The following is a 144,179-nucleotide window of genomic DNA, read 5'->3' on the forward strand; positions in this document are numbered from 1 at the left end:
AATCCATTTGCTGAAGGCACACACCACTACTAGAACATACTTGAGATTATTACAGCGTTCCAGCTGGATGTAATCCATTTGTAGTACTTCGAATGGTGCAGTAGGTGGAACAAACCCACCTTTAGGAGTATGAGTCCCTTGTCCAGGATTATGCTGCAAACATACCAGACAGGTCTGCACTACTCTCTTAGCTGTGCTAGCAATGTCAGCATTTTCCCAAACTCGTGTAAGCAATTTAGTAATTGCGAGAGCTCCAATGTGTGCCAGTCCATGTGTCATTTGCACCATTGTTTGTAAATAGGCCATGGGTAGTTTCCATCTCTCCATATCTTTACTACGCCAGCAACCCTCATCATCCAATACTCCCTCGGTGGCCCATTTCACAAGTTCTGCCTCTGATGCTGACTTCTGTATATCGAGTATTTCTTCTCTAGCATCATGCCACCGCTCAGCTTGTGACTTCACCACATACATGGGGAAATTATTTTGTAGCATAGCGGTCTCTCTTGCAATGCGATCTGCAAAGGCATTGCCCTGTCCTATTTTGTCCGTCACCTTTTTATGTGCACTGCACTTGACTATTGCAACTTTCTTTGGGCACAACAGTGCATTCAGGAGATCGCGCACCAATTCTCCATGCATGATGTGTACTCCGTGTGAAGTCAGGAATCCTCGTTCCTTCCAAAGTAGGCCAAAATCATGCACTACTCCAAAAGCGTAACGACTATCCGTGTAAATGTTCACACATAGTCCAGCACTTAACTCACATGCCTTCGTTAAGGCTATCAACTCAGCCGCTTGAGCTGATTTTTGGGGTATCCGTGCTGCTTCTACCACAGTCTTAAGTGTCGTGATCGCATAAGCTGCGGAAGTCGTACCATCTGGTAGCCTCACACATGACCCATCAACCCACAGTTCCCCATCTACATCTGGAAATGGCGTATCCTGTAAATCAATACGACCCTTTGTCTGTTCCTCAGTCAGAAAAACACAATCATGTTGTTCTTCCTTCTGGGTCTCAGCAACAGGATCCGGCAATAAAGTAGCAGGATTTAGTGCTGCACATCGTTTTAGTGTGATGTGCGGCGCCAACAACGTTAGCTCATATCCTGTCAGACGGGCACTGGTTAGATGCTGTGTTTTCGTTTGATTCAGTAACGCATCTACCGCATGGGGAACTAGCACCAACAATTTATGTGACAAAACTATTCCCTCACTTTGTCGTATCGCAACTGCTGTTGCTGCAACTGCTCGAAAACATCCAGGCAATCCTCGAGCCACGGGGTCGAGTACCGCCGAGAAGTATGCACAAGGCCTCTGTTTGTCTCCGTGTGTCTGCACTAACATTGACAATGCGCACCCATCCTTCTCGTGTACATATAATGTAAAGATCTTCGTGTAATCAGGTGTACCCAACACTGGTGCAGAACAAAGAGCTTGTCTCAATTGCTCAAAAGCATTCTGACATTCATCCGTCCATTCAATGGGAATCGGTGTATCTTTAGACAATAATGCCAACAATGGTTTAACGACATGTGAAAAACCCAGTATCCATTGCCTACAAAAAGACGTCAGACCTATAAAGGCGCGAACATCCTTCTGAGTGCGAGGGACTGGAGTATCTAGGATTGCTTGAATTCGATCTGGTGTCAATGCACGGCCCTCCTTAGACAAAAGATGACCGAGGTAGGTCACCTTTGGTCTACAATATTGCAGCTTTTTCTTCGAAACTTTATGATTATGTTTGGCCAGGAAGGAAAGCAAAGCAAAGGTACTCTTCTCACATTGTTCTGGCGTGTCTGCAGCAAGTAAGATATCGTCTACATATTGAATGAGAACCACTCCCTCTTGTAAGTCAAAAGAATCAAGCTGTCTTTTTAATGCTTGACTATAAATGCTAGGACTTTCAGTATAGCCTTGAGGAATTCGACAGAATCTGTACGATTTATTATTTAATGTAAAGCCGAATAGATATCGACTGTCAGGATGTACAGGGATCGAAAAGAAGGCATTCTTCAAATCGATAACTGTAAAAGTAGTTGCCATCGATGGAACCAACGTAAGCAACGTGGTGATGTCAGACACCACTGGGTACTGAGGCACTACTATCTTGTTTATTTCCCTCAAATCAATAATGAAACGATAAACCTTAGTATCTGTGTCTCTCTTAAGGATCGGTAAAATTGGGCTATTGCAAACATTGTAAGAAACTTCCTCAACTACTCCTGCAGAAATCAAATCATTGACAATGTGTATTAATGCAAGTTCCCCTTCTCTAGAAATCTTATATTGTGGGACACGTGGTAAAGATACTCCCTCCTTTACAGTAATTCGTACTGGAGGGATTAACATCTGCCCCACATCCGTGTCAGAAGTGGCCCATAACGTATTTGGTAAGGAGGCCAATACTTCAGATTCATGGAGAAAACACACTCGCTCAAAGTCTGGGTAATTCTCATTCAGCACAACTCGCACTCCTTCTGGGGCACAGCGAATAGTAGCTCGAAAGTGTTTTAACATATCGAGTCCAATAATATTATCGGGTGTATTTGGGGACAACAAAAAGGGACAAGGGGCAGCAAATTTATCAACATGAAATGCAACAGGTTGAGACAGTGGGCTAGAAGTAGGTGTTCCATCGAACCCTATTGCTGTAATTACCTCGCCAGACAGGGGAGCCCTTGGAACCAAGTGTTTGGACAAAGCGCTACGAGTAGCTCCTGTATCGACCAGAAATTTATCAGTAGAACCCAAAACATGTGCTTCTATGTATGGACCCCTCTGATCAACTGGTACCTCAACCGATTCCACACCCCATCCTACGCAATCCTATGCGTAATGCTCATCCCGTGGTTCAGCAGGATCACCCTCATTTATCTGATATTGATTGCGGTTATCAAACGTATTATAATCTGACTGACCACGACCCCTTGCTCCATATCCTCCACGGTCATTCATGCCATAACCTCCTCGATCATTCGTGCCATAACCTCCTCTTGACCCTCCATAATAATTCCTAGATCTCCCACTTCCTCGTCCCCTCAAATTACGCTGCTCTCGAAACACCGGACAGTCTGTAATCCAATGCCCAAACTGTTTGCAGTATGCACATTGATTCACAGAAATGTCAGAACGAGGGGGAGGAGCATTACTGTATGATCCTCGCCCTCCTCTATTGTTCCCTCTCGTAGCCTGAACCTGAGCTAACATTACCTTCGTCTTCAAATCCTTCGCCTTCTTATCACTACTTTCTTTCGCCTCTAATTCCTGTCTTTCATAATATTGAGCCATAGTCAATAAAGAAGCAGGGGTTGCTGTGGTCCATGAACTTTCACTCGCTTTTAATCGTTTCGCAATCTCCGGTAGGAGATTAGCTACATACTTATCAACGAATAGATGCCTGCCAGTATCTTCTGTCAATAATTGACCACTGTAATCATGGAACGCTTCCTCGAAGCGAGAGAAAAAAATCAGAAACTGATTCATCCGCTTTCTGCTTACACGAGGCTAATATAGTCCAATCAATCTTTTTAGCGGGAGCAAGAGTCTTTAATTTTGTTAGTATGGCACCTGGAAGATCTAATATTAATTTACACGGTTTACATGCTGGTTCTCTATCTAAATCAGCCTGAACAATATCTTTCCAAGTGGCCCCGAGAGTCGTCTGGTCATCAAACCTACGAATTACTCTCCACATATCAGGGGGCAATATCAACCCGAAAAATAGATCAATATCAACTAACGTCATGATACATGAAGAAATTGCACTTTCAACATTTTCATAAAAAGCCGCAGGGTTTTTACGGGGATCAGGTAACGCATTCTTAAGCGCCATAACATCTGCTCTATTCCAAGGCGTATAAACCCAATTATATACAAAATACCCTTTCGCGTCTTTGGAGCTTTTATCATCATCTGTGCCATCCCCTTTATGAGGGACATATAAAGGCGCGGCTTCTCGCATAGGTCTAACATTAATCGCAGCGATCTTATCTGTTTCAAAGATAGGGCATTCTTTGGATATCCCCGTCGCTCCGGACGTAGACGAATTCTTCGATTTTTCCAACTCCCGTAGCCGTGTCGTCTCACTACGCAGTTCAAGCAAACGCTTGAAGAAGTCGTCCGCATCTGAAAGAACAAAAAGACCTTTACGAAAATTCTCACGAGTCTTAGATATCTCCTTAGGTTCTAACTCGAGAGAATATTTTCTATATCGCTCAACAACTTCATCTCCAAAATGATCTAAAAAATACAGTCGTTCCTTATCAGACCACTGCTCCATTTGTTTAGTAACATCGGAAACAGTAACAGTATTACTATTTAGTTTTCGCGCAATCGAGCGCAATTCCGTAGCTCGTTCCGTATATAACCTGGTACGCTGTGTTCGATCACTATCCTCGTCCGAGTCCTCGTTCGGAGCCGTAGGTGCGACGTACGGAGGCGGACAACGATCTAGTAATGAGAAATCATCTGTTTCATTAGTAAGGACTGGATAGAGAGGACGCCTGATAGGGAATTGACCATTAACCTGTAGATTACGTTCTCGTCTCTCCCTTTCTTTCTTTTCCTGTAATTCTTTCTCCTGTAGCTGTAAAGCTTTGTCATGTGCAGCCTTCCGCTGCACTTTCTCCGCCAAGGCCTCCTCACGCTTCGCTCGTTCACGCACCTCTTTCTCCCACGTACGCACACAATCAAACATATCTTGTCTAGACCTTCGCTGAAACAAGCACTGCTCTACATATTGTACCTTTCGAAGGTCAAACGACCCATATAGTGGCCACTGTAATTCACGATCAGTCTTAGTATACTTATGCCATAATGCACTATACATTATAGGTGGAATACCATATTTAACATACATTTCACGATTTGGAGTCCCCTCTGGGGGAGCCGGCTGTTTTTCACTCAATCGATAATTGGTACCATTTTCAGAACAGCACATCCTACGGAGTGTGCTAAAAACAGGCATGTTTCAAAAAGTACCACGAAACCGCGATACTACAAAATGACACCCAACACGGTGCACTATTCAAATCAAATAAATCAGAGAAATATCCCTACATGCCTGCCTATGTGAGGTGCACTTCACATATTCAAATTCAAAATTCAAAGATTCAAAACGTTAGCTAACAGATTCAAATTCAAAATTCAAAGTTTCAAAAAAAAAAAAACAGTAAGTGTCAGTAGACTACCTCACCACTCAAAAGCTTACCAATTTTCTTTTCAAACGTCCAAAGTCCAACTGCCAAGTTCTGTGGTCGAATCAGCCAAAACGGCACATCACGAGAATCCAAGATCAGAATCTCAGTCGAGGACCGGCGCCACCTGGAAGGTCAGATCGGAAGGAAGGGAAAACACACCGTGGGTGCCGAGACTCGGGTCACTCAATGGCAGCGATCGCGTCCATGGCGAGTTTCCTAACCTTCGTCACGACCTCTCCTTCGGGCCTCCGAGTCGCCGATGAGTCCCTTCGTGGTCGCCAATTGTGGTGTTGGGTTCAAATCAGGCCTACATACTCTGCTAAACTCTCGAACACCTTAGTATAGAAGTTGGCACGGACACTGGAAAAGGTAAAAGACAATTTTATTAAGACCCCATGGGGTGGTGATACATTCCTACAGCACCCTTCGGTAATGTAAGAAGTAGCACACCGAACATCGGTGCGCGACCTCTTTTATACAGTTTAATAGCAATAAAAAGATAGGCGGTTACAAGTTACACATCTTAGGTACATATAAGGTCATTTTTGGAACACAGCCAACATGTGGGAGGAGTTTCAACAGCACTGGTCAGTTAGCGTGAACATTCCTGGAGAGTGACCAATTGGTGCGAAATGCGCATGTGCGCTTGACCAGTACTAAAAATAGCCTGTTGCCGAGCAGACTAGTGACCATGGGTATCGAGAAAGGACGAAAGGGCACTCTGACCACGAGGCAGCATGTTCATTGAAACGGAAGTCAGAGGGATTAAAGATGGCCCCGTTCGTTTTGGTCAAGTTAACGGAAAAGACTGTGTAGCTGTGCTAAAACGCTAACTCAGGAGCTGCCAAAACACGACATGGGGATGACTCACCTATATCTGTACTATCTAGCCACGTGCCTACTCTCTATACATCACTGGTTCAACGAGGGATGGTCTGACCCGGCATACAGGCTTGAATTGGGTTAATTGGGCCTAACTAAGGTTCAGTCCATGTTGTACGGGGCTCCTCTCCCATCCCACTTACCAGAGATGGCAATATTGGCCTGGCAGGCCGCATTGCGAACACACCAAGTGGACATACACAGTCACCCAATGTACACCCTTGTAGCAGGGGAACTGGATTAAAAAGGTTAATGGACTGCGGGATCTCAGGGCATAGGACCTTATAGGAATCTCACAACTAGGTGATGTATGGGTTGGGGGATCACATGCGTTCCTTCAAAGACCTTAAAAGAGGATACTCCCTGCATCAACCTCTGGTCTTCAGGTACCTGCAATTGTGACATGCTCTCCATAGGCACCTCACAACGGGTACAAGGATTCCTGACCATAGCCCGCTTGAGGCACAGATTATGTTGGGGGACCTGGGGAAGGGTGGCATCTTCTGCATTTACTGCACACTGATCAATAATACCCCTACTTCTCTGGACCGACTGCGTGCTGAATGGGATGAATGGGTAGGCATCCTGGAGAAGGAGGATTGGCGCAATGACTTTATGGCCCCTAGAATGGTCAACGCTTCAGCCGAGTGGTTTTCACTGCAGCAATGGTGGTAGCCAAAAGGGACATAGCGGCCTCCTGGATATGGCCCGAACCACAGAGTGTTGGACGCTGGCGGACCGGAGTGGATTGGTGTGCCATGCAAGACAAAATCATGTATGAGGCAGGCAGGTGTCCCAAGAAATATCTTAGGGTCTGAGGGAAAAGGTTGGGGGGCATGGTTTAGTCTCAAAGGGAATGTCCATATTCACATAGCTTTGTATCTATTAGTGTCTGTAAACTGGGTCGCACAAAACTTTGTATGTACTCCTTAACTTTCATGGTGTTGTGATGACTGGCTGGTGTCTTCTGTCACATCATTAAAAATCAATAAATATTTGTTTATCAAAAAAAAATGTGGTTAGTGAAATGCTACATTGCCTTTTTTATGCCCTTGGATGGCATTCCATGGGTGTTGTGTGATGTCCCACGTAACTCCCATAGTTTTGGATGCATTCCACGGTTTACCAGAACTGGTAAACATTGTTAGGTACACTGACAAAATATCGACGCCCAAAAAATCCAAAACAAAACAATCATGACCAAAATATTGATGTCAAAACTATCTACATCCTATACTTATAATAGTAAGAACAAAGAAATCGAAAACAGAAGATAGAATACAATTAATTTTAAAAAAAAACTATTATACACTTCAAAAAATATATCAAATAAACTTAATTTAAATGGTCAAACACACATATATTTAACATTTAAAATTTTGCTAATAAAGAAGATTTGAAAGCTGCCGCCTGTGTGGAGTGCATTTCTACGATCCGAGGCACCTTGTGAATCATATATATATATATATTCACTGAAAAAACCATAGGTTAGAGACCATATATAGTTAGCTGGACATTTTATTGACATAAAACCAATGAAATTCCATATATAGTTAGTTGCACTAACTATATATCGCGCACCCGCAATCCACTGCTGATGATGTCACATATTACATCATTCATGACATGGTCAGTGACATCACTGATGACATCACTGATGACATCTCAAATGACATCACTGATGACATCACTGATGACATCTCAAATGACATCACTGATGACATCATCTAGTGTCTGTGTGTTTTTGTAAAGTTTAAATATGTTTTACATATTGAAGAATGAGTGGATGTATGGAAGACTGAGTGTGTGTGTGGCTGGCTAGGAGGTGTGTGACTCTGTGCATATCAATGTGTACTTGTATCAGTGATTGTATAAGAGAGTAAGTATGTGTTAGTATATGTGTGAAAAGTATGGTGTTCTGTGTTTAACTGTATAGATGAGGAAATCGAAGTGTGATTGATTCTTCACAGGACTGACTAGGTGTATGAGTGCATATGATAGTGTTGTAATAATGAGTGACTGTATGTATGAGTGATTGTATGGGTGAATGAGTGAATGTGTGTGTAGACGTAGGAATCAGTGAGTGTGTATGTAGTAACTGGTATTGGTGTGTCATGATGTCATCAGTGATGTCATTTGAGATGTCATCAGTGATGTCATTTGAGATGTCATCAGTGATGTCATCAGTGATGTCACTGAAGTATGGTGTTCTGTGTTTAACTGTATAGATGAGGAAATGGAAGTGTGATTGATTCTTTACAGGACTGACTAGGTGTGTGAGTAACTCCATGGATGAGTGGCAGTGTGTGAGTGTCTGCATAGGTGTATGAGTGCATATGATAGTGTTGTAATAATGAGTGACTGTATGTATGAGTGATTGTATGGGTGAATGAGTGAATGTGTGTGTAGACGTAGGAATCAGTGAGTGGGTATGTAGTAACTGGTATTGGTGTGTCATAATGTCATCAGTGATGTCATTTGAGATGTCATCAGTGATGTCATCAGTGATGTCACTGACCATGTCATGAATGATGTAATATGTGACATCATCAGCATTGGATTGCGGGTGCGCGATATATAGTTAGTGCAACTAACTATATATGGAATTTCATTGGTTTTATGTCAATAAAATGTCCAGCTAACTATATATGGTCTCTAACCTATGGTTTTTTCAGTGAATTTTCAAGGTTTTGTAAATGCAAATTCCTAACTATATATGGTCTATAACCTATGGTTTTTTCAGTGAATTTCATTGGTTTTTTAAAAGCTAATATCTATAGCTGTAAAATATATTCTTTATTACGTGACGTATCACGTAGCCACGTGAGACGCCTCATGGCGCGTCGCATAACCGTGACGTATCGGCTCTGCAGCGCAAACAAAACCCGTAACGTAAGCGTGCCGGAGCACGCTTACAGATATATATATATTTTTTAACCTTAATTAGACAAAATCCACACATGCACATATCTTGAGGCCTTGCAAAGGCACATCAAACAAACAGTCCCTACAATTTTGCCAAGTTTGCTGGAAATCTATTCCCTTAATTTTTTTTTTACTGTTTCTCTTGGTTTTCCCCTTGTTACACTTACCGGGACGCTACCCGGTACGCGAACCGGACGCTCCAAAAACACAAGATGGCGGACTCCCGTTACGCTGCCGGTTAGCTGCCCGGTTCGCGTACCGGGAAGCGCCTCTACCGCGAAAAATCGCGGGGGACTTTAATATCCCCCTCATCAATCCTAGGGGGTCAGGAGGGGTTTACCTTGCCCCCTTTCCTTCATTTCCCCCTTCTTTTTTCACCACATCTTGTCTCTCGAACCTACCGAGAGACAAGATGGCGGCCGCTCCGGACTGTTTACAATGTTGACAGCTACGCTGCCGGTTAGCTGCCCGGTTAGCTGCCCGGTGAGCTGCCCGGTGAGCTGCATGGTGAGCTGCCCGGTTCGCGTACCGGGACGCGCCTCTACGGCGTAAAATCGCAAAAAAAATTTCTTTTTTATTTTTTGCCCCGCGGGGCACTTTAATATCCCCGTCATCAATCCTAGGGGGTCAGGAGTGGTCTACCTTGCCCCCTTTCCTTCATTTCCCCCTTCATTTTTCACCACATCTTGTCTCTCGATCGTACCGAGAGACAAGATGGCGGCCGCTCCGGACTGTTTAGAATGTTGACAGACACCGGAGAGCCAATCAGCTTCGCTTCGCGAAGTTCCGTTACGCGTCAGGTACGCGAACCGGGGCGCTAACCGGAGCGCTGTCACAGATATATATATTTTTTTAAACGTTAATTTCTCAAAATCCACTGGAGCACATATATTGAGACATAGCAAAGGCACGTCGGGCAAACCATATCTACAATTTTGCCAAGTTTCATGTAAATCTATTCAGCCGTTCGAGCTAAAAGTGAGTCCAACCGCCCTATGGAAAAATGAATGGGAAAAACGCGTTTTGGGACCCCCATTTTTTCTCGGCCCCCCTTGACGAAACCCCCCCCAAATTTTCAGGGGCTGCTCAGAAACAAAATGTGCCATTTTCCTGAAAATTTCAGCCAATTCCGTCCACAAACGCCAAAGTTATTAGACATAGAATTTTCAGAAATCCCATAGAGAAAAAATCCTAACTATATATACCCACTGGCTATCGCCAGTAGGTAATATACATATATAAACATATATAATCTGCATATCTATATAAATATAAATGCATGCATACATATACATATATGCATACATATGCATGTTATTTACATGAAAGTTTTAAAAACACTAATAAAAGCAAAGCTAAAAAGCCACCTCATTACAAACAGAATGGCTTTAACTTAAACGAGGGCGAGATCTATTGCATTTTCAATGCTTGTTTACTTTGGTTCTACCAAGAAGGCATTCAGATGTGTCACACATTTGCCATAAATTCTGAATGTTAGCACTCTAGTTGCTCATTAGATCACTGTAGTAAAGCTAGTGCTCACCAGGGAAGTCTGCTGCTAATCATGGTTTGCAGCCATTTTCCCGCATTTTTTATCCCGCAGACTTTCAGTCCGCATACCATTATCCCGCAAGGTCATTGACCTCGCATACCATTATCCCGCATTGTTTCAAAACGCATGTGCATTTATCGCGCATGCCTTTACAATGAATTACGTTTTAAAGGCATGTATGGTAAATGCATTTGCGTTGTGAAAACCACGATGACGAGAGAGGTAAGTGGGTTTGTGTTAATTTTTTCGTGGGTTAGTGATTGTGTAGTGTAGTGTAGTGTTGTGTAGTGTAGTGTTGTGTTAGTGTAGTGTAGAGTTGTGGTGGTTGTTTAGTGTAGGGTCATGCTGGGGGTAGTGTTTTAGGGTTTAGGGTTGTGTTGTAGTGTTTGCGTAGTGTAGGGTCATGCTGGGGGTAGTGTTTTAGGGTTTAGGGTAGTGTTGTAGTGTTTGCGTAGTGTAGGGTCATGCTGGGGGTAGTGTTTTAGGGTTTAGGGTTGTGTTGTAGTGTTTGCGTAGTGTAGGGTCATGCTGGGGCTAGTGTTTTAGGGTTTAGGGTAGTGTTGTAGTGTTTGCGTAGTGTAGGGTCATGCTGGGCGTAGTGTTTTAGGGTTTAGGATAGTGTTGTAGTGTTTGGGTAGTGTAGGGTCATGCATTGGGTAGTGTTTTAGGGTTTTGGGTAGTGTTGTAGTGTTTGCGTAGTGTAGGGTCATGCTGGGGTGTAGTATTTTAGGGTTTAGGGTAGTGTTGTAGTGTTTGCGTAGTGTAGGGTCATGCTGGGGGTAGTGTTTTAGGGTTTTGGGTAGTGCTGTAGTGTTTGCGTAGTGTAGGGTCATGCTGGGGGTAGTGTTTTAGGGTTTTGGGTAGTGTTGTAGTGTTTGCGTAGTGTAGGGTCATGCTGGGGTGTAGTGTTTTAGGGTTTTGGGTAGTGTTGTAGTGTTTGCGTAGTGTAGGGTCATGCTGGGGTGTAGTGTTTTAGGGTTTTGGGTAGTGTTGTAGTGTTTGCGTAGTGTAGGGTCATGCTGGGGGTAGTGTTTTAGGGTTTTGGGTAGTGCTGTAGTGTTTGCGTAGTGTAGGGTCATGCTGGGGGTAGTGTTTTAGGGTTTTGGGTAGTGTTGTAGTGTTTGCGTAGTGTAGGGTCATGCTGGGGGGTAGTGTTTTAGGGTTTTGGGTAGTGTTGTAGTGTTTGCGTAGTGTAGGGTCATGCTGGGGGTAGTGTTTTAGGGTTTTGGGTAGTGTTGTAGTGTTTGCGTAGTGTAGGGTCATGCTGGGGGTAGTGTTTTAGGGTTTAGGGTAGTGTTGTAGTGTTTGCGTAGTGTAGGGTTATGCTGGGGGTAGTGTTTTAGGGTTTAGGGTAGTGTTGTAGTGTTTGCGTAGTGTAGGGTCATGCTGGGGGTAGTGTTTTAGGGTTTAGGGTAGTGTTGTAGTGTTTGCATAGTGTAGGGTCATGCTGGGGGTAGTATTTTAGGGTTTAGGGTAGTGTTGTAGTGTTTGCGTAGTGTAGGGTCATGCTGGGGTGTAGTGTTTTAGGGTTTTGGGTAGTGTTGTAATGTTTGCGTAGTGTAGGGTCATGCTGGGGGTAGTGTTTTAGGGTTTAGGGTAGTGTTGTAGTGTTTGCGTAGTGTTGGGTCATGCTGGGGTGTAGTGTTTTAGGGTTTTGGGTAGTGTTGTAGTGTTTGCGTAGTGTAGGGTCATGCTGGGGGTAGTGTTTTAGGGTTTACGGTAGTGTTGTAGTGTTTGCGTAGTGTAGGGTCATGCTGGGGGTAGTGTTTTAGGGGTTAGGGTTGTGTTGTAGTGTTTGCGTAGTGTAGGGTCATGCTGGGGGTAGTGTTTTAGGGTTTAGGGTTTTGTTGTAGTGTTTGTGTAGTGTAGGGTCATGCTGGGGGTAGTGTTTTAGGGTTTAGGGTAGTGTTGTAGTGTTTGCGTAGTGTAGGGTCATGCTGGGGTGTAGTGTTTTAGGGTTTTGGGTAGTGTTGTAGTGTTTGCGTAGTGTAGGGTCATGCTGGGGGTAGTGTTTTAGGGTTTAGGGTAGTGTTGTAGTGTTTGTGTAGTGTAGGGTCATGCTGGGGGTAGTGTTTTAGGGTTTATGGTAGTGTTGTACTGTTTGTGTAGTGTAGGGTCATGCTGGGGGTAGTGTTTTAGGGTTTAGGGTAGTTTAGTTGTTTAGTGTATGCTAAAGGCATATTCGTTCTAAAATTTTTTTGTTATTTTAATTTGCGGCCTAATAGTACATGCGGGATTTCGTCATATATTCGCTAATCATACTTTCTATGGCAAAATGAACCCCCTCATTTTGTTCCTTTTTAAATTAAATGTTTTAAGAGTTACCACTTTATTCCAATCAAGATGGCTTCAGGTGTGCCATACCTTTGTAATAAGTAGGACTGTTAGCACTCTAGTTGTTCTTTAGAACACTCTGGGACATTCTGTCAGTGGGCTATAGTTGGGCTACATCTGGCTGATATTTGGGCTACATTTGTTTTTTTTGTCTCTGGTGACCATCTTTGGGCTACATTGGGCTACATTGGGCTACATTGGGCTACATTTGGGCTCCAACATATATATAGCCCAATGTAGCCCAATATATATTTTTCAAAGTTAATTTTCGTAAAAACCACTGGAGCCTATATCTTGAGACATAGCAAAGGCACATCGGGCTACCAGTCCCTACAATTTTGCCAAGTTTGGTGTAAATCCATTCAGCCGTTCAGGCTAAAAGTGAGGCCAACCGCCCTATGGAAAATTGCATGGGAAAAACACGTTTTGGGACCCCCCTTTTTTCTCGGCCCCCCTTGACGAAACCCCCCCAAATTTTCAGGGGCTGCTCAGAAACAAAATGTTCCATTTTCCTGAAAATTTCAGCCAATTCTGTCCTCAAACGCCAAAGTTATTCGACATAGAATTTTCAAAAATCCCATAGGAAAAAAATCCTAACTACATATACCTACTGGCTATCGCCAGTAGGTAATATATATATATATATATATATATATTCACTGAAAAAACCATAGGTTTCACAATCGTTATAGTTAGGAATTAGCATTTAAAAACCTTTGAAATTCACTTAAAAAACCATAGGTTTCACAATTGTTATAGTTAGGAATTAGCATTTAAAAAACATTTGAAATTCACTGAAAAAACCATAGGTTTCACACCAGTTATAGTTAGCTGAACATTTTACTCATACAAAACCATTGAAATTCCCACGTTATAGTTAGTTGGACTCACTATAACTCGCGCACCCGCAATCCACTGCTGATGATGTCACATATTACATCATTCATGACATGGTCAGTGACATCACTGATGACATCATCCAGTAAATGTGTGTTCCTGTAAATTTAAAATTAAAAATGTGTTTTACATATTGTAGAATGAGTGTATGTATGAGAGTTTGGATAATGGATTTAGTAGGTGCGTGACTGACTGTATTAGTACTGTACTGACAAACTAGTCGTTGTAGAATAACTCGGGTATTATTTCTAAATGGTTAGCTCATGTTTTTCATGTTGAGCTTGCAGTATAAAATAACGTGTGCTGCTTTAAACATATATTTTCAATTAATGTGGAAAAACATTAATTGTACGGTCAAACTCTTTTAAACTCAGCAGCTCATGTCTTTCATGTTGACCTTGGAGTGTAAAATAACGTGCGCTCCTTCAAACACATGTTTTCATTTAAAGTGGATAATCGTTCTGTCAACTTCTCTTAAGCTTATCAGTTCATGTCTTTCACATTTGCTGCAGTGGAAATTAACGAGGGTCGCTCTAAATATATGACATAAATTAAAGTGAAAAACGTGCGCTGGCAATTTCTTTTACACGCAGTAGCTCAAGTCTTTCACATTAGAATGTTATTTGTATTTCAGTCACAGTCTTATGTCTTTAGACGCTTGGCTGTTTATTAACTTAGTGTTCAACTGCAGTAATTATTTTAAATTGAACTTCGAGTTGGGAAATGTCACTCGGTTTCAGTAATGCTCTGTTATGCAAATAGTAGCTCAAACAGCAGTCCATAAATATGCTTTTCCTCTCAGTATTTTAACAATGACACCTTAGGGAACAGGCTGTCCGGATATTAACGGACACTGGTGGGGTCTGGCAAGGTGTTTCCATTGTTATAATAAATAAGATAATTGTCTATGAGAGGTTTAAATTGGAAATAAAACAGAGGCTTACTTGATGGTTGTGAGGTTGATTTCTTTTGTAGTCGAGGTTCCTTTTCTTTATGAAGAATTGATTTCTGTATCCTGTAGATTCCTTATTTATTTCTTATTTATCTTTGGTTCTTTAATTTTCTTTTGCACGCTGTAGGTTCTTTAATTTTCTTTTGCACGCTGTAGATTCTTTAAAAATCCCGTCCAGAAGTCGCCAAAATGTTGTATATAAATGAAGTTCTGAGTCATAGATATATTTAAGGTTGCTTTATTCAAGGTAGTTACAGGTCCAGTTCTTATGATGGTAATTAACAGACCCCACCAGGAGTGACCGCCCTGTCACTCAGCCTGCCTCCAACTGTCTGTAGGCCAAGGCAAAACCCCCAACATTCTATGATGTCATCAGGTAAACATACTGTGACATCAAGTGAGTATCAAGGAATTACAAGGCTAGGGAAAAGAGTCAAAGTCCATGTACAACAGGGAGCATACTGGTCCCATCATGGGGCCTCTTTCGAAGGCAGCAGTGCTTTTAAAAAAGATACTGCAATGTGTGTGCCACACAGAGTTCCTGCACTACCTGGACTTGAAAGTCTATGCCGTGCAGGAACTGGGGTGCATGAATACAGGGGGGCACATGTTGACCCGATGTGTGCTTCCAAATGCGCAGGAGGCAGAGGGTGGCTACAGGGCCCCCTTTTTTTCCTCTCTGCTGCAGTGGAACAACCATGAAAACCGTGGTAAGAGTAAACTTGTAATATGCTTGGCAGGGCTAAAGCGGTCCCACCAAGCATATTGCGATCTCGCGCATGCAAAAACTGTTGTACATCTGGCCCATAGCGTCCTAATAAAGTAGTACATGTGGTGAATGTGTTACCACTCTGCCAATTTAAAGGCACAATATTTTAAGACTTTCTATGATTTATATTACTCAGTAGCCAAACTCTATAAGTGGAGATGATGATCGGATGATATCTGTCCACACTGTTTAAGTACTGGCACTGATGCAATACATATGCTTGCAGTATGTCCTAGAATGCAAGGCTACTTTTGTAAAATTACAATTATTTTTAGGACTCTTACACAGCTGTCTATTATGGTTAGACCAACTCTTATAATATCAGGGGTGGATAATAGCAATATTACCATGATAGTGCACAAGAAAAATGGTATTTCTAGCAGTTATAATTTGCTTTTATGTATAAGAAACAAGACTGCTTTATATAGAACCAAACACATATAAACAATGGGAAGAATGCAAAAATTATATTGAGAATTTACTTTATCAATGTAATGGTAGGGCTGTCTGTGAGCGGGACGATAAAATATGGTCGCCTCTAGCATGATGAATTACAGAGCCTACAGGGACACAAAGATTAATCTAATGTGATTTATGAAAAGTATATATTTTTTTTTTTGTAAACGTTTTTTATTGCAAAACTAAATGCACAGTACATTTAACATTACGGGATCGTTTCAGTGCAGATTTCTCTTCCTCTCATCCCCACACCTGTTCAGTATACACAGCCATTCAGCCCACATCCCGAAGGCCGGGCGGCGTCATTTGCATTCTTGGTGCATGTTACAATTTCTATCATACATAGTCCTCATATGAGGAAATCTGCTGTCTGCTTTTCAGCTTATTCTCCCCATCCCCCTCTATCACCAAGCAATATTCCACCAGCTTCCTCAGTTTTGTACCCCTGAACTTACCCTCCCCCCCTCCCCTCAGTGTCTCCGCCTTCGCCTAGCTCTGAGTAGCACGAACCTGTGGTAATGGACAGAAGCATCTTAGTGTTTACTGGGTGTGTGTGTCTGGTGAGGGTACCGGCACTGCGGCAATCCCAGTTGGGTCCTCAGGTTCCTCTGGTTCCACCTCCCTTTCCTCCTCCACTGAACTATCTCGCAGTGCCTGCACCATCACTTCCCATGCCATCGCTGCCTCCTGGGCTCGCTCGTCTGATCCACGACGGGCTAGTTGGTACCTGACCGTACTCTCACCCGCCGCCCATTTTAGACATTCGTTCAGCCATCTTCGGTGCGTCGGCCTGTTTTTGATTTCCATCCCTTGGTCAACTCCCTTTTTGCTAAGATTAGGCCCATGTCAATGAATTTGCTCGACATTTTATTTTTGGGTGTGTGTGGGAACCAATGTAATATGCTGACCGCTCCATCGTACTGCAGGTCCCTATCCATCACCTCATTCAACGTGTTGCCAATGTCCCTCCAATAATCCTGCAGGTGAGGGCAGTACCTCAGCATATGTACTAAATCCGCTCCTATCTTATTACATCTGGGGCACGCCGCGTCTTCTGCTCCGAAGTATTTTGCAATTTTGCCTGGGGTGAGGTGGGCCCTATGAATAATATAGAGGTGTATTAGCTGGAAGCGCGCATTTCTAGTGCTCTTTCTAGCCCTCCGTACTAGTTGGGACCACGTGGTGTCCGGGATTTCCAGCTGCAGGTCCGTTTCCCATTTGGCCTTCAACGCCGCAAGCGGCTGCAAGGACTCACTCAGCATTCTCGAATAGAGGCATGTTACTGCTTTGAAGGTGCCCGCCGTCATCATTGTGTACTGGCAAGCCAGTGTCGTCGGTGGTTCGATCAGTCCTTCCCCCCAGTGTGCCTGAACGGCCGTCGCCACAGCCGCGTGTAGTAGGTAATCCCCCCTCGGGAGATCGTAGCGCTCCTGCAATGTCTGGTATGGGGTCATCACGCCATCATCATAGAGATCCCCCACCATCTGCAACCCTGCTTCCTCCCATAGCTGGAGCCTCGACCAGTCTCCACCGTGTGGGAGTGCTGTCACCATGCCCAGTGGTATTTCGGGCACATATGGGTGCTTGACTCCCGCTCGTTTCTGCGAGCGGTTCCAACATAATCGGAACGTCCGTTCCTCCCGGGGCAGGTCTCTGAGCACTAGCTTTTGCTGTAGGGCAATATAAGCCAACACGTGGCGGGGGGTGCCGTTGTCCCTTTCCTGTTCCGGTCCGCGGTAAGCTCTCGCAATTTCTTGCGTAAAGGTTTGCAGTTGGGCAGCCAAATAGTAGAGTTCGAGATCCGGTACTGCTAGGCCTCCTTCGTCTTTGGGGCGGGTCAGTGTTGTTAACGCAATCCTGCGTCTACCCTTGCCCCATAAGAATGATATAATTGCCGATCTTAACTGCCGAAAAACCGCTCCAGGCACCCAAATGGGGAGAGTCCTGAAGTAGTACAGCAAGCGCAGCAAGGCTACCATTTTTAAAAGAGATACCCGACCGGCTACTGACAGAGGCAGGGTGGCCCAAAAGGACATGCTGCTCCGCAGAGCCCGGACACATCGGCCCACATTGCCGTCCAGCATGTCCGCCGGCTCGTGGTATATGTGTACTCCCAGGTAGGTCAGGCAGTCAGGTTCCCATCTGAGCAGTGGGCGGGCTGGGAGTTGTTCCTCCTCCTTCCATAGGGGGAAGAGACAGGTTTTAGCCCAATTCACATTTAGGCCTGACAAGGCTCCGAAGCGTGCCAGCAGTCTCTCTGCGCCCTCCACAGCTCCCTCGGCATCCTCCAAATAGAGGAGGATGTCGTCTGCATACAGTGAGATAAAGTGTTGTGCTCCTCTGAACTCCAACCCTTTATAATAGGTACCCAGCCTGGCCATTGCCGCCAGAGGTTCCACCGCTAGTGCAAATAGTAGGGGAGAAAGTGCACATCCCTGTCTGGTACCTCGATTCACCTCGTACTGGTGTGAAACCAGAGTGCCAACTCTCACTCTTGCTCTCGCCGCCGCGTACAATACTTTCATCCAAGTGATGTATCCCTCCCCAGGCCGAACCTCCGCATCACCCTATATAGATATTCCCATTCTAGGCTGTCAAAGGCCTTCTCTATGTCAACAGCCAACACAAGGGGAGTCCCTGCTCCTGGGGGTGGGTCGTTCACCAATCTGAGCGGTCTTCGGATGTTGTGCGTCGTGTTACGGGTGGGTATAAATCCGGACTGGTCCTTATGGACCAGTCCTTGCATGTGGGTTAACAATCTGGAGGCCAGCACAGTGCTCAGGATCTTGTAATCTGTCGTTAACATGGACAGTGGTCTATAGGATGCAGGGTCCGTGCTCTCCCTGCCTGGCTTTAGCAGAGGAATCATTATGGCTTCACACATTGTTTGGGGGAGCCGGCCTTTATCTTTGGCTTCATTGTATATTATTTGGAGCTTTGGGGCCAATTGTTCCAGATATCGTCCGTAGAACTCAGCGGGCAGTCCGTCTATACCCGGAGTTTTGTTGCGTGCCATCCACTTCACCACTCCTCTTATTTCTGTTAGCTCTATTTGGCCCCCTAGAGCGTCTGCCTGTTCCCGTTCGAGCTGCGGTAACTGTAGCTCACTTAGAAAAGCGTCTATCGCCTCTCCCTGGTCCCCCAGCGCACTCTTATATAATTCCTCGTAGTACGCCCGAAAGCTGTCTAATATATCTGGTTGCGTGCTACAGATGCGGCCCCCTTCCCCCTTCAAGGCCAGGATCAGGTGACTGCTCCTAGTGGGGTTCGCCAACCAGGCTAGGAGTGTACCAGTTTTATCCCCCTCCGCGTGTGATTTTGTTAGGTACGTTCTATAATCAAAACTGCGAAGGCGCTCCACCTCCACTGCCACCACTTCCCTCGCTTCGCTAACCTTCCCCTGAAGCTCGGGCCGGTTGGGGCGCGTTCGCTCGGCCTCCCTCAGCTTGTGCTCAGCTTTTCTAGGTCGTCTAGCAGGGTCCTGTGCACCCCCGCATACTTCCCTATGCAGTGTCCTCTCACTACAGTTTTGAAGGCGTCCCACTCCACCGCTCTGGTTGTAGCGGAACCCTCATTCTCTATAAAGTATTGGGAAATCCTCCCCTCCAGCTCCTCTCGGAAATGGGGGTCATCCAGCGTGTCCGGCCGCAGCCGCCACGTCGGGACCCGCGATATCTCAGTCATCCAGTTCAGTGTCAGGAGTAGCAGGTTATGGTCGGACAGTGTGCGCGCTAGATACTCAGTCCTGGCTACTGCAGGAAGCACCGACTGGGAGCACAGGAAGGTGTCAATGCGGACATGGAGGTCATGCGGGCTGGAGTAAAACGAATAGTCTCGCTCCGCTGGGTGTTGTGTGCGCCAAGGGTCTGTCAGTTCCCATTTTCCCTGCCAGTCTGATCTGCATTTCGCTAGCCTATGTACTGGGGATGAAAGCAGTTGTGGATGTGACCTATCTAGTACCATGTCTGCTATGGAATTGAAGTCCCCTCCCAACAAAACAAGACCTGTGAGATAATTGGCCAGTTCCCCGGATAGCTTTGCAAAGTAGTTTGCCTGGTCTACATTGGGTGCGTAGATACTGCTGAGTACGATATGTCGGCCTCTAAGTTTGCCCTCAACTACCACAAACCTCCCTTCAGGATCCACTATGTGTCTGGTTACTTGAAAAGGATTACCCGCCCGTATCCATATTAACACCCCTCTAGCAAAAGCAGAATACGTGGTGTTAAAAAAGTGCCCTCTCCATCTACGCTGCAGCGCGATTCCTTCTTTCTTTGTCAGGTGGGTTTCTTGTAGAAACGCTATGTGTACCCCTCTTCGAACCAGATAAGCATGAATCTTGTGCCTCCTTGCCATAGTATGCAGCCCCCTCACATTCCAAGACACACATTTTATCGATCCCACATTAGCCATTGTCCCACAGTGTTCGGTGCAAATCAATGATGGATCGCCTCCTGGCGTCAGGCGTGACACTGTTCCCGCCCCTCCTCAAAACTTCCCCTTCCCCCCTCCCCTTCCCTACGCCTTGAGTCACCCCAACTTCTCCAGGCCCCCCCCCCAGAACAGGACCCAACCCCAAAAGAGCAGCTCCCATCCAAACTGTGTACGAGCAAACGTGCTCACAAGTTCTTCTATTCCGCAGTCTGCACCACGGAGGTCTTAAGGGCCCTAAGGAGCGTGCACAAGGCACAAGCACTTTAATCACAGTTCCCACTCCCCCCTGCCCCTCAATACGCAGTGGAACTCACGATGATCCCGTCTTACAGCTGCCTGCTCAGGTGTCCAAGGCGGTAGTCCCAATAGCCTCCATTCCAGTAAGAGCACCATTGCTCTCTCTCAGCCCTCAATTATGATCTCTGATGTCTGTGGCATGATCGTTGGACCCTTCATGTCGCCAAACTCCGATAGTTCCGTCTCTGAGCCCGTTCCCTGTTCATCCGAGCCTGAAACTCTCCCCGATTGGGCGAGCGCCGAGCCCGAGACGTCCATTACTGCCTGCAACGCTGCTCTCCTCTCGTCCTCCGTTTGGGATTCCGTAGGCCTCCTGGATCTCTGGCTGCGCCCCCGGAGCCTTCGCGATTTCTTCACCAGTTGCCTCTGCCGGTGCTCCTCCGCTCTAAACCGGGCTCGGTCCGTGCCCGCTTTGTAAGTGTCCCACCAGTCCCATGCCTCCGCCGCCGTGGGGAAGAACAGCGATTTCTCGTCCACTACTATTCTGGCCGGGAAAAGGAGCGAATACTATATGCCTTCAGTTCGCAGTTCTTTCTTGATGGAGAGGAAAGAGGCCCGCAGCTTTTGAGTCTCGAATGTATAGTCCGGGAACAGCGTGACTCTACTATTGTCCACTTGGAAGGGGCCCGCTTCCCGGGCTCTTTGCAGAAGCCAGTCCCTGTCCTTATAGTGTAGCAATTTGATGACCACTGGGCGAGGTGGTAGGCCCGGTTTCGGGGGTTTGGCCGGTACTCGGTGCGCCCTTTCCAGTGTGAAAAAGGGCGAGAGGCCCTCCGGGGCTACAGCCGTCTTCAGCCATTCGGTCAGGTAACCCACCATGTCCGAGCCCTCTTTTTTCTCTGGAAGGCCCACTAGGCGCACATTGTTCCGCCGACTGCGGTTTTCAGCATCCTCCGCACGTCTCTCCAGGGTTTGTATGCGTTCCAGAGCCTCTGTGAGTCGCCCCTCCATGGACTTGTGTGCCGGCACTATGTCCTTCAGAGTATCTTCCGCAGATTTGACCCTGTCCGCCAGCTTCCCATGATCTGCCTGTAGGAGTCCCAGTCCCATCGACACCTGCACAATATCTTGATGTAGAGCGTCTTTCGTGGCTGTGATAGCCTCCAGGATGCGGTTCTGCATCTGTTGTAGTTGCGTCGGGGTCTGCGGAACGTCTTCAGGCGTTTCCGTGGCCGGGTGTCCGTCTCCCTTCGCCCCCCTGGGCTTCCCCATCTTGTAGCGGGGTGGTTGTGCTGGAGCCCCAACGAGGTTCGGCGGCGTCAGGTGCACCTCGCCAAGGGCAATCAGGCGGGCAACGGTCAGGCAGGCCTCAGTCCGAGCCCGATCTCGGGTCACCCCGGGTCTCACAGTCCCTTCACGCTCCCGTTCCCCCTAGTGGCCCGGTCAGGCCGGCGTGGTGTCGGCTCTAAGCACAGGCTCTTCTCATCGGGGCGGGCGATCTCCGTTCCCTCGCCTGTAGTCTGGTTCAGATTCCCCTGCTGGTGCAGTCCAGGTAGACACCCAGGGTCCAGGGCCAGTGACGGGGCACAGGGGGCGGAGGCGCGCCGGGCACTCAGCAAGCCCACCGCCTTCAAGGATCCACCTTAGCTGAGAGGCACTCCTGGACTCACAAGGATACAGCAAGCGCCAGCGCCGAAGGGGCCCATGTGGCAGTCCAGCCCCACAGGGCTCGACCAGCGGAAATGTCCAGGCGGCGAGTGAGTTCCGCCGTGCGCTGTAGCCCCGAGCACTAAGCTCACCCCAGGTCGTCGCCACACCGCAGCCCCCGGTGTCCTCCAATCCGCTTGGGAGGGAGGCAGTTCCGCCGCTACCGCGGAGCACCCCCGAACTCCTCAATTGCCGGCAGTGATCAAGGCCAGTGGGGCAGAGAGCTGGGGCTCGATGTGAGGCCCCATAGCGAGTCTAGGGCTCCAATGGCGGCTCTCAGTTCTCAGCAGGAGGCGCATCCGGGACCCCACAGACCTCCGGTGGTCAGGAGGGCTTGGATCAGCCGTAGGCCCCAAGCCAGGGGGTTGCGTAGTTAGGCGTCCCGGTGGAGGGATATCCAGTCGGGTCAGGGTCAGTTGGTTCTCCGATGAGCTCCCTCTCCTATGCTGCCCACAGGTGGAGCTTCAGCAGCGACAGGGCGCAGCCCGCCGGGGTCCCGCTGGATACTCGGGGGGCGGCCGTTTCTCAGGGCTAGGTTCTGCCAGGGCCCAGAAGCCGGGGAGTCCCGTAGGGCTTTCGGTCAGGTGAGGGGCGCAGAGAGACTCACCCGGAGCAGGGAGCCGGATCCGTGGGTCTCGGGCCGGAAAGCGCCTCCGCTGATTGGAGCCGCACCGGGCAGAAGCAGGCTCGACCGCAATACCGCCTCCGTATCGTCAGGCTGCAGGCATCGCCGGTCGCGCAGTCAGGGCCTCGATGCGTTGGCCATTTTGCTCAGCTCCGGATGCTCTTCCCTTCGCTGGTTTCTAGCCATTTCGCAGCGGTCAACAGGGCGCCGTCGCCCCCAAAGCAGGCACTGGGGTCCGCTGTCGGAGCTCCCCTCGGGTTTCAGGGGTTATGTCCACGTGCACAGTGGATTTTATGCAGGATTAGCGGGCGGAGGTCGGGAGCCGCTTTAGGCAGCTACCATCTCCGTTGGCTGCTAGCCACGCCCCCGTGATTTATGAAAATTAATGAATGTGATTCTGAAGAGTTGCTATTCAAACTGATCATGTAAATATGTATCTTTATTATAGACATGTTTCACACAACAATAAATTAAGTGTGAACTCCTACACAGAGAGTAATGTTTAGATTCAGCCTTCCACATTGACTAGTATAAGAAAGATGCCATGTTCAGCATTTTTGTGATTAGGTATTTTATATATATATATATATATATATATATATATATATATATATATATATATATATATATATATATATATATATTCACTGAAAAAACCATAGGTTATAGACCATATATAGTTAGGAATTAGCATTTAAAAAACCTTATTTTACTCACACAAAACCATTGAAATTCCATATATAGTTAGTTGCACTAACTATATATTGTGCACCCGCAATCCACTGCTGATCATGTCACATATTACATCATTCATGACATGGTCAGTGACATCACTGATGACATCACTGATGACATCTCAAATGACATCACTGATGACATCACTGATGACAACATCCAGTGACTATGTTTCTGTAAAGTTAAAATATGTCTTACATATTGAAGAATGAGTGGATGTATAAGTGTCTGGACGAAGGATTTAGTAGGTGCATGACTGAATGTATGAGTGAGTGATTAAATGTGTCTCACTGAGTGCATGGGTTAGTGACTAAACTGTCTTAATTTGTGCATCATTATGTCTGTTGTTCTGTAAACTGCTGCATGTGTTGATCAGTAGCTATATGAGTAACTATATGGGTTATTGATTGATTGCCCAAGTATTTGCATGGGAGACTGAGTGTGTGTGTGGCTGGATGGGAGGTGTGTGACTCTGTACAGATCAATGTGTACTTGTATCAATGATTGTATAAGAGAGTAAGTATGTGTTAGTATATGGTTGAAAACGTAAGGTGCTCTATGTTTAACTGTATAGAGTAGAAAATGGAAGTGTGATTGATTCTTTACAGGACTGACTAGGTGTGTGAGTAACTCCATAGATGAGTGGCAGAGTGTGAGTGTCTGTATAGGTGTATGAGTGCATATGATTGTGTTGTAAAGATGAGTGATTGTATGTATGAATGATTGTATGGGTGAATGAGTGAATGTGTGTGTAGACGTAGGAATCAGTGAGTACGTATGTAGTAACTAGTATTGGTGTGTCAATGGTTTCAAAAATTATACTCTGTTTTTAACACTGGGTGAAACAGAGGTTATATTAAAATGTGAAGAGATGCATTGTATTGTCACATGAATAATATCATCAGTGATGTGGTCATTGATGTCAAATGAGATGTCATCAGTGATGTCATCAGTGATGTCATTTGAGATGTCATCAGTGATGTCATCAGTGATGTCACTGACCATGTCATGAATGATGTAATATGTGACATGATCAGCAGTGGATTGCGGGTGCGCAATATATAGTTAGTGCAACTAACTATATATGGAATTTCAATGGTTTTGTGTGAGTAAAATAAGGTTTTTTAAATGCTAATTCCTAACTATATATGGTCTATAACCTATGGTTTTTTCAGTGAATTTCAATGGTTTTTTAATAGCAAATATCATAAGCTGTCGAATGTCAAGTACGTGGTAAGTGAAAACATTTTCGTGTTTATGCACACTGATCTGCTTTGAATGGTGCCCCCCCCCCTCATTTCTATTAGGAGTACTCTCTCTTTGCAGATAGTGAAAGGTAGTTAACGCAGGCCTTTGCCCCCGTTGTAATCCGTCGTGCCTGCTTCTCTCTCCATTTGATTGATTGTTATCCAAGTATTTACTGTTTTAGAATTAGTTCTCTTTGGTTCATTCTCTATTTACAAACAAACACAGAGTCGCAATACTCTGTTTAGTCTTTGCAGATAACGAAAAATCGTGTAAAAAAAAGAAAAGGAATCGAGCAAAATCAGTAGGCCACTAATGGGATCTCTTTTTGACCTCGCTAAAATAGAAACATTAGGAACAACCCCTCATGACAAATACAAAACTAGTGAGATGAACTGAACTCCACACAATGATGGCTGCAAAACAGCTCGGCTCCGCCACCCACCCCGCCCAAAATAACGATAAAGAGCGGCTGCCATGATTGGTTGCGGAATGGCCACGACGGAGCTACGAAATGATGCTGCTCTCATGCTAACCCCAGCTTCAGTCTGAAACATCCAGAAACACTGTAGACTACCAATTCGATCAGTTCCGGTAGCGCCCCAATGTAACCCGGTAGAGAAGAACTAGCCCTCCCCTCTTTGACTGATGGTTCTTGTTGCCTGTCCCTTCTGTTGTCATTTAACAGAACTATTTAGCCTGCTGAAAGGGGTTGTGTTCCGACCGCTGGTTGGTGGAGACATTTTGACTATATTCTGGACCTGCGTTGTCGCGTAATGCGTCATATGACGCGCCGCGTTAGCGCATCCGGAAGTCATCCGGGGCGCGCAGCGCGTAACGTAAGCATAACAAGTCATGTGACTTGTTAATAAAACTTTTCATTGGTTCATTTTACTTTTCTTATTGTAATGATGAAAGGCTTGGTCATATGACCTAAAAATTACGCTTTTCATTACTTCCGAACATTATTTTTTCTTAAATATATGTTATAATGTTCCAGACTAATGTACTTTCCCGGAAATTTTACAACTGTCCTGCAAGTAAAATATATTCTTTTTTCGAGAAAAAGAGCGTTTCTTCGTCCCATGATGGAGCCGTTGAGCAAAAGAGGGTCGACCTGCTGTCTTAGTCGCCGATACGCCTGAATATGAGATTCTTATCGATCACTTTATGTTGCAGTAATAGAAAACACAACAGCCCTTGACCATTTATCTTTACTGCGTTCCTTCGTATTATACCTTTTACCCTTCATGTAATTGGTCTGCTTTATTTCACTTGCCTTTTAATGATTCTAAAACAGTGACTATTATTACAAACTTTACCAATGTATATACTACTACCATGTTTTCTTTTAAAAACCTTTATTGTGAAAATTTCATTATACAAATACGAGCCTATAACCACGTGGGCCGGCCACGGAGCAAACTGTAATCGTATGTGATGAGTAGACATTTACACTGTAGAGGAACGTAACGGGCGGGCCATTAGGTTGCAAGAACTAAGGTGTCTAACAGTTACGGAATCGGTGGACGTACATTTTATAATTAAAATACGACAGGGCCAGTTACAATAAAATTATCTAGATATACATTTGCGGGCAAGTACCATGGGTGACGTTAATTCGAACTTTCAACAGTACAGTAATCAATAACACATCAGAACTTAATATCAATAGGGATGTCGAAATATTCAATCAATTCTCGTCCCCGCCCGCCATGTGCTTCAAAACTGCATACGTATCTCGTGATTTCAAGGTTCTGCAACCAGTACACAACAAGGAGTTACGAGTCCCATTTATTCAGGCGCCATTTTGGGCGAGGACGGGCAGGTCCAGGATATAGTCAAAATGTCTCTACCAACCATCGACTATGATGATGTTCATATGCTGTATTTATTAGAGTAACACTCATCTGTCCACATGAAATTAATTTGCCACAATCTAAACATGTCATTTTAATCTTTCCAAAGTTCTTCTAAAAATTTGGGACCGTTTCCCTTGCCTCTGAAGCTCTCAGTGCCACTTCTTTGATGAATGTACTAGCAGGTCAGGGGTTCTCCTCCAAATCTCTCTTTTATGCAGCACTATAATTAATTGGTGCCACCTCTCCATATGACGATGCATGGTATAGTTACCACAACTATATTTTTTTTCGGTTCCTCTGGAGAGTTCATCGTGGCAGATGAAGCGTGTAACGTACCGGGCATTTACCTTTTTTTGCATGTACAGGAAAGGAAAAAAAAATCGAGCGTCCGAGTTCTAAGGTGTCCCAGGGCCATTTTAGTGGAGGACATGATACAGCGATAATGCCCTGGATAAGGACACTTCCTTCGGGCACCCCACGCCGTCTTTCGGCGCAGCATTGTAGGATGGCCACACCAGTGCGGCAACTTGCTAGACACCACCTCGGTGCCATCCGGATCTCGGCGCCCCACTGCAGATGAACTGCCTCCACATGGAGAAGCGGGAGAGGCTCGTTTGCGCCGCCTCCCCCCCCCCCTTCGGGCACCCCACGCCGACTTTCGGCGCAGCATTGTAGGATGGCCACACCAGTGCGGCAACTTGCTGGACACCACCTCGGTGCCAACCGAATCTCAGCGCCTTGTGTTGTCTTCCATTCCGAAAATATTGTTGGCAGCATTTTGAAAGGAAAGACAAACAGCCGTTTGTGGCCCTCACTACACCGTTCTCCTAGTGAGTCTCACATTGTTACATTTAGGAAGAATGTTGAAGAGTAGTATGTTGAAAATCTGAAGCCATTGTTATACAAACTCTCAACCAGCCTTGGATGGAAAAATCCTGAAGAATGTACAAACTGAAAACCAGTTTTTCTCTGTATAGCATCAGCAGCAACGCTTGAGTCAGCTTTGTGTGAAGCCGCCATTTTGATTCAATCAATAGCGTCCCCCTGCACACATTCAGGGACCTGGTCGTGTCTTCAGGTCAAACGGATTGTGGGACAAGATGCACAAAGGAAAAGGAAAAAAGTTCCGCCGGACCCCGGGAGGTGGCCGCCTATGTCATGGGCGATCTTAGGCCACACCAGGGCAATAGTGAAGCTGCAGCAGGTGCAAATAAGCTTCAGACAGTGTTACAAGCGCTGCTCAGAACTCTCAACTATGACACCACCTCGGTGCCATCCGGATCTTGGCGCCTTGTACTGGTTCCGGCCTATTCACACATCGGTCCGCTACTGACGCCACCTCACAGGCCAACGGGGCACCCCACGCCGACTTTCGGCGCAGCATTGTAGGATGGCCACACCAGTGCGGCAAATTGCTGGACACCACCTCGGTGCCATCCAGATCTCGGCGCGTTGTGCTGCCTTCGGCCTATTCGCCACAAGTGCGCACGCAACTCAGCTGCATAGCGAGTGAAACACCAAGGGGCGCCCCACTGCAGCCGAGGAACCTCCATCTTGGGGGCGACGCACAGCATCACATTGCTTTCCAATGCAGTCAGATCCTCAAACAGCCCCCACTGACTGACGCGAACTCACAGGCCAACGGGGCGCCCCACGCCGACTTTCGGCGCAGCAATGTAGGATGGCCACACCAGTGCGGCAAGTTGCTGGACACCACCTCGGTGCCATCCGGATCTTGGCGCGTTGTGCTGCCTTTGGCCCCATTCGCACATCAGTCCGCTACTGACGCCATCTCACAGGCTAATGGGGCACCCCACGCCGACTTTCAGCATTGTAGGATGACCACACCAGTACAGCAACTTGCTAGACATCACCTCGGTGCCATCCGGATCTCGGCGCCCCACTGCAGATGAAGTGCCTCTCAACTATGAAACCACCACTGTGACATCCGGATCTTGGCGCGTTGTGCTGCCTTCGGCCTATTCGCACATCGGTCCGCTACTGACGCCATCTCACAGGCTAATGGGGCGACCCACGCCGAGTTTCAGCATTGTAGGATGACCACACCAGTGCAGCAACTTGCTAGACATCACCTCGGTGCCATCCGAATCTTGGCATCTCAACGCCTATTGGTATCTTCCATACAGAAAATATTGTTACGCTACCTTTGGCCCCATTCGCACATCAGTCCGCAACTTAGACATCACCTCGGTGCCATCCGGATCTTGGCATCTCAGCGCCTTGTGGTGTCAGTCAGAAAATATTGTTGCGCTGCCTTTGGCCCCATTCGCACATCAGTCCGCTACTGACACCATCTCACAGGCCAACAGGGCGCCCCACGCCGACTTTCAGCATTGTAGGATGGCCACACCAGTGCGGCAACTTACTAGACACCACCTCGGTGCCATCCGGATCTTGGCGCGTTGTGCTGCCTTCGGCCTATTCGCACATCGGTCCGCTACTGACGCAAACTCACAGGCCAACGGGGCGCCCCACGCCGACTTTCAACATTGTAGGATGGCCACACCAGTGCTGAAACTTGCTGGACACCACCTCGGTGCCATCCGGATCTTGGCGCGCTGTGTTGCCTTCGGCCTATTCGCACATCGGTCCGCTACTGACGCCGCCTCACGTGCCAACGTATTTTCTCCGCATTTTATACCCTATGCCGCATAACAGGTCATGTGACTTGTTTATAAAACTTTTCATTGGTTCATTTTACTTTTGGTTTCCTAATGATGGAAGGCTTGATCATATGACCTAAAAACAACACTTTTCATTGGATGAAAACTTTTTTTTTTTCCAAACGATGAAAGCCCCACCTTGTTTCTGGATGTTTCAGACTGAAGCTGGCGTCAGCATGAGAGCACCACCATCTCGTAGCTCCGTCGTAGTCATTCCGCGAGCAATCATGGCAGCCGCTCCCCACCAGAAGCCTGCAGGAGTCGGGGCCCCCAAAACTTTTGATGAATTCTCAAGGCGGAGGGGACGCTTTCGAGAATGGGGTCCAAGACCTAGCAGACAAGCGTCCGATTTCCAAGGTGTCCCAGGGCCATTTCAGTGGACCAGGCCCAAAAAGGAAAGAGCCTGCCGCCATTTTGAGAGTCCTGTGACAGCCGCCTATCGCTGCACCGCAAGAGTGGGCGCAACTCAGCTGAATTGCGGCTTTTGACACAGTGGACCAAAAACGGACGGAATGGCAACTGAAACGGTAAAGGGGCGCCCCACTACAACAGATGACACTCCACCTGGAGAGGCCCGTTCACGCCGCCTCCCCCGGGGCGCCCCACGCCGTTATTCGGAGCAGCATTGTAGGATACCAAAACCAGTGCGGCAACTTACTGGACATCACCTTGGTGCCATCGTTCTGCTGCCTTGGAACTATTCGCACAACAGTTTGCTACTGAAGACCCACCCCCCGCGACGCCCCACGCCGTTATTTGCTGGGTGGCAACTTACTAGACATCACTTTCGTGTCATCTAGATTTCAGCGCGTTCTGCTGCCTTGGAACTATTCGCACAACAGTTTGCTACTGATGACCCGCCCCACGCCGGAAATCTGGACGTTGTGCTGCGTTGGGACTATTCGCACAGCCGACCGCTACTTCGTTGTTTTTCCCTAAAAATGTTTATATGTTATTACTATTTTTGTTTTCTTGTATATATTTATAAATTATTAAAGTTTTATAATCTTACTACTTTGTCGGAGTGCTATATATTTTTAATGTGACACATAATTGTAAAAACTTTGATGTACAAAGAGTCATCCCTGGAATCTTCCGCTTCACGCTCGGTCCCCTCCCCAATCACAATACAGGATGGTTTTCAGATAATAGCAACGCTTCTGCTGTGACGGATCTCATCGAGTGTGGGCCTTGATCTACTATAACTCCTTTGAAGAGGGGTGAATCTTTACAGCTGTGGCCATAAACTACATCTGCAGGGCTAGCTGATACCCTAGGACCAGCCTGGACAATCGGACACAGAGGAAAAGGAGTGTCAGAGGGTGCAGTAGTGAATAGGGCGAAAGGGAGGTGTCGGGCGGGCACAGGGTGTGATTCTCAGGAAAGAGCAGCGCAGATGGGGGGAGGTTTATTACCCATGCATAAGACAGAGAGCGGGGGTGACCACTGGCTGGGGGAGATGCTTGCGAGGGTGGGGAGCCATGCTAAGGATCGACAGCGTGCACAGAGTGGGTCTGGTCAAGGCATCTAAAATGGCTGCCGTGCACGACAAAAGTGTGGCATTTGAAAAAAGACAAGATGGCGCAGACAATGTTTTTCAACACTTCCTGATTTCCTTCGAATCGAACGTTAACAGACGTTGGGGCATATTACCAAAGTTAAGCGATATTTATCCCTAACGATGCATTGCAAAGATTTTTTTACCGTCAGAAATTATCGCAGATAAACCTTGCTATTATCAAAGTTTATCGCAAATACGATAAAAACCGACCGCAATGCATTAATATCGCTGAAAACTCAGCGATATTCATGCATTACCGAGCTAATCCTCTTAGCCATGTTATCCACCTCCCATAGGATAACATGGCTAAGAACTGCTCAGGGCAGCTGTTACTTTTTGGAGATATTCGCGCTTATCTCGAATATTTCCAAAAGTTGATAATAGGAGATAGCGATGTTAGCGACTGTTTCCAGTCGCTAACATCTTGGCATGCCCACTTTGCATGTCATTAGTGATAAATATCACTCACATGCAAAGTGGGGCCCAAGATGGTCGCTATCTCCTACTAGCCGTCGCTAACTGGTGTTAGCAACAGCTAGGTAATACAGATATAATTTTATCTCCGCGAAGCGGAGCGCTGTTACAGATATATATCTTGTTTTTGAACGTTAATTTCTCAAAATGCACTGAAGCACATATATTGAGACCTAGCAAAGGCACATCGGGCTACCAGTCCCTAATATTTTACCAAGTTTCGTGCAAATCCATTCAGCCGTTCGATTATTATTATTATTTTTTTTTTTTGCTCCGCGGGGCCCTTTTAAAACCTCCACATCAAACCTAGGGGATCAGCGAGGATCTACTATGCCCCCTTATGGTCATTTGCCCCTTCGCTTTGGCCTCCTCTTGTCTCTCGATCCTACCGAGAGACAAGATGGCGGCCGCTACGGACTGTTTGGAATGTTTACAGACACCGGAGAGCCAATCAGCTTCGCTTCGCAAAGCTCCGTAACGCGAAAAGTACGCGAAGCGGTGCGCTGTTACAGATATATATCTTTTTTTGAACGTTAATTTCTCAAAATCCACTGAAGCACATATATTGAGACCTAGCAAAGGCACATCGGGCTACCAGTCCCTACAATTTTGCCAAGTTTCGTGCAAATCCATTCAGCCGTAAGATTATTATTATAATTTTTTTTTTTTGCCCCGCGGGGCCCTTTTAAAACCTCCACATCAAACCTAGGGGGTCAGCGAGGATCTACTATTCCCCCTTATGGTCATTTGCCCCTTCGCTTTGGCCTCCTCTTGTCTCTCGATCCTACCGAGAGACAAGATGGCGGCCACTACGGACTGTTTGCGGCCACTACGGACTGTTTGGAATGTTGACAGACGCCGGAGAACCAATCAGCTTCGCTTCACAAAGCTCCGTTGCGCGAAAAGTACGCGTCCTAGGCCGCTGCCCGGTCCGCGCTTACAGATATATATCTTTTTTTAAACGTTAATTTCTCAAAATCCACTGGAGCACATATATTGAGACCTACAAAAGGCACATCGGGCTACCAGTCCCTACAATTTTGCCAAGTTTCGTGCAAATCCATTCAGCCGTTCGGGCTAAAAGTGAGGCCAACCGCCCTATGGAAATTAACATGGGAAAAACGCGTTTTGGGACCCCCCTTTTTTCTCGGCCCCCCCTTGACGAACCCCCCCCAAATTTTCAAAGGCTGCTCAGAAACAAAATGTGCCATTTTCCTGAAAATTTCAGCCAATTCCGTCCACAAACGGCAAAGTTATTAGACATAGAATTTTCAAAAATCCCATAGAGAAAAAATCCTAACTATATATACCTACTGGCGACCGCCAGTAGGTAATATATATTCACTGAAAAAAACATAGGTTTTACACACGTTATAGTTAGGAAGTAGCATTTAAAAAACCTATGAAATTCACCGAAAAAAACCCATAGGTTTTACACCAGTTATAGTTACCAGGAAATTTTACTCGCATAAAACCATTGAAATTCCCACGTTATAGTTAGTTGGACTCACTATAACTTGCACGTGCAATGCACTGCTGATGACGTCACATATTACATCACTTATGACGTGGTCAGTGACATCACTCATGACATCACTGATGACACCATCCAGTGAATGTGTGTCTTTCTGAAAAATAAATATTAGTGAGTAATGTTTAAATTTTTAAACATATGTATTAATGTTTCACTTTGTGTATAAGTGCCTGCATGGGTTGGTGAGTAGCTACATGTGTAGGTATATGGGTTATTAGATGTTTTTTTTAATATCAATATGAGTGTCTATATGTTTGGTGGGGGTGTTACTTAGCACTTAGATGCATGAATGACTGACTCTCTGTTTGTATGTGTTTTGAATACAGCATATGTGCAGGACTGTATGGGTGGATGAGTGTGTATATATGTATGTTAGTGAGTGAATCACTGTCTCACTAGTGTCTTTATCTGTAACTGCATATGTTTAATCTAGTATATGTGAATATTGATGTATATAAGTGAGTATATGTGAGAGTGAGGGATTGTAAGAGTTCCTGTATGTAGTAAGTATGTGTAAGTTTCCTTAGAAGTAAAGTGGTAGTGTGTGTATAGCTGTATATGCAAATAAATGGATGTTTAACCACTTGGATGCTAAGGTACATCCACCTCTTCCCATTGAATTTCCATTGAAACCAATGGAAACTCCATGACGAGCTGGGCTCGTCATGAGCGTCGAAGGGGTTAATAGTTTATTTGCATGTGTGAGTATGTGTGAGAGTATCTTTTGGATGACTGTCGTTGTGTAACAGGATATATAGGTGTATCACTATATATGATGAGTGAGTATATGTATGAGTGACTACATAGAACTGTTGGTGAAAGAGTGGATGTGTATATAGATGGTGGATTTACTGAATTGGTTGTTGTAACTGGTATGGGTATCTCCATTTTTTTGAAAATTTTAGTTTCTATTTTTGAATATGTGTTTCAAGGGTTACATTACAGTGAAAAGAGGTCTGTCACTCTGTCACAAGGATGGTGTCATCAGTGATGTCATGAGTGATGTCACTGACCACGTCATGTAATATGTGACGTCATCAGCAGTGCATTGCACGCGCAAGTTATAGTGAGTCCAACTCACTATAACGTGGGAATTTCAATGGTTTTATGCGAGTAAAATTTCCTGGTAACTATAACTGGTGTAAAACCTATGGTTATTTCGGTGAATTTCAAAGGGTTTTTTAAATGCTACTTCCTAACTATAACGTGTGTAAAACCTATGGTTTTTTCAGTGAATTTCATAGGTTTTTTAAATGCTACTTCCTAACTATAACGTGTGCAAAACCTATGGCTTTTTCAGTGAATTTTCAAGGTTTTGTAAATGCTAATTCCTAACTATATATGGTCTATAACCTATGGTTTTTTCAGTGAATTTCAATGGTTTTTTAATAGCAAATATCAAAAGCTTTAAAATGTCAAGTACGTGGTAGGTAAAAACATTTTCATGTTTATGCACGCTGATGTGCTTTGAACGCTGCCCCACCCCTCTTTTCTTTTAGGAGTATTCTCTCTTTGAAGATAGTGAAGGGTAGGTAACGCAGGCCTTTGCCCCCGTTCTAATCCGTCGTGCCTGCTTCCCTCTCCATTTGATTGATTGTTATCCAAGCATTTACTGTTTTGGAATTGGTTGTCTTTGGTTCATTCTCTATTTACAAACAAGCACAGAGTCGCAATACTCTGTTTAGTCTTTGCAGATAGTGAAGGATAGGTAACGCAGGCTTTAGCCCCCGTTGTAATCCGTTGTGCCTATTTTTATCCCTTATTTGATTGATTGTTTGGCCGAACATTGATCGTTCAGAATTGGTTCTCTTTGGGTGATTCTCTATTCACAAATAAGCATAGAGTCGCAATACTCTGTTTAGTCTTTGCGGATAGTGAAGGATAGGTAGTGCAGACTTTTGTCCCCTTTGTAATCCGTCATGCCTATCTCTGTCCCGTTTGTTGGTAGTTGGTTCAGCCCGGACCGTTTATTAGAGGTAGATCATCCGACTCCACCGGAGGACACCCCTAATAAAAAGGACATATATATAAAATGCGGACTAGCCGCTGTATCGTGCAAGCAAACTATAACATAAAAATCGTTAGAAAAACAAAAGGAATCAAGCAAAATCAGTAGGCCACTGATGGGATCTCTTTTTGACCTCGCTAAAATAGAAACATTAGGAACAACCCCTCATGAGAAATATGAAACTAGTGAGAGGAACCGAGCTCGACGCCATCATGTCTGCAAGACAGCTCGGCTCCGCCACCCACCCCGCCCAAAATAACGACAAACCCTATGCAAATATTATAAATATATACAACACACCAGCAAAGTAACAGGGTAAAACGTTTTATTAAATAACTATTTACATGGCAGCCTGCTGCAACATTGATCCAAATGCATGACGCTGTTCCTGTCCCTCCTTGTGCAGCAGGTCCGCGGCTACGCCCATCCGGAAGACGAGGCCCCCGGCACGTATAGGGTGGGGTCTTGCTGGCAGCCATCGGCCGAAGAGGTCGTTGGGTGGATGGCCCGGAAGCACCTTGGCCACGATGTTGTTGTACTGGCCTTCCCATTCGTCCACCCTGAGGTGGCATCCAGCGAGCCACGGGTGGGGGGGTGAATGCCTTGCTGATGACCCCCCCTCTTATTGCCTGGTCCGACTATCACATATACGTGCGCCAGGAGACGGCGTGGGGTGCACTGGGAGGGAGAGGTGGCGCGAACGAGCCTCCCCCACCTCCCCAGGTGGAGGTTCCTCAGCAGCACCCCAGCGCTTCACTCGGCCAGCTGAGTTGCGCCCGCTCTTGCAGCACAGTGCCTCGCTCGGCCAGCTGAGTTGCGCCCGCTCTTGCGGCACAGTGCCTCGCTCGGCCAGCTGAGTCTCACCCGCTCTTGCGGCACAGTGCCTCACTCGGCCGGTTGAGTTTCGCCTGCTCTTGCGGCTATAGCGTCTCACCCGCCTCCGGCCGCAACCACAGCTCCAACGATCGCTGCTGACAGAGGGGAGCCTTGCCGGTGAGAGCCACTGATCTGAAGAACCGCTGCCTGCGGTGCCTCCCTGAGCCGCTTGACGGAGGCCCCCGAGGGGCGGTGTGGTGGCGCGGACTCAGAGGGGGCGCTTGGCTCCTGTCCCCTCCCCAAGTCTTGTTGCCCTGGTGTGGCCTGAGATCGCCCCCGACATAGGCGGCCGGCTCCCGGGGTCAGGAGGGACTTTTAGCCTTTTGGTGACTCTTCGATTCTGGACCCTGTCCCACAATCCGTTTGACCTGGAGACACGTCCTGCGGTGCCCTCGCAATGCGGCCTGGTCCCTGAATGTGTGCGGGGGGACGGTGTTGATTGGATCAAGATGGCGGCTTCACACAAAGCTGACTCAAGTGTTGCTGCTGATGCTATGCAGACAAAAACTGGTTTTCAGTTTGTACATTCTTCAGGATTTTTCCATCCAAGGCTGGTTGAGAGTTTGTAGAACGATGGCTTCAGATTTTCAACATACTACTCTTCAACATTCTTCATAAATGTAAGAATGTGAGACTCACTAGGAGAACGGCCGTTTATCTTTCCTTTCAAAATACTGCCAACAATATTTTCTGTATGGAAGACACCATCTTGTAGCATAAAGGGCTGCATCAAGGGTGGTATTGCCCAGAATGTCTTGTTTTCAAGTGCTCGTAATGACGAAGCCAGGACTGTGGCAGAGCGTCCAAAATCTACAAAAAACACCACTGCCAACTCTTCAATAACTTCCATCACCAGGCACCGCATTTCCAAAGAAACAGCATAGCAAGCTTTCGTGGCCTTTAGAGTTTTCGGAAGCAGTTTCCCAAGACCATCACTGCAGCCATTGCAATCCAACAGAGGAACTTTTTCCAAGATCGGCATATTAACAGGGCTGCTGGTATAATCGGGGCTCTTGCAGCCATTCAACATAATTGAAGCTTTCACAATGACAGACCGCCCACTGAACTTCGTGCCATGACATTTACTTATAACATTCTGCTGGGTCTTCGCCCAACTCACATCTACAAATGCAAAGCATTTCATTCCGCTTTGACATTTCTTGACATGTAGTGGGTTGAAGTCTTTAAAGAGGTCCACAATTTGCTCCTCAGTCACATCACTTGAAAGATTCCCCAAGCCAGGCAGGTCCCACACCACTTGAAAGGACCTGCCTGGCCTCGACCAAAATGGCGCCAGTATGGGAGCGACTTGCAACTCCTTATGACGTTCTAGTTACTTAGCCTTGACGTTATGGGGGATGTATGCGGTCTTTGTGCACATGGCGGGCGGGGAAGGGTACTGACTGGGCATACGGACAACCCTATTGATGTCGGTTTTTCATTATTGATTATTGTAATATTAAAGCTTCGAAGTAATGTTACCCATGATACTCGCCCTTGGTGTGCGTATGGACGATTTTATTGTAACTGATCCTGTTATACTTTCGAATAAAAAAATCAACCTTCACTGATCCTGCAACCGTTTGTCACGTTTATTTTTTTCAATTAAATGGCTCGCTTGTTACATACTCCTATACCCCTGGCTTTTGACCCTTTCCTACGCGCGGTCTGTACTACCGCCCTCGGGCGATCTATGTAATGAACAGACTACCATTGCCGAAACACAAGGGAATGCATCTCAGAGAGATAGGTCAAGTACGTGGTAGATAAAAACATTTTTGTGTTTATGCACGCTGATGTGCTTTGAACGCCGCCCCCCTCTTTTCTTTTTCTGCAGGTTACATTGGAATTCCAGCTAAAGTATGGAGAAGACCTAAACCGCACCGTGTTCCACGCGAGGAAAAATAGGCTAGCTCTGTAAGACGGTACATTATATGTACGAGCTATCTCTGGGAGCGTGAACGATTGTATGGTATGAATGTGCGCATGGGCCCTGATTTGTACGGTATGAATGCGTATGTGTGGCGCACGACTGGGTCAATAAAAGAATGCTTTTTGTATGACTGAGGCGTTGATCGAACGGTTAATGGAATGAGAAAAATAAGCCTGAACATGGTATCCGCATGTGAAGGTCGAAAAAGAATATAGCACTTTCCTTACTTAGGAACGACTCTCTCTGGAGCTAGTGAATGGGAGAGTAGCCTACACCAGAAACTTGAAGGGTTATTTCAGTACGACGAACCCGACCCCAACCGATATTCCAAATGTACACCCAAAATAATGCGCACCAGTAAGTCAATTTATGTGCTGACTAAATAAGAGAAGTTAGCTCGGCTCCGCCGCCCACCCCGCCCAAAATAACGACAAACCCTATGCAAATATTATAAATATATACAACACACCAGCAAAGTAACAGGGTAAAACGTTTTATTAAATAACTATTTACATGGCAGCCTGCTGCAACATCGATCCAAATGCATGACGCTGTTCCTGTCCCTCCTTGTGCAGCAGGTCTGCGGCTACGCCCATCAGGAAGACGAGGCACCCGGCACGTATAGGGCGGAGTCTTGCTGGCAGCCATCGGCCGAAGAGGTCGTTGGGTGGATGGCCCGGAAGCACCACGGCCACGATGTTGTTGTACTGGCCTTCCCATTCGTCCACCCTGAGGTGGCATCCAGCGAGCCACGGGTGGGGGGGGTGAATGCCTTGCTGATGACCCCCCCCTCTTATTGCCTGGTCCGACCATCACATATACCTGCGCCAGGAGACGGTGTGGGGTGCACTGGGAGGGAGAGGCGGCGCGAACGAGCCTCCCCCACCTCCCCAGGTGGAGGTTCCTCAGCTGCACCCCAGCGCTTCACTCGGCCAGCTGAGTTGCGCCCGCTCTTGCGGCACAGTGCCTCGCTCGGCCAGCTGAGTTGCGCCCGCTCTTGCGGCACAGTGCCTCGCTCGGCCAGCTGAGTCTCACCCGCTCTTGCGGCACAGTGCCTCACTTGTCCGGTGAAGTTTCGCCTGCTCTTGCGGCTACAGCGTCTCACCCGCCTCCGGCCGCAACCACAGCGCCAACGATCGCTGCTGACGGAGGGGAGCCTTGCCGGTGAGAGCCACTGATCTGAAGAACCGCTGCCTGCGGTGCCTCCCTGAGCCGCTTGACGGAGGCCCCGAGGGGCGGTGTGGTGGCGCGGACTCGGAGGGGGCGCTTGGCTCCTGCCCCCTCCCCAAGTCTTGTTGCCCTGGTGTGGCCTGAGATCGCCCCCGACATAGGCGGCCAGCTCCCGGGGTCCGGCGGGACTTTTAGCCTTTTGGTGACTCTTCCATTCTGGACCCTGTCCCACAATCTGTTTGACCTGGGGACAAGTCCTGCGGTGCCCTCGCAATGCGGCCTGGTCCCTGAATGTGTGCGGGGGGACGGTGTTGATTGGATCAAGATGGCGGCTGGTACCCTTCTTCATCGCTCACGTCCGGACCGGGCGACTGTTCCACGCCCCTGAGGGGCGGTGTGGTGGAGCGGACTCGGAGGGGGCGCTTCGCTCCTGCCCCCTCCCCAAGTCTTGTTGCCCTGGTGTGGCCTGAGATCGCCCCCAACATAGGCGGCCGGCTCCCGGGGTCCGGCGGGACTTTTAGCCTTTTGGTGACTCGTCCATTCTGGACCTTGTCCCACAATCCGTTTGACCTGAAGACACGTCCTGCAGTGCCCTCGCAATGCGGCCTGGTCCCTGAATGTGTGCGGGGGGACGGTATTGATTGGATCAAGATGGCGGCTTCACACAAAGCTGACTCAAGTGTTGCTGCTGATGCTATGCAGACAAAAACTGGTTTTCAGTTTGTACATTCTTCAGGATTTTTCCATCCAAGGCTGGTTGAGAGTTTGTAGAACGATGGCTTCAGATTTTCAACATACTACTCTTCAACATTCTTCATAAATGTAAGAATGTGAGACTCACTAGGAGAACGGCCGTTTATCTTTCCTTTCAAAATGCTGCCAACAATATTTTCTGTATGGAAGACACCATCTTGTAGCATAAAGGGCTGCGTCAAGGGTGGTATTGCCCAGAATGTCTTGTTTTCAAGTGCTCGTAATGACGAAGCCAGGACTGTGGCAGAGTGTCCAAAATCTACAAAAAGCACCACTGCCAACTCTTCAATAACTTCCATCACCCAGCACCGCATTTCCAAAGAAACAGCATAGCAAGCTTTCATGGCCTTTAGAGTTTTCGGAAGCAGTTTCCCAAGACCATCACTGCAGCCATTGCAATCCAACAGAGGAACTTTTTCCAAGATCGGCATATTAACAGGGCTGCTGGTATAATCGGGGCTCTTGCAGCCATTCAACTTAATTGAAGCTTTCACAATGACAGACCGCCCACTGAACTTCGTGCCATGACATTTACTTATAACATTCTGCTGGGTCTTCGCCGAACTGAAGTCTACAAATGCAAAGCATTTCATTCCGCTTTGACATTTCTTGACATGTAGTGGGTTGAAGTCTTTAAAGAGGTCCACAATTTGCTCCTCAGTCACATCACTTGAAAGATTCCCCAAGCCAGGCAGGTCCCACACCACTTAAAAGGACCTGCCTGGCCTCGACCAAAATGGCGCCAGTATGGGAGAGACTTGCAACTCCTTATGACGTTCTAGTTACTTAGCCTTGACGTTATGGGGGATGAATGCAGTCTTTGTGCACATGGCGGGCGGGGAAGGGTAATGACTGGGCATACGGATAACCCTATTGATGTCGGTTTTTCATTATTGATTATTGTATTATTAAAGCTTCGAAGTAATGTTACCCATGATACTCGCCCTTGGTGTGCGTATGGACGATTTTATTGTAACTGATCCTGTTATACTTTCGAATAAAAAATCAACCTTCACTGATCCTGCAACCGTTTGTCACGTTTATTTTTTTCAATTAAATGGCTCGCTTGTTACATACTCCTATACCCCTGGCTTTTGACCCTTTCCTACACCCGGTCTGTACTACCGCCCTCGGGCGATCTATGTAATGAACAGACTACCATTGCCGAGACACAAGGGAATGCATCTCAGAGAGATAAGTCAAGTACGTGGTAGATAAAAACATTTTCGTGTTTATGCACGCTGATGTGCTTTGAACGCTGCCCCTCCCCTCTTTTCTTTTTCAGCAGGTTACATTAGAATTTCAGCTAAAGTATGGAGAAGACCTAAACCGCACCGTGTTCCACGCGAGGAAAAATAGGCTAGCTCTGTGAGACGGTACATTATATGTACGAGCTATCTCTGGGAGCGTGAAAGATGGTATGGTATGAATGTGCGCATGGGCCCTGATTTGTACGGTATGAATGCGTATGTGTGGCGCATGACTGGGTCAATAAAAGAATGCTTTTTGTATGACTGAGGCGTTGATCGAACGGTTAATGGAATGAGAAAAATAAGCCCGAACATGGTATCCGCATGTGAAGGACGAAAAAGAATATAGCACTTTCCTTACTTAGGAACGACTCTCTCTGGAGCTAGTGAATGGGAGAGTAGCCTACACCAGAAACGTGAAGGGTTATTTCAGTACGACGAACCCAACCCCAACCGATATTCCAAATGTACACCCAAAATAATGCGCACCAGTAAGTCAATTTATGTGCTGACTAAATAAGAGAAGTTAGCTCGGCTCCGCCGCCCACCCCACCCAAAATAACGACAAACCCTATGCAAATATTATAAATATATACAACACACCAGCAAAGTAACAGGGTAAAACGTTTTATTAAATAACTATTTACATGGCAGCCTGCTGCAACATCGATCCAAATGCATGACGCTGTTCCTGTCGAGGTAGCATAGGTGGCGGCCTAGGGGTGGAGGACAGTTGTGCAAATAGCCCGGGGGCGACACCACGCGCCAAGGACCATCCCCGCGGTGATGTAGAACAATGATAGTTGTAAAACGATAGCCCTTTGACGGAGCTCTCAATAATACTTCTATCACTGCAACCAAAGAATAATGGCATAGATTTTCTGTCAATACACACTCATATATGTCTCCTCAACCAATCATATTTGTTCCCGCACAATTTCATATTCAAATTAACATTTCAGTTGGTTATCCTTTCAATATTTTCAAAGTCACATAACGGTCACCCTTCACCCTCTGCCTTCTCTGGCTGTTACCATGGTAACAGCTCAATCTGCACCTAGCTGAAGGCACCGGTCAAAAGTTCATATCTCAACGTTCTAAATCCAAGGAAAAAGGATAATTTCCCTCCAAACACACCTGCCTATCCACTCTTGTTTTACATTTCTTTATTTTCCACGACCAATAGAAGATTTGTTTATAATAAAACTATAACATACAGCGTAGTCTTCAATCTTGAAGTATATCAATTAACCAATCATGTTCAGTTTTCCTTTAACACCAAACCTCACACACTTTTTTTATCGTGACTTTCACCATCTACTTGCCATTCCACTTCACGAACCCATCGGAGTACTACTGCATCTACCTTGAAAATGAAGGTTTGGCTTGTAGGACACAGTTATATTCACTGGAGTGAAAAATATGCTGCAAACAGACAGATCTGTAACCTTAACTTACCAAATGTGCAGATTACGTGGATTGGCCAAAGAGGATTAAGATGTCACCAATTGATACCATTGGTGAAAACTTTTATGCATCTCCCTGAACCTAACCTGATAATTGTGCACTGTGGTGGCAATGATCTAGGCACATTAACAGGGGTAGGTCTGGAAATGCTTCTAAAAGACACCTTTCGTCAATTGATGTCACTTTTTCCTCGAACTGTCTTGGTGTATTCAAATATATGCCAAAGACAAAAATGGAATTGGTCCAATGAACGTTGTCCACAGATTGAGAAAGCAAGGAAACATGTAAATAAATCTGTTTCTGCTTTCCTCAGAGAATATAACATGGGTTCTATATACAACAACAACCTACGTTTCAACATGGAAGGCATCTATCGGAGAGATGGTGTTCATTTCACGGATGAGGGAAATAGAATTTTCCTCTGTAACATGAGACTCTGCATCGGAACTTACTTATAAGTTCAGCAAAAACTCAATTAACACAAGGGCTCTTTTAAGAGCCACCTTAGATCTAAACACTCAAACTTGTAATTTATCTCCATCTTTCCTTATGTTTTTTGATCGCCGTGGGCAACCGAGTGCGCGCACCTCGTAACTTATTTGCGAAAAAAAGCTACTTTTACACTTTCGTCATCCTTAATAAACCCCTCAAGAAACCTACGAAATCAAACACTCTCCACCCTGCTCCCTTTCCATTCTCACCGCTATAGTTTTTCACAGTCTTGTAAATAGGGGTGCGCGACCGAATGCATGCACCCCGCAAATGTTTTCTCCCAAAAAAAAATAGTATTTTCCTGTTCAGGGTCCATACTGTACCCCCTTAGAAAACCTACCCAGCCAGACAATCTCTACCTTCTCCCCTTTCCATGTACTAACCCTTTGTTCTGTATTATATATTCACTCGCACTAACAAAATGGTGGACAGCACTTCCTGATTTCCTCCGAATCGAATGTTGACAGACGTTAAACAGCAAATCACAATGCCGCTCGCGCACACCCGCATAGGTGCGCGCACCCGTGCTCGCTTACAGATATATAACTGATTTCAACTTTAATTTTCTCAGCAACTACTGAACGGATTTACACCATTTAAACAAAAGCGTGATCTGCGACCCACACTTTACCTTTCTACCAAATTTCTTATAAATCCATTCAGCCGTTCGAGCTGTAGCCGTGTCTAAACGTCCTATGGAAAATAACATGGGAAAAACACGTTTTGGGACCCCCCTTTTATCTCAGCCCCCACTTCACCAATCCCCCTAAAACTTTCACAGAATGAGCGCAGCGGACCTAGCCATCTTCTTTGAGAAATTCGCAAACATTCGTCCACCAGGGCCAACGTTATTCTTAATAGAATGTTGTGGATTTCCTATGGAAACTAGGTCCTAACTATAACTACCTACTGGTAATATATATATATATATATATATTCACTGAAAAAACCATAGGTTATAGACCATATATAGTTAGGAATTAGCATTTAAAAAACCTTATTTTACTCACACAAAACCATTGAAATTCCATATATAGTTAGTTGCACTAACTATATATCGCGCACCTGCAATCCACTGCTGATGATGTCACATATTACATCATTCATGACATGGTCAGTGACATCACTGATGACATCACTGATGACATCTCAAATGACATCACTGATGACATCACTGATGACATCTCATTTGACATCAATGACCACATCACTGATGATATCATTCATGTGACAATACAATGCATCTCCTCACATTTTAATATAACCTCTGTTTCACCCAGTGTTAAATACAGAATATAATTTTTGAAACCATTGACACACCAATACTAGTTACTACATACGCACTCACTGATTCCTACGTCTACACACACCTTCACTCATTCACCCATACTATCATTCATACATACAATCACTCATCTTTACAACACTATCATATGCACTCATACACCTATACAGACACTCACAGTCTGCCACTCATCCATGGAGTTACTCACACACCTAGTCAGTCCTGTAAAGAATCAATGACACTTCCATTTTCTTGTCTATACAGTTAAACATAGAGCACCTTACATTTTCAAACATATACTAACACATACTTACCTTGTTATACAATCATTGATACAAGTACACATTGATCTGCACAGAGTCACACACCTCCCAGCCAGCCACACACACACTCAGTCTCCCATACAAATACTTGGACAATCAATCAGTAACCCATATAGTTAATCATATAGCTACTGATCAAAACATGCAGCAGTTTACAGAACAACAGACATAATGATGCACAAATTAAGACACTTTAGTCACTAACCCATGCACTCAGTGAGACACATTTAATCACTCACTCATGCATTCAGTCATGCACCTACTAAATCCTTTGTCCAGACACTTATACTTCCACTCATTCTTCAATATGTAAGACACATTTTAACTTTACAGAAACATACAGTCACTGGATGTTGTCATCAGTGATGTCATCAGTGATGTCATTTGAGATGTCATCAGTGATGTCATCAGTGATGTCACTGACCATGTCATGAATGATGTAATATGTGACATCATCAGCAGTGGATTGCAGGTGCGCGATATATAGTTAGTGCAACTAACTATATATGGAATTTCAATGGTTTTGTGTGAGTAAAATAAGGTTTTTTAAATGCTAATTCCTAACTATATATGGTCTATAACCTATGGTTTTTTCAGTGAATTTTCAAGGTTTTGTAAATGCTAATTCCTAACTATATATGGTCTATAACCTATGGTTTTTTCAGTGAATTTCAATGGTTTTTTAATAGCAAATATCATAAGCTGTCGAATGTCAAGTACGTGGTAAGTGAAAACATTTTCGTGTTTATGCACACTGATCTGCTTTGAATGGTGCCCCCCCCCCTCATTTCTATTAGGAGTACTCTCTCTTTGCAGATAGTGAAAGGTAGTTAACGCAGGTCTTTGCCCCCATTGTAATCCGTCGTGCCTGCTTCTCTCTCCATTTGATTCATTGTTATCCAAGTATTTACTGTTTTAGAATTAGTTCTCTTTGGTTCATTCTCTATTTACAAACAAACACAGAGTCGCAATACTCTGTTTAGTCTTTGCAGATAACGAAAAATCGTGTAAAAAAAAAGAAAAGGAATCGAGCAAAATCAGTAGGCCACTAATGGGATCTCTTTTTGACCTCGCTAAAATAGAAACATTAGGAACAACCCCTCATGACAAATACAAAACTAGTGAGATGAACTGAACTCCACACAATGATGGCTGCAAAACAGCTCTGCTCCGCCACCCACCCCGCCCAAAATAACGATAAAGAACGGCTGCCATGATTGGTTGCGGAATGACCACGACGGAGCTACGAAATGGTGCTGCTCTCATGCTAACCCCAGCTTCAGTCTGAAACATCCAGAAACACTGTAGACTACCAATTCGATCAGTTCCGGTAGCGCCCCAATGTAACCCGGTAGAGAAGAACTAGCCCTCCCCTCTTTGACTGATGGTTCTTGTTGCCTGTCCCTTCTGTTGTCATTTAACAGAACTATTTAGCCTGCTGAAAGGGGTTGTGTTCCGACCGCTGGTTGGTGGAGACATTTTGACTATATTCTGTACCTGCGTTGTCGCGTAATGCGTCATATGACGCGCCGCGTTAGCGCATCCGGAAGTCATCCGGGGCGCGCAGCGCGTAACGTAAGCATAACAAGTCATGTGACTTGTTAATAAAACTTTTCATTGGTTCATTTTACTTTTCTTATTGTAATGATGAAAGGCTTGGTCATATGACCTAAAAATTACGCTTTTCATTACTTCCGAACATTATTTTTTCTTAAATATATGTTATAATGTTCCAGGCTAATGTACTTTCCCGGAAATTTTACAACTGTCCTGCAAGTAAAATATATTCTTTTTTCGAGAAAAAGAGCGTTTCTTCGTCCCATGACGGAGCCGTTGAGCAAAAGAGGGTCGACCTGCTGTCTTAGTCGCCGATACGCCTGAATATGAGATTCTTATCGATCACTTTATGTTGCAGGAATAGAAAACACAACAGCCCTTGACCATTTATCTTTACTGCGTTCCTTCGTATTATACCTTTTACCCTTCATGTAATTGGTCTGCTTTATTTCACTTGCCTTTTAATGATTCTAAAACAGTGACTATTATTAAAAACTTTACCAATGTATATACTACTACCATGTTTTCTTTTAAAAACCTTTATTGTGAAAATTTAATTATACAAATACGAGCCTATAACCACGTGGGCCGGCCACGGAGCAAACTGTAATCGTATATGATAAATAGACATTTACACTGTAGAGGAACGTAACGGGCGGGCCATTAGGTTGCAAGAACTAAGGTGTCTAACAGTTACGGAATCGGTGGACGTACATTTTATAATTAAAATACGACAGGGCCAGTTACAATAAAATTATCTAGATATACATTTGCGGGCAAGTACCATGGGTGACGTTAATTCGAACTTTCAACAGTACAGTAATCAATAACACATCAGAACTTAATATCAATAGGGATGTCGAAATATTCAATCAATTCTCGTCCCCGCCCGCCATGTGCTTCAAAACTGCATACGTATCTCCTGATTTCAAGGTTCTGCAACCAGTACACAACAAGGAGTTACGAGTCCCATTTATTCTGGCGCCATTTTGGGCGAGGACGGGCAGGTCCAGGATATAGTCAAAATGTCTCTACCAACCATCGACTATGATGATGTTCATATACTGTATTTATTAGACTAACACTCAGATGTCCACATGAAATAAATTTGCCACAATCTAAACATGTCATTTTAATCTTTCCAAAGTTCTTCTAAATATTTGGGACCGTTTCCCTTGCCTCTGAAGCTCTCAGTGCCACTTCTTTGATGAATGTACTAGCAGGTCAGGGGTTCTCCTCCAAATCTCTTTTATGCAGCACTATAATTAATTGGTGCCACCTCTCCATATGACAATGCATGGTATAGTTACCACAACTATATTTTTTTTCGGTTCCTCTAGAGAGTTCATCGTGGCAGATGAAGCGTGTAACGTACCGGGCATTTACCTTTTTTTGCATGTACAGGAAAGGAAAAAAAAATCGAGCGTCCGAGTTCTAAGGTGTCCCAGGGCCATTTTAGTGGACCAGGTCCAAATCCAAAGAACAGGCCGCCATTTTGAGAGTCCTGTTGCAGCCGCCTGTCGCTGTAGCATCAAGAGCAGCCGAAACTCAGCTGAATGGCAACTGAAACGGTAAAGGGGCGCCCCACTACAGCAGACGAGCCAGGCCCAAATCCAAAGAACTGCTATCTCACAGGCTAATGGGGCGACCCACGCCGAGTTTCAGCATTGTAGGATGACCACACAAGTACAGCAACTTGCTAGACATCACCTCGGTGCCATCCGGATCTCGGCGCCCCACTGCAGATGAAGTGCCTCTCAACTATGAAACCACCACGGTGACATCCGGATCTTGGCGCGTTGTGCTGCCTTCGGCCTATTCGCACATCGGTCCGCTACTGACGCCATCTCACAGGCTAATGGGGCGACCCACGCCGAGTTTCAGCATTGTAGGATGACCACACCAGTACAGCAACTTGCTAGACATCACCTCGGTGCCATCCGGATCTCGGCGCCCCACTGCAGATGAAGTGCCTCTCAACTATGAAACCACCACGGTGACATCCGGATCTTGGCGCGTTGTGCTGCCTTCGGCCTATTCGCACATCGGTCCGCTACTGACGCCATCTCACAGGCTAATGGGGCGACCCACGCCGAGTTTCAGCATTGTAGGATGACCAAACCAGTACAGCAACTTGCTAGACATCACCTCGGTGCCATCCGGATCTCGGCGCCCCACTGCAGATGAAGTGCCTCTCAACTATGAAACCACCACGGTGACATCCGGATCTTGGCGCGTTGTGCTGCCTTCGGCCTATTCGCACATCGGTCCGCTACTGACGCCATCTCACAGGCTAATGGGGTGACCCACGCCGAGTTTCAGCATTGTAGGATGACCACACCAACTTGCTAGACATCACCTCAGTGCCATCCGAATCTTGGCATCTCAACGCCTAGTGGTATCTTCCATACAAAAAATATTGTTACGCTGCCTTTGGCCCCATTCGCACATCAGTCCGCAACTTAGACATCACCTCGGTGCCATCCGGATCTTGGCATCTCAGCGCCTTGTGGTGTCAGTCAGAAAATATTGTTGTGCTGCCTTCGGCCTATTCGCACATCGGTCCGCTACTGACGCCATCTCACAGGCCAACGGGGCGCCCCACGCCGACTTTCAGCATTGTAGGATGGCCACACCAGTACCACAACTTGCAAGACACCACCTCGGTGCCATCCGGATCTTGGCATCTCAGCGCCTTGTGGTCTCTTCTACACCGGAAATATAGTAGAAAATATTGTTGCGCTGCCTTTGGCCCCATTCACACATCAGTCCGCTACTGACACCATCTCACAGGCCAACGGGGCGCCCCACGCCGACTTTCAACATTGTAGGATGGCCACAGAAGTGCGACAACTTACTAGACACCACCTCGGTGCCATCCGGATCTTGGCGCGTTGTGCTGCCTTCGGCCTATTCGCACATCGGTCCGCTACTGACGCAAACTCACAGGCCAACGGGGCGCCCCACGCCGACTTTCAGCATTGTAGGATGGCCACACCAGTGCGGCAACTTCCTACACACCACCTCGGTGCCATCCGGATCTTGGCGCGTAGTGAAGCTGCAGCAGCTGCAAATAAGCTTCAGACAGTGTTACAACCGCTGCTCAGAACTCTCAACTATGACACCACCTCGATGCCATCCGGATCTTGGCGCGTTGTATTGCCTTCGGCCTATTCGCACATCGGTCCGCTACTGACGCCGCCTCACGTGCCAACGTATTTTCTCCGCATTTTATACCCTATGCCGCATAACAGGTCATGTGACTTGTTTATAAAACTTTTCATTGGTTCATTTTACTTTTGGTTTCCTAATGATGGAAGGCTTGATCATATGACCTAAAAACAACACTTTTCATTGGATGAAAACTTTTTTTTTCCCCCAAACGATGAAAGCCCCACCTTGTTTCTGGATGTTTCAGACTGAAGCTGGCGTCAGCATGAAAGCACCACCATCTCGTGGCTCCGTCGTGGTCATTCCGCGAGCAATCATGGCAGCCGCTCCCCACCAGAAGCCTGCAGGAGTCGGAGCCCCCAAAACTTTTGATGAATTCTCAAGGCGGAGGGGACGCTTTCGAGAATGGGGTCCAAGACCTAGCAGACAAGCGTCCGATTTCCAAGGTGTCCCAGGGCCATTTCAGTGGACCAGGCCCAAAAAGGAAACAGCCTGCCGCCATTTTGAGAGTCCTGTGACAGCCGCCTATCGCTGCACCGCAAGAGTGGGCGCAACTCAGCTGAATGGCGGATTTTGACACAGTGGACCAAAAGCGGACGGAATGGCAACTGAAACGGTAAAGGGGCGCCCCACTACAACAGACGAGACTCCACCTGGAGAGGCCCGTTCACGCCGCCTCCCCCGGGGCGCCCCACGCCGTTATTCGGAGCAGCATTGTAGGATACCAAAACCAGTGCGGCAACTTACTGGACATCACCTTGGTGCCATCGTTCTGCTGCCTTGGAACTATTCGCACAACAGTTTGCTACTGATGACCCACCCCCCGCGACGCCCCACGCCGTTATTTGCTGGGTGGCAACTTACTAGACATCACTTTTGTGTCATCTAGATTTCGGCGCGTTCTGCTGCCTTGGAACTATTCGCACAACAGTTTGCTACTGATCACCCACCCCCCGCGACGCCCCACGCCGGAAATCTGGACGTTGTGCTGCGTTGGGACTATTCGCACAGCCGACCGCTACTTCGTTGTTTTTCTCTAAAAATGTTTATATGTTATTACTATTTTTGTTTTCTTGTATATATTTATAAATTATTAAAGTTTTATAATCTTACTACTTTGTCGGAGTGCTATATATTTTTAATGTGACACATAATTGTAAAAACTTTGATGTACAAAGAGTCATCCCTGGAATCTTCCGCTTCACGCTCGGTCCCCTCCCCAATCACAATACAGAATGGTTTTCAGATAATAGCAACGCTTCTGCTGTGACGGATCTCATCGAGTGTGGGCCTTGATCTACTATAACTCCTTTGAAGACGGGTGATTCTTTACAGCTGTGGCCATAAACTACATCTGCAGGGCTAGCTGATAGCCTAGGACCGGCCTGGACAATCGGACACAGAGGAAAAGGAGTGTCAGAGGGTGCGGTAGTGAATAGGGCGAAAGGGAGGTGTCGGGCGGGCACAGGGTGTGATTCTCAGGGAAGAACAGCGCAGATGGGGGGAGGTTTATTACCCATGCATAAAACAGAGAGCGGGGGTGACCACTGCCTGGGGGAGATGCTTGCGAGGGTGGGGAGCCATGCTAAGGATCGACAGCGTTCACAGAGTGGATCTGGTCAAGGCATCTAAAATGGCTGCCGTGCACGACAAAAGTGTGGCATTTGAAAAAAGACAAGATGGCGCACACAATGTTTTTCAACAATTCCTGATTTCCTTCGAATCGAACGTTAACAGACGTTGGGGCATATTACCAAGGTTAAGCGATATTTATCCCTAACGATGCTTAGCAACGATTTTTTTACCGTCAGAAATTATCGCAGATAAACCTTGCTATTATCAAGGTTTATCGCAAATACGATAAAAAACGAGCGCAATGCATTAATGTCGCTGAAAACTCCGCGATATTCATGCATTACCGAGCTAATGCTCTTAGCCATGTTATCCACCTCCCATTGGATAACATGGCTAAGAACTGCTCAGGGCAGCTGTTACTTTTTGGAGATATTCGCGCTTATCTCGAATATTTCCAAAAGTTGATAATAGGAGATAGCGATGTTAGCGACTGTTTCCAGTCGCTAACATCTTGGCATGCCCACTTTGCATGTCATTAGTGATAAATATCACTCACATGCAAAGTGGGACCCAAGATGGTCGCTATCTCCTACTAGCCGTCGCTAACTGGTGTTAGCAACAGCTAGGTAATACACATATAATTTTATCTCCGCGAAGCGGAGCGCTGTTACAGATATATATCTTGTTTTTGAACGTTAATTTCTCAAAATGCACTGAAGCACATATATTGAGACATAGCAAAGGCACATCGGGCTACCAGTCCCTAATATTTTACCAAGTTTCGTGCAAATCCATTCAGCCGTTCGATTATTATTATTATTATTTTTTTTTGCCCCGCGGGGCCCTTTTAAAACCTCCACATCAAACCTAGGGGGTCAGCGAGGATCTACTATGCCCCCTTATGGTCATCAGCCGTTCGATTATTATTATTATTATTTTTTTTGCCCCGCGGGGCCCTTTTAAAACCTCCACATCAAACCTAGGGGGTCAGCGAGGATCTACTATGCCCCCTTATGGTCATTTGCCCCTTCGCTTTGGCCTCCTCTTGTCTCTCGATCCTACCGAGAGACAAGATGGCGGCCGCTACGTACTGTTTGGAATGTTTACAGACACCGGAGAGCCAATCAGCTTCGCTTCGCAAAGCTCCGTAACGCGAAAAGTACGCGAAGCGGTGCGCTGTTACAGATATATATCTTTTTTTGAACGTTAATTTCTCAAAATCCACTGAAGCACATATATTGAGACCTAGCAAAGGCACATCGGGCTACCAGTCCCTACAATTTTGCCAAGTTTCGTGCAAATCCATTCAGCCGTTCGATTATTATTATTATTATTTTTTTTTGCCCCGCGGGGCCCTTTTAAAACCTCCACATCAAACCTAGGGGGTCAGCGAGGATCTACTATGCCCCCTTATAGTTATTTCCCCCTTTGTTTTGACCTCCTCTTGTCTCTCGATCCTACCGAGAGACAAGATGGCGGCCGCTACGGACTGTTTGGAATGTTGACAGACGCCGGAGAACCAATCAGCTTCGCTTCGCAAAGCTCCGTTGCGCGAAAAGTCCGCGAACCAGAGCGCTAACCGGTCCGCTGTTACAGATATATATCTTTTTTTAAACGTTAATTTCTCAAAATCCACTGGAGCACATATATTGAGACCTACAAAAGGCACATCGGGCTACCAGTCCCTACAATTTTGCCAAGTTTCGTGCAAATCCATTCAGCCGTTCGGGCTAAAAGTGAGGCCAACCGCCCTATGGAAAACTCAATGTTAAAAACACGTTTTGGGACCCCCCTTTTTTCTCGGCCCCCACTGGACGAACCCCCCCCAAATTTTCAAGGGCTGCTCAGAAACAAAATGTGCCATTTTCCTGAAAATTTCAGCCGATTCCGTCCACAAACGCCAAAGTTATTAGACATAGAATTTTCAAAAAACCCATAGAGAAAAAATCCTAACTATATATACCTACTGGCGACCGCCAGTAGGTAATATATATATATATATATATAAAGCTCCAGACATCTGTCTGTAAAATTGCTCCTCGAACAAAAATATATTGTCGTGAGGCAAAATTCTGCGAACTCCATTACCATCTCATTGTGTTTCCGTGTGCCGAAACGCGTCTGTTTGCGTTCCATTAAAGAAGCGATAACCAAACGTTCCCCCCGTGTGAGTGCGGTTTATTCTTTGCCACAGGATTTGGGCGAAAATTGGAGCTTTATGTACTAGCGGACTCCCACAGCCTCTTGCCGCACCTGCCGAAGAGTGCTCTGTATTGAGGTGGGAATCGAGCGAAAATATATATATATGTATATATATATATATTCACTGAAAAAACCATAGGTTATAGACCATATATAGTTAGGAATTAGCATTTAAAAAACCTTATTTTACTCACACAAAACCATTGAAATTCCATATATAGTTAGTTGCACTAACTATATATCGCGCACCTGCAATCCACTGCTGATGATGTCACATATTACATCATTCATGACATGGTCAGTGACATCACTGATGACATCACTGATGACATCTCAAATGACATCACTGATGACATCACTGATGACATCTCATTTGACATCAATGACCACATCACTGATGATATCATTCATGTGACAATACAATGCATCTCCTCACATTTTAATATAACCTCTGTTTCACCCAGTGTTAAATACAGAATATAATTTTTGAAACCATTGACACACCAATACTAGTTACTACATACGCACTCACTGATTCCTACGTCTACACACACCTTCACTCATTCACCCATACTATCATTCATACATACAATCACTCATCTTTACAACACTATCATATGCACTCATACACCTATACAGACACTCACAGTCTGCCACTCATCCATGGAGTTACTCACACACCTAGTCAGTCCTGTAAAGAATCAATGACACTTCCATTTTCTTGTCTATACAGTTAAACATAGAGCACCTTACATTTTCAAACATATACTAACACATACTTACCTTGTTATACAATCATTGATACAAGTACACATTGATCTGCACAGAGTCACACACCTCCCAGCCAGCCACACACACACTCAGTCTCCCATACAAATACTTGGACAATCAATCAGTAACCCATATAGTTAATCATATAGCTACTGATCAAAACATGCAGCAGTTTACAGAACAACAGACATAATGATGCACAAATTAAGACACTTTAGTCACTAACCCATGCACTCAGTGAGACACATTTAATCACTCACTCATGCATTCAGTCATGCACCTACTAAATCCTTTGTCCAGACACTTATACTTCCACTCATTCTTCAATATGTAAGACACATTTTAACTTTACAGAAACATACAGTCACTGGATGTTGTCATCAGTGATGTCATCAGTGATGTCATTTGAGATGTCATCAGTGATGTCATCAGTGATGTCACTGACCATGTCATGAATGATGTAATATGTGACATCATCAGCAGTGGATTGCAGGTGCGCGATATATAGTTAGTGCAACTAACTATATATGGAATTTCAATGGTTTTGTGTGAGTAAAATAAGGTTTTTTAAATGCTAATTCCTAACTATATATGGTCTATAACCTATGGTTTTTTCAGTGAATTTTCAAGGTTTTGTAAATGCTAATTCCTAACTATATATGGTCTATAACCTATGGTTTTTTCAGTGAATTTCAATGGTTTTTTAATAGCAAATATCATAAGCTGTCGAATGTCAAGTACGTGGTAAGTGAAAACATTTTCGTGTTTATGCACACTGATCTGCTTTGAATGGTGCCCCCCCCCCCTCATTTCTATTAGGAGTACTCTCTCTTTGCAGATAGTGAAAGGTAGTTAACGCAGGTCTTTGCCCCCATTGTAATCCGTCGTGCCTGCTTCTCTCTCCATTTGATTCATTGTTATCCAAGTATTTACTGTTTTAGAATTAGTTCTCTTTGGTTCATTCTCTATTTACAAACAAACACAGAGTCGCAATACTCTGTTTAGTCTTTGCAGATAACGAAAAATCGTGTAAAAAAAAAGAAAAGGAATCGAGCAAAATCAGTAGGCCACTAATGGGATCTCTTTTTGACCTCGCTAAAATAGAAACATTAGGAACAACCCCTCATGACAAATACAAAACTAGTGAGATGAACTGAACTCCACACAATGATGGCTGCAAAACAGCTCTGCTCCGCCACCCACCCCGCCCAAAATAACGATAAAGAACGGCTGCCATGATTGGTTGCGGAATGACCACGACGGAGCTACGAAATGGTGCTGCTCTCATGCTAACCCCAGCTTCAGTCTGAAACATCCAGAAACACTGTAGACTACCAATTCGATCAGTTCCGGTAGCGCCCCAATGTAACCCGGTAGAGAAGAACTAGCCCTCCCCTCTTTGACTGATGGTTCTTGTTGCCTGTCCCTTCTGTTGTCATTTAACAGAACTATTTAGCCTGCTGAAAGGGGTTGTGTTCCGACCGCTGGTTGGTGGAGACATTTTGACTATATTCTGTACCTGCGTTGTCGCGTAATGCGTCATATGACGCGCCGCGTTAGCGCATCCGGAAGTCATCCGGGGCGCGCAGCGCGTAACGTAAGCATAACAAGTCATGTGACTTGTTAATAAAACTTTTCATTGGTTCATTTTACTTTTCTTATTGTAATGATGAAAGGCTTGGTCATATGACCTAAAAATTACGCTTTTCATTACTTCCGAACATTATTTTTTCTTAAATATATGTTATAATGTTCCAGGCTAATGTACTTTCCCGGAAATTTTACAACTGTCCTGCAAGTAAAATATATTCTTTTTTCGAGAAAAAGAGCGTTTCTTCGTCCCATGACGGAGCCGTTGAGCAAAAGAGGGTCGACCTGCTGTCTTAGTCGCCGATACGCCTGAATATGAGATTCTTATCGATCACTTTATGTTGCAGGAATAGAAAACACAACAGCCCTTGACCATTTATCTTTACTGCGTTCCTTCGTATTATACCTTTTACCCTTCATGTAATTGGTCTGCTTTATTTCACTTGCCTTTTAATGATTCTAAAACAGTGACTATTATTAAAAACTTTACCAATGTATATACTACTACCATGTTTTCTTTTAAAAACCTTTATTGTGAAAATTTCATTATACAAATACGAGCCTATAACCACGTGGGCCGGCCACGGAGCAAACAATAATCGTATATGATAAATAGACATTTACACTGTAGAGGAACGTAACGGGCGGGCCATTAGGTTGCAAGAACTAAGGTGTCTAACAGTTACGGAATCGGTGGACGTACATTTTATAATTAAAATACGACAGGGCCAGTTACAATAAAATTATCTAGATATACATTTGCGGGCAAGTACCATGGGTGACGTTAATTCGAACTTTCAACAGTACAGTAATCAATAACACATCAGAACTTAATATCAATAGGGATGTCGAAATATTCAATCAATTCTCGTCCCCGCCCGCCATGTGCTTCAAAACTGCATACGTATCTCCTGATTTCAAGGTTCTGCAACCAGTACACAACAAGGAGTTACGAGTCCCATTTATTCTGGCGCCATTTTGGGCGAGGACGGGCAGGTCCAGGATATAGTCAAAATGTCTCTACCAACCATCGACTATGATGATGTTCATATACTGTATTTATTAGAGTAACACTCAGACGTCCACATGAAATAAATTTGCCACAATCTAAACATGTCATTTTAATCTTTCCAAAGTTCTTCTAAATATTTGGGACCGTTTCCCTTGCCTCTGAAGCTCTCAGTGCCACTTCTTTGATGAATGTACTAGCAGGTCAGGGGTTCTCCTCCAAATCTCTTTTATGCAGCACTATAATTAATTGGTGCCACCTCTCCATATGACAATGCATGGTATAGTTACCACAACTATATTTTTTTTCGGTTCCTCTAGAGAGTTCATCGTGGCAGATGAAGCGTGTAACGTACCGGGCATTTACCTTTTTTTGCATGTACAGGAAAGGAAAAAAAAATCGAGCGTCCGAGTTCTAAGGTGTCCCAGGGCCATTTTAGTGGACCAGGCCCAAATCCAAAGAACAGGCCGCCATTTTGAGAGTCCTGTTGCAGCCGCCTGTCGCTGTAGCATCAAGAGCAGCCGAAACTCAGCTGAATGGCAACTGAAACGGTAAAGGGGCGCCCCACTACAGCAGACGAGCCAGGCCCAAATCCAAAGAACTGCTATCTCACAGGCTAATGGGGCGACCCACGCCGAGTTTCAGCATTGTAGGATGACCACACAAGTACAGCAACTTGCTAGACATCACCTCGGTGCCATCCGGATCTCGGCGCCCCACTGCAGATGAAGTGCCTCTCAACTATGAAACCACCACGGTGACATCCGGATCTTGGTGCGTTGTGCTGCCTTCGGCCTATTCGCACATCGGTCCGCTACTGACGCCATCTCACAGGCTAATGGGGCGACCCACGCCGAGTTTCAGCATTGTAGGATGACCACACCAGTACAGCAACTTGCTAGACATCACCTCGGTGCCATCCGGATCTCGGCGCCCCACTGCAGATGAAGTGCCTCTCAACTATGAAACCACCACGGTGACATCCGGATCTTGGCGCGTTGTGCTGCCTTCGGCCTATTCGCACATCGGTCCGCTACTGACGCCATCTCACAGGCTAATGGGGCGACCCACGCCGAGTTTCAGCATTGTAGGATGACCACACCAGTACAGCAACTTGCTAGACATCACCTCGGTGCCATCCGGATCTCGGCGCCCCACTGCAGATGAAGTGCCTCTCAACTATGAAACCACCACGGTGACATCCGGATCTTGGCGCGTTGTGCTGCCTTCGGCCTATTCGCACATCGGTCCGCTACTGACGCCATCTCACAGGCTAATGGGGTGACCCACGCCGAGTTTCAGCATTGTAGGATGACCACACCAACTTGCTAGACATCACCTCAGTGCCATCCGAATCTTGGCATCTCAACGCCTAGTGGTATCTTCCATACAAAAAATATTGTTACGCTGCCTTTGGCCCCATTCGCACATCAGTCCGCAACTTAGACATCACCTCGGTGCCATCCGGATCTTGGCATCTCAGCGCCTTGTGGTGTCAGTCAGAAAATATTGTTGTGCTGCCTTCGGCCTATTCGCACATCGGTCCGCTACTGACGCCATCTCACAGGCCAACGGGGCGCCCCACGCCGACTTTCAGCATTGTAGGATGGCCACACCAGTACCACAACTTGCAAGACACCACCTCGGTGCCATCCGGATCTTGGCATCTCAGCGCCTTGTGGTCTCTTCTACACCGGAAATATAGTAGAAAATATTGTTGCGCTGCCTTTGGCCCCATTCACACATCAGTCCGCTACTGACACCATCTCACAGGCCAACGGGGCGCCCCACGCCGACTTTCAACATTGTAGGATGGCCACAGAAGTGCGACAACTTACTAGACACCACCTCGGTGCCATCCGGATCTTGGCGCGTTGTGCTGCCTTCGGCCTATTCGCACATCGGTCCGCTACTGACGCAAACTCACAGGCCAACGGGGCGCCCCACGCCGACTTTCAGCATTGTAGGATGGCCACACCAGTGCGGCAACTTCCTACACACCACCTCGGTGCCATCCGGATCTTGGCGCGTAGTGAAGCTGCAGCAGCTGCAAATAAGCTTCAGACAGTGTTACAACCGCTGCTCAGAACTCTCAACTATGACACCACCTCGATGCCATCCGGATCTTGGCGCGTTGTATTGCCTTCGGCCTATTCGCACATCGGTCCGCTACTGACGCCGCCTCACGTGCCAACGTATTTTCTCCGCATTTTATACCCTATGCCGCATAACAGGTCATGTGACTTGTTTATAAAACTTTTCATTGGTTCATTTTACTTTTGGTTTCCTAATGATGGAAGGCTTGATCATATGACCTAAAAACAACACTTTTCATTGGATGAAAACTTTTTTTTTCCCCCAAACGATGAAAGCCCCACCTTGTTTCTGGATGTTTCAGACTGAAGCTGGCGTCAGCATGAAAGCACCACCATCTCGTGGCTCCGTCGTGGTCATTCCGCGAGCAATCATGGCAGCCGCTCCCCACCAGAAGCCTGCAGGAGTCGGAGCCCCCAAAACTTTTGATGAATTCTCAAGGCGGAGGGGACGCTTTCGAGAATGGGGTCCAAGACCTAGCAGACAAGCGTCCGATTTCCAAGGTGTCCCAGGGCCATTTCAGTGGACCAGGCCCAAAAAGGAAACAGCCTGCCGCCATTTTGAGAGTCCTGTGACAGCCGCCTATCGCTGCACCGCAAGAGTGGGCGCAACTCAGCTGAATGGCGGATTTTGACACAGTGGACCAAAAGCGGACGGAATGGCAACTGAAACGGTAAAGGGGCGCCCCACTACAACAGACGAGACTCCACCTGGAGAGGCCCGTTCACGCCGCCTCCCCCGGGGCGCCCCACGCCGTTATTCGGAGCAGCATTGTAGGATACCAAAACCAGTGCGGCAACTTACTGGACATCACCTTGGTGCCATCGTTCTGCTGCCTTGGAACTATTCGCACAACAGTTTGCTACTGATGACCCACCCCCCGCGACGCCCCACGCCGTTATTTGCTGGGTGGCAACTTACTAGACATCACTTTTGTGTCATCTAGATTTCGGCGCGTTCTGCTGCCTTGGAACTATTCGCACAACAGTTTGCTACTGATCACCCACCCCCCGCGACGCCCCACGCCGGAAATCTGGACGTTGTGCTGCGTTGGGACTATTCGCACAGCCGACCGCTACTTCGTTGTTTTTCTCTAAAAATGTTTATATGTTATTACTATTTTTGTTTTCTTGTATATATTTATAAATTATTAAAGTTTTATAATCTTACTACTTTGTCGGAGTGCTATATATTTTTAATGTGACACATAATTGTAAAAACTTTGATGTACAAAGAGTCATCCCTGGAATCTTCCGCTTCACGCTCGGTCCCCTCCCCAATCACAATACAGAATGGTTTTCAGATAATAGCAACGCTTCTGCTGTGACGGATCTCATCGAGTGTGGGCCTTGATCTACTATAACTCCTTTGAAGACGGGTGATTCTTTACAGCTGTGGCCATAAACTACATCTGCAGGGCTAGCTGATAGCCTAGGACCGGCCTGGACAATCGGACACAGAGGAAAAGGAGTGTCAGAGGGTGCGGTAGTGAATAGGGCGAAAGGGAGGTGTCGGGCGGGCACAGGGTGTGATTCTCAGGGAAGAACAGCGCAGATGGGGGGAGGTTTATTACCCATGCATAAAACAGAGAGCGGGGGTGACCACTGCCTGGGGGAGATGCTTGCGAGGGTGGGGAGCCATGCTAAGGATCGACAGCGTTCACAGAGTGGATCTGGTCAAGGCATCTAAAATGGCTGCCGTGCACGACAAAAGTGTGGCATTTGAAAAAAGACAAGATGGCGCACACAATGTTTTTCAACAATTCCTGATTTCCTTCGAATCGAACGTTAACAGACGTTGGGGCATATTACCAAGGTTAAGCGATATTTATCCCTAACGATGCTTAGCAACGATTTTTTTACCGTCAGAAATTATCGCAGATAAACCTTGCTATTATCAAGGTTTATCGCAAATACGATAAAAAACGAGCGCAATGCATTAATGTCGCTGAAAACTCCGCGATATTCATGCATTACCGAGCTAATGCTCTTAGCCATGTTATCCACCTCCCATTGGATAACATGGCTAAGAACTGCTCAGGGCAGCTGTTACTTTTTGGAGATATTCGCGCTTATCTCGAATATTTCCAAAAGTTGATAATAGGAGATAGCGATGTTAGCGACTGTTTCCAGTCGCTAACATCTTGGCATGCCCACTTTGCATGTCATTAGTGATAAATATCACTCACATGCAAAGTGGGACCCAAGATGGTCGCTATCTCCTACTAGCCGTCGCTAACTGGTGTTAGCAACAGCTAGGTAATACACATATAATTTTATCTCCGCGAAGCGGAGCGCTGTTACAGATATATATCTTGTTTTTGAACGTTAATTTCTCAAAATGCACTGAAGCACATATATTGAGACATAGCAAAGGCACATCGGGCTACCAGTCCCTAATATTTTACCAAGTTTCGTGCAAATCCATTCAGCCGTTCGATTATTATTATTATTATTTTTTTTTGCCCCGCGGGGCCCTTTTAAAACCTCCACATCAAACCTAGGGGGTCAGCGAGGATCTACTATGCCCCCTTATGGTCATCAGCCGTTCGATTATTATTATTATTTTTTTTTTTGCCCCGCGGGGCCCTTTTAAAACCTCCACATCAAACCTAGGGGGTCAGCGAGGATCTACTATGCCCCCTTATGGTCATTTGCCCCTTCGCTTTGGCCTCCTCTTGTCTCTCGATCCTACCGAGAGACAAGATGGCGGCCGCTACGTACTGTTTGGAATGTTTACAGACACCGGAGAGCCAATCAGCTTCGCTTCGCAAAGCTCCGTAACGCGAAAAGTACGCGAAGCGGTGCGCTGTTACAGATATATATCTTTTTTTGAACGTTAATTTCTCAAAATCCACTGAAGCACATATATTGAGACCTAGCAAAGGCACATCGGGCTACCAGTCCCTACAATTTTGCCAAGTTTCGTGCAAATCCATTCAGCCGTTCGATTATTATTATTATTATTTTTTTTTGCCCCGCGGGGCCCTTTTAAAACCTCCACATCAAACCTAGGGGGTCAGCGAGGATCTACTATGCCCCCTTATAGTTATTTCCCCCTTTGTTTTGACCTCCTCTTGTCTCTCGATCCTACCGAGAGACAAGATGGCGGCCGCTACGGACTGTTTGGAATGTTGACAGACGCCGGAGAACCAATCAGCTTCGCTTCGCAAAGCTCCGTTGCGCGAAAAGTCCGCGAACCAGAGCGCTAACCGGTCCGCTGTTACAGATATATATCTTTTTTTAAACGTTAATTTCTCAAAATCCACTGGAGCACATATATTGAGACCTACAAAAGGCACATCGGGCTACCAGTCCCTACAATTTTGCCAAGTTTCGTGCAAATCCATTCAGCCGTTCGGGCTAAAAGTGAGGCCAACCGCCCTATGGAAAACTCAATGTTAAAAACACGTTTTGGGACCCCCCTTTTTTCTCGGCCCCCACTGGACGAACCCCCCCCAAATTTTCAAGGGCTGCTCAGAAACAAAATGTGCCATTTTCCTGAAAATTTCAGCCGATTCCGTCCACAAACGCCAAAGTTATTAGACATAGAATTTTCAAAAAACCCATAGAGAAAAAATCCTAACTATATATACCTACTGGCGACCGCCAGTAGGTAATATTCACTGAAAAAACCATAGGTTATAGACCATATATAGTTAGGAATTAGCATTTAAAAAAACTTTTTTTACTCACACAAAACCATTGAACTTCCATATATAGTTAGTTGTACTAACTATATATCGCGCACCCGCCATCCACTGCTGATCATGTCACATATAACATCATTCATGACATGGTCAGTGACATCACTGATGACATCACTGATGACATCTCAAATGACATCACTGATGACATCACTGATGACATCTCAAATGACATCACTGATGACATCACTGATGACATCTCATTTGACATTACTGATCACATCACTGATGACATCATTCATGTGATAATACGATGAACCTCTTCAGACTCTAATATAACCTTAGATACACTCAGTGTAAACAGACACTCACAGACTGTCACTCATCCATGGAGTTACTCACACACCTAGTCAGTCATGCAAAGAATCAATCACACCTCCATGTCCTCAACTATACAGTTATACACACCTTACTTATTCAAACATATACTAACACATATTTACTCTCTTATACAATCCTTGATACAAGTTCACAATGATCCATACAGCCACTCACACATTCACTGGCTCTTATGCACAGTTATTTATATATGTCAACTCTCACATGTACTGTGTTTTACATATGTACTTACTTTGACATGTAGCACTGAGATATCCATTCACTCACCAATGCACTCATGCACACAGTCAACCGCCCATACAGCTGTTTCCACATGCACTTTTGAACGCATACATCTAGTGAATCAACTGCTCACACATCTATGCACAGAGTCATACACCTCCCAGCCACCCACACACACACTTAGTCTCCCATACAAATACTTGGGCAACCAATCAATAACTCATATAGTTACTCATATAGCTACTGATCAACACATGCAGCAGTTTACAGAACAACAGACATAATGATGCACAAATTAAGACAGTTTAGTCACTAAACCATGCACTCAGTGACACACATTTAATCACTCACTCATACAGTCAGTCATGCACCTACTAAATCCTTCATCAAGACACTTATACATCCACTCATTCTTCAATATGTAAGACATATTTTAACTTTACAGAAACATACAGTCACTGGATGTTGTCATCAGTGATGTCATCAGTGATGTCATTTGAGATGTCATCAGTGATGTCATCAGTGATGTCACTGACCATGTCATGAATGATGTAATATGTGACATGATCAGCAGTGGATTGCGGGCGCGCGATATATAGTTAGTACAACTAACTATATATGGAATTTCAATGGTTTTGTGTGAGTAAAAAAAGGTTTTTTAAATGCTAATTCCTAACTATATATGGTCTATAACCGATGGTTTTTTCAGTGAATTTTCAAGGTTTTGTAAATGCTAATTCCTAACTATATATGGTCTATAACCTATGGTTTTTTCGGTGAATTTCATTGTTTTTTTAAAAGCTAATATCTATAGCTGTAAAATGTATTCTTCTTTAAATCAAAAAATATATTTTATATGTTTATTAATAATTTTTTTTTGTATTATTATGTTTTGGTTCGCTCCCGGTTCGCGAACCGGGTAGCTTCCCGTTAGCTCAATTTGGTGCCGCGACTCGGTACGCGAACCGGTAAACGTTCCGTTTGCGCAACTGCCGCGTTAGAAATCAACATCGTGACGCGTCGCGGAAGCGCGACGTATCACGTTGTCGCGTAATGCGTCTTATGACGCGCCGCGTTAGCGCACCTGGAAGTGCTCCGATACACGAACCGAGGCGCGAAGCGCAGCTCCCCGAAAGCGATCCGGGGCGCGTCGCGTAAGCGCGACGTATCGCGTTGCCGCGTAATGCGCCTTATGACGCGCCGCGTTAGCGCACCCGGAAGTGCTCCGGAGCGCGAACCGAGGCGCGAAGCGCAGCTCCCCGGAAGCGATCCGGGGCGCGGCCCGCAGCGCGTAACATAAGCGTAACAGGTCATGTGACTTGTTAATAAAACTTTTCATTTGTTCATTTCACTTTTGGTTTCCTAATGATGTAAGGCTAGGTCATGTGACCTAAAAATAACACTTTTCATTGGTTTAGAACTATTTTTTTTCCAAAATGGTGAAAGCCCCCACCTTTTTTCTCACTCTGACTTTCAACTTTGTGAAAGGAAGACCTATTTTGCTGAGTAGAAAATGGCTTCAGTAGTAGCTGCAGCTGGTGCACCCCCACCACCACCACCACCACCAAGGAAGAGAGGACCACCTCCACAGTTCCTTCCCAACACAGAGGAGGAAGAGGACGAAGAAGAGGAAGAGGAAGTACAGCCAAGACAATTTTTACGTGAGGAGCCCCGGATATCTCACCACAAAAATAGTTTTATTTGGCAGTTTTTTTCTTTTCCTCAAGGACAAAAAAAAGTGAATGCTCGCTATGTGACATGCCTCATATACAAAGAAGATTTATCTACAGGCACAGATAAAAAGTATAGTTTCGGCAACTATACTATGCACCGTCATATGCAGAGGTGGCATCCACTGAATTACAGCATGGCAGAGATGCGTGACCTCCAAGACAACCCACCAACTCCTGTGGCCAGGACATCGGCACAGGTAACTCTGTCGGGGCCAGAGGCACGGGAAACAGTGCCAAACATTCAAGAAAATTCTGTGCACATGAAGATAGTGTGTCTTTATTGTGGTAACCTACTCTCATGTGCCAATATGAGTATTAATTTGATAAACAGAGCATATGAAAACCACAAGTGCTCAAAAGGCCCCAAAAAATAAAAAAATGTTTTGCTCCTGTTGAGCCCTTTCTAATGCCTGTTTTTCGTTGTTTCCCCCCAAAAAACCAAAAAAAACATAAAATTGTTCAAAAAATACAAAAAAAACAAAAAATGTTCAGAAAAATAAAAAAAAATATAAAACAACAAAAACATTAAAAAAAAGCTATTTTCAGAACTACCTCCCCTTTATAAAAAAATTGCTAGAATGTTTAGCACTCTGGCAACCTCTATTTCTTTTGGTTCGCTTCCCGGTTCGCTCCCCGGTACGCGAACCGGGAGCGAACCAAACATTTTTTTTTAAAAAAAAGAAGAGTAAGTATAAGGGAAGTAAACAGAGAGTAATGTTAAAAGAAAGACAGCTATAGGGACTAAACCAGAGATACTGTTTAATAGATCTATTTACCGAAGAAAAGATGGAAGAGGGTATAATTGTGAAAAACAAAATAAATAAGGAAGTGAAAGAAAAAAAGAAGAGTAGAAGAATAACAAAGAAGAGTTTCTTAGAGAATAGGAGTGAATGTTCAAAATAAGATTAAAACATGTGGAATAACAGAGAGAAAAAACAGAAAGCAGAAAAGAAGAAGTAACAGAAAAGGAATAATTGAAACAGCAAATAAATGTAAATAACATGGGGCATATTATCAACATAGGCAATAAAAGTTTTGCAGCTTTTTTCGGCAGAAATGTGTCGCTAAAGCCGCTTTTGCGGCAGAAAACTGCCGCTAAAACCGCTTTTGCAGCAGTTTTCTGCCGATAAAAACAGCAATAATTTTATTGGCTGTGTTCATAATATGCCCCTTAGTGTGCTTCAACTACACAGAGAAAGCATAATGAACAAGTAGTGAAAGAGTGATCAGTCAGAGACACTAAGAGTAATAGAGACGGAGTGAGTGAACAAGAGTGAGGAACTATGAGAAGAGAGGGACTGAGAAAAGGAGTGGAAGGAGTAGAGTAAGTAAGTAATAGAGAAAGGAATGAGGGAAGTAGCAAAGGCAGGAAAGTGAGGGTTAAATAAATGAAGCAGTGGAACTAATAGTAGTTAAATGTGATAGAAATGTAATGAAAAGAGTACAAAACATTTACCTTATAATTGTCGTTAACTTAGTCACTTGTTATTTTTATACTTTCAATCTGTGAAAGAGAGAACAAACATTTGAAAAATATTAAAACATGTATTTAAAAATTAGAAAAGACAAGGGAAAAGATTGAAGGACAAACAGTTTTTCAACAACTTTGCCACTTACAGAAGCCTCTGCTTCTCCAGGCCCCCTACACAGTCCTAAAGATATACATTTTAAACTAACAGTATCTTGATGCAGATGAAGTGAGGCCTATCTTGGAACATGGTGCATCTTTTGCACTGCTGTTGTCTCACAAAAGTGACGCAATGGCAGCGCAAAAGAGGTGCACAATCATCATAAAACTGTTCCTAACATTTTAAATGATTGTTTCAGGATGGCAATAAGGTGTGTCCTATCCAGACGTTTGTTTCAGGTGAGGCCTACTCAGGGTTGCAGATGAAATTTAGGCTTGTTGAAGAGTACAGAGGAGATAATACATGTGCAGGCCTACCAATAAAGTTCAGACCTCCTCTGTTTCCCTGGACAGGCCTAAACTTCATCTGCACAATGTGATTCGTAATGTTAGGAAACACAGGTAATGTATTTGAAAAACGTGCAATTTCTTTTGTTCATTTCACAATCACATCACTTGTGTTTCCTTTGGTTAGGTATCTCATTGTGCAGATGTAGTCCAGCATATGAAAGAGTACGCACTGCATGCAACAACTTTGACACTTACTGAAGCCTCAGCTTCTCCATGCCCCCTACACAGTCCTAATTATATACATTTTAAACTGACGGTATCTTGCTGGAAATGAACTGAGGCCTATCTTGCAACATGGTGCATCTTTTACACAAAAGTGACGGAACAGCGGCGCAAAAGAGCCACACAGCCTTCATAAAACTGCCCTTAACATTTTAAATGATTGTTTCTAGATGCTGATAAGGTGTAACCTATCCACAGATTTGTTTCAGGTAAGTCCTACTCAGGGTTGCAGATGAAATTTAGGCTTGTTGAAGAGTATAGAGGAGATAATACATGTGCAGGCCTACCAACGAAGTGAGTTATGTCCACTGCACTCTTGAACAAATGTCAGACCTCCTCTGTCTCCTGGAACAGGCCTAAACCTCTTCTACACAATGTGATGTGTAATGTTAGGAAACACAGGTAATATAATTGAAAAACGTGCAATTTTTTTTGCTCATTCCACAATCACATCACCTGTGTTTCCTTTGCTTAGGTATCTCATTGTGGAAATGTAGTCTATCATATGAAAGACTACGTAGAATGTGAGCACTGTATGCAACAACTTTGACACTTACAGAAGCCGCAGCTTCTCCATGCCTCCTACACAGTTCTAAATGTACATCATAAATACAAAAAGTACAGAATTAATTATACATGTTAAATGGTTTATTTTTGCTGTTCTCAGAATGTATCAAATTTCACTAAAAACAGTGACTTGAAGGTATTCATCCTATAACAGCGGGGAAAAAAAACACAATCACAATGATTGTGTTTAAAAAACCAATATAACATAACCAATCAGAAATCAGAACTCCTCAAAAGTAACTTACTTTCCATGACGTCGAAGGATGTCCTATGAACAGCTTACACTCTGTTGTGCTGTTTTTATTTTCAGCTCGCCACTTTCTGAAAGAAAACCTCCATCGTTTTGAAAAATATGTTACATACAATAAATGACTTCTCGCTCTCTACCACACATTTCCACAAGGCCAAATCATGTAAGAGTCATTTATAATTCTTGTAAGCAAATCCCGTCATTTTGTATTTCCGCAACTTTCAGAAAGAAAACGTTCAAGATCACTTTCACAATCCTGGACTAGTAATATCTTACCCTTCTTGCTCACTCATGTTCTACATTTCCTATGACACTGATACTGCTTACTATGAAGCAGACTTACACTACCTCTATGACTACTACAATTATTTAATTCTCTACTTCACTTTTAATCACAAAGCAATATAAAACAATAGATAAAATTATATCAACCCCTAGAATCATTATACGCCAGTTACCTACCCTAAATTCTCTTTTCTGAAAACAGAAAGTAAGAATATTTTTAAGTAAAAAGGCAACATTGTATCGTAGTCAAATGGGAATAATTTCCGAAACAGCTAATTTTTTTACATTTTCAATAAGCTGTGTAATAAGCGGATCTTGTCAAATGACCATCATGCCATATAATAGCTGCAGTTACAAATGTTCTTCCTAAAATCAACGACTGTGTAGCCACAACATTGTAATTAAAGTTGAAGACTTACTTTCATCAGGTTTATATAGTTGGATTTTTAAAATGACATTATAATCAAAAGTTTGGACAAATAATCTAGACAGCATTGCAGACTTACATTACCTCTACTCCATGTTTTGATTGTCTGCTTGAATTAGCTTATAAAAAGAAACAGTTTTTCTGAACTCATTCAAAGTGCAGTTATTTTTCCATGACGTCAAGTGTTATGGTAAGAACACCGTTTGCTTTGGGAAATACTCTGTTGTCCTTCAACTAATCTGTGCCCACCACTTTCTGTAAGAAAATCTTCTTTTTTTCCAGGAACTATTTAAAACTCAACAATAACTTTTGACTCTGTACTACACTTATCCTCAAGGCCAAATCGTGTAGGAGCCATTAGAACCTCTTGAAATTCCTCAGAGCAAATCCCGAGATTCCTTCTCTAAAATTTTGGTTTTAAAAACACCAGGTAAGAATGTTTAAGGTCAAAAGGCAATTTTTTTTTTAAAGTTAAAACAGAATCGTTGCAGAATGACCAGCCATTTCTAGACTTTAAATAAGCTGTGTAATGTCCTGATGTTATTGAAGGACCGTCATGATATATAATTGCTGCAGTTACAAAAGTCCTTCCTGATATTGACAACTGCGAAGCCACAACATTTTTAATTAAAGTTGTCAATTTTGTTCCATCAGGCCTACATCGTTGGAACATTAAAATGACATACTGGCCATATGTTCGTATAAATAATGTTGACATCATTTCAGATTTACATTGGCTACACTCCATGTTGTGATCAGCTGCTTTTACTGGCTTATTAAAGGACACTGATTTACTGTCTGGCAAAGTTGAATATATAAATCTTTCTGAGTCTACACTAGCAGTACTTGATACCCTACAGTTCTCGCAGTCATGCTGCCATTGATAAGAAAGCCCAAACAGGTGATCTACATCTACACCTTCAGCATGCAATACATCAAGCATATACATTAAAAACTCCTGACAATCTTGCTGAATATTTTGAGAGAATTGTGTTTGACCTGAACATCTGTCTAACAGATTTCGATTTTCAGACACACTTTCTATTTTTGTTCTATCAGTGCTACATTTCTCTAACACAGAATTTAACAAACTGCAAAATCTTTGATCCCAATTGACCACAATCTCTTCTTTCACATTTTCTAGAGAAAACAAAACATTAACCACTACATTAGCATAGCAGTTGACACCAGAACTGTTTTCAAATTGAAAACCAACAACATCTTCAACAGAATCCTTTTTCTTTCTGCTTATAATTTCAGGTTCATCGACTTTTCGTCTTTTTGCTACAACCTCCCTAGTATTGGTCACATTTCTTCGTTTCCGGCCTACCACACTTTTCTCAAACAAAGGATATTGAGGCAAATGTGGCGCATACTCTCTTCTTAACCTATTGTATTCCTTAACACAATCTAGATCCGCACAAATGTTTGTGACATCACACTCAATCAAGTACAATCCCGATAAAGTTCTAACTCGTGACAATGCCACATATGCCATACCCTCCTTGAACACAGAACTGCCAATATTCACCAATGCACTGTCTACACTTAAACCTTGCGATTAATGGATTGTCACCGCATATGCCAAGCAAATAGGAAACTGCTTACGGCGAACATATAAGTCTTTTACAAGCAAAAATCTAGCAGAACAACGACCAATTAGCTGTACTTCCTCGATGCCATCAAATTTAATTTTTAAAAATTCAATTCCATCTCTATTTCTGTATTTCACAAAATCAACAACATTACCCATTGATCCATTTACCAGACCTCTTTCAACATGTAAATTCCTTCTTAAAATTATACGGCAATTTAAGCACACATTCAGAGTCTTTTCAAAACCTGCAGTTTTAGATATAGTCTTCTCTAATAAATCCAATTTCGTTTTCAAATTCTCAGACAAAATAATTGTTGATCCCATATGCTCTTCTCTGTCAATAGCTTCCAGTTTCACAATCTCTTGGTTTTCTAAATGCAACATTTTGTTGTTGAAGATGGCACATTCTGCAAGAGTTGGCATCAAACATATTCCAGATTTCTTCTCAGTAATTTTCTGAAAAATATTCTCAGGCACAACGTCTTGTTCTGGATATAAATTTGACAGTAATCGTGCATGTAAAGCTTCTTTCCCATGCTCGGTCACTTTTCCAATTCTAACATCTTGTAGAATATTCTTGTAATCTTCATCCTTCGCCTGACGCATATTTTCATGCAGTTCAGCATAATTGAAGTTTAACCATATATTGACGTTGCCAATGCTCCCTAGGCACTTCCTGGTATCTTCATGCGTGAGCATTTTGAACACAGGTTGTCCTTTCACTGGTGTCAGCTGCAGAAGATCTCCGAAAACAATGATGTGTTTGCCACCAAATAACACATCATACTCTGTTTTAAGAACTTCTTGCATTCTCAAATGCACAAAGGCAAGCATGACATTGGAAACCCTGCTTACTTCGTCAATGATAAGAAGTTTCATTTTCTTCAAGACTCTTGAAACTTCACAACAAGCATCTCCAGATAACTTGTGGTATTGTAATTTGTTACCATGCTCCACTGGCAGCATCAGTAGACGATGCAAAGTAATACCTTTAATGTTATGTGCTGCCAGTCCAGTTGGAGCGGTGACAACACAAGACAGCGATGACTCAGTCCTTTCCTTCAAATAACATGAAATTGCTTTAATGAGGAAACTTTTTCCAGTTCCCGCTTCTCCACTCACGTACAGTCGGACAGGCTTCAACGACGTACATGAGCACTCTTTCTTCTCATGACTTAATCCATGATCAATTTGGTTGGTAACTTCGTCATATATTTTCCTCTGCTCAACGTTGAGTTGTCTTTCCAAGTCTTCTAAGTTAACCGCATCCTCCTGAGCATGTGCCATGGCTCTTTCCACTTCATTCATGGCAGTGGCAGCTTCATTTTCGATAACAGGTCCTCCTAGTGGATCCTGACTCAATGAAACAGAACTCTGACTGTCCTGAGAACTGTCTCTGGCAATCTCGGCTGCAATCGTTGCTTCCTGCTCGATTTCCGCATTCAACATTTCTAGATATTTGGGAAAAACAGGACATTCTATGGTCTCCTTGGCGGCAGTGAAAGAGTCTTCGTAACAGAGGAAATCTCCAAGCAGTTCCCCTTCTGCACGCCAAAGCTTAAAAAGTTGCAAAAGTGCTAAATAGAAAAACTCCTTTTTTTCAGGAGATTCGCCACTCAATTTTCGATGGTTTACCAAGTGGCATTTTCTTTGCTTGACCAGACATCCCTCACTTCCAATTACAGCATACACTCCTTTATCAATATCTTCTTTGATGTTCCTCTTGAATATGTAATTTTGTAGAACCTCATACAGACAAACATTCTCGAGGTGACTGCTTCGATTTGGATAATATGTATCCAACAAGTTGGTCTTCAAAATATCGGTACTGTTCGGCACCTTTTCTGCCAAATACTCAATTTCCCGCACAGGTTTCAGAACTCGATTACGCGTTGCAGCAAGACCAAGACTCGCCCAAACGATACTCCTGGATTTGGCATAGAGACTTGCTGAAGACAAACGGTCAGAACATTCGTAAGCTCCGATTTCTCGATGTGACAACATCTTCAGACTGAAACTGTACAACTTCTTGCTGAGGCTCTTTTCATGGGAAATGTCCTCCCACATATCCTTCAATTCTGTCTTTTCTTTTTTGGTGATGTAAGATGTCACATACCGAGCCACAGCCATACAGTTATCAGCCACAAACTGTATATCCATGTTAGCATTCCACATGGACAAAATCACTGGGTTGTAGTCGTTGATGTACTTGGACTCTTCGTTCCTTTTCAAATTGTATGTGTTTGTAGGTGATTTCTTCATCACATTATGTCGCAGCGAAGACATCAAACTGTTCACTCTTCCTTTAGAAATCACCGGTCGTGGAAAGGCGAAACGACATTTGGTGTAGAACTTGTCCTTGTTTCTGAATTTACGACGACAGTACTTTCCGCAACGATGGCTTTGGAAGCGTAGAACTTGTTCTCTTAGGCTTTTGTCCTCCTTTGCGTTTGGAACAGCACATGTAGAATACTGTTCTATGAAACTCATCACTAAGTCTTCTGGATCTGTTCCAAATTTAGGTGCATCCTTGATCCACAGCAGCATATGTATATGAGGAGCACCTCTTGCTTGGTACTCCTTTCTCCAGAAGAAATCCAACACCTCTCCAAGAGGTGGATTTCTCTTGTTCATGATGAAAGACATCATAGCTTCAAATCTATGATTGAAGTACCTGCATACATTCACTGGATCCAAAGAGCACAGTTCTCCGGGTGTCTTGAATTCGATATTTTCAATGTTTCCATTTGCCTCTCGTAGAAATTCAAGTAAGTCTTCCCAGCCATACTCGGCACAGCTGAGAGTGAGGAACCATGTGGGAGTTCCTAAGTTCCTCAGCATACATTTTAAATCACCATGACAACGGTACCAGTACTCATTAGTACCACGCTGACACGCCATGAGATTAATCAGGTGAGAATCCAAAATACTGTCTTGCACATTGACTTTATCCATAAAGTCACTTGCCGAGATGTTTTGCATCTGTATACCACTTTTCAAGATGTGGTTCACTGCATATGACAGTCCAGACAGATCGCTTTCAAACAGGAGATGAAACAAATAGGGAATGCATTGTCGAAACCTAGGATCTTCTGCATACAATCGTAAAGTCCGGTATTCAGAAGCAGGAATTTGATGAGGTCGCTCATCATATCTTCCTCCTTGACCTGTTGGAAATAGCTGTGGGAAACACCGAGCTTCCAAACTTTCCTCCCAAACACTAATGGGACTCCCTTTGGCTTGTTTCATTTAAAACAACTCAATAGCATTCCCCATGACTTCCTTGGAATGCAAAGGATGAACACTATAATGTTCATATATTTCTTCACTTTTAGAGGGTTCTACTTTCTCAATTAGACCAGCACACACATTGCTATCCTCTTCTTCACTTACTTCCTCTTCTGCAACATATACATTCTTATAGTACTTATTGTTTTTTTTCAAATACAATGTTGCCTTTTTGACTTTCCTAACATCCACTAAATCTTGCCATATTTTCTTACTCTTTGTCGGAACCCCATTAACTAAGATAACCAGAGGTTCCTCTTCCACTTTTTCTACTCCAATTGTATTAATGTTTTTCTTCAAATCTAGAGGCAAATAAACAACTCTTCCCTTTAATCCTCTCTGTAAATCTGATGGAGGCAATTTCCCTGTCTTTGGCTCCATTCTTACAATAGCCTGAAAGGGATGGATACTTTGAATCAAAATAGATTCATAAGTATTTAAATCCTTCAATTCAGAAGGAATCTCAACCAATTCCAGATTATTATGAACCGCTCTAGCAGGCATCCGGTTTTGATTTATTTTGTTACAACAATAAGTACACACACGTTGATCCAATCCCAAATCAAAACAATTTTCTACCATCAAGTATGTTGCGAAATCCTTCCATTCACTATTATTTTCCCTTTCACTTTTTGCATATAAATCCACTAACTTAGTCTGATTCTTATAATAAGTGCATCGACAACACACACAAGTGAAATTAGGCCCCTCACTTGATTTCACCTGAAATGTGGCAATTTCCTTCTGAAAATTATCTGTACTGGAAACCTGTACACTATCTTCCACATTACCCTCTTCTTCTGGGTCAATTTCAACATTCTCCTCTTTACTTCCAAAGTAACAAAACTCAATTTCTTCACAAATATTCTTCACATCTATTTCAGAACCATGCAAAAGAGCAGTGCATAATTGTTTAAGCATAACTGCTGGACTCTTAGCATAATACAACATTCTAACTAATTTCCTCACTTTATTATGATGCACTGCTAGCATCCTGAAATGATGAAAAACACTCTGGCATACTCTCCTGGAAAGACAAGCCAGTGAATGACCATGCAAACCTGTCACTTCTCTCACTCTACAAGGATCTAATTCTTGCAACAACTTCATTTTCTGCTTCAAACTTTTCTTATTAAATGTCCGTACAAAATCACAAAGCAAATTGATGGAATCCTGTCGCACACTGCAAATACTACTACACTTCCAGGTGTACACAGGTCCCTTAGGACGTCTTCCTAAAACCTCATTACCTAACACCTCTTCTGCCTCTGTTGTCACAAGTTTTTCTTTTTCAACTGGACAACCATCTTTCACCTCATAAGCTCGACCACTGGTGTTAACTGCATGCACCAAATCATTATCCTGGAAATAACTCTCCTCATTAAAAAATGCCTCACAACTTGAACTATGCATCCATTCTTCTGAAAAAACTTTACAAAAATTACTACGATTAACTGTTCTCTTCCATCTACTATTTGTTTTGAAATCATAAATTGCCTTGTTTAGCTTCCTAATTCTATTGATTATCAAAATAAATAACTTTCGCTTAACTTCAAGTGCCTGATCAATAACTTTCTCATTTTTTTTTCTCTTATAAAAAAATACTTTCTGCTGACCTTTCTTAATATTTTTTAACAAATTGCCAATTATCTTGTTGCGGAACATTCGTCTACGAATGTCCCTAAACTGATTTTTTCTTCTACTACCATGCACAGAGTTATCTCCTGCTCTAGCAGTAACATTTTTGATTGGCCTTCCCTTTCCGTTTAAATTGCTTCTCTTTTTCTGGACTGAAACATTTTCTGTAGTACTACTTTTTTTTCTACAAATGTTTCTTATGAATGATTTCTTTATCTTACCCGGACCTTTCTTGGTGACTTGACAAGTTTTTATTGAAGAGGTCTGCTGCAATAATTAAGCTGCTGTCTTTGATGTTTGGTAGCCTTTCGCCTTCTGTCCTTCGAAGGCATTCTTTAATTTTGAAATGATCTGCAGTTGAATCTGTGGTAAAATATAATAAAAAATGTTATTAACCACTATTAGCAAACAGTAAATCAATAACAGTCATCAAAAATTTAACACACTACTTTTTTTTTTTTACATAGAATAGAATAATTTTTAGTGCATTGGCAAATTTAGAAATCACAAATAGTAGCAAAGAAATGGAATGCTTCTACATTTTACCTGTGCTGTTTTACATGTGAATCTGATCTAATTTTATGAGCATATTTTACTATTTCATTAAAGACACTACATATAACCTGTTTTTGAAGTTGTGTTTAATTTTAAATGAAACGGTTTACATTTTTACTTTTCATATCAAGTAAATTTTAAAAATAAATGTTTATAGTTCCATAGGCTCAAGCAGGTCAGCTGCCCACCCTATGTCATACAATTCTGACAAATCGGCATCCTCATCAAGGTCTTCATCATCCTCAGGATTTAAATCATCCAAGGGATCTACTTCCACTGACGTTTCAATTACAAGTTCAATGATAAGGTCGAGATCAACTGATTGCTCATTATCACTCATGGTTGATGTTGTCGTTATCTTTAAAGAAAGAGAACAACAATGAGATGTTGCAGAGTAAGAGACAAATCTCAGAGATTATAATAGTAAAATTGTTTAACAAGAGTAACATTTTGCAGCTATTATTTAGCCATGTCCAGCGATGCTGAGGAGGTGAGGCCTATGTCGAAGTTTTCAGTGAACAGGACTCATCTCTTCTTAACCTTGGATAAGCCTCACCGACTCTGTGTCCCCTGCTCATACTTAAATGTAAAGGGGCAGATTTATGTTAACTGGCGCATCCCCACGGATGCACAAGTTAATGTGCACCGCTGCTCTGCCACCCATGGTGTGCCGCATTTACAATGTGGAGCACCATTGAGCAAAAACAGCACAGATGCGTCACGCATCTGTGCTGCAAGTCAGCACATTGCAGGAATCACGTCGTAAGCGCGACATGTCTACTGAAATGCACAGGAGGAAGCCTCACATTGCATGGTGCATCACTCCTTATGCCTGTTTCAAACAGGCGTAAGGATTTGATTCAGCAATGCTATAAAGCTGACTCAGTGAAATCTTCTAAATTTCACTGTGTTAGTTTTACAGGGCTTTCATGCAAATAAATGCGACCCTGCAACAAAACACCTATATGAAAACTGACGCAGGTTTCATGTGGCACAGGACTTTACAGCATGACACATCTGCCTAGATGCATCAAGTTGTAAATATGTCACAACATAGCAAATCTTTTGCACCGCCGCTGCGTCACAAAAGTGACGCACAGCGGCGCAAAAGAGGCATACACCTATCATAAATCTGTCCCTAACATTTTAAATGATTGATTCAGGATGACGATAAGGTGTGGCCTATCCAGAGGTTTGTTTGAGGTGAGGCCTACTCAGGGTTGCAGATGAAATTTAGGCTTGTTGAAGAATACAGAGGAGATAATACATGTCCAGGCCTACCAATGAAGTGATTCATGTCCACTTCACTCTTGAACAAAGGCCAGACCTCTTCTGTGTCCGTGGACAGGCCTAAAGCTCATCTGAACAATGTCATTCGTAAAGTTAGAAAACACAGGTGATGTATTTGAAAAATGTGGAGTTTCTTTTCCTCATTTCACAATCACATCACCTGTGTTTCCTTTGCTTAGGTATCTCATAGTGCAGATGGAGTCTAGCATATCAAAGAGTACAATGAAGTTCAGCAGTGTATACAACAATTTTGACATTTACATAAGATTCAGCTTCTTATCTTGTTGGAGATGAAGTGAGGCCTGTCTTGCAACATGGTGCATTTTTTGCATCACTGCTGCATCGGTTTCATGTGGCACGGGACTTTACAGCATGAAACATCTTCCTAGATGCATCAAGTTGTAAATATGTCGCCACATAGCAAATCTTTTGCACCGCCGCTGCGTCACAAAAGTGACGCACAGTGACGCAAAAGAGGCATACACCTATCATAAATCTGTCCCTAACATTTTAAATGATTGATTCAGGATGACGAAAAGGTGTGGCCTATCCAGAGGTTTGTTTAAGGTGAGGCCTACTCAGGGTTTTAGATGAAATTTACGCTTGTTGAAGAGTACAGAGGAGATAATACATGTGAAGGCCTACCAATGAAATAAGTCATGTCCACTTCACTCTTGAACAAAGGCCAGACCTCTTCTGTGTCCGTGGACAGGCCTAAACCTCATCTGCACAATGTAATTCGTAAACTTAGGAAACACAGGTGATGTAATTGAAAAATGTGGAGTTTCTTTTCCTCATTTCACAATCACATCACCTGTGTTTCCTTTGCTTAGGTATCTCATAGTGCAGATGGAGTCTAGCATATCAAAGAGTACACAGAAGTTCAGCAGTGTATACAACAATTTTGACATTTACAGAAGATTCAGCTTCTTATCTTGTTGGAGATGAAGTGAGGCCTGTCTTGCAACAAGGTGCATCTTTTGCATCACTGCTGCATCGGTTTCATGTGGCAAGGGACTTTACAGCATGACACATCTGCCTAGATGCATCAAGTTGTAAATATGTCGCTACATAGCAAATCTTTTGCACCGCCGCTGCGTCACAAAAGTGACGCACAGTGACGCAAAAGAGGCATACACCTATCATAAATCTGTCCCTAACATTTTAAATGATTGATTCAGGATGACGATAAGGTGTGGCCTATCCAGAGGTTTGTTTAAGGTGAGGCCTACTCAGGGTTGCAGATGAAATTTACACTTGTTGAAGAGTACAGAGGAGATAATACATGTGAAGGCCTACCAATGAAGTAAGTCATGTCCACTTCACTCTTGAACAAAGGCCAGACCTCTTCTGTGTCCGTGGACAGGCCTAAACCTCATCTGCACAATGTCATTCGTAAACTTAGGAAACACAGGTGATGTAATTGAAAAATGTGGAGTTTCTTTTCCTCATTTCACAATCACATCACCTGTGTTTCCTTTGCTTAGGTATCTCATAGTGCAGATGGAGTCTAGCATATCAAAGACTACGCAGAAGGTGAGAACTGTATGGAACATGGCTATGTAAGTCAAACAATCAAAATCTAGATTTGCCAAGCACACATGGGGGTGTATTTACAAGGACCTTCCACCACGGGGAAATGTCTTTAATTAAAATGGGAAAAATAACATCAAAGGGACTCAAATGCCTTTTAAATATACCCCAAGCAACCTATGAAACTCTATCACTACATATCAAGAAACATAATTGATTTCAAAAATCGTTTTTAAACACATCATCTAAATCAATTATATACCTACATTCAAGGGGAAATGACTTAAAATGGCCTAAGACACATGAAAGCGGTTTTTTTAAGGCCCTTGCAACATTTTTTAGTCACTTTTAACATGGCTATGTTAGTCAAAGAATTAAAATCTAAATTTGCCAAGCACAGATGGGGGCATATTTACAAGGACCTTGCACCACGGGGAAAGGTCTTAAATTAAAATGGGAAAAATTACATCAAAGGAACTTAAAAGCCTTGAAAATATGCCCCAAGCAACCTATGAAACTCTAGCAGTACATATCAAGAAACCTAATTGATTTCAAAAAACGTTTTTAAGCACATCTTGCAAACAAATTATAATCATACATTCATGGGGAAGTGAGTTAAAATACCCTAAGACATATGAAAGCATTTTTGTAAGACCCTTGCACTATTTTTGCGTCACTTTTAACATGGCTATGTAGCATAAAGAAACAAAATCTATTTGTAAAACACTTGACACAAAGCAACATTTTAAATACACAACTTTCTTCATAATTTTCTCCCTAAACCATACTATTCTCTATCTAAATTAAATGAATCTTTTCTCACCTTAGCAAATACTTTATGAGTTTCAAAACAGTCTCAGAAACACACCAATTTGTCTTTAGCAGAGCAAAAGGTATGCACTCCAGAGGCTGCAGCCATAAAAAGCACAGAATTGCTGTAATTCATCACACATATCTCTCATGTCACCCAATCAAAACTCTTCCCTCACTTTTTTCAAATCAACACCCTTCCCCCCTCTGCCCTTTCTGCCTTTTTTGCATAGCAACCACCTCCTGAAAGACCTCTGATGTTTGCAAGTTCACACAACAATGTTTTCAACTGAACTCTGAACTATCAGTACACCTGCATATCCAGTGCAATCTTTCATAAAATGATTTTTTCTTGACCATTCAAATTACATCTTTCAAAGAACTCATCCATGCACCCTAACTTTCTGTTTTCAGCAATCAAAATCCACCAATCACTGCTACTACTTCATCAACACAGAAACTCCACAGTTTTTTTCATTTTAAACTCTTATTTTTTCAACTGCCATTTCATTGCCACACTTCATCTGACTGCAGCAGAACCTCCTCTCACCATGTTTTCTGTCTGGATTGTTGGACATAGTTACATCTACTGGGCTCAAAGGTATGCTGATAGAAATGTTCCTAACCTCAATTTACAAAATGTGGAAATCAAGTGGATTGCCCACAGAGGATTAAAATGTCACCAATTGATACCATTGGTGAAAACCTTTTTGCATTTGCCAAAACCTGACCTGTTAATTGTGCACTGTGGAGGTAATGACTTGGGCACTTTGACTGGGGTAGGTCTGGAAATGCTTTTAAAGGACACCTTTGAGCAATTGATGGCACTTTTTCCTCAAACTGCCTTGGTATATTCAAATATATGCCAAAGACAGAAATGGAGGTGGTCGAACCAATTTTGTCCACAAATTGAGAAATCGAGGAAGCATGTAAATAAGTCTGTTTCAGCTTACATGAGAGACCATGGAATGGGCTCCATGTACAACAATAACTTGCGTTACTACATGCAAGATATCTACAGAGCAGATGGAGTTCACTTCTCAGATGAGGGGAACAGAATTTTCATCCTCAATTTAAGACTGTGCATTGGTACCTACTTGTAGGTACCTACATCAGCCACAGGACCCAAAAGCTCTTTTCAGAGCTATCCTACATCTGATCACTCACAATTATTATTTTACTCTAACTTTTTTCACTAATTTTCACTAAAGTACGCTCCCCAGAGCGCTACCCGGTACGCGCACCGGACGCTAACCGCGCGAAAATTTGAAAAAAAAATGTTTTTTTTTCGCACATATGGGCCTCCTCAGCCACCCTCAGAAAACCTAGGGGGTCAGGATACGTCTACCGTGCCCCCTTCTACCCATTCTGAACATTATTTGCCCTCCATCTTGTATCTTACTTCGACCGAAACACAAAATGGTGGACTCCCGTAACGCTGCCGGTTCGCGTACCGGGGCGCTCACCGGGAAGTGCTCCATTAAAAAAGGTGGGAAAGTAATTTACAGAAAAAACCCTGGAGAAAATGTCACCAAATATAGATTAACTCATACTACATACCAATCCCTACCATGTTCACAAATTTGGTTGGAATACCATTTATCCAAGAAATATAGGAGCATAGAGGGATAACGGAGCGGGTCACCCTCCACTCGAAATCTACACAACAACAAAGACCCACTCCACCAGCGTACGTCTATATCAGTGACTCAAAGGGGGGGTGTTCAAAAAGTCCCACTCCCCACCAATCTCTTATCAGTTTTATAAGAGAAACAATGCACTGTTCTCCGCCAACGTATAAAAACCTGTTCTCCCGGGCAACACACCAGAACCCACACGTGCGGTGCACCAGAAAATCGGTGGTCACCACTAAATCCACACCATGCGTTGGACACTGCTCCTAATAGAGCAAAAAATGTGAAAGACGCAAATGACACCTCACGGAAACACCACCATCGGGGTAACTGGTATATAATTTCCAGACAGGCCCCTGTCTCATCATCGGTTGTCACTTGCGTCTTAAAGAAAAATAAGTGGAAAGGAAAGAAGTGTCCAAAACAAACAACATATACAGTGACAAACTAGTGAAGGTGCAAAAATATCTGCTAGTGACCAACACATACACAAAAAGTGAAAATAACGAAACGAAGTGCATAAAAATACACACAAAGATCCGTCCCTTACCCAATTTTATTCATAGGGCGGAGATTGTGTGCTGTTTAAAAAGGCTGGTAGTTAATCATGCCTACCACAACCTACTGCCAGTGCCGACATGTTTCACTGCTATGTTACATTAAAGCAGTTTCCTCAGGGCTGCACTCGGGAGCTGTCACTTCACTGTTTTGGACACTAGTTCTATAGTTTGCAGGGGGCAGCCAAGCCACTCATACCGGCCGCTCCTGTTTCTTCAAAGGCAACAGACACTTCCCACGTAAGTATATTCCTTATTGCTCCAGTATAAAATCGTGACGGCTGAGGAAAGGCGTCTTCCTAGCACGTGCTTCCTCGATTTCTCAATTTGTGGACAAAATTGATTGGACCAACTCCATTTCTGTCTTTGGCATATATTGGAATATACCAAGGCAGTTTGAGGAAAAAGTGCCATCAATTGCTCAAAGGTGTCCTTTAAAAGCATTTCCAGACCTACCCCAGTCAAAGTGCCCAAGTCATTTCCTCCACAGTGCACAATTAAAAGGTCAGGTTTTGGCAAATGCAAAAAGGTTTTCACCAATGGTATCAATTGGTGACATCTTAATCCTCTGTGGCCAATCCAGTTGATTTCCACATTTTGTAAATTGAGGTTGTGTAAATTTCTGTTATCAGCATACCTTTGAGCCCAGTGAATGTAACTATGTCCAACAATCCAGGCAGAAAACATGGTGAGAGGAGGTTCTGCTGCAATCAGATGAAGTGGGGGAATGAAATGGCAGTTGAAACAGTAGGAGTTTGTAATGAAAAAAACTGTGGAGTTTCTGTGCTAATGATTCAGTAGCAGTGATTGGTGGATTTTGATTGCTGAAAACAGAAAGTTAGGGTGCATGGATGAGTTCTTTGAAAGATGTAATTTGAATGGTCAAGAAAAAATCATTTTATGAAAGATTGCACTGGATACGCAGGTGTACTGAGAGTTCAGAGTTCAATTGAAACATTGTTGTGTGAACTTGTAAACATGAGAGGTATTTCAGAAGGTGGTTGCTATGGAAAAAAGGCAGAAAGGGCAGAGGGGGGAAGGGTGTTGATTTGAAAAAAGTGAGGGAAGAGTTTTGATTGGGTGACATGAGAGATATGTGTGATGAATTACAGCATTTCTGTGCCTTTGTTGGTTGCAGCCTCTGGAGTGCATACCCTTTGCTCTGCTACAGAAACATTGGTGTGTGTCTGAGACTGTTTTGAAACTCAAAAAGTATTTGCTAAGGTGAGAAAAGATTCATTTAATTAAGATAGAGAATAGTATGCTTTAGGGAGAAAATTATGAAGAAAGATGTGTATTTAAAATGTTGCTTTGTGTCAAGTGTTTTACAAAAAGATTTTGTTTCTTTGAGTTACATAGCCATGTTAAAGTGATGCAAAAATGGTGCAAGGGCCTTAAAAATACGCTTTCATGTGTGTTAGGGCATTTTAAGTCACTTCCCCATGAATCTGGGTGAATAATTTTTTTACTTGATGTGTTTAAAAACGTTTCTTGAAGTCAATTAGATTTCTTGATATGTACTGCTAGAGTTTCATAGGCTGCTTGGGGCATATTTACAAGGCCTTTGAGTCACTTTGACGTTATTTTCCCCATGTTAATTTAAGTCATTTTCGCGTGGTGCAAGGTCCTTGTAAATGCGCCCCCATGTGTGCTTGGCAAATTTAAGTACTGACAGGGTGTGCTTGTACATAGGAGCTGTGTTGTGTTTTCAAATTATGAACAGAAAATCGTTTTTTTTTTTAAAAAGAAATGCTTTTTACTTTTACGAGTAGGTCAATATGGTGTGTGCTTCTTTAAATAAATATTTAGTTTACACCATGAATATGGGAGAATAATTTTATTGTTTGCCGGTTTAAAAACACGTTTCTTGAAGTCATTAAGGTTTCACAATATGTTCTGCAAGAGTTTCATAGTCAACATGGGGGCAAATTTACAAAGCTTATGAGCCACATTCACGTCATTTTCCCCATGTTAAAAGTGACTTTAAAGGTGGTGCAAGGTCCTTGTAAATAAGCCCTCATGAGTGCTTGGTAAATGTAAGTCATTTCTCTGTGGTGCAAGGCTCTTGTAAATATGCCCGCATGTGTGCTTGGCAAATTTAAGTACTGACAGGGTGTATTTGTACATAGGAGTTGTGCTGTGTTTTCAAATTATGACATGAAAATGGTTCATAAAGAAAAGGAATGCTTTTTACATTTATAACAATGACAAAAAGGTGACTGCTTCTTTAAATACATATATCACTTCTCACCACCAATCTAGGAGAATAAATTATTTGTTTGTTGGTTAAAAAATCGTTACTTTAAAACATATAGGTTTCACAATATGTACTGCTAGAGTTTCATAGTCACTATGATGATAATGATATACATGTAGAACTGTGTAGGAGGCATGGAGAAACTGAGGCTTCTGTAAGTGTCAAGGGAGGTGAGTAATGTACATTGCTCTGTTGCATACAGTCCTCATCTTCTGCGTACTCTTGGATATGCTAGACCACATCTGCACAATGAGATACCTAAGCAAAGGAAACACAAGTGCTGTGATTGTGAAATGATCAAAAAAAATTGCACGTTTTTCAATTACATCACGTGTTTCATAACATTACGAATCACATTGTGCAGATGAGGTTTAGGCCTGTCCAGGGAGACAGAGGAGGACTGGCCTTTGTTCAAGAGTGCAGTGGACATGACTCACTTCGTTGGTAGGCCTGCACATGTATTATCTCCTCTGTACTCTTCAACAAGCCTAAATTTAATCTGTAACCCTGAGTAGGCCTCACCTCAAACAAACCTCTGGATAGGCAACACCTTATCGGCATCCTGAAACAATCATTTAAAATGTTAGGGGCAGATTTATGATGGCTGTGCGTCTCTTTTGCGCCGCCGTTGCGTCACTTTTGTGACGCAGCAGCGGTGCAAAAGATGCACCATGTTGCAAGATAGGCCTCACTTCATCTGCAACAAGATACCGTCAGTTTAAACTGTATATATTTAGGACTGTGTAGGGGTATGGAGAAGCTGAGGCTTTTGTAAGTGTCAAAGTTGTTGCATACAGTGCTCACCTTCTGCGTACTCTTTGATATGCTAGACTACATCTGCACAATAAGATACCTAACAAAGGAAACACAAGTGATGTGATTGTGGAATGAGCAAAAAAAAGTGCACGTTTTTCAATTACATCACCTGTGTTTCCTAACATTACGAATCACATTGTGCAGATGAGGTTTAGGCCTGTCCAGGGAGATAGAGGAGGTCTGGCCTTTGTTCAAGAGTGCAGTGGACATGACTCACTTCGTTGGTAGGCCTGCACATGTATTATCTCCTCTGTACTCTTCAACAAGCCTAAATTTCATCTGTAACCCTGAGTAGGCCTCACCTCAAACAAATCTCTGGATAGGCCACACCTTATCGGCATCTAGAAACAATCATTTCAAATGTTAGGGGCAGATTTATGATGGCCGTGCGCCTCTTTTGAGCCGCCGTTGCGTCACTTTTGTGACGTAGCAGCAGTGCAAAAGATGCACCATGTTGCAAGATAGGCCTCACTTCATCTGCAACAAGATACCGTCAGTTTAAACTGTATATATTTAGGACTGTGTAGGGGTACGGAGAAGCTGAGGCTTTTGTAAGTGTCAAAGTTGTTGCATACAGTGCTCACCTTCTGCGTACTCTTTGATATGCTAGACTACATCTGCACAATGAGATACCTAAGCAAAGGAAACACAAGTGATGTGATTGTGGAATGAGCAAAAAAAAATGCACGTTTTTCAATTACATCACCTGTGTTTCCTAACATTACGAATCACATTGTGCAGATGAGGTTTAGGCCTGTCCAGGGAGACAGAGGAGGTCTGGCCTTTGTTCAAGAGTGCAGTGGACATGACTCACTTCGTTGGTAGGCCTGCACATGTATTATGTCCTCTGTACTCTTCAACAAGCCTAAATTTCATCTGTAACCCTGAGTAGGCCTCACCTCAAACAAACCTCTGGATAGGCCACACCTTATCGGCATCCTGAACCAATCATTTAAAATGTTAGGGGCAGATTTATGATGGCTGTGCGCCTCTTTTGCGCCGCTGTGCGTCACTTTTGTGACGCAGCGACGGCACAAAAGATGCGCTATGTTGCGACATATTTACAACTTGATGCATCTAGGCAGATGTGTCACGCTGTAAAATCCTGCCCCACATGAAACCTGCGTCAGGTTTCATGTGGGCGTTTTGTTGCAGGGTGGGCGTTCACTTGCATGAAAGCCCTGTAAAACTAACACACTGAAATTTACAAGATTTCACTGAGTCAGCTTTATGGCATTGCTGAATCAAATACTTACGCCTGTTTGAAACAGGCATAGGGAGTGACGCACCATGCAATGTGTGGCTTGCCCCTGTGCATTGCAGTAGTCATGTCACGCTTGCGACATGATTCCTGCAATGCGTCGCTTTTGCGGCACAGATGCGTAAAGCATCTGTGCTGTTTTTGCTCCATTGTGCTCCGCATTGTAAATGCGGCACATCATGGATGGCAGAGCAGCGGCGCACGTTAACTGGTGCATCCCTGGGGATGCGCCAGTTAACATAAATGTGACCGTTTACATTTAAGTATGAGCAGGGGACACAGAGTTGGTGAGGCTTATCCAAGGTTGGCAATTTGTTAAAAAATATTAAGAAAGGTCAACAGAAAGTGGCTTTTTATAAAAGAAAGAAAAATCTTGAGAAAATTATTGATCAGGCATTCGAAATTAAGCGAAAGTTATTTATTTTGATAATCAATAGAATTAGGAAACTAAACAAGGCAATTTATGATTTCAAATCAAATAGTAGATGGAAGAGAATAGTTAATCGTAGTAATTTTTGTGAAGTTTTTTCAGGAGAATGGATGCATAGTTCAAGTTGTGAGGCATTTTTTAATGAGGAGAGTTATTTCCAGGATAATGATTTGGTGCATGCAGTTGACACCAGTGGTCGAGCATATGAGGTGAAAGATGGTTGTCCGGTTGAAAAAGAAAAACTTGTGACAACAGAGGCAGAAGACGTGTTAGGTAATGAGGTTTTAGGAAAACGTCCTAAGGGACCAGTGTACACCTCGAAGTGTAGTAGTATTTGCAGTGTGCGACAGGATTCCATCAATTTGCTTTGTGATTTTGTACGGACATTTAATAAGAAAAGTTTGAAACAGAAAATGAAGTTGTTGCAAGAATTAGATCCTTGCAGAGTGAGAGAAGTGACAGGTTTGCATGGTCATTCATTGGCTTGTCTTTCCAGGAGAGTATGCCAGAGTGTTTTTCATCATTTCAGGATGCTAGCAGTGCATCATAATAAAGTGAGGAAATTAGTTAGAATGTTGTATTATGCTAAGAGTCCAGCAATTATGCTTAAACAATTATGCACTGCTCTTTGGCATGGTTCAGAAGTAGATTTGAAGAATATTTGTGCAGAAATTGAGTTTTGTTACTTTTCAAGTAAAGAGGAGAATGTTGAAATTGACCCAGAAGAAGAAGGTAATGTGGAAGAGAGTGTACAGATTTCCAGTACAGATAATTTTCAGAAGGAAATTGCCACATTTCAGGTGAAATCAAGTGAGAGGCCCAATTTCACTTGTGTGTGTTGCCGACGCACTTATTATAAGAATCAGACTAAGTTAGTGGATTTATATGCAAAAAGTGAAAGGGAAAATAATAGTGAATGGAAGGATTTCGCAACATACTTGATGGTAGAAAATTGTTTTGATTTGGGATCGGATCTACGTGTGTGTACTTATTGTTGTAACAAATTAAATCAAAACCGGATGCCTGCTAGAGCGGTTCATTATAATCTAGAATTGGTTGACATTCCTTCTGAATTTAAGGATTTAAATACTTATGAATCTATTTTGATTCAAAGTATCCATCCCTTTCAGGCTATTGTACGAATGGAGCCAAAGACTGGGAAATTGCCTCCATCAGATTTACAGAGAGGATTAAAGGGAAGAGTTGTTTATTTGCCTCTAGATTTGAAGAAAAACATTAATACAATTGGAGTAGAGAAAGTGGCAGAGGAACCTCTGGTTATCTTAGTTAATGGGGTTCCGACAAAGAGTAAGAAAATCTGGCAAGATTTAGTGGATGTTAGGAAAGTCAAAAAGGCAACATTGTAATTGATGAAAAACAATCAGCACTACAAGAATGTATGTGTTGCAGAAGAGGAAGTAAGTGAAGAAGAGGACAGCGATTTGTGTTCTGGACAAATTGAGAAAGTAGAAGCCTCTAAAAATGAAGAAATATATGAACATTATAGTGTTCATCCTTTGCATTCCAAGGAAGTCATGGGGAATGCTATTGAGTTGTTTCAAATGAAACAAGCAAAGGGAGTCCCATTAGTGTTTGGGAGGAAAGTTTGGAAGCTCGGTGTTTCCCACAGCTATTTCCAACAGGTCAAGGAGGAAGATATGATGAGCGACCTGATCAAATTCCTACTTCTGAATACCGGACTTTATGATTGTATGCAGAAGATCCTAGGTTTCGTCAATGCATTCCCTATTTGTTTCATCTACTGTTTGAAAGTGATCTGTCTGGACTGTCATATGCAGTGAACCACATCTTGAAAAGTGGTGTACAGATGCAAAATATCTCGGCAAGGGACTTTATGGATAAAGTCAATGTGCAAGACAGTATTTTGAATTCTCACCTGATTAATCTCATGGCGTGTCAGCGTGGTACTAATGAGTACTGGTACCGTCGTCATGGTAATTTTAAATGTATGCTGAGGAATTTAGGAACTCCCACATGGTTCCTCACTCTCAGCTGTGCCGAGTATGGCTGGGAAGACTTACTTGAATTTCTACGAGAGGCAAATGGAAACATTGAAAATATCGAATTCAAGACGACCGGAGAACTGTGCTCTTTGGATCCAGTGAATGTATGCAGGTACTTCAATCATAGATTTGAAGCTATGATGTCTTTCATCATGAACAAGAAAAATCCACCTCTTGGAGAGGTGTTGGATTTCTTCTGGAGAAAGGAGTACCAAGCAAGAGGTGCTCCTCATATACATATGCTGCTATGGATCAAAGATGCACCCAAATTTGGAACAGATCCGGATGACTTAGTGATGAGTTTCATAGAACAGTATTCTACATGTGCTGTTCCAAAGACAAAGGAAGACAAAAGCCTAAGGAACAAGTTTTACGCTTCCAAAGCCATCGTTGTGGAAAGTACTGTCATCGTAAATTCAGAAACAAGGACAAGTTCTACACAAAATGTCGTTTCGGCTTTCCACAACCGGTGATTTCTAAAGGAAGAGTGAACAGTTTGATGTCTTCGCTGCGACATAATGTGACGAGGAAATCACCCAAAAATACATACAATTTGAAAAGGAACGAAGAGTCCAAGTACATCAACGACTACAACCCAGTGAATTTGTCCATGTGGAATGCTAACATGGATATACAGTTTGTGGCTGATAAATGTATGGCTGTGGCTCGGTATGTGACATCTTACATCAGCAAAAAAGAAAAGACCGAATTGAAGGATATGTGGAGGACATTTCCCATGAAAAGAGCCTCAGTAAGAAGTTGTACAGTTTCAGTCTGAAGATGTTGTCGCATCGAGAAATCGGAGCTTACGAATGTTCTGACTGGTTATCTTCAGCAAGTCTCTATGCCAAATCTAGGAGTATCATTTGGGCGAGTCTTGGTCTTGCTGCAACGCGTAATCGAGTTCTGAAACCTGTACGGGAAATTGAGTATTTGGCGGAAAAGGAGCCAAACAGTACCGATATTTTGAAGACCAACATGTTGGATACATATTATCCAAATAGAAGCAGTCACCTTGAGAATGTTTGTCTGTATGAGGTTCTACAAAATTACATATTCAAGAGGAACATCAAAGAAGATATTGATAAAGGAGTGTATGCTGTAATTGCAAGTGAGGGATGTCTGGTCAAGCAAAGAAAATGCCAATTGGTAAACCATCGAAAATTGAGTGGCGAATCTCCTGAAAGAAAAGAGTTTTTCTATTTAGCTCTTTTGCAACTTTTCAAGCCTTGGCGTGCAGAAGAGGAACTGCTTGGAGATTTCCTCTGTTACGAAGACTCTTTCAATGTCGCCAAGGAGACCATAGAATGTCCTGTTTTTCCAAAATATCTAGAAATGTTGAATGCGGAAATCAAGCAGGAAGCAACGATTGCAGCCGAGATTGCTAGAGACAGTTCTCAGGACAGTCAGAGTTCTGTTTCATTGAGTCAGGATCCACTAGGAGGACCAGTTATCGAAAATGAAGCTGCCACTGCCATGATTGAAGTGGAAAGAGCCATGGCACATGCTCAGGAGGATGCGGTTAACTTAGAAGATTTGGAAAGACAACTCAACGTTGAGCAGAGGAAAATATATGACGAAGTTACCAACCAAATTGATCATGGATTAAGTCATGAGAAGAAAGAGTGCTCATGTACGTCGTTGAAGCCTGTCCGACTGTACGTGAGTGGAGAAGCAGGAACTGGAAAAAGTTTCCTCATTAATGCAATTTCATTTATTTGCAGAAAAGGACTGAGTCATCGCTGTCTTGTGTTGTCACCGCTCCAACTGGACTGGCAGCACATAACATTAAAGGTATTACTTTGCATCGTCTACTGATGCTGCCAGTGGAGCATGATAACAAATTACAATACCACAAGTTATCTGGAGATGCTTGTTGTGAAGTTTCAAGAGTCTTGAGGAAAATGAAACTTCTTATCATTGACGAAGTAAGCATGGTTTCCAATGTCATGCTTGCCTTTGTGCATTTGAGAATGCAAGAAGTTCTTAAAACAGAGTATGATGTGTTATTTGGTGGCAAACACATCATTGTTTTCGGTGATCCTTTGCAGCTGACACCAGTGAAAGGACAACCAGTGTTTAAACTACTTACACATGAAGATACCAGGAAGTGCCTAGGGAGCATTGGCAACGTCAATATATGGTTAAACTTCAATTATGCTGAACCGCGTGAAAATATGCGTCAAGCGAAGGATGAAGATTATAAGAATATTCTACAAGATGTTAGAATCGGAAAAGTGACCGAGCATGGGAAATAAGCTTTACATGCACTGTTACTGACAAATTTGTATCCAGAAGAAGACGTTCTGCCAGAGAATATTTTTCGGAAAATTACTGAGAAGAAATCTGGAATATGTTTGATGCCAACTCTTACAGAATGTGCCATCTTCAACAACAAAATGTTGAATTTAGAAAACCAAGAGATTGTGAAACTGGAAGCTATTGACAGAATAGAGCATATGGGAGCAACAATTATTTTGTCTGAGAATTTAAAATCTAAATTGGATTCATTAGAGAAGACTATATCTAAAACTGCAGGAAGTACAGCTAATTGGTCGTTGCTCTGCTAGGTTTTTGCTTGTAAAAGACTTATATGTTCGCCGTAAGCAGTTTCCTGTTTGCTTGGCATATGCGGTGACAATCCACAAATCGCAAGGTTTAAGTGTAGACAGTGCATTGGTGAATATTGGCAGTTCTGTGTTCAAGGAGGGTATGGCATATGTGGCATTGTCACGAGTCAGAACTTTATCGGGATTGTACTTGATTGAGTGTGATGTCACAAACATTTGTGCGGATCTAGAGTGTGTTAAGGAATACAATAGGTTAAGAAGAGAGTATGCGCCACATTTGCCTCAATATTCTTTGTTTGAGAAACGTGTGGTAGGCCGGAAACGAAGAAATGTGACCAATAGTAGGGAGGTTGTAGCAAAAAGACGAAAAGTCGATGAACCTGAAATTATAAGCAGAAAGAAAATGGATTCTGTTGAAGATGTTGTTGGTTTTCAATTTGAAAATAGTTCTGGTGTCAACTGCTATGCTAATGTAGTGGTTAATGTTGTCTTTTCTCTAGAAACTTTAAAAGAACAGATTGTGATCAATTCGGATCAAAGTTTTTGCTGTTTATTGAACTCTGTGTTAGAGAAATGTAGCACTTATAGAACAAAAATAGAAAGTGTGTCTGAAATTCGAAATCTGTTAGACAAATGTTCAGGTCAAACGCAATTCTCTCAAAATATTCAGCAAGATTGTCAGGAGTTTTTAATGTATATGCTTGATCTATTGCAAGATGAAGGTGTAGATGTAGATCATCTGTTTGGCCTTTCTTATCAATGGCAGCATGACTGCGAGAACTGTAGGGTATCAAGTACTACTAGTGTAGACTCAGTAAGATTTATATATTTAAGTTTGCCAGACAGTAAATCAGTGTCCTTTAATAAGCTAGTAAAAGCAGCCGATCAAAACATGGAGTGTAGCCAATGTAAGTCTGCAATGCTGTCCACAATATTTGTACAAACTTTTGGTTATAATGTCATTTTAAAATTCCAGCTATATAAACCTGATGAAAGTAAGTTTTCAACTTTAATTACAAATGTTGTGGCTATACAGTCATTGATTTTAGGAAGAACATTTGTAACTGCAGCTATTATATGACATGATGGTCCTTTGACAACATCCGCTTATTACACAGCTTATTTAAAATGTTAAAAAAAGCTGGTGTTTCGGAAATGATTCCCATTTGACTATGAAACAATGTTGCCTTTTGACTTAAAATATTCTTACTTTGTGTTTTCAGAAGAGAGAATTTAGGGTAGGTAACTGGCCTATAATGATTCTAGGAGTTAATATAATTTTATGTACTGTTTTAAATTGCTTTGTGATTAACAGTGATCAAGAGAATTAAATAACTGTAGTAGTCATAGAGGTAGTGTAAGTGTGCCTCATAGTAAGCTGTATCAGTGTCATAGGAAATGTGGAACATGAGTGAGCAAGAAGGGTGAGATATTACTAGTACAGGATTGTGAAAGTGATCTTGAACGTTTTCTTTCTGAAAGTTGCGGAAAAAGAAAATGACGGGATTTGCTTAGAAGAATTCCAAGACTTATAAATGGCTCTTACACTATTTGGCCTTGAGGAGAAGTGCGGTAGAGAGCGAGAAGTCATTTATTGTGTGTAACATATTTCTCAAAATGATGGAGCATTTCTTTCAGAAAGTGGCGGGCAGAAAATAATAGCAGCACAACAGAGTATAAGCTGTTCATAGGACATCCTTCGACGTCATGGAAAGTAAGTTACTTTTGAGGAGTTCTGATTTCTGATTGGTTATGTTATATGGGTTTTTTAAACACAATCATTTTGATTGTGTTTTTTTTTCCCCGTTGTTATATGATGAATACCTTCAACCCACTGTTTTTAGTGAAATTTGATACATTCTGAGAACAGCAAAAATAAACCATTTAACATGTATAATTAATGCTGTACTCTGTATAGTGAATTTTAATTTGTACTCGTCTTGTCTCATGCTCACTCATCTTTTACTACCTTCTATCAATCCTCTTTACATACTCACATTGCCTTTTCTTTTATTATCTTTCACCCTTGCTCTCTAACTCCACTTATCTTTCAACCTTTGTTTCCCTATTCCAACTCTGCTTTTTTCTTTTCTCCCTTGCACCATTTTCCAGCTTTTAGGCCTTCTGCTTTGCTTGTCTTTTCCATCTTTCTTCCCTTTGTTTTCTTAATTAAATATTTTTGGGTTCTCCTTTTTTTGGTGCAATCAGTTAGTATAACTCACCCTCACTTATTTATCTTTCTTTGTTGCCTCACTCAGTCTGTATCTGACACTCTTTCCTTCACTTCACTCTCTTTTTCTTATTCACCCTTTCCTTATATAGTTTACCTTACTCACTTTCTTTTAGTAGCTTACACAACTTCAATTTAGTTTTCTCTTCTATCCTTCTTTTCTGTCACTGAAAGTATCTTCCTTTTTTTTCTCTTAGTAATTTACTCTATTACAATTTATTTTTGTCTGTGAATGTCTATCACTGTTTCTTTCTCTTTTTTTCTGCATGTTTATCTCTAACTTTCTTTCTTTGTTTTAATATTTTTCAAATTTTTGTTCTTTCTTTCACAGATTGAAAGTATAAAAATAACAAGTGACTAAGTTAACGACAATTATAAGGTAAGTGTTTTGTACTCTTTTCGTTACATTTCTATCACATTTAACTTCTATTAGTGCCACTGCTTCATTTCTTTAACCCTCAGTTTCCTGCCTTTGCTACTTCCCTCATTCCTTTTTCTATTACTTACTTACTCTACTCCTTCCACTCCTTTTCTCAGTCCCTCTGTTCTCATAGTTCCTCACTCCTGTTCACTCACTCCGTCTCTATTACTCTCACTGTCTCTGACTCATCACTCTTTCAGTACTTGTTCATTATGCTTTCTCCCTGTAGTTCAAGCACACTATGTTATTTACATTTCTTTACTGTTTCAATCATTCCTTTTCTGTCACTTCTTCTTTTCTGCTTTCTGTTTTTTCTCTCTGTTATTCCACATGTTTTAACCTTAGTCACTGTCATACATCTTGTTTTATTCCTATTTACTTTCGCTCACTGTTTTCTTAACACTTTCCCTCAGGATTGTTCTTTTAGTCCGGTTCTATCCCTACCTCTCATTCCACATCCTTTACTGTTTTTCTTCTTAATTTGAACATTCACTCACATTCTCTAAGAAACTCTTGTTTATTATTCTTCTACTCTCCTTTTTTCTTTCACTTCCTTATCTATTTTGTTTTTCACAATTATACCCTCTTACATCTTTTCTTCGGTAAATAGATCTATTAAACAGTATCTCTGTGTTACTCCCTCTAGCTGTCTTTCTTTTAACATTACTCTCTGTTTCCTTCCCTTATACTTACTCTTCTTTTTTTTTTTTCTTTTTTTCTGGTTTGCTTCCGGTTCGCGTACCGGGGCGCGAACCGGGAAGCGAATCAAAAGAAATAGAGGTTGGCAGAGTGTTAAACATTCTAGCAATTTTTTATAAAGGGGAGGTAGTTCTGAAAAGAACTTTTTTTTAATTATTTTTGTTGTTTTATATTTTTTTATTATTTTTCTGAACATTTCTTTTACTTTTTTTGTATTTTTTGAACGGTTTTATATTTTTTTTGTTTTTTTGGGGGGGGAAGGAAAATGATTCATTATAAAGGGCTCAACAGGAGCAAAAAAAAAAAGATAATTTATTTTCTGGGGCGTTTTGGACATTTGTGATTGTCAATAGCTGTGTTGATTACATTTATGCTACTCTCCCTGTAGCAAATCAATTGGCCGCAAAAAATGCACACTTGCTACACATTCCCAAACTTCAGCTGGATATTTGGGACCGTCTCCCTCGCCTCTGGTCCCGTCACTGCCTCTTCATTTGATGTACTGGCCACAGGAGGGGGGTTATCCTGCAGGTCACGTACCTGCGCAGCACTATAATTTATAGGGTGCCACCTCTCCATGTGCCGATGCATGGTGTAATTGCCATAGCTGTATTTCTTATCAGTCCCTCTGGACAGATCTTTTTTGCAGATGAGACAGGTAACGTAGCGGGCATTTACTTTTTTTTGGCCCCGGGGAAATGAGTAAAATTGCCAGATGAAATTTTCTTTTACATGGGACCTCCTTGGCTCCTCAGGCAAAAACTGCCTCCTCTCTTGCTCCTCTTCCTCTTCTTCCTCTTCTTCCTCCTCTTGCTGAAGGATAACCAGAGGAGGTGGTCCTCTCTTCCTAGGAGCTGGTGGTGGTGGTGGGGGTGCACCAGCTGCAGCTACTAATGAAGCCATTTCTTAGTAATCAAAATAGGTCTTCCTCTCACAAAGTTGAAAGTCAGAGTGAGAAAAAAGGTGGGGGCTGTCATCATTTGGGAAAAAAAATAGTTCTAAACCAATGAAAAGTGTTATTTTTAGGTCACATGACCTAGCCTTACATCATTAGGAAACCAAAAGTGAAATGAACCAATGAAAAGTTTTATTAACAAGTCACATGACCTGTTATGCTTACGTTACGCGCTCCGCGCCGCGCCCCGGATCGCTTCCGGGGTGCTGCGCTTCGCGCCTCAGTTCGCGCTCCGGAGCACTTCCGGGTGTGCTAACGCGGCGCGTCATAAGACGCATTACGCGGCAACGCGATACGTCGCGCTTACGCGACGCGTCACGATGTTGTTTTCTAACGCGGCAGTTGCGCAAACGGAACGTTTACCGGTTCGCGGACCGAGTCGCGGCACCAAATTGAGCTAACGGGAAGCTACCCGGTTCGCGGACCGGTAGCGCAACAAAAAAAAATAATAAAAAAAAATACATAAAAAAATTATATTAAAAACATATAAAATATATTTTTCGATTTAAAGAAGTATACATTGTAAACCTTCTGATATTTGCTATTAAAAAACCATTGAAATTCACTGAAAAAACCATAGGTTATAGACCATATATAGTTAGGAATTAGCATTTACAAAACCTTGAAAATTCCCTGAAAAAACCATAGGTTATACACCATATATAGTTAGGAATTAGCATTTACAAAACCTTATTTTACTCACACAAAACCATTGAAATTCGCATATATAGTTAGTTGCACTAACTATATATCACGCACCCGCAATCCACTGCTGATCATGTCACATATTACATCATTCATGATATGGTCAGTGACATCACTGATGACATCACTGATGACATCTCAAATGACATCACTGATGACATCACTGATGACATCTCAAATGACATCACTGATGACATCACTGATGACTACATCCGGTGACTGTATGTTTCTGTAAAGTTAAAATATGTCTTACATATTGAAGAATGAGTGGATGTATAAGTGTCTGGATGAAGGATTTAGTAGGTGCATGACTGACTGTATGAGTGAGTGATTAAATGTGTCTCACTGAGTGCATGGGTTAGTGACTAAACTGTTTTAATTTGTGCATCATTATGTCTGTTGTTCTGTAAACTGCTGCATGTGTTGATCAGTAGCTATATGAGTAACTATATGGGTTATTGATTGGTTGCCCAAGTATTTGTATGGGAGACTGAGTGTGTGTGTGGGTGACTGGGAGGTGTGAGCAGTCGATTCACTAGATGTATGGGTTCAAAAGTGCATGTGGAAACAGCTGTATGGGCGGTTGACTGTGTGCATGAGTGTATTGGTGAGTGAATGGATATCTCAGTGATACATGTCAAAGTAAGTACATATGTAAAACACAGTACATGTGAGAGTTGACATATATAAATAACTGTGCATAAGAGCCAGTGAATGTGTGAGTGGCTGTATGGATCATTGTGAACTTGTATCCGGGATTGTATAAGAGAGTAAATATGTGTTAGTATATGTTTGAATAAGTAAGGTGAGTATAACTGGATAGTTGAGAAAATGGAGGTGTGATTGATTCTTTGCATGACTGACTAGGTGTGTGTGTAACTTCATGGATAAGTGACAGTCTGTGAGTGTCTGTTTACACTGAGTGTATCTAAGGTTATATTAGAGTCTGAAGAGGTTCATCGTATTATCACATGAATGATGTCATCAGTGATGTGCTCAGTAATGTCAAATGATATGTCATCAGTGATGTCATCAGTGATGTCATTTGAGATGTCATCAGTGATGTCATCAGTGATGTCACTGACCATGTCATGAATGATGTAATATATGACATGATCAGCAGTGGATTGCGGGTGCGCGATATATAGTTAGTGCAAGTAACTATATATGCGAATTTCAATGGTTTTGTGTGAGTAAAATAAGGTTTTGTAAATGCTAATTCCTAACTATATATGGTGTATAACCTATGTTTATTTCAGTGAATATATATATATATATATATATATATATATATATATATATATATATATATATATTCACTATCTACAGCTAAGTGCCAGATTCCGATCTTGTTCGGAACGCATTCCAACTGAATTAGTTCCGGAATGCTTTCTGGAAGACTCTGATCGGGGGAGTCTGACGGAGTGAGTACCATGCATCAGGATGCCTACGGCTATGATTCGGTCGGGCTCCCATTGACTTCAACAGGAGCCTGGTAGGGGAAAATTGTGCACCCTTCAGCGGGCACCCGATGGTGCCTGTCACACTGTGCATTGTTTGGGAAGGGGGTCCCTTGTGTACCCACACAGGTACAATTTGGAAGGCCCCGAGTAAAGGGGGGCCTGTTATGGGCTCTCTAAGACTGATTCCGGCAGCTGATTTGGACCGGAGAAACTCGTTTCAATTGGCTGCCCGAATCGGCTTCATACTCGCTCGCTCAGAAAACCCAGTCCCATAGAGCGGTACGATTCTGCTCCAAAAGATGCAACCTGTCCGAATGCCTTTAGAAACCAATTCGGTCAGTCCTACAGGTTTCCAGGTATTGTACTTGGTCATTCAGAAGTGTGTCCAATTCAGTCGGATACAAGGGCTCCAGATTGGAGTTAGCAAACCTGAATCGGAATCAGAGCCCTTCCAACCAACATCAGAATCAGCCCCCAATTATTTCCCTTAATGTTTCTGAAGGATCCTCCATGGACAGTGAGGCCTCCCCCTTGGGCCGGTATGCAACCAAATATCCTGTCCAGCCTCTATCTAGCTATATCTGGTCTCAAGTGCCAATTACAACCTCACACATAACCAAGCTTAGCTTTATCGACCCAGAGAAGCCTCACCTAAGACAGTGTGACATTAAATTTCAGGTGCAGCTTCACCTCTCTCAAGGGATATTTTCAATGCACTGTGCAGCTACTAGACACCATTTGTTCACTTCTCTATGGAAACTAGGACAATGAAGGCAAAGGAGACAAAAGATGCGTGCTGGTAGAGAGCAGCTTCTACAGTGTCCTATGGTTGGTTCCATCAGCATTATCCCCTCGTTTTCTTTAAATCTACTTTCAGAAATTCTCGCTTTTTCAAATTGTTTTCCATGTTTGCTCCTCTCATTTTATTTTATTTATTTTATTTTGAAGGTTTTATAGAGCGCAAGCAAGATCCTTACGGATATCAGAACGCTTTACAGTGATCAAAGCTGATTATACATGCAGTAATATGAGTGAAAGAACAAGCATGGGATATAAATACGAATACACAGGAAGAGGTGTGCCTCGCGCAGGTAGGCAATGTGTGCATGGCACTGCCTCAAGTACACATACATCCTTATAAGTATACATCCCTATAGATACATAGAGGGCCTTTCAGTCCACTCTGTTCTGCCACTGGCCTTTGTGAATTTCATGTATACTCTGCTTTCATCTGTGTGAAATGCATGGGACAATGCCACAGTCTGCATCAGTCACTGACTATTTTGCCATGTGAACGATGGCAGTTTCTGATCATGTGTGTACATCCACCTGAAAGTGAGTAACCTTCAGTATCATGGCTGGTTGGTGAGTTCTTTAGTATTCAATGTTCTCCTTTTATAGTTCTCCTTTAATTTATTTGCTTCTCCTCTTTTTTGTTGCTTCTTAGGAGATGCTACAAATTTCCAGGCAGTGCTAATGGGTTGTTGCTTGCCACTCATTTTACCTGCAGTGCGACACATTACATGTTGCCACTTCCTCTGGATTAGGAGACCATTAAGAATGCTGTGGTCTATAGTTTATTATTGTTTTACCATTTCAAAATCTCCAAGACGACTGTGCTTGAACTTTAAAACAACAATAGACTATTTACAATACCTTTGTAAGACGAACACCCGCTGCTGTGTTTAGTTTTATTATTCCAAATATATTGGGTTTAGAAGGCACTTCTGGGCTGATCTACCCCTATCGCATATGGGATGTATAGCAATTATTAAAATGATTACTCTCCCATGAAGTCTATATATCTTACAACACTGTTTTAATATGATACCAGGATCATATTTTATCACCCTGGAAACCCTAATTGGCACTCTCCTGTGGAGGAAAAAATGAAAAAGAGTCCGACTAGCAACATTACAAAGGAAATGGGAAGGAGGTGGCTTAGAAGTCCCACGGCTGGACATGTACTCTATGGCGTCTCAGTTACAATATGCAGGCCACTGGTTAGATGACCAAGATAACTGTCAGAAAAATCTGTTGGCCGGAGAATATGGAAGAGAGTCGCTGACCGCATTATTAATGGTGGGATCTTCAATCCCTGACAATTACCCTTATATAATTTGACATGTGGCAACTGTTTGGGAGCAGGCGTTTCATTGGTTAGTCCGACATTCCCCATATGCACCAGACATGCTTTAATGGGTGATCCGTCCATTTGCAGTAATAGCGGACTCTGTGTTAGTTAGTCGCTGGAGAGAGAAGGGCTGTCTACTGATGGGGGAACTGTATAATAATGGCTGCTTCCTGGCCCGTGAAGAGGCGAATACTGAATTTGACCCAGGTCCGGGCTAATTTTTCCAATATGCCAAAATATTAAGGGTCGCACAAGAGCTATTGCAGACTTTTCCGGATGAGCCACCCGTTACTAGCATCCTTAAAACTATGCTAGAAATCGTTCAGGGGGCGATTGGTTTCACACTTATGTAGAGCCTTAAGAGATGATCTCTTGAGAAAGTCACTGCGTCTTCAGCATAAATGGGATGATTCCTTGGAAGAGCCCCTAATGGAGACAGAATGGCGGACGATACATGGAGGGTATGTAAAGTCAGCACAAATGCTCACTTTAAATTAGAACACTAGAATGTCATACACCAAGTATATGTAACCCCAAGTATGCTACATGTAATATACCCTGCTTCGGAGGACTGCTGCCCTAGATGTCGCACACAGAGGGTGGAAGTGATCCATATGATCTGGACTTGCCCCACATGGCAGTTTTACTGTGAGGGAGTCCTAGGAAGATTGGGAAGGGCCACATACTGGACTATTACACAGAATATTTGGACGGTGCTTCTGGGCCTACTGCCAACTCCTAAAAATAAAAACTGAGCAGGCGCTTTGTAAGTCTGGGGCTGGTGTTAGCCAAAAGATGGGTAGTAATTGCCTGGATGCAACCAAGACCGCCGAAACATTCAGACTGCCTACAAGATGTAAATGAGTGGGAGATGGCGGAGTTGGTCCAGATGCGATTTGGAAGCACAGACGAAAAAGCAGAGGACAATAGATTAGCCTGCGCGTCCATGATATCGGATTTGCAGGATAATCAGAGTCACTCTACACACAATACTCTCAAGATAGGGATGGCACCCTTGGGGATAATTCCGGCGGAAAACCAGATGAACACACCACGACACCTGAAAAAGGAATACATCATCTTGGAATAATGGTAGTCACAAAAAAGACTGAATTGGTATGGTTCTGAAGGAAGGGAGGGGGGGGAGGTTATCTGTTTTTGTTTAATTTCTGCTAAAGTTTTATTACCCGTTATGCAATGTTAGAGACACAACGGCTGGGAATACTTGTCGTCATGGGATGCAGAGGACTGCTACTTATGGTCCAGCACACGCTTTTTTGTATAAATGCTGATTTCAAAATTGCGTCTTATAACATGCGACATATGTATTGTTCAGAATGTACCGTGTATACAGTTAAAAGTGATAATAAAATATACTTTTTGAAAAAAACAGTGTATTATCACATGGTTAAACGACGATAACTGTTTAATAGTAGTGGGGTCTGTAATATCTTGCAATCATAAAACAATCTACAGCATCTCTTGTATGCAAACCTCAAATAATTGCATGTCGCACATTGACACAGTTTTCGTCCCTTCGACAGACTGTCTCATGATTCGAGATGTCTCTATCCTCCCCCATGACATTTCTGACCATTTCCTGGTAATGATTCACATGGGCTCCCCTCCGGCTTCTATGCATCAAATGTGGAGGTTAAATGCCTGGTTCCTTTAGGACACAGAATTCCGGAAAGTGGTGGGACATGAACTCAAACAATACTTTCAGTCCAATGACGGGTCCCTATCCTCCCCGGGCACCCTGTGGGAGGTGGGCAAGGCTACAATTAGGGGTGTCACCAAGGGCCAGCTCAGGCTCCAGTGCTAGGCTCAGCTGGAGCACATTACCTCACAGGAGGAGCAGGTCCTGCGCCTTGAACGTGCCTCCGCTCGATCCCAAGATGCATCAGACGCAAGACTTCTTGCCCATCTCCGTTCGGAGATTAAGCAATTGTCGCTGGAAGCAGCCAAACTCCTTTGGCATTCATTCGTGGCCAGGGTGTATGGTTGGGGTGACAAAAATGGCTCACTCCTCCACCGTTTGGCCACATATCCTAGGGCAAACCGTATAATCCCTGAAATTGTGGCACAGAATGGTTCTGAGTGTCGCTCCCCAGCGGAGATGGCCCGTGCCTTTGCTTCACATTACCGCCAATTTTACGAGGCTAGAAGTCCAACCCTCTCTCTCATGGGTCTACTAGAGGTTGGGAACGGCCATCTTCCTTGCCTGGGCCCCAATCTCTCAAGATGATCTAAACTGCCCCATCACCCACAAAGAAATTGGGAGGCGATCACCCTTATCTCCTCCGGCAAGACGCCAGGTCCTGACGGCCTCCCTCACTACCGGGAGACGCTCACCCCTCATCTTGCGGAACTGTTTAGGGAGGCTGTTAAAAATGGTTCCTTCCCCCAGGAAATGGATATGGCCAACATTGTGGTTCTTTCAAAGTCTCAGCCGCCCTCGCCATGATGTGCGGATTACTGCCCTATCTCCCTCATCAATACTGTTCGCCATGGTTCTCACCCACCAGCTCAAACCCCATTTATCCGTGCTGGTTCATCCTGATCAGTGCAGGTCCCATGCCCTCACCTGGTATCCGGCACTGCCTCTGTAGACTGCAATTGGCCTTGGCCCACTGCTGCCTCCTCACCCCATACCTAGTGATTCTTATCATAGACTTTGAGAAGGCTTTTGATTCAGTGGACTGGGGGTTCTTGGAGGATGTTCTTGATGAAATGGGATTGAGGCCCCGCTTTCATGCTATGGTCAGGGTTCTTTACGCCCATCCATGGGCTCGTGTCCTGGTGAATGGGGTTCTATCTGAGCCCTTCTCGGTCTGCAGAGGAACGGGGCAAGGTTGTCCCCTTTCCCCCTGCTCTTCTCTTTGGTGATGGAGCCCTTGGCATCCTTGATACGATTGCGCCAGCACCTGCAGGTATGGGACTGTCCCAACACTGAAACTGATAATTCGCTGTTTATGCAGACGATGTCCTCATCTATTTAGCAGATCCCGCACAGTCAGGCCGCCACTGTCTCTGCATCCTGCACTCCTTCGAACGGGCCTCTGGACTCTGGCTGAACCCGATTAAATCGGTTCTAGTTCCACTCCACCTGTCCCGAGAATGCTTTGACTGGCAGTCCACTATACCACTTTGCCATCATTCCTTCAAATACCTGGGGATATGGATGACTCTACTCCCCGAGTGAGTTTAGCTGGGTCATCGTCACTCCCCTGGTGATTCGGGCTAAGGCAGACCCCCAGAAGCGGCAAACATTGCCCTCTTTAAAATGATGCTACTCCCCCAGGTTCCTCCATGTTCTTCAAAATACCCCCCTGTGCTTCCCCAGGACCTGGTACCGCGAATTGGATAGCATGGATAATAAATTACTGTGGGGGAAGGGTAGGGCCCGACTAGGCGCTGACTGTCTGTAGGATCCCCTGTTTGACGGGTCTGGGGATGACTCACCTATATCTGTACTATCTAGCCACGTGCCTACTCTCTATACATCACTGGTTCAACGAGGGATGGTCTGACCCGGCATACAGGCTTGAATTGGGTTAATTGGGCCTAACTAAGGTTCAGTCCATGTTGTACGGGGCTCCTCTCCCATCCCACTTACCAGAGATGGCAATATTGGCCTGGCGGGCCGCATTGCGAACACACCAAGTGGACATACACAGTCACCCAATGTACACCCTTGTAGCAGGGGAACTGGATTAAAAAGGTTAATGGACTGCGGGATCTCAGGGCATAGGACCTTATAGGAATCTCACAACTAGGTGATGTATGGGTTGGGGGATCACATGCGTTCCTTCAAAGACCTTAAAAGAGGATACTCCCTGCATCAACCTCTGGTCTTCAGGTACCTGCAATTGTGACATGCTCTCCATAGGCACCTCACAACGGGTACAAGGATTCCTGACCATAGCCCGCTTGAGGCACAGATTATGTTGGGGGACCTGGGGAAGGGTGGCATCTTCTGCATTTACTGCACACTGATCAATAATACCCCTACTTCTCTGGACCGACTGCGTGCTGAATGGGATGAATGGGTAGGCATCCTGGAGAAGGAGGATTGGCGCAATGACTTTATGGCCCCTAGAATGGTCAACGCTTCAGCCGAGTGGTTTTCACTGCAGCAATGGTGGTAGCCAAAAGGGACATAGCGGCCTCCTGGATATGGCCCGAACCTCAGAGTGTTGGACGCTGGCGGACCGGAGTGGATTGGTGTGCCATGCAAGACAAAATCATGTATGAGGCAGGCGGGTGTCCCAAGAAATATCTTAGGGTCTGAGGGAAAAGGTTGGGGGGCATGGTTTAGTCTCAAAGGGAATGTCCATATTCACATAGCTTTGTATCTATTAGTGTCTGTAAACTGGGTCGCACAAAACCTTGTATGTACTCCTTAACTTTCATGGTGTTGTGATGACTGGCTGGTGTCTTCTGTCACATCATTAAAAATCAATAAATATTTGTTTATCAAAAAAAAATGTGGTTAGTGAAATGCTACATTGCCTTTTTTATGCCCTTGGATGGCATTCCATGGGTGTTGTGTGATGTCCCACGTAACTCCCATAGTTTTGGATGCATTCCACGGTTTACCAGAACTGGTAAACCTTGTTAGGTACACTGACAAAATATCGACGCCCAAAAAATCCCCATACAAAAATATCATGACCAAAATATTGATGTCAAAACTATCTACATCCTATACTTATAATAGTAAGAACAAAGAAATCGAAAACAGAAGATAGAATACAATTAATTTTAAAAAAAACTATTATACACTTCAAAAAATATATCAAATAAACTTAATTTAAATGGTCAAACACACATATATTTAACATTTAAAATTTTGCTAATAAAGAAGGTTTGAAAGCTGCCGCCTGTGTGGAGTGCATTTCTACGATCCGAGGCACCTTGTGAATCATATATATATATATATATATATTCACTGAAAAAACCATAGGTTATAGACCATATATAGTTAGGAATTTGCATTTACAAAACCTTGAAAATTCACTGAAAAAACCATAGGTTATACACCATATATAGTTAGGAATTAGCATTTAAAAACCTTATTTTACTCACACAAAACCATTGAAATTCCATATATAGTTAGTTGTACTAACTATATATCACGCACCCGCAATCCACTGCTGATCATGTCACATATTACATCATTCATGACATGGTCAGTGACATCACTGATGACATCACTGATGACATCTCAAATGACATCACTGATGACATCACTGATGACAACATCCAGTGACTGTATTTTTCTGTAAAGTTAAAATATGTCTTACATATTTAAGAATGAGTGGATGTATAAGTGTCTGGATGAAGGATTTAGTAGGTGCATGACTGACTGTATGAGTGAGTGGTTAAATGTGTCTCACTGAGTGCATGGGTTAGTGACTAAACTGTCTTAATTTGTGCATCATTATGTCTGTTGTTCTGTAAACTGCTGCATGTGTTGATCAGTAGCTATATGAGTAACTATATGGGTTATTGATTGGTTGCCCAAGCATTTGTATGGGAGACTGAGAGTGTGTGTGGGTGGCTGGGAGGTGTATGACTCTGTGCATAGATGTATGGGTTCAAAAGTGCATGTGGAAACAGCTGTATGGGTGGTTGACTGTGTGCATGACTGTATTGGTGAGTGAATAGATATCTCAGTGCTACATGTCAAAGTAAGTACATATGTAAAATACAGTACATGTGAGAGTTGACATATATAAATAACTGTGCATAAGAGCCAGTGAATGTGTGAGTGGCTGTATGGATCATTGTGCTCTTGTATCCAGGATTGTATAAGTGAGTAAATATGTTTTAGTATATGTTTGAATAAGTAAGGTGTGTATAACTGTATAGTTGTGAAAATGGAGCTGTGATTGATTCTTTGCATGACTGACTAGGTGTGTAAGTAACTCCATGGATGAGTGACAGTCTGTGAGTGTCTGTTTACACTGAGTATATCTAAGGTTATATTAGAGTCTGAAGAGGTTCATCGTATTATCACATGAATGATGTCATCAGTGATGTGATCAGTAATGTCAAATGAGATTTTATCAGTGATGTCATCAGTGATGTCATTTGAGATGTCATCAGTGATGTTATTTGAGATGTCATCAGTGATGTCATCAGTGATGTCACTGACCATGTCATGAATGATGTAATATGTGACATGATCAGCAGTGGATTGCGGGTGCGTGATATATAGTTAGTACAACTAACTATATATGGAATTTCAATGGTTTTGTGTGAGTAAAATAAGGTTTTTAAATGCTAATTCCTAACTATATATGGTGTATAACCTATGGTTTTTTCAGTGAATTTTCAAGGTTTTGTAAATGCAAATTCCTAACTATATATGGTCTATAACCTATGGTTTTTTCAGTGAATTTCATTGGTTTTTTAAAAGCTAATATCTATAGCTGTAAAATGTATTCTTCTTTAAATACAAAAATATATTTTATATGTTTATTAATAATTTTTTTTAAATATTTTTTTGTTTCGCTCCCGGTCCGTGAACTGGGAAGCTTTCCGTTAGCTCAATTTGATGCCGCGACCCGGTCCGCGAACCGGTAAGAAATCAACATAGTGACGGTATCGCGTTGCCGCGTAATGCGTCTTATGACGTACTGCGTTAGCGCACCCGGAAGAGCCCCGGGGCGCGGACCGAGGCGCGAAACGCAGCTCCCCGGAAGCGATCCGCGGCGCATCGCGAAAGCGCGACGTATCGCGTTGCCGCGTAATGCGTCTTGTGACGTACCGCGTTAGCGCACCCGGAAGTGTCCCGGGGCGCGGACTGGGCGCTACCCACGTAAAAAAACAAAAAAAAAATCTTTTTTTTTTTTGCCCCGCGGGGCCCTTTTAAAGCCTCCACATTAAACCTAGGGGGTCAGGGAGGATTTACTATGCCCCCTTATGGTTATTTCCCCCTTTGTTTTGGCCTCCTCTTGTCTCTCAATCCTACCGAGAGACAAGATGGCGGCCGCTCCGGACTGTTTAGAATGTTGACAGAAACCCGAGAGCCAATCAGCTTCGCTACGCGAAGTTCCGGTACGCTTAAGGTCCGTGGACCGGAGCGCTGCCCAGAGCGCGCTTACAGATATATATCTTTTTTTAAATGTTAATTTCTCAAAATCCACTGGAGCACATATATTGAGACCTAAAAAAGGCACATCGGGCTACCAGTCCCTACAATTTTGCCAAGTTTCGTGCAAATCCATTCAGCCGTTCGGGCTAAAAGTGAGGCCAACCGCCCTATGGAAAACTCAATGTTAAAAACACGTTTTGGGACCCCCCTTTTTTCTCGGCCCCCCCTGGACGAACCCCCCCCAAAATTTTCAGGGGCTGCTCAGAAACAAAATGTTCCATTTTCCTGAAAATTTCAGCCAATTCCGTCCACAAACGCCAAAGTTATTAGACATAGAATTTTCAAAAATCCCATAGAGAAAAAATCCTAACTATATATACCTACTGGCGACCGCCAGTAGGTAATATTCACTGAAAAAACCATAGGTTTCACAATCATTATAGTTAGGAATTAGCATTTAAAAACCTTTGAAATTCACTTAAAAAACCATAGGTTTCACAATCGTTATAGTTAGGAATTAGCATTTAAAAAACATTTGAAATTCACTGAAAAAAACATAGGTTTCACACCAGTTATAGTTAGCTGAACATTTTACTCATACAAAACCATTGAAATTCCCACGTTATAGTTAGTTGGACTCACTATAACTCGCGCGCCCGCAATCCACTGCTGATGATGTCACATATTACATCATTCATGACATGGTCAGTGACATCACTGATGACATCATCCAGTAAATGTGTGTTCCTGTAAATTTAAAATTAAAAATGTGTTTTACATATTGTAGAATGAGTGTATGTATGAGAGTTTGGATAATGGATTTAGTAGGTGCGTGACTGACTGTATGAGTGGGAGATTAAATGTGTCTTATTGAATGCATGGGTTAGTGACTAAAGTGTTAGAATGTGTGCATCATTATGTCTGTTGTTGTGTAACCTGCTGCATGTATTGATTAGTAGCTATATGACTGGCTAAATGGGTTAATGATTGATAACCCAAGTATTTGTATGTGAGGGTGAGTGTGAGTGGAGGTGGCTGAGAGGTGTGTGACTCTGTGGATAGATGTGTGAGCAGTTGATTCACTTGGCGTATGGGTTCAAGAGTGCATGAGTAAACAGCTGTATAGGCGGTTTACTGTGTGCATAGGTGTGTTGGTGACTGAATGGATATCTCAGTGCTACATGTCTAAGTAAGTACATATATAAAACACAGTGCATGTGAGAGTTGTCATATATAAATGACTATATATAACAGCCTGTGATTGCATAAGTGAATGTATCTATCAATATGTACTTGTATCAGTGATTGTAAAATATAGTAAGTATGTGTTAGTCTATGTTTAAATAAGCAAGGTTTTGTGTGTATAACTGTATAGTTGTGGAAATGGGAGTGTGATTGATTCTTTACATGACTGACTAGGTGTGTGAGTAACTCCATGGATGAGTATCAGTGTGTGAGTCTCTGTATAGGTGTATGAGTGCATATGTTGGTCTTGTATTGATGAGTGGCTGTATGTATGAAAGATTGTATGGGTGAATGAGTGGATATGTGTGTAGACCTAGAAATCAGTTAGTGCGTATGTGGTAAGTGGTTTTACTGTGTCAATGGTTTCAGGAATGGTAGTTTGTATTTAACACTGGGTGTATCATAGGTTAGATTAGATTGTGAGGAAGAGTATTGTATTATCACAATGATGATATCATCAGTGATGTCTGTATGTATGAGTGATTGTATGTGTGAATGAGTGGATGTGTGTGTAGACCTAGGAATTAGTGAGTGCGTATGTAGTTCCTGGTATTGGTGTGTTAATAATTTCAGGAGTGGTAGTTTGTATTTAACACTTGGTGTATCAAAGGTTAGATTAGAGTGTGAGCAGGTGCATCATATTATCACAAGGATGATGTCATCAGTGATGTCATTAGTGATGTCATTTGAGATGTCATCAGTGATGTCATTTGAGATGTCATCAGTGATGTCATCAGTGATGTCACTGACCATGTCATGAATGATGTAATATGTGACTTCATCAGCAGTGGATTGCGGGCGCGCAAGATGTAGTGAGTCCAACTAACTACAACGTGGGAATTTCAATGGTTTTGTATGAGTAAAATGTTCAGCTAACTGTGTGAAACCTATGGTCTTTTCAGTGAATTTCAAAGGTTTTTTAAATGCTAATTCCTAATTTTAACGTGTGTGAAACCTGTTTTTTTCAGTGAATTTCAAAGGTTTTTTAAAAACTATTTCCTTTACATATCGAGTTTGTAACCTACGATTTTTAAACTGTTTTTTTATTAGCTGTTTTTTTATAACTATTAATTATTATTTTTTATTTAAAAAAAAAATGTTTTCAATGTATTTTTCATGTTTTTTTTAATCATTTTCTCCTGGGGCGCTCGGGGTGCGCGCACCGGTAAGCTTACCCGTATCATTTTGACCTGGAGCGCTCAGTATGCGCGCACCGGTAAGCTCTCCCGAGAGCGCAGCGAGAGCGCTATTTCTGCGTTCGTAAAAAAAAATGTATGAAAACTAAATAATAATGCAAGACATTCAGTACCATACTTATAAAAGTAGTATTTTTGATTTTCCAAATGAAAATGATTTTGCATTTCCGTAAAGCTACCAAAACGTCATTCAGGCGCGCCGCGTAAGCACCCCCGGAAGTGCCTACGTTCGCGCCGCGTAAGCGCCCCCGGAAGCGCTCCGGAGCGCGCAGCATAAGCGCGTCAAGTCATGTGACCTTAAAATAACTCTTTTCATTGGTTGTTAACAGTTTTTTTTACAACTAATGAAAATCCCACCCTTTTCCTTCACTTCTTCTTTCACTTTGGAGACAGCAAGACTTGTTTTTTTCTGTCCTACCATTTTGTGTGAAAAATGGCTGCCAGAGCACACCGCAGCAGTGAGGAGTCAGATGGTTTCATTGATGAAGAGCCTCCTCAGCCAAAGGTCAAGGAACATTTTATTTGGAAGTTTTTTCAATACCTGAAGGATTAAAAAAGGTGAATGCTCCCAAAGTTGAATGTAAAATCTGCCAAACTGTGCTTTCCTGAGGAGACCCCAGAAGGAAGTACAGTTTTGGAAATTCAACAATGATTCGCCACGTTCAATGCAGGCATCCTCAGAACTATGCCCGGGAGAGTGTCCAAGACCTGGCACGTAATCCCCCAAGGGATGGTGCCTCTACATCAACAGGAGGAGCCACAACATTCAACCTGTTTTTAATGACATTACTATAAAATGCAGGCAATGCGATGAATTGCTTTGCTATGGTGAGCAAAGCATCAAGCTCATGACACGCAAGAGGCAAGAACACCGCTGCCCTCCCCAGCCATAATTTGTCCCCTTTTTTTGCTCCTGTTGAGCAGTTTTGCATTCCCTGTTTTTGTTTTTGTTGAGAAAAAATGAAAAAAGAAGAAAACAAAACAGTTCTTTTTAGAACTACCTCCAATTCTCAAAAATTAGCTGTATTCTTAACAAATTCAATAAGGAGTAACTGAAGTGGAGTGCAGTGAGAGGGAAAAGGAAAATGAGTGAGAAAACAAAGAAAGGGATGAGAGGAGAAAGGAAGTGAAGTAGGGGGACTGAAAGAAGGTGAGTGTGGGAGGTGAGTGAGGAGAAGGGGAGTGAACAAGGGGAATGAGGATAAGTGAACAAAATGTAGTAAAGGAACAGGGGTGTGGAGGGGTAAGAAAAGAGCAGTGATGTTGAGGAAAGAGTAGAGATACAGACTAGATAAAGGCAAGTGAGTGTGAGACATTGGGAGTAAGGGAGTGAAGAGACATAGAAAGTGAAAGAAAAAGTGAGAGTAGAGGACTGAGCCAATACCGCATCCTCTGTTTACGCTAACTGGCCCAAAAGCGCAGAGATACTCCAGTTGGAGTCGATTCGAGCGCTATAAAAACCCATAAATAAATAAAATAAATAAAAGTGAGGGAGGAAAGAAACATAAGTGAGGGAGTGTGGCTGAGTTATAGGGAGTGAGTGTGACAGAAGAGGAGTGACAGATTAAGGGGACGGAGAGAATAAGGCTAACAGAAAGAGAATGACGGAAGGGGAGTGTAGAACTAAGAGGACAGAGGGAGAAAGAGAAGGAGTTAGTGAAATGGAGTTAGGAGAATAAGGAAAGGGAAAAGAGTGAAGGAGCAAAAGAATGGAAGAGACAGGATGGATAGTAAAGGAGAAGGTTTGAAAGAACGTGAGTGTGGGAGTATGGCTGAATTATAGGGTTTGAGCGTGACAGAAGAGGAGTGAGAGATTAAGGGGATGGAGAGAATGAGGCTAACAGAGAGAGAATGAGGGAAAGGGAGTGTACAACTAAGAGGACAAAGGCAGTAAGAGAAAGAGTTACTGTAGTGGAGTAAGGACAGTTAGAGACGGGAAACAGTGAAGGAGTGAAAGAAGGGAAGAGAAAGAAAGGAAAGTGAAGGAGAAGGTCTGAAAGAAGTTGAGTGTGGCAGTATGTCTGAGTTATACGGAGTGAGTGTGACAGAAGAGGACTGAGAGACTAAGGGGACGGAAAGAATGAGGCTAACAGAGAGAGAATGAGGGAAGGGGAGTGTAGAACTAAGAGGACAGAGGGAGTAAGAGAATCAGTTAGTGAAGTGGAGTATGGAAAGTAAGGAAAAGGAAAAGAGTGAAGGAGCGAAGGAAGGGAAGAGAGAGGAAGGGAAGTAAAGGAGAAGGTTTGAAAGAAGGTGACTGTGGGAGCATGGCTGAGTTATAGGGAGTGAGGGTGACAGAAGAGGAGTGAGAGACTAAAGGGACAGATAGAATGAGGCTAACAGAGAGAGAATGAGTGAAGGGGAGTGTAGAAGTAAGAGGACAGAGGGAGTAAGAGAAGTAGTTAGTAAAGTGGAGTAAGGAAAGTAAGGGAAGGGAAAACAGTGAAGGAGTGAAGGAAGGGAAGAGAGAGGAAGGAAAGTAAAGGAGAAAGTCTGAATGAAGGTGAGTGTGGGAGTGTGGCTGAGTTATAGGGTGTGAGCGTGACAGAAGATGAGTGAGAGACAAAGGGGACAGAGAGAATGAGGCTAATAGAGAGAGATTGAGGGAAGGGGAGTGTAGAACTAAGAGGACGGAGGAAGAAAGAGAAGGAGTGAGTGAAGTGGAGTAAGGAGAGTAAGGGAAGGGAAAAGAGTAAAGCAATGAAGTAAGAGAAGAGAGAGGAAAGAAAGTAAAGGAGAAGGTCTGAAAGAAGGTGAGTGTAAGAGAGGAGTGTGGAAAAGGGAAGTAAACGTGGGGATTCAGAATAAGTGAGGCAAGCGCAATAAGGGAACAGAGGTGTGGGAGCATCAGAGAAGAGTAGTGAGGTTAAGGAAAAGAGTATAGGGAAAGTACATTTTGTACATCAAATTTACCTGGGATGTCAGGTCACCTAGGGTAGCCTGGCCTAGGGGTAAGGCATGCAATTCTAGAGGCACAGTGTGAAGGTTGCAAACCACCCAATAGTAAATCCACGCAATAACACTTAAAAAGGACACTACACCAATTTGTTATGAAAATATCTACTGGTTTATAAAAATAATATCCTCTGCTCTTTAGTTTCAAAATGTACAGTTAGGCACTTCAGGTTGTCATGGAAGCATTACTATACTCTTAAACTACTAACACATTTTAGCAACCAGCAATTACAGTACCATACATTTAGTCACGTTCCATACCCTTGTCTGGCAGGTAACACTTACACTTCCATAGGCTAGTTTAAATATGACCTGTACTCTACAACTGGTCTCAGAAATAGCAATAATACTTTTAAACTGCTACGCAAGTTATCAATTAATTTCAATAGTTCATTACATTTAAACATGCACCATAACCATGTCTGGTAGGTAACCCTTCTACTTTCATAGGACAGTTAACTATGCATTGCGCTTTACTTTGCTTCTCAGAAACTCTACTCCATTAGAGGGGGGGCAAGCTGTCACTAATTGTCAAGAGCCAGGGGTTTATTGAGACTTTTATATTCCTTGCACCCCACAGGTAACCAGGCTTCTTGAGTCAGTCAGTTTTTAACAGTTATGCCACTCGTTTTCCAGGCCCTCCACCCTCCTTCTCTCACTCAGTTTTGCCCAGTGTGGGGAGGAAGCCAGACGATCAGGAGGCCTAACCAGCTCTCCCTCGCCACCCCTCACTCCTCCCTGCTTACTTGTGAGGGTGGCCAGCAGGTGGATCTTCCGCTCACCCTCTGTGCCTCAAGACGCTTCTCCTCTCCTGCTCGGCCTCCCCGCCCCCTCACAGAGGAGCGGAGGCCCTCCCAGGAGCAAAACCGAAGCGCTGACACGGTGATACAGCCACTCAACAGGGCTGCTCCTCACCGTCAAGGATCTGTCCCTCGGCGCTCGAATCGGTCTCAGCCACTCGTCGAAGCCACCTCCTCCTCTCAGCTCTCCTCAGTGGCGGACGTCGTCGACTTCCACACACGGGTTCTTCCGCGCATGCGCGGAGGTAAAGTGTCTCCGCACCGGGCCTGCTCGGTCCTAGGCCCCTCCTGCAAGGCAGTCCCCAATTCAGTGGGGAATTAGTGCGCTGGCGCCAGGCATGAGCACTACGCTCTCTCTCTCCTGATTCCACCGGGCGCTGACACAGAGCGCGGTAGGCGCCCCCGGGGTCCCGTTCACGGCGATGGCCTCACAAGACTGCCCAGGCTAAATGGGACCTTCCTCCAATCTCCAACACCTTGTCAGTTAGTAGAGTGTCGGCTCCCTGCCAGTCCTGACACAGGTAAGAGGTGCCCAGCGCCACCCAGGCCAAAAGCTTACTTCTTGCCCTCAAAAGGGAGGGGGGATCAAAGGGGCTTCCACCGGATAAAGCCACAGTTCACTTTTTCAGCACTAGAACACCAGCCCTCCTTACTGGACAGATAACGGGGCACAGGAGTCCTCTTTAGTTCAGTTCCTACCACTGGGCAGAGGACTGCGCTCCACAGCGCCGCAGTCTCCTTCTCCTGTTTACACCCCACTATTTTGAAGCTAGGGGTCAGTCAGGCGCCCAGGGTCTCCCTTAAACTTCCACAGCGGGGACAAGACAAGGATCCCAAAGGAGGAGTAGAGAAGTGGATTAATTAGGCTGCTTCCCAGTCCAGGAGATCAACCCTCTCACTAGTCTCCCCCCACCTTCCAAGATAGCCTGTCCTCCAGCTGACTCTCTCAGGTAGACAAAATGGCTGCCCCGCATTCCGCCTTATATAGGCTGCCCCTCAGTGGTCCAGAATGGACCAGAAGGTTCTGGAACGCCCTATACTGGTCTATGGGCAAGTTCTGGGTTTGGCAGTTAAGGCAGTTGGTAGCCACCATTTTGTGTGGTTCCAACTTTTCCTGTCAGAACAGGCCTCTGGGCCTGGGGTGAAAAACTATGAGGGGGAAAAAGAACACCTATCCCCTTGACCAACACCTATAAAAAGTTAGTGGACAAAAATTTTCAAGGGTATGAGGGGCAAAAAGGGGACAAAATAAATAATACATTGGAGGGACTACGCAAAAAAAAAAACAGACAGGTCTAACACGCGTCCCCCCCAGCTGAAAGTGGGGAGAACTACCCAACCCCTTGGGAGTCCTCATCACTAAGGCGGAAATACCTGGAGAGACCGTATGCATTGGCGTGGTCCACTCCAGGCCGATGTCCGGCAGTCCATTCCCTGTAGGGAGATAGACCACCTCAACAGCTTGGGATTTTCCCCCTTCATTTGCATCAGCCAACGAAGGGGTCGGTGGTCAGTCTGAACCAGGAAGTGCGAGCCAAAGAGGTATGGCCGCAGCTTCTTCAGAGCCCACACCACCGCAAAAGCTTCCCTCTCAATTGCACTCCACTTCTGTTCCCGGGGAAGCAGTCTCCTGGATAAGAAGACTACAGGCTGATCCAGGCCCTCTTCATTTAGTTGCGATAACACTGCCCCAATGCCATGTTCCGATGCATTTGTTTGGACAATGAACTCCTTGGAGAAGTCTGGGGCCCTCAGGACCGGTGCTACACACATTGCCTGCTTCAACTTTTCAAAGGCTTGCTGACAAGCCTTCGTCCAAACTACCCGTCGAGGTTGTTTCTTGGAGGTGAGCTCCGTGAGGGGCGCTACTATAGTGCCATACCCCTTCACAAAGCGACGGTAGTAGCCTGTGAGGCCCAGGAAAGCTCGGACCTCAGTCTGTGTCTTGGGGGGTTCCCAGGCCATGATTGCCTCAATCTTTGCCTGCAGGGGCTGCACTGACCCCCTACCCACCAAGTGTCCAAGGTACACAACCGACCCCTGCCCAATCTGGCATTTGCTGGCCTTGATTGTCAATCCAGCCTTTTTCAGGGCCTGGAGAACTGCTTGCAAATGTTGCAAATGGTCCTCCCAACTGCTACTGAAGACAGCAATGTCCTCCAGGTAGGCAGCAGAGAAACTCTTCATTCCAGAGAGGACCTGGTTCACCAGCCGCTGAAATGTGGCAGGGGCGTTCTTGAGCCCAAAGGGCATCACACAAAACTGGAAGTGTCCCTCAGGCGTGGAGAAGGCTGACCTTTCCCTTGCTCCATCTGTCAAGGAGATCTGCCAGTACCCTGAAGTGAGGTCAAAGGTACTCAGATATTGGGCAGCTCCTAGCCGGTCAATTAATTCATCCGCCCTAGGGATCGGATGAGCATCAGTCTTTGTCACTGAATTCAGTCCTCGGTAATCCACACAGAACCTCATTTCGGGTGTGGTGCCTGGTGGTGCGGCTTTTGGCACTAGCACCACCGGACTGGACCAAGGGCTGTTGGAAGGTTCTATCACTCCTAGCTCTAGCATCTTGGCAACCTCTCCATGGATGCTAGCCTTCACCTTGTCTGACAGCCTGTAGGTCTTTGACTTCACTGGAGGGCTGTCTCCTGTGTCCACATCATGGGTACACAGGTGGGTTCTTCCCGGGACAAGGGAGAACAGCGAAGAGTACTGCTCCAATACCTGGCGGCAATCCTCTCGTTGCTCAGGAGTTAGGGATGGGGAGAGAATCACTCCCTCCACCGACCCATCCTTCTCTTGGGATGAAAAGAGATCCGGGAGAGGCTCGCTTTCTGCTTTCTCTGCACCATCAGTCACCAACATCAGGATGACCTCTGGCCTCTCATGGTGGGGTTTGAGGTGATTGGCATGCAGCACCCGTATGGGCTGTCGCGGGGTCTTAAGATCCACCAAGTAAGTGGCCTTACCCTTCTTTTCCAACACCTCAAATGGGCCTGTCCAACGATCTTGAAGGGCACTTAGCTCTCCAGGTTCCATCACCCATACTTTTTGGCCAGGCTCCAACTCCACCGGGTGAGCATTTTGGTCGTACCATTCCTTCATTACTGCCTGGCTGGCCTCCAAGTTATCAGAAGCCTGCTTCCACAACTTGGCCATCTGGCTCCTAAAGGCCAGCATGTAGCTCACCACATCCTGAGGAGGTTTCCTGGGAGACTTTTCCCATCCATCCTTCACCAGGCTGAGAGGTCCACGCACAGGGTGCCCATACAACAATTCAAAAGGGCTGAAGCCCACTCCCTTCTGCGGCACCTCTCTGTAAGAAAACAGCAAGCAAGGCAGGAGGACGTCCCATTTCCTCCGTAAGCTCTCAGGCAGACTTCTTATCATGCCCTTCAGGGTCTTATTAAACCTCTCAACCAGTCCATTTGACTGGGGGTGATAAGGAGTGGTGAACCGGTAGGTCACTCCACACTCCTTCCACATTGTCCGCATGTAAGCTGACAGAAAGTTGGTCCCCCTGTCGGACATGACTTCCTTGGGGAATCCTACTCGGGTAAAGATTCCCATCAGGGCCCTAGCCACCACAGGTGCAGTAACAGTCCTCAGAGGAATGGCCTCTGGATAACGTGTGGCATGATCCACCAGAACCAGGATAAACCTGTGACCAGCTGTTGTTGGTGGATCCAATGGCCCTACAATGTCAATGCCCACCCTTTCAAAGGGGGTGCTAACGACTGGAAGTGGTTCCAGGGGAGCTTTCAGCTTCACTCCTGTTTTCCCACTGGCCTGGCAGGATACACATGTCCGACAGTAAGTGTTGGACGCCACTTTCATCTGAGGCCAGTAAAAGTGGAGGACAAGCCGAGCAAAGGTCTTGTCCTGGCCTAAGTGTCCTGCCAAGGGTATTGCATGAGCCAATTCCAGCAGAAAGGCTCGGTATTGCTGCGGGACCACCAAGGCCCTTGATGAGCCAGGTAGGGGTACCTTGGGTTCACTGTAGAGGAGTCCATCCTCCCAGTAAATATGGTGGTGTCCCGTAGCATCACCTGCTGCCTGGGCTTCAGCCTGACGCCTCAGTCCCTCAAGGGTAGGGCACTCCCTCTGCCCCTTACAGAATTCCTCTCTGGTAGGTCCTCCCTCCACATGCCACTCAGCAGGGATGGGTAAATCCTCCAGAGAGTCTACTTCCCCCTCCATGGACTCCTGGCCCACCACTGCAGGTGGCCGATCTGTCACATGGGGCGTGGAAGCCGAAGCAGGCTCTTCCTGTCTCCGGGTCTGTCCCTTTTTGGCAGCGGGTTGGGCCATTGTTCCAGGCTCCAACCCAGGCGAACTCCCTCTCCGGGCAGTCGCAGACCGTGTGCTTACACAGGCCCAGTCAGCTGTACCCAGCATCGCAGAATGCATCCGGTATTCCACCTCTCTCCAAGTGTTGTGCTCCATGTCATTCCCCAACAGACAATCAACTGGCACGGCAGGGCTTACGGCAACTCGAAGTGAACCTGCAACCCCCTCCCACTCAAAGGGAACCTCAGCCACTGGATAGTGGCCCATTCTGCCGTCAGCCATCGCGGCGGGGTGGAGTACATTGGGAACCACCTGCTCTGGAGACACCAGTTGACTTCTCACCATAGTCATACTGGCTCCTGTATCTCTCAGAGGTTCCCCTCTCTGGCCATTGATGGTGACCCACTGCCCATACTTTGTAGTATTTGGGGGCACCTGGATCTTTGGAACCATCTCCCGTTCTCCCAGGGACACTAAGGTGACACCCGCCCACTCACCCCCCTTATCTAAGGGCAACTCCTCCCCGAGCGCTACACTAGCTACTCCCGGTGACTTTCCTCCGGTGGGAGGGGGTGGTCTCTTTGGGCATCTGACATCTCCCTTATAATGTCCAACACCACCACATTCAAAACAGTGGAGAACCCTTGGCTGCTGGCTTTGGCCAGGATTAGGGTTTCTGGGCGGGTTTGCCCTAGGGGTGAAACCTGCTCCCTTACCTTGGAAATTATTTTGGGGACCTTTGGAGAACTCCTTCTTTTTATCTCCCCCCTCCTTCTTCTGGGGGGCGCCCTGTCCGGCTTTTTGAGAATCCCCTCCAGTCCCCTTTGAGGACACCCGGGTACTTGCCCAAGTGTCCGCCTCCTCTGCAAGCTTCCGGGGATTAGTCAGCTTGCTGTCCACCAGGTGTTGGCGCAACTCGGGAAAACATTTCTCGAGGAGGTGTTCTTTCAAAAATCGATTGTACAGCCCCTCATAATCTTTCACCTCGCTGCCCTTGACCCAACCCTCCAAAGCTTTCTTGGCGTAGTCTAAAAAGTCTACCCAATTCTGGGTACTCAGTTTGTGACTTCTCCTGAATTTCTGTCTGTACCTTTCAGGGGTAAGTCCAAACTTCTTCACCAGTGCCACCTTCATTGTAGGGTAGTGGGTTTGCTCATCCTGCTCCAGAGCCAACAAGGTGTCTCTGCCAGCAGGGGGCATGTATTTATACAGCCCACCTCCCCAGTGAGTTTCTAAGATCCCGTGAGCCCTTAGAGAAACTTCGTAGGCGGCCAGCCATTTGGCAATGTCATCGCCTGGGGTGTAACTAGCGATGACATCTTTGGGTAAATAGGGTCTGGGTTCCCTGGTGTTCACCTTATTTTCGCTGCCACCATTATCTGGATTGGGAGACCTTTGTATTAAGGCTTGTAGGTCCATCTCTTTGTTGGTTCGCTCATGGGCTAACCTCCTGTCCTCCCTTTCCATATCCATCCTAGCTAATTCCAACTTCATTCTCCTCTCCTCCCTCCTATCTTCTAGCTCGGCGTCAGTTAAACCCCTCTCTGAGACACTGCTGCCCTCCCTCGAAGGTGTCCTGGGACCTGTCAGCAGATTCCCCCTTCCAGCTTTGTTCAACATTGCAATCTCAAGGACAGTGTCCCTGTCACTCCCTTCGGTATCTGGTTCTTCCACTAAATGAGCTTCCACCCATGCCCTTATGCTTGTCAGCAACTCGCCTTTCTTGGCACCTTTGTTAAAGAATACCCCTTGTTGCTGACACCATTCCCTGAGTTGGGCCACAGTATTGGATTCTAGCTCTTTAAAATTCAATTCCATCTTTCACTATGGAATAAAATTAACACACAGGAGAAAACCAAGAAGTGACCTGAGGTTAACCTCCACCAACCACCAGAAATAAATTTGGAAAAAACAAAATTCAAATTAGGAGGGCCGCAAGGAGAAAACTCCTGGTGTAGGTCAGTGTATTGCGTTGAATTACTAATGAGTAGCTGCAACCAAGTCAGAATCCCACCGCTAGGCACCAAATGTTGGAACCTGGGATGTCAGGTCACCTAGGGTAGCCTGGCCTAGGGGTAAGGCATGCAATTCTAGAGGCACAGTGTGAAGGTTGCAAACCACCCAATAGTAAATCCACGCAATAACACTTAAAAAGGACACTACACCAATTTGTTATGAAAATATCTACTGGTTTATAAAAATAATATCCTCTGCTCTTTAGTTTCAAAATGTACAGTTAGGCACTTCAGGTTGTCATGGAAGCATTACTATACTCTTAAACTACTAACACATTTTAGCAACCAGCAATTACAGTACCATACATTTAGTCACGTTCCATACCCTTGTCTGGCAGGTAACACTTACACTTCCATAGGCTAGTTTAAATATGACCTGTACTCTACAACTGGTCTCAGAAATAGCAATAATACTTTTAAACTGCTACGCAAGTTATCAATTAATTTCAATAGTTCATTACATTTAAACATGCACCATAACCATGTCTGGTAGGTAACCCTTCTACTTTCATAGGACAGTTAACTATGCATTGCGCTTTACTTTGCTTCTCAGAAACTCTACTCCATCAGAGGGGGGGCAAGCTGTCACTAATTGTCAAGAGCCAGGGGTTTATTGAGACTTTTATATTCCTTGCACCCCACAGGTAACCAGGCTTCTTGAGTCAGTCAGTTTTTAACAGTTATGCCACTCGTTTTCCAGGCCCTCCACCCTCCTTCTCTCACTCAGTTTTGCCCAGTGTGGGGAGGAAGCCAGACGATCAGGAGGCCTAACCAGCTCTCCCTCGCCACCCCTCACTCCTCCCTGCTTACTTGTGAGGGTGGCCAGCAGGCGGATCTTCCGCTCACCCTCTCTGCCTCAAGACGCTTCTCCTCTCCTGCTCGGCCTCCCCGCCCCCTCACAGAGGAGCGGAGGCCCTCCCAGGAGCAAAACCGAAGCGCTGACACGGTGATACAGCCACTCAACAGGGCTGCTCCTCACCGTCAAGGATCTGTCCCTCGGCGCTCGAATCGGTCTCAGCCACTTGTCGAAGCCGCCTCCTCCTCTCAGCTCTCCTCAGTGGCGGACGTCGTCGACTTCCACACACGGCTCTTCTGCGCATGCGCGGAGGTAAAGTGTCTCCGCACCGGGCCTGCTCGGTCCTAGGCCCCTCCTGCTAGGCAGTCCCCAATTCAGTGGGGAATTAGCGCGCTGGCGCCAGGCATGAGCACTACGCTCTCTCTCTCCTGATTCCACCGGGCGCTGACACAGAGCGCGGTAGGCGCCCCCGGGGTCCCGTTCACGGCGATGGCCTCACAAGACTGCCCAGGCTAAATGGGACCTTCCTCCAATCTCCAACACCTTGTCAGTTAGTAGAGTGTCGGCTCCCTGCCAGTCCTGACACAGGTAAGAGGTGCCCAGCACCACCCAGGCCAAAAGCTTACTTCTTGCCCTCAAAAGGGAGGGGGGATCAAAGGGGCTTCCACCGGATAAAGCCACAGTTCACTTTTTCAGCACTAGAACACCAGCCCTCCTTACTGGACAGATAACGGGGCACAGGAGTCCTCTTTAGTTCAGTTCCTACCACTGGGCAGAGGACTGCGCTCCACAGCGCCGCAGTCTCCTTCTCCTGTTTACACCCCACTATTTTGAAGCTAGGGGTCAGTCAGGCGCCCAGGGTCTCCCTTAAACTTCCACGGCGGGGACAAGACAAGGATCCCAAAGGAGGAGTAGAGAAGTGGATTAATTAGGCTGCTTCCCAGTCCAGGAGATCAACCCTCTCACTAGTCTCCCCCCACCTTCCAAGATAGCCTGTCCTCCAGCTGACTCTCTCAGGTAGACAAAATGGCTGCCCCGCATTCCGCCTTATATAGGCTGCCCCTCAGTGGTCCAGAATGGACCAGAAGGTTCTGGAACGCCCTATACTGGTCTATGGGCAAGTTCTGGGTTTGGCAGTTAAGGCAGTTGGTAGCCACCATTTTGTGTGGTTCCAACTTTTCCTGTCAGAACAGGCCTCTGGGCCTGGGGTGAAAAACTATGAGGGGGAAAAAGAACACCTATCCCCTTGACCAACACCTATAAAAAGTTAGTGGACAAAAATTATCAAGGGTATGAGGGGCAAAAAGGGGACAAAATAAATAATAAATTGGAGGGACTACGCAAAAAAAAACCAGACAGGTCTAACAGTAATGTAAACTTAATTTCAGATTTTCATTAACATTTATATCAGTGAAAGACAAAAAAAGTTAGAATATTTATAATATATATTTTACAATACAGGAGACAAAGTAGGACATTAAAAGTCATAAAAGGTTAGTAAGCGATAAACTAGAAGTGAAGGACTCAGAAAGAAAAACAAAGGAATGGTGAAGGTCAGAGAAAGTTAAAAAGAAATAGAGAGAGAGCAAATTGCTAAAAGGATAATGACATAGATACATTCAGTGACAGTAAACAAAAGCAGGAGAGAAAAATAAACTGAAGGTGAGTAAGATCCTAAAGGAATATGCATAACGAAAACTAAAGGCAGAAAGGGGAATAAAGAAAGGGGAGTGAGTGACAGAGAAGCAGGAGTGAATAACGGTGGATTAATGACAATGAGGCATGGAAGGTGAGTGAGGGTGAATGTGAGCTTGTAAGACAGTGAGGAGACAATGGGAGTGAAGATAACAGAGGGGGAGTGAGGGAAGACAAGTGAGAATATGAGAGAATAGAGGGAGTAAGAGAAAGAGTGAGTAAAGGGCAGTAAGGTGATTAAGGGAAGGAGAATGACTGAGAGAGCGAAGAAAGGGAAGAAAAGTGAAGCAAGGAACTGGGAAAAGGTGAGTGCGTGACGAAAGGTAGAAGAAGGGTAGTTAAAGATGATGATTGATGATAATTGAACTGAAGTAAGGGAACAACGGTGAGGGAGGGTGAGTGAAGGAGAGTGAGGTTGATGAAAAAGGGAAAATAAAAAGAGGATAAAAGCAAATGAGCTGTCTCTTAGCTTCTGTCTCTTGATCCTCTCACTCTCTCACTCCTCTTCCGTCATGCTTACTCCCTAAAACTCACCCACACTCCCTTACTTATCTTTCTTTGCTCTCTTACTCAGTTTCTTTCTGCCACTCTTTCCTTCACTACTTCTATGTTCTCACTCCTTCACTCCGAGTTTTAGGGAGTAAGCATGACGGAAGAGGAGTGAGAGAGTGAGAGGATCAAGAGACAGAAGCTAAGAGACAGGGTTTGAGGGAAAGGGAGTGAGGATGTGAGAGGACAGAGGAAGTGAGAGAAAAAGTGAGTGAAGTGTTATAAGGTGAGTGAGAGAAAGGGAATTATTGAGGGAATAAAGAAAGGAAACAAGGGGAAGGGGAGTGAAGTAGAGTGACTGACAGCTGGAAAGTAGTGGATGGGAGAGAGGGAATGGGCCGTGAAGGAGTGGTTAATGAGAATAAGTGAGGAAAGTGGAATAAGGGAAGGGAGGTGAGGGAGAGTGAAAAAAGACCAGTGAGGGCGAGTTAAGAGGAGTGATAGAGGGTGGAAATAGGTAAGTGAGCATAAGAGAATGGGAAAATAATATATATTTAATAATAGAAAATACAAAATAATTTCAACAACATGTTATATGGTTTATTTTTGCTGTTCTCAGAATATATTAAATTTCACTTAAAACAGTGACTTCAATAGTACTCATCATATACCAGCGGGCAAAAAAAAACACAATCAAAATGATTGTTTTGAAAAAACCCATAAAATCTTTTTTTAAATAATGTAAAATTTTGAAAAAACATACCTAAACTCACTTTTGATCCATCCACTTTTCCACGAGGCCAAATAGTATATGGAAAGTCCTTTACTTTGGAAATTAGTCCAGAGTATTCTTAATTTGACATTTACCCGACTTTCTGAAAGAAAAGCTCCAACATCTTTTACATTATGAAACAAGAGTTTTATTTCCACCTCTAGCTTACTTTTTATAAATAATTTGTATAATACTCACAGCACACACTATACGATATACATATACTATCTCTATGACAACTTCATGTTTTTTATTATCTTCATCACTCTCATTCAGAAAGTAATTTTGAGCAGCAAACTAAGTTATATTAACTGCTGCAATCTTCATAGGCCACTAGGTAAGAATTTAGGAAGTCAGAAGGCAAACGTTGTTTGAAAGTCAATTGAGTATCATTACAGTGTTTCCAGCTTTTTTCACATTTTAAATAAGCTGGGTAATGTCCTGATGTTGTTGAAGGACCATCATGGTAAATACTTTCTGCAGTTGTAAAGGTTCTTCCTGAAATTTATAATTAAGAAGCCACAACATTTTTAATTAATGTTGTCAATTTAGTTCCATCAGGTCTACATCGTTGGAACATTAAAATAACATACTGTCCATATCTTCGTAAAAATAAAGTTGATAGAATTGCAAATTTACATTGAGTACAGACCATGTTTTGATTTGCTTCTCTAACTAGATTATTAAAAGACACTGATTTGCAGTCTGGTAAAGTCAAATATATAAATCTTTCAGTGTCTACTGTAGTACTACTTGAAAAGGAGCAATTGTCGCAGTCATGTTGCCATTTATAAGAAAGGCCAAAAAGATTTTCTACATCTACACCTTCATCTTGCAATACAACAAGCATATACATTAGACATTCCTGACAATCTTGCTGAATATTCTGTGAAAATTGATTTAGACCAGAACATATGTCTAAAACCTTTCAAATTTCAGAAACACTTTGTATTTTTGTTCTGTCACTGCTACATTTCTCTAATACTGAATTTAATAATCAACAAAATGTTTGATCACGATTTTCAGCAATCTGTTCTTGTACAGTTTTGAGAAAGAAAACAACATTAACCACTACACTAGCTTAGCAGTTGACACCAGAACTATTTTCTAACTGAAATCCAAAAACATCTTTAACTGAATCCCTTTTGTTTCTGCTTACAATTACTGGTTCATCTACCTTTTTTCTTTTTGCTACAACTTCACTACAATTTTTCTCATTTCTTCTTTTTCGGCCTACCACACGCTTTTCAAATAGAGGATATTGAGGTAAATTTGGAGCATACTCTCTTCTTAACCTATTATATTCTTTTACACAATTTAGATCTGCATTAATCTTTGTCTCATCAAAATCAATCAAGTACAATCCTGATAAAGTTCTGACTCGAGATAAAGCAACATATGCCATACCCTCCTTGAACACAGAATTTCCATTATTCACCAAAGCACTATCAACACTTAAACCTTGAGATTTATGAATAGTCACTGCATATGCCAAAGAAACAGGAAACTGTTTTCTGCGGACATATAAATCTTTCACAAGCAAAAATCGGGCAGAACAACGACTGATTTGTTGTACTTCTTCAATACCATCAAATTAAATTTTTATAATTTCAATTCCATCTCTATTTCGGTAATTCACAAAATCCACAACATGACCCATGGCTCCATTTACTAAACCTCTTTCCACATGTAAATTACGTCGAAAAATTATACGACAATTTAAAGATGCATACAGAGTCTTTTCCATACCAGTAGTTTTAGATATTGTCTTCTCTAAAGAATCCAATTTTGATTTCAACTTTTCTGACAAAATAATAGTTGCTCCTTCATGTTCAATTTTATCAATAGCTTCCTGTTTTACAATCTCTTGATTTTCCAACTTTAACATTTTGTTGTTGAAGATTGAACATTCTTGCAGAGTTGGCATCAAGCATATGACAGATTTGTTTTCAGGAATTTTCTTAAAAATATTCTCTGGGAGAATATTTTCATTTGGAAACAAATTTGAAATTAATTGTCCATGTAAAGCTTCTTTGCCATGCTCAGTTAGTTTTCCAATTCTTACATCTTGTAGAATATTTTTACAATCTTCATCCTTTGCCTGTCGCATATTTTGAAGCAGTTCTGCATATTTGAAATTTAACCATATGTTAACATTTCCAATGCTTTCTAAGCACTTCCTGGTATCTTCATGCGTAACATTTTAAACACTGTCTGTCCTTTCACTGGAGTTAGTTGCAGTAGATCTCCAAAAACAATGATGTGTTTGCCTCCAAATGACACTTCATAGTCTGTTTTAATAATTTCTTGCATTCTTAAATGCACAAAAGCAAGCATTACATTTGATACCATGCTTACCTCATCAATGATAAGAGGTTTCATTTTCTTTAGGACTCTTGAAACTTCACAACAAGCTTCTCCAGATAGCTTGTGGTATTGTAATTTGTTATCATGCTCCACTGGCAGCATCAATAAGCGATGTAAAGTAATCCCTTTAATGTTGTGTGCTGCCAACCCAGTAACAACACAAGAGAGCGATGACTCCATTGTTTTCTGCAGATAAGTTGCAATTGCTTTAATCAGGAAACTTTTTCCAGTTCCTGCTTCTCCACTCACATAAAGTCGGACAGGTACAAATGATGTACATGAGCACTCTTTTTTCTCATGAGATAAACCATGCTCAATGTGTTTTGTGACTTCGTCATATATTTGTCTCTGCTCAACGTTTAGTTCTTTTTCAAAATCTTCTAAGTGAACTCCATCCTCCTGAGCTTGTTCCATGGCTCTTTCAACTTCATCCATGGCAGTGCAGCTTCATTTTGTATAATTGGTCCTCCTAATGGATCCTGACTCAATGAAGCAAAACTCTGACTATCTTGAGAACTGTCTCTAGCAATCTCTGCTGCAATTGTAGCTTCTTGCTGTATTTCCTCGTTCAACATTTGCAGATAATTTGAAAATACAGGACATTCTATCGTATCCTTGGTTGCATTGAACAAATCTTCATAAGTAAGAAAATCTCCAAGTAGTTCCTCCTCTGTACGCCAAGGCTTAAAGAGTTGCAAAAGAGCTAAGTAATAAAATTCCATTTTGTCTGGAGAATCACAACTCAATTTTAGATGATTAATCAAATGGCCTTTTCTTTGCTTCACTAGACAGCCTTCACAACCAATTACAGCATATACACCTTTATTGATGTCTTCTGTGACGTTGTTTTTAAAAATATAGGTTTGCAGAACTTCATAAACGTTCTCAAGATGAGTACTTCTATTTGGATAGTATGCATCCAACATTTTTGTCTTCAGAATATCTGTACTGTCTGGTTCTTTCTCCGCCAAATACTCTATTTCTTGTACAGATTTGCAAAACTCGGTTTCGTGTTGCAGCAAGACCTAGACTCACCCAAATGATGGTTCTAGATTTGGCATATAGACTTGCTGATGATAACCGATCAGAACATTCATATGCTCCAATTTCTCGATGCGACAACATCTTGAAACTGTAAATGTATAATTTTTTGCATTAGACTCTTTTCATGTGAAATTTCCTCCCACATTTCCTTCAGTTCCGTCTGTTCTGATTTTGTGATGTAAGACGTCACACATCGAGCCACAGCAATAGAGTTGTCAGACACATATTGAATATCCATGTTAGCATTCCACATGGACAAAATGTTGTAGTCATTTATGAATTTGGATTCCTCATTTCTTCTAAGGTTGTATGTATTTTTGGGTGATTTTCTTGTCACAGTATGTCGCAGAGAAGACATAAAATTCCTTCCTTTCAATGTTACTGGACGTGGAAATGCAAAACGACATTTCGTGTAGAACTTGTCCTTGGATTTGTATTTTCGAGGACAGTATTTCCCACAAAGATGGGTTTGAAATCGTAAAACTTGATGTCTTAAATTGTTTTCTTCTGTACTTTTCAGAACAGCAGATGTAGAATACTGCTCAATGAAACTCATCACTTTCTCATCTGAATCTGTTCCAAATTTTGGTGCATCTTTAATCCATAGCAGCATATGTATGTGACGAGCACCTCTTGCTTGATACTCCTTTCTCCAAAAGAAATCCAACACCTCGCCAAGCTGGGGATTTTTTTTGTTTGTAATAAAAGACATCATAGCTTCAAACCTATGATTGAAATACCTGCATACATTAACTGGATCCAAAGAGCACAGTTCTCCAGGTGTCTTGTATTCAATATTTTCAATGTTTTTATTTGCCTCTCGTAGAAATTCAAGTAAGTCTTCCCAAGCATACTCAGCACAGCTAAGAGTGAGTAACCATGTAGGAGTTCCTAAGTTTCTTAGCATACATTTCAATTCCCCATGACGACGGTACTAATTCTCATTAGTACCACGCGGACATGCCATGAGATTAATTAGCTGAGATTAAAAAACACTGTCTTGCAGTTTCACTTTATCCATGAAATCCCTTGCCGAAACATTTTGTAGATGTGGTCCACTTTTCAGTATATGGTTTACTGCATAAGAAAGTCCAGACTAGTCACTCTCAAACAGTAGATGGAACAAATATGGAATGCATTGACGGACCCTTGGATCTTCTGCATATAATCTTGAAGTCCGGAATACAGATGCAGGAATTTGAACAGGTCAGCCGTCATATCGTCCACCTTCACCTGTTGGGAATAACTGTGGAAAACAACGAGCTTCCAAACTTTCTTCCCATACACTAATGGGACTTCCTTTTGCTTCTTTCATTTGAAACACGTCAATAGCATTCCCCATTACTTCTTTGGAATGCAATGGATGAACACTATAATGTTCATACATTTCTTCACTTCTAGATATATCAACTTTTTCAATTTGTCCTGCTGAGAAATTAGTGCCGTCTTCTACAGTTGTTTCCTATTCTTCCACATACACATTTTATAGTACTGATTATTTTTTATCAGATACAACGTTGCCTTTTTGACTTTACTAACATCCTCTAATTCTTGCCAGATTTTCTTACTCTTTGTCGGAACACCATGAACTAGAATAACCAGAGGTTCCTCTTCTACTTTTTCGACACCAATTGTATCAATATTTTTCCTAAAATCTAGAGGCAAATAAACAACTCATCCCTTTAATCCTCTCTGTATCTGAAGGAGGCAATTTCCCTGTCTTAGGCTCCATGCGAACAATAGCCTGAAAAGGATGCACACATTGAATCAGAATAGACTAGGTATTTAAATCCATCAATTCAGAAGGAATGTCTACCAACTCCAGATTATTATGGACAGCTCTAGCAGGCATTCTATTTTCATTTAATTTATTATAACAATATTTACAAATTCGTTGATCAGAACCCAAATCAAAACAATTTTCTACCAACAAATAAGTTGCAAAATCCTTCCACTCATTATTATTTATCTTTTCACTTTTTACGTATAAATCAACTAATCTAGTTGAGTTCGTCGACAACACACACAAGTAAAATTAGGCCTTTCACTTGAATTCACCTTAAACTTTGTAATTTAATGTTCAAATGTTTCTGTACTTGAAATCTCTACATTCTCTTCTACATCAATTTATATTACTGTATCAGTTTCTGCACGGACCTCTTTTTCACCAAGGTAACAAAACTCAATTTCTTCACAAATGTTTTTCACATCTAATTCAGCTCCATGCAAAAGAGCACTGTTTAACTGTTTTTGTTTAAGTGCTGGACTTTTTGCATAATACAACCGTCTCACTAATTTCCTCACTTTATTATGATGCACTGCTAACATCCTAAAATGATGAAAAACACTCTGACATACTTTTCTTGAAAGACAAGCCAGTGAATGCCCTTGCAAACCAGTTTTTTCTCTCACTCTACAAGGATCTAACTCTTGCAAAATTAAAATTTTTAGTTTTTTAGACTTTTCTTAGTATATGTCCGTAAGAAACTGCGAAACAAATCAATTGAATCCTGTCGCACACTACAAATACTACTACAATTCCAAGTATAGACTGGAGCCTTAGGACATCTCCCTAAAACTTCATCAGCTAACACCTCTTCTGTATTTCTAGGCACAATCTTTTCTTTTTCAACTGGAAAACCGTCCTTCACCTCATATGCTCGACCGCTGGTGTCAACTGCATGCATCAAATCATTATCCTGAAAGTAACTTTCTTCATTAAAAAATGGCTCACAACTTGAACTATGCTTCCATTCTCCAGAAAAAACATCACTAAAATTAGTCCGATTAATGGGGCGTGGCTACGAGCCGACCGCGATGGCTGTGTAGCGAGAGAGCTCTCGCACCGAGGCAGCTCCTGTGCCACTGATCCGATACAGAATCCGCCTCCAGCATACCACTGTCGACGGATTCGAAGTGAGGCAATCCTGCGACGCCGGCTGGCGTTTCCCCGGCTGAAATTGGACTCGGTTTGCCGGTGGGGCGTGTGTGGCTTGGTGGCGGCCCTGCCGGGAGAGAAAGCACCGGCCTGCCGTACCACTGCACCCCGCCCGGAAGTGGCCGCGAGACGGGCGGCCACACCGGAAAGAGGTCTTCAAGACACCGACCCTCCCCAGAAGTGACTGCTGCTCCCCCACCGGTGCTGGGCCATAGTGAAAGGGGATCCCCAACGGAGTGATTCCCCCTCGCAGTCCGGATTGCCCAGGGGCGTGGAGGCTCCGTGAGTACACTGAAACCAGCCCGGCGGAGGGTAAGGGGCCGGGAGAATGAGAGCGCGGAGTTGTGGGGCTGAGTACTCGGCGGACATTGGTGGCAGTACAGCGCCTACATACCGGATGGCGGCGCAGCAGGTAGAGCGTCCATAGACGGAGGGCGCAATAGATTGGTAGTGCGGGGGAGCGTGTGGTGCCCCTGACCCACAGGGATGTGAGTGACGACGATTCCTGGCACTGCGCCAGAGTCCCGGACTTTTGGGCGCGAGGACAGCACCCCCCGTGGCCTGAGCCACAGGACTTGGTCCCTTTTTGGTGCCTCCGCGCCTGCAGCTGCCCGGCTCTGTTTCTGGCCGTGGGAGGGAGGAGGCGGTAACGACGGCAGTCGACTGGAGAGACATAGGACCCTGGGTTTCGAGATCCAACGGAGGCCATCGCGCGCCAGAAAGGTTCACTCTGACCGCTGCCCCCTGCCCAACGCCGCTCTTGAGCAACACACCCGGAGGAGTGGGGGAGCTTCCGCGTTTGGCGCCATTTTTCAGTCACAAGAGTCCTTTGAAGCGGCCCCTCACGTGCTGACGGCCTGCAGTCATGGCGAACAGAGGCCACAGAAGTGCAGCTGCACAGGCGAAGCTAGAAAAATATGCCTTTGAAAAAAGCATCACAAATATCTCAGAGAGTCGTCCCCCGGGGGGCAAGAGTCCGGAAGGTGAGGGCACTAAGAAAGTGACCTTGGAGGACTTGATGAAGATGCTCACGAGCGTGCAGGCGACAGTGGGAGCAATCTCTACTGACGTTGGGCTGCTGAGGGCGGACTTCCACAAAATGACGGAGCGGGTGGCCCAGGTGGAAGTGGTAACTAAATCGCTGGTGGAGGACACCTCTGAACTGCAGCTGGCCACTGAGCGCTTAGAAGCGATTGCCAAGAAACTACAAGACCGCCTGGATGATCAGGAGGGGAGGTCGCGAAGGAACAACGTTCGCATCCTGGGCATTCCGGAATCTGAAGGCAAACGCTCGATGGATTTGTATGTGGAGGAGCTCATCACGAAAAAACTACAGCCGAAGGGCCTCTCCCGGTTCTTCTCTGTCGAGAGGGCGCATCGAGTCCCGGGGGGGACGCCGAAACCTGGGGCGGCTCCGCGGCCGGTGCTGGCCAGACTCTTCAATTTCAGGGATAGGGATGCCATACTCCAATCCGCCAGGAATTCCGCCCCAATCAAGGTGCTGAACTCCACCGTAGCGTTCTTCCCTGACTATACAGCTGAGGTGGCCCGACGACGTAAGACTTTTATGGACGTCAAGAAGAGCCTGCGGGACAAGGACATACCATACTCTATGTTATTTCCGGCACGGTTGAGGGTCGTGGACAATCACAGGGCATGGTTCTTCGACACACCGGATGCGGCGAGGGAGTGGCTGGACGGATGGAGGCGAGTAGAGGCGCCGAGGCGAGATAGACAAACTCAACGCGACAGAGGCTCCCAGCAACAGTCGGACCAGGAGCCTTCCCAAGGCCATAGTCAAGACCTGTTTGCGGAGCCGGGTCTGGAGGAGAGAGAAAGTTCCGAGGAGTGAGGACTGACGATCGTGTGTCATGTATTGCTTGTGGTCACTTGGGCCCAGTACAGGGCCGAGCAGCTGAGATCGTATGGAGCTGCCGTAGGGTTGAGGAGCTTCACACCCCCGACAAGCAAGTACAATGGGTTGGGATGGGGCAAAGCGCTCTGCTAAGTTGGGGGAGGCGGGTGGTTTCAGACCCGTACAGCAGGGAGGCAGGGAGGGGGGTGGGGGGGGGATGGTTGATTCTTTTGGCGCTAGATTTTTTGTTTACCTGTTGTATTGTTTGGTTTCTTCGTTGTTATGTTGGGCACAGCACAAACTTCTCTGCACTGAATGAGGGTGACCTGGTCATAGGTGACGTTGCTCCACTACGTTCATTCCTCCTTGACTCATACCGCACCCTGACAGATGGCGACACACTCACAGGATACACCTGAGTTCCACATGACAAGCCCCTCCCGCTCTATGACACTGACGGCACTCACATGGAATGTTCGGGGATTGGGTGATAAGGTGAAGCGAGGCCTGGTGTTACAATATTTGAAACGCTGTAAGCCGGCGATAGTTATGCTGCAGGAGACCCATTTAGTGGGCACGGCCTCTAGAGCGATGGACAGGTGGGGATACAAATTCGTCACCCATGCGGACTTCTCGTCCGGTTCTAGAGGGACTGGAATCCTTATACGGAAAAATTTCCCAATGGTGTGCACACACACGAGGGTGGACACTCAGGGCCGCTTCGCAGCGGTAACAGTACAGTGGGAAGGCCAGCTCTTTAATTTCGTGTCAGTATACATCCCGCCTAATTTACACACCGAAGCTCATACTGCTCTAGCCTCCTTCCTCCTCGCATTACCGACAGCGACACTGGTTGTAGGGGGAGATTTCAATGACGTGGTGGACCATACCCTTGACAGACACCCACAGGCTGCGACAGTGCGGGGAGGCGGGCGACTCTCCGGCCTGTTGGACGCCTTGGGCCTGACGGACTGCTGGCGCTACAAACACCCCCTCGACAGAAATTACACATACTATTCAGCAACACATAATTGCCTATCACGGATTGACCATGTGCTCGTGTCCGGTGAAGGGCTTGGCGGGGTCGAAGAGGTGGCCATCTGCCCCAGAGGTATCTCCGACCACTCCCCTCTCCTGCTCACGTACACGAGTCGCCGCGCGCACAGGTGCCGTACGTTCCCGATCCATGCGAGTTATTTACAACATGCCCCTTTGAAAAAATCACTCACCACCACTGCCGAGCACTATTTTCGGGAGAATGTGGGCTCAGTGGCCTCCCAGAGTACTCTGTGGGAGGCGTTTAAAACAGTGCTGCGGGGGCAAGCGATTGCGTCAGTGACGGCACACAGGAGGACACAACAGCAGGAACTCTGCGCCCTGGAGGAGGCCCTCACAGTGGCCATCTCTAGACAGGAATCTAATCCATCTCTGGAAGCTGCCCAAGCGGTCCGGCTGTGCCGAGTAGAATGGATGGCGTACCAGCGAGAATCGGTTAGGGCGTCACTCCAGGCCACCCGCCATAGAGTGTACGAACTGGGCGATAAAGCGGGAAAGATGTTGGCCTGGCTCGATAAAAAGGAGCGGGCTGGCAGGGTTATTGCTCGACGGACACTGCCTGACGGACGGGCGACCTCTGACCCCGGGGTTATTGTCGACCTGCTGGCGGATCATTATGAAGCTATCTACGCTCCTCAGGCGGGGTTCACGACGGAGGAGGCCTACGACTACATCAAGGATCTGACGATCCCCTGTCTCTCGCCGGAAGAGGCACTCTTGTTAGAGGCCGATGTTACCGTGCAGGAAGTGAGGGACGCGACTGAGGCGTTGGCGTCTGGGAAAGCCCTGGGACCCAACGGCATCCCGGTGGAATTGTACAAACAGACGTCCCAGACGACTGCCCCCCATCTTCTCACCATGCTCGAGGACAGCCTAGACTTGGGAATGCTGCCGAGTGAACAGCGCCTGGCCGCTATCATCCCGATCCATAAACCCGGTAAGGCGGCGGAGGAATGTACTTCCTACCGCCCCATTTCCCTGCTCAACGCGGAGCCAAAGATACTCGCCAAGTTATTGGCGTTGCGATTGACCCCCCACCTTGCCACTCTAATTCACCCGGACCAGTCCGGCTTCATGCAGAATCGCAATACCTCGCATAATTTGCGGCGTTTACAGGCGGTCCTGGCTCGCAAGGAGAGTATACGAGAACCAGCGGTACTGCTCTCCCTGGACGCCACTATGGCGTTCGATACGGTGGAGTGGCCTTATCTCTTCGCGGTGCTCCGACGCATGGGCTTTGGGCCTCGCTTTTGTGCGTGGGTCCGCCTTCTATATACTAGCCCCCTCGCGCAGGTTGTGGCAAATGGCCACATCTCTAGGACCTTCCCGCTTGGGCGTGGGACGAGACAAGGTTGTCCGTTGTCTCCTCTGTTGTTTACGTTAGTCCTTGAGCCATTGGCGATTTGGGTGAGATGGGAGCCCTCAATTAAGGGTATCCAGTGGTCACCAACGTGGGAAGATCGGATATCGCTCTACGCCGACGATGTCCTGCTCTACCTCACCGCCCCGCGAAAATCTGTCCCGGAACTGCTCAATGTCTGCGAGAAGTTCGGGAGGGTATCCGGCTATAGGATTAACTGGGCGAAGTCGGTGCTATTCGTTCTTGCTGGCCACCCCCCCCCACTTCCGAGGGGCTGTCCGTTAGCGTACACTACTGCCCCCTTTAAATATCTGGGGGTTTACATTACTCCTAGTCCAGACGTCTTCCATACTTTGAACCTGCGACCCCCCCTGGAGCGGTTTGTTCGGGATGTCAGGGTGTGGCGCTCCCTTCCGCTTACTCTTTTGGGCAAAGCTGCCCTGTTCAAAATGATGGCTCTGCCTCGTTTTTTGTACCTCCTGGAGAATACGCCGTTTCCGGTGCCCCCCGCCTACTTTAAGGCCATCTCGGCGGCAATCTCTACTCTGCTCTGGGATGGAGAGCCGGCCCGCATTGCGCAGAGCAAGCTGGTGCGGGACTGGTACGATGGGGGGATAGCGCTCCCTAGTATTGAACTGTATTACTGGGCTGCCCACCTTAAACAGATCAACTACTGGCTACATGTCCCACACACAGACCCAGCCTACATGGCGGACAGGCAGAATATCGAACCCAGGGGTCTGCTGAGGAACCTCTATAGCCGCACCGTCCCGTCAGGGCTACAGGGCCCGACACGTCACACGATCCAACTCTGGTATAAAGCACACAGGCACTTGCACTGCGCACACACTGTTACACAGATGACGCCCCTATGGGACTCACACAGGTTGGGTTACATGGGCAATACCAAAGGGTTTAAGGCATGGGACGACATTGGAATTTCAGTGGTGGGGGACCTCTGGAAAAATCACAGAATCGTAGATTTTGGGTTCTTACAGGCCAAATATGGTATGGGAGAGTCCGAACGATACAGATTCATGCAGATACGGCACGCACTGAGGGCGGCCATTCCGGCAGATGCGTCTCTGCAGGAATCTACCCCTCTTGAGGACCGCTTGCTGACCGAGCACATGCCCCAAAAAGCCACTTCATACACGTACAGGAAACTGGTTAACAATCTCCCTGACTTGTTGACCAAATTGCGCTCCAGTTGGGTAGCGGACATAGGGGACCTTGATGACTCGGAGTGGCAGGAGGCTCTCTCATCACCTTGCGAATCGGCGATTCCGTCCAGGCTTAAGCTGGTACAGTTAAAAGTCCTGCACCGTACGTACTATACCCGGACGGTTCTATACAAAATAGGAAGGGCTGATCAGGAGTACTGCCTCCGCGGATGCGGAGAGCGGGGGACATTCTTCCACACCATTTGGGATTGCGGGAGGCTGGCAGGGTATTGGACAGCAGTGTTCCGCACTATTTCCCAGACTGTGAATGTTTCCCTGCAGTTAGACCCGCGCTGCTGCTTGCTGAACATTTGGGAGGCCACGGACTTGACCCATCGGCAGCGGGACTGGGTGGTGTTGGGCCTGATGGTTGCGAAGCGTAATGTGGCTAAATTGTGGGGTTCACCTGTGGTGCCCAGGCTGAGGGATTGGTGCAGCGATATGGATGACGCAATGGTGGCGGAGAGGGCGGTGTTTGTCCGGAGAGGCTGCCCCAGGAAATGGGGTCTGATCTGGGGGGCGTGGAACAAGTACAGGGGAGACATCTGCGAACCTCCGGGAGATGATTTGGATGAGGGTTTGTCGGATTGAGTTTTAGAATTTTAACGAGGGAGTGTGTGCTGTGGAGTTCGCTGGCCTTGGTGGACGCTTGCTGTTGCTTGAAAGGGGGGAGCCGGGAGGGGTCATGGACTACGTCACTAATGTTCAGATGTTTTGATGACACCTATGGATCTGTCTACCCTTTGGGTACACTTTGTGGTTGTATTTGATAGCTGTGCTCTTCTTGTTTGGTGATGTTTGGTTCTACGGTTAAAATGCAGACCTTTGTGACTTCCGACAAAATTGCCAATGCAAAGATGCACGCATGGAATAGTTGCCGCCGGGCCTCAGGGATGCCGGCTAAACGGCTGTGTAAATTTCCAATTTCCATCATTCTCGCTGAAATGTTTGAGGCCGGCCCCAGAGGTTGTAGGCATTCAACTATGTCTTGATTTAAATGTGCAATAAAGGTCTTTTGAAAAAAATAAATAAATAAATAAATAAATTAGTCCGATTAATTACTCTCTTCCACTTACATTTTGATTTGAACACATTGATTACTTTATCTAGTGTACGAATTCTATTCATTACTAATCCATTTAACTTATTTTTCACTTTAAATGCTTCATCCACAATCTTAATTATGCTTTTTTTCCTTGTAAAAAGCGGTCTTTTTTTATACCTTTTTACATTTTTTAATAAATTAGATATTATTCTGTTATAAAACATTTGTCTACGAATTTCAATAAATTGATTTCTCCGTCTATTGTCATAGACAATATTCTAGAGATCTAGACATTTTTGGAGAGACACACTTTCTTTTTTGTAATTAAAGGTGTCTTACTTTTCTTTGAAGTCACATTTTTTATTTTTTGACATTTCAATAAGTTCCTGAGAACATTTTTAGTTTGCTTACCAGGAGCATTATTTTTGGTGACTGAAGATTTTGTTTTAGATGAGTCTTCTATTTTTCTTTCCTTAGACCTTAAATCCTTTTTATATGTATTTGCTCGTCTTTGTTTAGACGGCATATTATTTTTCCTTTGTAGAGATGATTATAATCTGTGGTAAAGAAAAAATAACATATTATAGACCACTACAAACATATTACATAGCAATTACAATAAGTAAACGATATAAACAGTAGTATAGAACAAAAAGCTGATTTACATTACATGTGCTTTGCTTTGTGTCAAAAACGATTTATCTAACATTCTGATCATGTGCCTAAGATCACACTGTGAGTGAAGCTTGATACACCCATCACTGTGATCTTAGGCAGAGACACACATACTGTTGGCAGAGACAGACATGGTACATTATATCTAACATTCTGATCATGTGCCTAAGATCACACTGTGAGTGAAGCTTGATTCACACATCACTGTGATCCTAGGCTGAGACACACATAATGTTGGCAGAGACAGACATGGTACATTATATCTAACATTCTGATCATGTGCCTAAGAGCACACTGTGAGTGAAGCTTGATTCACCCATCACTGTGATCTTAGGCAGAGACCCACATACTGTTGGCAGAGACAGACATGGTACATTATATCTAACATTCTGATCATGTGCCTACGATCACACTGTGAGTGAAGCTTGATTCACCCATCACTGTGATCTTAGGCAGAGACACACATACTGTTGGCAGAGACAGACATGGTACATTATATCTAACATTCTGATCATGTGCCTAAGAATACACTGTGACTGAAGCTTGATTCACCCATCACTGTGATCTTAGGCAGAGTCACACATACTGTTGGCAGAGACATACATGGTACATTACAACTAACATTCTGATCATGTGCCTAAGATCACACTATGACTGAAGCTTGATTCACCCATCGGTGTGATCTTAGGCAGAGACACACATACTGTTCATAGAGAAAGACATGGTACATTATATCTAACATTCTGATCGTGTGCCTAAGATCACACTCTGAGCGAAGCTTGATTCACCCATCACTGTGATCTTAGGCAGTCACACATACTGTTGGCAGAGACAGACATGGTACATTTAACATCCCTCGTCAGCCAGGCTAGCTTGAATCCAGTGGCAAAATGAGTGGCAGGCCTAATACATTTTTATAGTGCTACTTGTGTGGGTAGTATTTATTTCACAGCCCCTGGGCATAGGTAGTGCACTCTGCTAGGGACTTATAGATACATTTAATGTGGCAATTGCTGATAAGTCAAACAAACCATGTTTAGAAGAGAAACACATGCACCTTAGCACTGGTTGGCTGTGATAAAGTGTTCAGAGTAGTAAGGTAAAAAAAAGATACAGCAAACATTGTAAATAAGCAGGCAACATATTTGGGGGAATATCACTCTAAGGCTGTCAGGTCTAACACCAATCAGGAGTATAGTGTCAAAGCACATTCACTGGGACCAGTTTAGCAGTCCTAAAGCACAGAGTAAAAATAAAAATCAGCATCAGTTCAAAGAAATTGGGGTGATGATGCAAAATTAAGCATTTTCCTACTACTGGTGCTTTTCATTCTCCTGATGCTTCTTACCTTACCCCATCAAAAATTCATATCTTCGGTTATCCTATTGAATTTTTGTCTCTTTATGCTAATGTACTTCTCACATTTTTCACACAGACACTTTTTACACATTTTCGCAGGTCAAGCCTATCTCCTTTTTGCCATAACTATCAGGTGGTAGAGCCCAGGTTTAAATTATTCTACTCTGCTTTAGCTTGACATGTTTGCAGTTAATTCCTTGTGGTGGATTCACATCCTCCCCAAATGATAACACACTTTCGTGTTCATATGAACAAGGTTTAGATGGAAGCTCAGAAAACATATAAATAATTAATGACATCACAAAATATATTTCAGTGCTCAAGGTGCTATATTTGAAAAGTCATCTGTCCTCAGCTTCTAAGTATTAAATAATGTATTGAAATTACTTGTGCGTTTGTTTTCAGCCTGTCTAGAAGCTCAGCGTTCGCTGCATTGTTTGGTAAATGAAGGACGAAAATCAGACCTTGCTGAATGATTTCCTGATTATAGGAGTTTCTGATCTTCCCCAACCACAAGTTTCCCTTTGTGCTGCATTTTCATTAATTTATCTCCTAACTCCTGTAGGAAACCTTTTGATCATAACAACCATGTATTCCAACTCACATCTATACACACAAATGTATTTATTCCTCACATATCTTTCCTTTAACTCCTCCCACGCTTATGACGGAACCACTCCGTCACGCCCCTCGGGTGGGCTGTGCTGGTGACGGAGCGGTTCCGTCACGGCCCGCTCGCCGCGCCTGCACTGCGGCAGAATTGCCGCCGCAGCGAAAGGGTTAATGTTACACTTCAGTAATTTTCCAGCGGATGCTTGCCAACTTCTTTATGGATGGCACGTGGGTTTCTTTCACTGCCTGTCTCCTAGAGGTGTACTTTTGCATGTTTGTGGTGGTGGTAGAATATATTCTCCTGTAATCCATTATGCTACATGGTTATAATGAATAAAGCTGTTTTCTTACGGATGGCTTTGGGAACTTGGGCAGTACATTTCCTGGTGCCACCACCACATGCTGTATTAATGCCACACAATCAACTACTTTTTCTGTGGTATCACAGCTCTCATGAAGATTTCCTGTAGCAATACTTACAGTCTAGAGACACTTACCTACATTATGGGTGCTATAGTGGCACTCTTTTGCTTTAACTTAATATTATTTCTTATATCAACATTGTCTCATGCATACTTAAAATTGAAACTAAATGTGGGAGGCACAAGGCCTTCTCAACGTGTGCATCACACATCACTGTAGTTGTTATATTCTTTGGTCCTCTCTTTGGTACCTACTTGCGCCCCACATCAACATATTTAATGAGAGACACCAAGATTTCTTCTCTGTCATTTATCGCTCTTACTCCACTTTGTAACCCTATCATATATGGCCTGAAAACACATAGTTTGAAAATGGTTTGAATAAAAGGAAAAATGCATGGTAGACCATGAGCCAAGAACTCACATACTGTTGTGTGCTGGCAAACCATTGATTCATATAGGAAAGGAAACATTTGTTTACAAATTATGGCCAGGAAATGATACTGGTCTTGCCCTAAGCAATGTGCGATCTTTATTGTATGATTACTTGTTGCTTCAAAAGATCATTTTGATTGTAAATATTGACCTTTGTTAATTAGTGATAAAATTATTTCAAACTTTTCATTCCCGACATGATTGAATGTGTGCTAAGGGTTTATATTGTCTCATATCAAGAAAGGAAATGTAATCATACCAAAAAACAAATAAAACAAAGGAATATTAGATGATAATTATTATTTCCTTCTGGTAGTGGACGGTGGTTCTCTGAGAGGTGACACTTCTGGTGCAATATTGTAGGATCATTTTGAAATGGATTGCTTAGATTGTTTTCTTTTTTCCATGTGCTAGGCTTTGCATCTGAGCAGTATGCCAAGCAAATGTCTCAAAATAGGACTTTTCTTCAGTTCACCGACCACACTTGCAAAGGAAATATAGTGGTTGCATCCAATGATGCTATGTCTTGCAAGTATGTATTGCATTCTATAGGCTTTCTCTTTTAAGTGCCTTTAGTTTTTAACAGATTAGCCCTCAGTATATTTTATGCATAGCTTTTCCTTTCATACTGTATGCACACTTTGTTTACCAGTCTAGAACTCCTGCCTATTTATTGTTGTTGCCTATGTTTATAAAAATGGTTCTCGAGTATGTACTGTGCATTGGTTCACTGATGGTGCTCTGCAGTGCAAGCTTCTGAAGGAAATACAAAGTTAGATGTCCACAATAGTAGTGGCTGCATGCAGACTCCTTGTGGAAGGGATGTGCTCTTCCCTGCAGTGACCCTTACAGTACTGTTTAGCTTGTTAGTTTTCTCCAGCTATGCAGACTGCAATATCTGTTGTTCACACTTACCTTTTAAAGGTCATTGAATCAGGTTCTTTGGACTAATTAGTCAACCACAATGAATTACAAATATAAGCCATTGCAAGATGGCCGCATGCAATGTAAGCTTATTGTTTACAAGGATGGAGCAAAATGTCACATATGGATGGAGCTGACACATTTTTTGCGATGTTAGCTTAACCCCTCGGCTGCGCCGCCGATTTTGCTGAAGTGCGGCACTTTCGCAAAATGGGCGGGGCCGACGGCAGCACCAGCGAGGTAGTGCAGCCGTCGGCCAATGGCCGACGGCAGCATGGAAGGGGTTAATCTTAAAGTAGCTTTACTGATTCCAAATTTAGTTTGGGTACAGTTTATATTTCATGTACTAGAGTAAGGATTTTAAAATAGACATTTTAACCTGCATATGCCTATTTCTTAGTGGTTTGGTTCTGTTAAACATAAACAAAAGATTGTTTTGAAATTGCCACTGTATTTCTCAACTCATTTAGACAGACTGATTGTGACCTGACACAGCTTGCACAAAATGAAGCTGTGGGCTTGTGTTCTTGCTCCTGTCCAACCTGCTCGCCAATTCAATATTAGTTCATTCACATTAGTCCTAACATCGGAGGGTTCGAAATGCAATGCCTGGCGCTCTCTGGACCACCCCCCAGATGTGAAATCACCCAGTAATCACTTATTTCTTAACATAGTCTGGGGAGGGTTACTATGACTTGGAATGGAGTGTCTACAGTTTGACCTTTACCAGTTTTGCATACTATAATGTAACTAGATGTACTGTGGGTTATTTTATGTCTAATAAGTGTTAAAAAGGACATGTAAGCATGATGAGGATGGGTCAAAGTCTGAAATGAAGGACTGCCTTTCTCAGCTATAATTTCCCTTTCACTGGAGGTAGAGGAAGAGTTCAAGTGGTTGCTCTCCCAGATTGAAGCCGCAAATTGGAAGTCCATTTGTTGCTGGGCCCCAGATATCATGTCTGAATTAGATGCCAGCAGAATGGGTTGGGGCTCGTTATGCCAGCAAATAGTAGCAGGGGGAAAATGGTCTTGGAAGAATTTGTAGTATCACGTAAACAGCTTGTAAGTGCTTGCAAGTTCCTTCGCAGTCAAAAGCTTAGCTCCAACCAAAATACATTGTTGTATTGTATTCACTCCAAATGGGCAATATTTGGCCAATCGGTATATCAACATATTAGAAGCAGTAAAATGTGGGACTGGCACTTTTAGCACAAGACCTTTGGGATTAATGCCTTCACAGGGTACCACCTTAGGGACATCTGTGTTTATATTTTGCAAAAAACTATCCACACCATTTATATACAATGAACATAAGAATGTTGGTACATATTGAATCTGATTCAATATTGGGACCCATAGTGATTCTAATGAGGGTCGTTCAGGTGTCCCACATTAAAGTGAGGAGGAGGTACACAGTGACCCAAACAGATCCCAGTATAGTAATGAGGAAAGAGTTCCCATGTCCTTTCTATGTATAGGAGGGTAGTTTTTGGTGGGCAAAGGCACAGGGTTCTCTATTTCCAACCAGGCGCTTTGATTGACCCTAAAGGGGGCACAAGCAGGGGGACGCGATCTACACTATGAGAATTTTCAATTGGTGGTAGCTCCACAGTGTCAAGAGATCTGGGTGGCGCAGCAACCACAGGTGCCCTGCCAGTTCTATTTTTGGGGGTGCCACTCCACGGCGGAAGGTACAGAAGCCCGAATGGAGGGACAGGAGTTGGAAACAGTCCACAGTGGGATGACCAGGCTGAACCTTGTAAAGGCACCTCTAGCCAGGGGGCCCCCATTCACTAGGTACAGAGGACAGGAAACCTATGACAGACAGGCTCTTGAAAGATACAGACAGAATGTGTCACCCTTGAGGGGGTGATGGTTCCATGGGCACCCCAAAACCCAAACTCACCCTGAAACCTAAAAATAGCCCAATACCTCAAAACCCAAACCCACCCTGAACCCTAAATTTACCCTGGTAACCCCAAAACCCAAAGAAACCCTGAACCCTTAAATTACCCTGGACACCCCAAAACCCAAACCCACCCTGAACCCTAAAAATACCCCTGCACCCCAAAATCCAAACTCACCCTAAACCCTAAAAATACCCCTACACCCAAAACTCAAACAAACCCTGAACCCTAAAATAACCCTGGACACCCCAAAACCCAAACCCACCCTCAACCCTAAAAATACCCCTGCACCCCAAAACCTATACCCCTATATCCCAAAACCCAAACCCACCCTAAACCCTATACTTACCTTATACTTACATGTAAAATACATATGCCTTTAGCATTCATGCCTTTACAACAAAATGAGTTGTAAAGGCATGCGTGGCAAATGCATATGCATTGTAATGCCATGCGTTGTAATGGCATTGCTGAGTAATGGTAGATGTGTTGTGTTGGCTTGCGGGCTAATGGTATTTGTTGTGAAAATTTCGTTGTAATGACTGTGTACTGTTAAGCTTAGGTGCTGTGTATATGGGGACCAGAGGTGAGGAGTAGAGTACCCTGTGGGTCGGTTCAGTGGCTCCAGAGAGTATAGAGGAGGGATCCAACTGAGTTCAGAAAGAAGTAGAAGTAACAAGTTCCCCTGTAATAAAGGACCTTGTCCATGTTCTTGTACCCTAAGCAGAGACATCCATCAAGGTATTGATTGGTCTACCCAGGCTTTAGGCTGGAGGGAGGTTGTGTTGGAAAATAGTCCTCTCTGCATGACTACTTACAAAAAATGTTCCTTCCTCTTCCAATTTCTGTGACCTTGTTTTTGTTGGTTTTAGAGCTCTGATCACTTTACCAGTGATAAAGTGATAGTTCTCTCTCATCAAAACATGGTAATATTGGCTCATACCTAATTGGCATATTTAATTTGCCTACAAGTCCCTAGTAAAGTGCAAACTAAATGCTACTAGTGGGACTGCAGCACTGACTGTGCCACCCACTTACGTAGCACTATAACCATGTCTCAGACCTACCATTGCAGAGCCTGTATGTGCAGTTTTAACTATCATTTAAACCAGGAAACATTAACTTTTTGCCAGGCTGAAACCTACCCTTTTTTTTTTACAGATGTCACCTCTAAGGTAGGCTCTGAACAACCCAGAGGGCAGGATGCATTGTATTTGGACATGTACTTTTTAATTTTACTTGTCATGGCAGTGAAAAAAGCCTAATTCATATTTCAGATTTTTTACTATTCTAAATATTTGCATTTAACATTATTTCACATGGGGTTTTATTTTAAGTCCCTACCTCCATTATTTCCAATGGGCCATGTGTGTACTTACTCCAACTCTGAGACTGAGTGCCTTTCTCACTTGTTTGTGTCATTTGAGAATGTTTAAAGCAAAGTTTGTGAATGGCCGAGCACTTACTCTCTTGAGGGTGGCTGCATGTTCCTCCTTAACCCCCTCCTATGACATCATACACCCTGAGAAGTATTCCTTTTTCAAAATATGTATTTTGAATTAATAATTGGTAAAAGTGTTATTATGAGAAGTGTTTTGAGGTTTTGAGGCAACGCCTGCATGCATATGTGGGCTAGCTCGAACATGCCCAGAAATGTTAAAAGGCCTAATACCAGCATGCAGATGGGTCCTCATCATCCAACTCCTGCCACATGTGTTCTGTCTCCAGTTTAGCATGACAGAATGTGCCAAATTGCCTGATAGCCGGGCCATTATTTACTGAAGACCAGGAGCTTTAATGAGCAGGGAAGCAAGCGCTGAGGCTGCTGCACCGGTAGCATCAAACATAACTTCTTGATATGTCTCCACCTAAAATGCATTCAATGTGCTATGTCACTCAGTGCCAAGTCATTCAGTGCTTTAAATAGATTAAAACTAAAGGGACATCTACAGATAACCCTTCACAAAGAAGTCTACAACTTCAAGTCCTCTGGATGTAAGAGAGGGGATGGAAAAACTGTCCTACCTATATTGTAAAGAGAAAAAAGTATTTAAGGACAGATGTCCTTGCTCACCCAAAAGTGTCATACTTCATCAACGAGTTCCTTCTCAAATTGGCAAGATGTAGGTGCCAATTTGGTCTATCTCTGTAAAATTAGGGGAGCTCGTTGAACCCTGTGTGTAGGTGGTGCTCTGGAGGATGTAATGCTGGGGGAACAAAAAGCGGAGAAACAACAACAACTACCTACTAGTGGACAGTAGGTTTTATCTGTGCCCCGAGTGTGTAGACTAAAATCCCACGGTGAAGTAAGCAAGCCACAGCAAGGCCTACCAGTGCAAGGGGTTCGCCCTTCTCTGCACAAAGCCCTCAGACTATAAGATGAAGTTGGCACAGAAACTGGAAAATACA

Source organism: Lissotriton helveticus, chromosome 7, assembly GCF_964261635.1.
Source record: "Lissotriton helveticus chromosome 7, aLisHel1.1, whole genome shotgun sequence".
NCBI lineage: Eukaryota > Metazoa > Chordata > Amphibia > Caudata > Salamandridae > Lissotriton > Lissotriton helveticus.